Raw genomic sequence first — 144,179 nt, forward strand, 5'->3', positions numbered from 1 at the left:
TCGCACCTCGAAGGGACCTTGCCTATTACGGCCACGCTCGTGGAAAGACCGGGCAAACCGAACAGAGAGTCTGTCAGCAGCTCGTTCCAGCGTGACGCCAGACCGGAAGTCTAGAGATTTAAATATATTCGGTTCTCTGACCTGACTTGCCTGGATATACATAATCAATTTCAATTTACCTGATAGAATTAATGAGTATTCATAGCCTACTTCAGTGCTGTGGATCATGAATAGCTGAACAGATTTCTCCAGTATAATATATTGCTAAAATAATCTTTACCAAAATTAGAACTTTTTGTCAGGTTGAAAATTGCTGATCGGGAACAAAGTCATTGAAGAAACGGATAATTGATACACAGGCCGATGATGGTTTGATAGAAAGGTGAATAGACAGCAAAGATTTAAATTTGCTTCCAGCAGCAAAAGCTCACGGGTCAATGTTTGCACTAGATGTTATATATGATCTAAAGCAGTGGTCACCACTGCTTGGTGGTGGTCTGCGAGAAAATGTTGGTGGTACACAGAAATTTTTGTTTTGCATTTTTATATTGCACTAAATACTGTTTTATCTTTTTTTTAATCGTATTAGTGGACTGTGGGATTTAAAATCATGAATTTAGTGGTCCCTGAGTCTGAAAGGTTAGTGACCCTTGCTCTAAATAATGATCTTGCATGCTAAACCCTTTAGCCTTTCCTCCTGATGATGCTTTCCCATCAGTAAAGATCATTTTGATAGTATGCATCCAAGAAGCTGATCTGCTAGCTCTGTTAATCTTTGCCTCCAGCAGGTTGGACCATACAAGTAGTCCTCACCTTACAACCACAACTGAGCTCAAAATTTCTGTTGCTAAGTGAGATGTTGTTAAGTGCGTTCTGCCCATTTTGCGACCTTCCTTGCCACAATTGTTAAGTGAATAACTGCAGTTGTTCAGTTAGTCACGCAGCTGTTAAGTGAATCTGGCTTCCCTATTGACTTTTGTTTGTCAGAAGGTCACAAAAGGTGATCACAAGACCCTGGAACACTGCAACTGTCATAAATACATGCCAGTTGCCAAGCGTCTGAATTTGGATCACGTGACCATGGGATGCGGCAACGGTTGTACGAGTGAAAAATGGTCACAAGTCCATTTTTCAATGCCGTTGTAACTTGGAACTAAACAAACTGCTGTATGTCAAGGACCCCCTGTACCAATGTGGTTTGTCACTGCATTTTGGAATGTTTCTCCAAGTTCCTAATCTAGTCTACAACTGTAGACCTGATTCTGTTCAACGGGCCTGGCCCAAGTGCTACTATTAGTAGGTTAATGGTCCAAACAGAACTATCCAAGTTCGGCATCTTCAATTTACTCAATAAATCAAATATTTATTGAGCATTCAGAACATTATAAATGTCTTCAGGTTTATTTATTTACAGAAAAATGATACCTTCCAGATTCTTCAGTAAGACAGCACAAAATGTTAGGTAATTTGGAAGACAAAGAAATGGGAAAGGGTTCCACCACAAAACCGCGTTCGACTAAAGGGCGTTCGACGAAACCGCGTAGCTGACGTCATCACAGCGCGACAACAGCGCGGAGAAAAAAAGCACGCTGTAAACGCTAAACCTAAAATTAACCTCTAAACCTAAACCTAACCCCCCTAAACCTAATCCTAAACCTAACCCTAAACCTAACCCTTAACCTAACCCTAAACCTAACCCTTAACCTAACCCTAAACCTAATCCTAACCCTTAACCTAACCCTAACCCTAACCCTTAACCTAACCCTAAAGCTAACCCTAAAGCTAACCCTTACCTTAACTTGAATCGGCTTGCTTTCAAAGCGCTATTTAAAGCGCCCTTCTTTCTCTGCGCTCGCTGTTGTCGCCCTGTTGATGATGTCAGCGACGCGGTTTCGTCGGGCGCGCTTTAGTCGAGCGTGGTTTTGTCATGCCACGATGGGAAAGGGCAGCTGCAAAGCACAACATAGTGGAGAAATTAAATTGTGTATGTGTATAGATATGTACAGAGATTGCAAATAATATAATATAATATAATATAATATAATATAATATAATATAATATAATATAATATAATATAATATAATATAATATAATATAATATAATATAATATAATATAATATAGTAATGTTATAATATAATATAATATAATATAATATAATATAATATAATATAATATAATATAATATAATATAATATAATATAATATAATATAATATAATATAATATAATATAATATAATATGATATATTTATTGGACTGGATGAAAGGAACATTGTTAACATTTCCTAGACTTTGTTCTTAGTAAGGAAATCTAGCTTGCTTATTGAAGTGAGTCAATACTACACCTTGGTGCTTCCTGTTCTTTGCTCATAGCAAAGAAGCATAATACAAAGGCATAAGAACAGCCTGGCAACGCAAACAACTCTCCATTCTTTTGCTTTATAAGGAAAATATTGTACTAGCTAATAAAGTAGTGTTCTCTTTATATATATATTCCCAATTTGGTGAAAACAGGCTGATACAAACTGTTTGTGTCAGCCTGTTTTCCCCAAGCTGGGACTATGCTACTTGTTGCTTAACTACTATTGTAGTTTAGTACACCCACATAAATTACTATCTACCTCATCCAAAGGGCCCAGACTGAAGTGCACTGATCTCAATTACACTGAGCTTGATAGATCAAAGGTCTAAATTTACATAAGGCAAGTTGAACTTAGTCTGAATGTTATCAACGTCAGAAGCATTCGGATAAGAGGGGAAGGAAAGGTTACAGCAATACTGTGATAACAAAGTTATGGATGCTGACCACGAATAGCTCATACTGGCAGGAGCACTACGTTTACAAGACCTACAAAGGCAGGGCAGCTGAAGAGAATAGAAGATAATGACTTGAAAAAAACAGTGGAACCTAGTAGATAGGAGGCACAAACAGAGAAGGAAAAAGTCTAATTACATTCTCTAATGAACTCTAATCAGCTTTGGTTGCCACCATGTTGCCACCAAGATGTTGACACCCCAGAAAGAGTACAGGAAGAAGCAACAAAGATGATTAAGGGATTGGATGCAAAACCATAAAGAAGGGTTGTGGAATTGGATATGTCTAGTTTAATGAAAAGACGTACTTTTCATGATAACAGTGTTCTAATAACTAAGGGGTTGCCACAAAGAAGACGGGGGTGGGTTGATTTCCAACCTATTCTCCAAAGCACCTGAAGGGAAGACAAGAGGCAATGGATGGAAACTAATCAAGGAGAGAACCAACCTAGAACTAAGGAGAAATTTCCTGATAGTGAGAACAATTAATCAGTGGAATGATTTGCCTCCAGAAGTCATGAATGTTCCAATACTGGAAGTTTTTAAGAATAGATTGGACAACAATTTGTCTCAAGTGGTATAGAGTTTCCTGCCTGAGCAGGGGTTGAATTAGAAGACTTCCGAGGCCCCTTCCAATTCTGTTATTCTGTAGTCTGTATTCAATTCTTTGATTTGACATATGAGGATCCATTTACTAGTTGAACTGTGATTTCTCAATTTAGAAGTATGGCTTCTAATATTTGCCTTTATAACCCCAAAAAAGTTGTATTTGTAACCCAAGATGTTAAACTAATTAGTGATTGCAATATTTAAGAACCTCATAGTCCATCATCACGACAATCATAATGATGCAACCATTACATTACAAAAAAAGCTGCTATAAATGACATAGTGAGGAGACAAACGTCTTCTTTCTGCAAATTATTCAGGGCATCAATCTGGTTGCAGGTTCCATCAGGCCATATAAACACACATTTCATATAATTATATATCTGATCTTCCCTATACAAATGCATGAAATAATTTTAAGACATATTTTCTACTTTTCCTTCAGTGTTAAAAATGGCGACCAGCTAGTATAAACATCTGACAACAAATTGTAATTCTGTGCCATGAAAAATGAATTTACCAGCATATTTTACAAACACTTTAAGCTGGAAATAAGTTAAAAAGCAAAGCTAGAAATTGAGTTTGGTCAATATTATACCTAGCTAATACCCTCAATATCATACAATATTATCCTGGAATAAACTAAGCAGGGACAAACATTACCTATTTAGATGTAGAATTTAACACTGTATTTTCATAAATATATTTTCTTTTAGAATTACATTTTTATTGCAGAGGATACATGTAAAAAAAAAAGGCAAAAAGAGTAAGGGAAATTGATACAGAATACCGAATAACAGAACTTGGACGGCCTCTAGTCCGAACCCCTGCCCCAGTGGGAGACCCTATACCTAAAGAAAATCCTCTTGGAGTCCAGGTTAGTGTACATGACCTCTATTTGATTTTATAGAAAAGGACTTCTTAGACTATTAAAAAAACATCTCAACTCATTGGCTGGCTCTATATATTACCATGATTTCCTGATAGCTAAGGCCGCCATTGAGTGATATTTGACAGCTAAGCATGACTATGTCATTTTCTTGACCAAAAAAGTAAGAATGAATGAATGAAGGAATATGCCACTGTTTTCCTGGGATATTATTTTGACTTGCAAACCCAGATTATAGTTCCGGTATTCCACATTCATATGAGATCCTAACAAATAATCCAGCTAGATTTCAAGATCCGTCACAATCAGCTAATAGATCACAATTGCTGCCATTCTTCAATTGGGTCAGCTCTAAATTGTGGTTTTCAAACTGCAGCAACTGGGTTTGCTTAATAAACTCAAGTCCAATCTAAACAAAGTCATTGTCAGCATGGGCAATTTTACAGATTGAATGAATAAATATGAAGCTATGGAAGACTAGTCATTCTTTTGCATCTTTGTTTCCAAATGAAAGAATCTTTTAGTCCTACTATTTCAAAAGTCTCCATGCAGTTATTTCATTTTTCCCCTCAATAGATTTGTTTTAGTTTATTTTATGGAGATAAAATTGTCAGGGGCAAGAAGGAAAGAAAAGGTGGGACACTTTCAAGTTGACGGTGATGCTTGGAATCCATGTTCCTCTCTACCACTCTTCCCAGCTGCCCAAAGTTTCCATTCATGAAGGAACTGCAACTGCAAGTGAAGACTCTAGTATCTGCAAACACTTCTAGTAGGTTGTCTATGAAGATTCTCAGTCATCCAAGTCATGATTGTCCCAAAGGTACTTTTTCAAGAGGCAACTGGACTTTCTGGTTTTCTTTTGAAGACGTTTCGCTTCTCATCCAAGAAGCTTCTTCAGCTCAGAACTGAAGAAACTTCTTGGATGAGAAGCGAAACGTCTTCAAAGTAAAACCAGAAAGTCCAGTTGCCTCTTGAAAAAGCACTTTTGGGACTTCTAGTAGAAGTTTGCAGGCAATGAAAGGGAGCACTGATGTTCCTTGCCGTATGAAGGATCCAGTACAGAGGCACACTGTGATCAAATTCAAGCATTGGATCTTCACAACATCCACCGAAACCATCCCAGGCATGGATCTGAGAGGACTCTTGCTATAATATACCCTAAGAAACAAAACCATTTGAGTTAACAGCCAGAACTCTCGCAACACATCACAGAACAACACAGAACAATTTAAAGGCTCGAGCACACACACAGCAAATGAAGGCTATAAACCCAGCCCTGTTTTTAACATTCCATCCCCCTTTCCATACAATCAGCCAGCCAATGAAAATAAATCTCCCCGATGCTGTTTCAAAGTCTACTTACTGAATGGTTTGAACAATGCCATATTTATTCAATCAGCTCTCATTATGTTCATTAAAAAGAACATGATAATATCAAAAGGTAGAAAGCCTCGGCGGAATGTATGATAGTAAAAGGGGGGATGGTGAGTTTAATCACACCTGACAGCTCTATACCAGCTTTTATGCAAGTGGCCTTTAAGCACTCCACAAAGATTAGTTCATTCGTCTCCTTTGCAATGGGATGATAATGAACTCATTCAGACTCTGCAAACACTGTAGCTTTGCAATCCAGCAAAGACCCCCTTCAATTATTGATATGCTCTTATCAGCAGATTCTACAAATACTTCATTTTCTGCATTGCTCTCCACTGGCATAATTATGAACTTTGATTTTATTTGGCATCCAATATAAGCAATTGCTGCTTTAATTATCCCAAATCCCATCCCAAGTCTGCTTACTCGCAACAACTGAAGGTATGTAATAAAATTAAAAACAGAAGCTGCGATCCATCCGAATTTGACTGCTAAAAACTTTGCTCAAATTTAGCCACAATGCTGATAAAATCATCTTGCCCGTAACCATGAGAATTAAAAACTTTAAAAAGAGGAAAGCACAGAATCTTTTTTGAAATCAGCTTGTGTCAAATACAGAGGTGGGCTGCTGCTGGTTCGGACCAGTTCAACTGCACCGGTAGTTCTGACCACCGGCTGTGCCCGCCCACCCACCCTGGCGCTATCCCATCCTATATCTCTCTCTCTCTCTGGCTTGCTCGCCCCACCCATGCAGCCCAGGTGATTTCCGCACATCACCCGCTCTCAAGGTGGTGTGCAGAAAGCTACGTGCATCAAATTTCGCCATCTGTTTGAAGCCATACAGAGGCATTGAAAGCATGCACGCTCACATTTTCAGCTCTGCACTAAGCAAACTGGTTGTTAAATTATATGAACTATCTGATCAAATGGTTCCATACAATGTGCACTCCAGAATCTTGCTTTAGACAAAATTAATTTTTGAATAAGAATATACGATCGTCCCCAAAGGTGCTTTTTCAAGAGGCAACTGGCCTTTCTGGTTTTTCTTTGAAGACGTTTCGCTTCTCATCCAAGAAGCTTCTTCAGCTGCAAATCAACTCTCCTTGGATGAGAAGCGAAATGTCTTCAAAGAAAAACCAGAAAGGCCAGTTGCCTCTTGGGAAAAAAAAGCATCTTTGGGACAACCATGTCCTGGATGACTGAGAATCTCCGTAGACATTTAGGAATATATAATGAGCAGATAATGTGGAAGAATTATATATTTTCAAAACATCTGATCTAGCCTAATGAATTTAACTACAGTATGTTATTTAGGACTTAGCGGGTCATCTAAATCTTACAAAATAATCCAGGTTTGTAAATAAAATGCAAATTGAGAGTGACTTGCTTAATTGGCATAATTTACTAAACAAGTTAATATTTCAATCTTCCTCAGCCTAGCATCTTTCAAATATGGACATTACTTCTCAAAGTTCACAGCTATTTTGGTGACTCTTCAAAATCCAGAGACGTGAAGTCCATTCATCTGGAGGTAGCAAAATTGCAGAGGATTGGATAACCTGTTTAAAGATGATTAAATTAGGACTACTGGATCTGGACTGCAAAAATATGGACAATCATTCATTAGCAGCACAGATTACAAGAAAACTATAGTATTCTGAGTGTGAATATCCAGGTTTTAAAAACTATATCATGTATTTGGGGCTCTTAATTAAATAAAGTTAGTAAACTGTATGGACAACTCAGAGAAGAGAAGGAAAGAGTGGCATATCCCGTCCTCCTTCTAGAGGCACAAGGTTTGTCTGGTGTTCAGAGTTTAAGCTGGTAACAGACAATGGGTACTAGATTAATTCTTCCTTCCAGCAAAGGTGATAGGAATTTTATGAAGCCACTTTTTAGCCTCTGGAATACAGTCTCCTTTTTCCTGGTCTCCCAGTGTTCGCCTTCTAATAATACCCTTATTAAAGCAGGTTGTTTTGCTACTGATCCCCACCCTTCCCGCAGGACACAATCTGATATTTCTTGAGTGAGTCAAGGAAATCAACTGCAAGAATTCACACACTTCACACTGTAGAGATATAGATATATTTGTGTTGCATATATAAGACAACTTTACATAATGCTCTGACACCACATTTTTTAGCACTCATTCTTTGGAAAGGGTTGCCACTGACGCTCTGCCTAGTTATTCCTCTTAGCACAGTACACGGAAGAGACTTTGTGAGTCCCTCTTCCAGGTTGAGGTACTACTCTTTCCCCAGCCCCACGGTCTATGCTACGTGGGGCGGAACTGATCCCAACCAATTGTGTTGTTGTTCTGCCATACCTCATCAACAAGCATTTCCATGTGCTTTGTTTCTTCTTACATCAGTGCAGACCTTAAAACGGAAGGGTATTTTAAAAACCAGACAACCCCGGTCATCTACGCTTTTTGATCCAGGAAGTTAACCACTTGCAGGTTTTGAAAAGCTTGGACCAAAACCCGAGTCCTTTAAAAACCTTTCTGAAGTTGCTTCAGAACCTCAGCTGGAGATGGAGAATGGGGGGATAGACCCGTTCTAAAATCCCTTTTCACAGGCACCATTAACTCCACTCTATATGAAATCATTTAAGCACCCATGTTGCTCTCCCAAAGACAGACTACAGCTTCCATCATTCTTAACCCCTGGCCATGTTAGCAGTGTCTTATGAAAGCTGGAACTCAACAATTTGGGAAAATATCGGCTCTCCACCCCCGATCAGAATATTCTGATATGGCACATATTAAAAATATTCCAAAGAATAATTTCTTTTCTTAATACTTCCCCCCACTTCCCCCCAATAACCATTAGGAAAAGGCAAGCTCAGACACTACTGTCCCCAGTTCAACTGGGGATGGTTCACTTGGTTTTCTGGGATGTGTCTGAAAGAGCAGATCAGACTAAGAAATATGTTTAGACATTGGACAACATTCAGTACAGAACAGAATCATTCTCTGAGGATGGGAAATCTGTTTTTGGCTGAAGGAGCTACAGGTCTTAAAGGGATAGCTTTTCCAGAGTGAGGACATGTAAACGCGTGTAGGATGCAGTACTGTCTGAACCCGACAAGCTGAAGTGTTAATGGAAAATTAAGGAAAGGTGAAACAACACAGAAGTAACCGTGGAAAGTATGAGAGGAAACAGGTTAGGGGAATCCAAGGGAGGTAAAAGGAGATAGCAGATGCCCAGTAATCCATTGAAAAGAGGTAAATGGAAAGATATATAATGCTTTGCTTCAGATGGCTTGAGGCCCTTTAGAAAGAACGCCATTAGCCTAGCTCAGGGATCCTCAAACATGGCAACGTTAAGGCTTGTGGACTTCAACTCCCAGAATTCTCCAGCCAGCTCTGCTGGTTGGAGAATTCTGGGAGTTGAAGTCCACAAGCCTTAAAGTTGCCAGGTTTGAAGACCTCTGGCCTAGCTGTACCAATACATAGCCGGAATTCATACGAAAGAGGGAGGACAGCTGAGGCAGTAAGGCTCACAACAAGCATTAGTGGGTACATTGGATTTGGCACCGTGGCACGACATAAGCGCGAATGTCAAAATCGCGGCGATAAAATCGCGGCGATAAAGCCGCGACGTCATCACCGCGCGTCATCACCGCCGCGACAACAGCGCGGCAACAGAAGGGCGCTTTAAAACGGCGCCGCAGCAGAAAGCCGACTTCATTTAAGGTAAGCGTTAGGATTAGGTTTAGGGGTTTGTTTTAGGGCTTGTTTTAGGGTTAGGTTTAGGGTTAGGTTTAGCGTTAGGGTTAGGTTTAGGGTTAGGTTTAGGGTACTGAGTGCTTGGGAATGCGCGATTTTGCCCTCTGCGATTATGTCATCGCGGTAGGGTCGCGTTTTTCCTTAGCGCTTAGAACGGCGCGAATTAGTCTTCGCGCTTATGTCTCCGCGCAGAAGGGCTTTGCGGATTTGTGGTGGAACCTTTTGGCACCACTGGCAGTTCCATTAAAAGGGGAGCTTGGCACATTGGCCAGAAAGGCCCAGCTCCTGTTTTGCTTGTAAGGCTAGAAAGGGGAGCTTATTTCCATTTGGTTGCCCCCCCCTCCAAGAAGAAAACAAAAACTTTCAAATCTTAGCAGCAAGATCCAACCACCCAGCACGCCTAGAAGGGCACTCAATTTTGTCTTATACCCTATAAAACATCAAGACAACAGGTAGGAGAAGAGAATGGAAACACTGACGCAGAAGAGGGGGAGAGGTAAGATGACTGTGGTCTATATTGCACTTTTGTCTTATATATACACATGCACTTTTATAAAAAAAATAAGGAAAAAAAATAAGAACCAAAAGGATGGAGGAAGAAGATAGAAAACAGGTCTGTCAAGCAGCTGTATTCCTCGACTCCATCCTGTCATTTCCCAGAATGCTTTGCCAGCAACCATTTGGGAACAGTGAGTCCTGATTTTGCAGAGCATACTCCATGATTGATGAGGTCCCCGCTGGCCGAGGTGCGGATTGAACCGGGGAGCTAAGAGTCAAATCTGTCAGCCAAGCAACGTTTCCATTGCTCCGGTTTATAAATATGTTGCTCCTCCTTGCCTTCGCTTCTTTCCAGCAAATCCTGAGAATGATGGTGGGGAATTCTGCTCTGCCGCATTTTGCACCACTAGGTTTCTGTCCTCGTGTTTGTCCCATGTGACAAGGCGCCTTTTCACAGGCTGAAGTCATAAAGAGTTTTCCCTGCAGAGAGGAGGAGTTCATATCCCCCACCCCCACCCCATGCCTTCCATGGGGTGATGCTTCCTTGATCCCAAGAATGTGCTGCCGGCTGCCCCTGCTACCTCAGCCGTCCATCAGGCTTGATGGTCCCCAGTTCTGATTTGGGGTCTGGGGACAGTGAACTCCAAGAGGTTTGGTTACAAAGCTCCAAGGGCGAGCAGCTAGAAGGACTCGCCATACAGAGTCCAGCTACCGACCAGAAACTGCTGATGCTGCTGTCTGTCCAGTTTTCTAGAGCATGGCCAAAGAGCTGTGCGTGCTGCTGGGAAGCTCGCCCCATTTCGTCTAAATGGGGAAGGTTCAAGATCCCAGCCAAGCCCTGGAAATTCTGCTCCATGTACTCATTCCGTGGAGGGCCAGCATGGAGCCACTTGCCATCATCTGAGACAGAACACAGAAAGAGAGGAGATAAGCAAGACAAAGGGCTCCTATAAATCTGCCCATATTTTAGGTACATATGTATTTATTTACATGTATTTTTATTTATATGCCATCCCCAAATAGCATATACCAATCATACAGGTAGTCCTTGACTTACGACCACAGCTGACTTCAAAATTTCTGTTCCTAAACAAGGCTGTTGTTGGCATCTGTATCTGTATGTTTTATGTATGATTTGTCTTGCTTATGTCGTTGTATTTATGTCGTTGTATTGTTTTTTTTTTCTGTTTTTTAAAGGTAATAATGTTTAATAAAAATTATATCTTTAAAAAAAAAAAAAGGCTGTTGTTAAGTGAATTTTGCCCCAATTTACCTTTCTTGCTACAGTCATTAAATGAATCGCTGCAATAGTTAAGTTAGTAAAACAATTGGTAAGTGAATTTGGCTTCCCCATTGACTCTGCTTGTGAGAAGGTTGCAAAAGCTGATCACCTGATGATGGGACACTGCAACTGTCATAAATATGAACCAGTTGACAAGCATCCAAATTCTTTCATGTGACCATAGGGATGCTGCAATAGTTCTTAAGTATGAAAAATGGTCATTAGCCAATTTTTTTCTCTCAGTACCATTGAAACTTCAAATGGTCACTAAATGAATGGTTGCAAGTCAAGGGCCATCTGTAGTAGGCTAGAAGCAAGGTAATAACCTGGAGTAACTTCTGACTCTTCCGCCAATGGTTCAACCTCAGAACAGTCATGAAGAATTCCATGATAGAACATTGCATACAATTCTACTAGAACCAATTCAAGTGATGATCTTGAATCCCTTCCGTGCCATGCCCTTATTACTGGTGGCCCTTGGACAATATAACTGCCTGCCAGAGGATGGAACTGAAGGGGAGGGGGAAGCCCTCCTCCCCTTTCCTCTTTAACACCATTATTTTATCACAGTCATTGGAGAATGGGAGGCATATTATCAATCAGACTGACTAGAAGAAATTTAAACAAGAGGTTTAACTCCCTTTTACTAACTTTGGCTACAATAAACAAATCTTGTCAGTTGGACTCTGCTTAACTCCTTCCCCCTTTATACTCACGTGAATTAGGGGCATATCTGCCCGAGTCACTTGCACATATCTTCTTGCTTTGAACTTAAACCAGGTGCCCTTCCCCCTGTTACTTTGATATAATAGACCTGGCCTATAATAGATTTGGCTTTTCTCACTCACGATCATCTTCTTTACTTTTTACCCACATCTACTTCACCCATCATTCTGAATTTAAACTTGCACCGCTTTTTTGAGGCTAAGGATATTTCCCCCCCAATCACAGACGAGATAGCCAATCTCTGCAAGGAGCTGGACACCTGCATTGGGAAACCAGGCATGTAAAATAGCATCCTGCTAACGCAAATAACTCAGGAGATGCCTCCTTTCTCCAATTGCCATTACCAAGTGTTTTGTAACAGTTTCAAAACCATATATATAAATTCCAGGAGATTTATAGTAGTAAACTTAAAAATATGGGAATCAACCATTTCAATGAAAAATCTGACAATAAATATGAATGAGTAGAACTTGGTATCCCGTCTATATTGAGACAACCAAAACCATACAAGTCACCCAGCAAAAAAAACCCAATTAAATGATGCAGTATTCATTGCCTGAGAAATATTAGTTGGAAGGAGCAAGTATAGCTCCAGAAGTAGGGTATCCAAATCCTGGGAGCCAATATGGAGAAGTCTGCAGGAACAGGACTATAATTAGGTATGTCTAGTTTAAGAGAAAAAAGGACTAGGGGAGACATGATAGCAGTGTTCCAATATGTCAGGGGTTGCCACAAAGAAGAGGGAATCAAACTATTCTCCAAGGCACCTGAGTGTAGAACAAGAAGCAATGGGTGGAAACTAATTAAGGAGAGAAGCAACTTAGAACTGAGGAGAAATTTCCTGACAGTTAGAACAATTAATCAGTGGAACAGCTTGCCTCCAGAGATTGTGAATGCCCCAACACTGCAAGTCTTTAAGAAGATGTTGGATAGCCATTTGTCTGAAACAGTATAGGGTTTCCTGCCTAGGCAGGGGGTTGGACTAGAAGACCTCCAAGGTCCCTTCCAACTCTGCTATTGTATTGTATTACATGTGAATCGGGCACATTCTACTTACAGGAAACAGTTCCTGAAATATTTTGGAATCAAACTATGTAGGGTTTTAAAGTTTAATTTTTTAATTATAGTTTCTCAGTCTTTTTGAAAGGCAGGAGATTGGCAACACAGAAAATTTGTATTTTGTACTGATCTAGAATTAAATGTTCCTCTAAATCAAGCCCCATATATTTTCAAAGCTATGATGTGTACCCTACACATCAGGAGAAAGATCATGGCTGCTGTGGTTCAAAAGCAATTTTTGTGGAATAGTGTTTGTGCTATTAAACTTCTGAGGTTGCTGTACATAGAGTTGCAAATATCCATGGTTAGGACTTGCACTGTTGCTATTTTGACAAAGGTCATATTTACATAATGTCCTCTTCCTCCTGAAAAAGGGATTTAATGTAAAACTCTGACAACACAGGACAAAAGAGCAATGGAAATTACAGTTACGTTTCAAGGAATCATAAAAGACTAAGTCACAAATGTAATATGTGTATAAATCAGGGGCCCTTAAAACACATCATACATGCATGCATGTACATACACCGGATACAGCTTCATCTACTACCAATAAACTGCTGATGTGCTGAATTCGTACCAATAATGGATACTGGATATGGGCTAATAAATTCTGCATTAATCCAGAGAGAGTCAGGTGCTCTTAGTCAGGAAGCAGATGGAATCAGGAAACTGTTTTCAGCCTGTCTTGGATGTTGAAAAATCAGATAGCTAATCTGGATTCAACTTTTCATTTTATTTATTAAATTTACTAGCTGGATACCCATTCTTCAGGATGAAAATATGTGATTGAGCTATGTAGGAGAAATTTGGTTCACATTCTGTTGGCTCAGTGTGGTCGGTGATTGAAACACATAAGGGAATATTGCTCCTGCCACCTTGAGTCTGGAAGCAGTTCCATAGGTGGAAGGTGTAGACATTTGGGTGAGATACCAACGTTTAGTACTGTAAGGAGCCCCAGGCCACTTCTGAGTGAAGGAGTGGAACGTCTGCCAGTTTGAATTGAGTAACGGAATGTGAGGCAACTGGCAGTTGGAACAGAGTTCTTTTCAGGTGGGGAGGGGAAGTAGAATTCCTTGGCACCAGAGCTGTTAATCTATATATATAAATACTGTATCAGAAATATTAATAATCTGATGATCATTTAGAAAAATCCTCTGGATGGGTTACATGTGGAAATTCAGCTGCAGCCAGCAATGCTTCTGCTCAACTTGGGCGCTCATTTGTGACCACCTCTAATGACATCAGAGAAGGCCAGAGTGATATACACCTTAATTGTATCCAGATTTGATTATTGTAACCCATTCTACTTGGGTTTCCTTCTAAATAAGCTTTATTAACTGCAATTAGTCCAGAATCCAGCCATTTGCTTACTAAACTAGTCTTAAATTGATCATTGTTGTAGAATTCTAATACACATCAAAGTGTTGGTGATGGCCCATTAGAACGGCAGGCCTAAAACTGGATTACCTTTAGAAATTCCTTGTCCCATAATAGTTTATCCATACAGGGTCCTTTGATGGAGGAGTCCTTCTCTGTATCTCATAATGGAAGTATGATTAGTGGAACAAGAAGGATCTTCTGACTGACCTCAGTTTAACTATGGAACTGTGTCTCACAGAATTGGTACCTTCTTGGGTTGTTCTCTGTTCAAGGGCTTCTTATTTTGGAAGATGCTTGTTCCCCAGGCAGAGTACTTATTCCTTGATAAATTTAACTGTTGTGCCTGCCTTTTTTGTAACTTCTGTTTTCCCACCTTTGGTTTTTCTTTTCAACACACTCAATTATGCATAAGCCTTAACCTTTCCTTTTTTGAAATTAAATTTGTTTGCTGCCAATCTCACCACAAGGCGACTCTTGTTCGGAGTGAGCCACACGCACAAGTAAAGTGGGATCTCTCTCTAATACACACATACACACGCACATAGACAATCACACACATACAGAGTGGATGGAGATCTCTTTTGTTAGCTGAAATGTTCTGAGTTTGCAACACCTTATTTGTTTCCAGACACTCTCACTTTAGGCCACATACCTTTCCGGAGAGGCTGCTTGTGATTGAAGGTCTGGGGGGCCACTAGGAATTGGCTCTCTCCCAGGGGTTCCCAGAAATGGAAAAGGCGGATAGTCCAGGCACCTGGGCGGAGGGGCCGGTTGAGAGGTGGCTTGTACTGTGTGTACTCTGCGTCTGCATCTACTGTGATATCATAGGACGTGGCAATGATATAGCTGGGGTCAATCCAAACTATGGTGGCTGTGAGGTTGGGTCCCCGTGCCCATTTCTGCATAGCCACTGGTTCATCGAAAGGCCCGATCAGGCCACCAAAATTCCGGAAGATCCTCTCTTTGGGGTCCCAGTCAGTACCTACCTATAAGAGTGGACAGAAAAGAGGCATTTGCAATGGGGAAGAGGACTCACCCACAGCATGGGAATCATGCTCTTCAATAGGCAAGAAGCACTTAGAACATTTATAACGTTTCATTGAGTAGGCACTTGGAAAAAATACAAGTAGTCCTCAAATTACAACCACAATTGAGCCCAACATTTCTGTTGCTAAGCGACACCCTTGTTAAGTGAGTTTTGCCCCTTTTTACGACTTTTCTTGCCACAGTTGTTAAGTGAATCACTGCAGTTAATCAAGCAATAGGTACATTTGTCTTCCTCATTGACTTTACTTGTTAGAAGTTTCCAAAAGGTGATTACATGATCCCGGGACACTGCAACCGTCATAACTATGAGTCAGTTGCCAAGTGTCTGAATTTTGAATATATGACCGTGGAAATGCTGCAGCAGTCGTTTAAGTATGAAAAATGCTCATAAGGCACTTTTTTTTAGTGCTGCTGTAACTGTGAATGGCAACTAAACACACTGTTGTAAGTTGAGGACTACTTGTATTCCTACACAAAGGTGGACTACATTGCCATATGCATTTTTATTCCACATTCTGTTAGAAAAAATTCCTTTCTTCTGTAAGGAAGAAAAAGATTTAGAATCTTTAGAAGACTTTCTTCATTCAGCGATCCACAAGAGGACTCACATTTCTCTGGAAATACTCCACATAGGGAGCACTAATAAGGAAATTCAGTCTGGGTTGACACCATCTTTTTTAAGATGATCCATCTGGATGGAAAGATTCACACATCATAAAGATAAAAGTGTCCCCTTTCTACTTGTGTTTGACTTTAGGGGACAATGCTTAACTCTCTATCTTAGCCGAGGGAGCCAACATTGTCTGAAGACATTTCTGTGGTCATTTGGCCAGCATGACTATACGCTGAGTCACATGGAATAGTGTTACCTACCTACTGAAGTATTTATCTACTCATGTGCATTGGAACTGCTAGTTGGGCAGTGTTCTGACCCAGGCTTCCTTAAAAAGCAAGAAGCAGAGTTTTGATCCCGGCAAAACCCCTTTTATTTACATGACTGCGCATTCCTTTCATTCACAGTCAGCAAGGTTTAGCAAACAGTCTTTCAGAGGAATGCTTATCAACACGAACTTTATCTAGTTTGGAGAGCTGCCAAATAGCTAGTTTCCAAATGCAGGGCAACACAAAACTTGGCACAGAGTCTCTTATAATCACAAACAGAACTTTCCACTCTTGAAACGACCAAAGGAAGAAATTGTTTCCTGCAAAAGCCCACTCCCCGTTCACTCCTTTGTTTCGTATGGGAGGGGCCAATCACCTCCAAGTGGCTTTACTCCTAAGTCAATCCTGCTTTCTTAGTTGTTCTTGTCTGCTTTGTGCATGCACACACTGGGAACAGGCTCCAGCTGTTCCTCTGCCTCACTGTTGTTTAGCTCCCTCTCTGCTTCTGATGCAGAGCCCTCGTCTGAGCTTTCCTCAGCCCTCAGGACTGGCCCATGTTCCTCCCCAACCTCCTCACTATCCGACTCTGCTGCCAGCTCTATTGGCCACTGGTGGGCCACAACAGGCAGGAGCTGGGGCCAGAAATAGGAACTTACCTAATCGTGCAGCACTTGGGACTTAAACCCAGGCTGTCAACTTTCCAGCAGACAAGCTCAGTGTCTTTAACCGCTATGCTGTGCCCCCTCACCCATCATACCACCCTATTAATTATATTACACACCTCACAGCCACATAGAACAGAATCATGAAAAAGTGATGTTTTGCAGTTGCAGAGAAGGCTATTTCAGTTGTATTCAATTCCTATTTCTACACTCTTGCCTTTGGGCTTTTCTTCACAGATCACATTCTCAACCACATAATTCTTTTCTTGCCCAAGTATTCCTGAATGACCTTATTTTGAATGGAGGAGGTCATCTTTTCTTTTGCCTCATACTTTTCATAAGTTTCATACAGCTCAGGGAGTAAAGACTAATCTCTGTCTCCACTCGCTGGTATACTGGATATCAGTCAGGAATAGACAGAATTGTTGGAAGAAGCTGCGAAATACTGAAGAAAGCACTTCTCATATAACAGAAATGCAGATCAAGTGAAATTGTTATATATTGTTGAGACAGTGCTGGCTCAGCAATAGCAACTTCATGCGCAGTCACCGACTACCATGATTTCCTTAAGGAGTTGAATTAATTATTGCATCTTCTAGATGTCAGCTGCATATTGATAATATGTGTGTGTGTGGAGAAAGGAGGATACATTGATTGAAGCAGAGAGAACATTTTGATTAATTAAAGCCAGGAGAGAACCACAGAATAGCTAAAAGAGGAATCCCACCTCAAGATTCTGCAAACGGTTGGCCGATTTGCCACTAGCCGCTAATTTGAGAGTCCCACGGGGCATCATCCATATTTCTAGAGACTCCACCTGTTGAGTTGCAGAATTCTGAACTTCTTGAGTCACCAAGTAGCCCTGGAAATGGTCATCATAAAAATACAAATGGACGCTGGATGGGAAACCCTGTGGCTCAAACCTAGAAAAACAGGATAACAATTTCAATAATATTAATCATAGTAGTAGTAATAGCAATAGTAATAACAGCCCTGACTAGCACTTCCAAATTGTCAGAACATTTCATATACATAATTAGGAACAGCTTTTAAATGTTCATTCTTGTTATCCTTCATACTGCAGATGGGAAAACTGAGACAGGCAGAGAAATTGCTTCCTTTGGCCCACCTAAACAGTAGAGATCCAACCCACCAACTTCCAGATTCGAAACTCACAACAATATCTTATATGTTCTGAATCCCAATGGAGTTCAATGAGTTTATTCTCACTGAGGTTTTAGTCCTTTAGCCAGTCTAAAAGATGAGTTCTCAAACCAACATGGTAGTTCTTAACATCAAAGACACATTCAGACACATCTACATCTATGAGCCATCTATAGACTATTTCAAGATCAAGGAGACCTATCAGAATAACACTGTTTTATTAATTTGATCTTGTCTTTTTCCATTAGCTGAAGGTGGTATCCATCATGGTTACTTCCTCTTCCAAGGTTATCCTCACAACAATTCATCTCCTAAGTAAGATGCATAGTGAATAACTCAACCAAAGTCGGTGAGTTTCCACAGCTAAAGGAATATTTGAATTTGAGTTGTCCGGATCTTTGTTCAAAATTATAACTACTATTTACTTTAAGCATCCAATGCCACTGAAAAAAGTGAAGTTATTTTATGTCAGTAAGTCCACCATCCCATCTTAAATATCCCAAATGGCAGCAATCTCTACATGCAGAAGCAGAACTTGGATTGCCAGTTTGTAAAACCTTACATCCCATGAGGATTGGTCTTTCTCCAAGGGTAAAGCACCCCATCCCTGTAGCAAGAAGGGTGATCTGAAGGATCAGGAAGTAAATTCTCAAGCAGGATAGGACATGCCTTTTCCCCTCAGGCTAAATGACCAATGGCCCAGAAATCCAGATCAAGCTCTCCCACCTCAAAGCAACCCAGGCTCTATCACACGCTCGCGGTACCTGCATGGCCTGTCTTTTTTCTGGGTTGGCGCAGAGGTCAGTTTCTGTAGCCCCAGCCTGGAGAAGGATGTGTACACAGTCAGGGTGACGTCGCTGAACCCACTCAGCCCATCCACATGGTCATAGACACTCTCCCAATAGGCCTTGAGGGCTGGCGTGTTAGGTGGGTAGTTACCATAGAGATGAGTGTCCAAGATTTCCAGGACTTCCTGGTTGATGGTGGACTCAAACTTCCTGGCAAAAAATGTAGGTCTGGAGAGTTGCTGAAAAGAAAAAGACATTTGGAAAATGGGACGGAGAGAGAAGCAGAGGGAAGAGTTTCATAACATGATTCAATGCTAGATCTGTAGCACTAAACTTACCAGAAAGCAGTGCGCGCTTGGAATCTAAAACTTTCCAATATAATAATTGTTCTACAATATGTCTTGCAAAATCCTGGAAATTAACTATAGCTCCTGAACCCACATACTTGCATATGAAAATGAATTAGTACCACTTTGAAAATTAACTTATTTTTGCCAACAGATCTTTGATAATAATAAACATGGTTATTAGTTATGAACTATTGGTATATAAAACTTCAGGATAAGACAAAAGTATACATGGATGAAATATGTATCATGATAATTATTTTGGACTTTGTCTTTAGTCTTAACTTAGAAATGTAGAAAATTGTCATTTTTGAGTCTGCCCTTTGACTTTGTTTTCTTTTTAATTAATTAATTATTATTTTATTATTATTATTTTTAATTTTTGTCAGATGATGGACATGTGTGTATCTCATGCATGTTTAAACTCACTTATTGATGATTGGCCCACTTGGTTCCAAGCTTCCACTGCTCTATCTGTGAAGTAATACGTTCTAAAATTACTTTTGAACTTCCCTCCTGCCAGTTTGAGGTAATGCCCTCATGTCTTTGATTTTTGTTTAATATTAAAAATGCCGTCTAATACTTATTGCGTTTTATTTGCTTTTCCAAGAGGAGAATGGGAGAAAGACCACCAGCAGAGGACTTAAGGAATGAAAATCTTTTGATTTCATCCCAGTGCAAAAGAGTTCACTGCCTAACGCTAACTATGTAAAAATGAAATAAAAGGCTAAGAGGCAACATCTTATTCCATGTTACAGTTGGGGCGGGACTGAGGAGCTACTGCTGTTCATCAAAGAGGAGGTGGGTAACTCAACCTGGCTAACCTTGACTGAAGTTCAAAATGAAGTAGAGTTGAAGCTGGCTGGTATTTTGATGATGGGAGAGTATTAAGGTATTCCGGGGTGTGAGCTAAATTGGAAAGTCAGAAAAATACACCTGAAGAAAGCAACGGCAAATGATTTCAATACTCCTACTATGAAAACTGTGTAGATCAGTGGTGGGTTCTGGACCCCGTCGCAACCAATATGCTGCGCATGAGGCTGGGCATCCTAGTCAGGTGCGTGCAGGCACTGCATGCTGTACACGTGTGCGCAAATGGCCGGTCGCACTATAAACAGCTATGGAACGCTGGTGGGCAGGTGGGCCAAACAAGCCACTGTGCCGGTACAGTGGCCGCTCCTCCCGGCTACTACCAGTACAGTTGTACTGGGCCTTACTGCCCGGAACCCACCACTGGTATGGATGAATTGATAAAAGTCTGCAGGAGTTGAGTTTGACTTCAGAGCATATTTTTGTTATTGTTACGCTATTTTGCCTGCACTGAGCTACTAAGGTTTGTGCAAATGAAACAAAGAAGGACAAATAACTTCCTGAGAGCAGAAATAAAGTTACATTACACCAAAAATGGAAATGTCTGAGGTACCTGCAGTCTCAAGAAGTCCTGTGGTTTGAAGTCATTTGGGGAACATCCGCACCAATCAACTATGTGCTTATATTGGCACTTGCAGCCCAGCTTGCGGTTCCAGTTTGTCACCCGGAGGTTGTTGTCTACCAAGGTGTCACAGGCATGGCTGTTCTCCAAGACAGTGTGGAAAAAGGACTGTAGGAGGAGAAGCATCATGAGAAACACAGCTCCACCCAGGCAGAAATTACCATGGTCCACATGCCAACAAGACAGTCATTCTAAACTTGGAACTTTATTTAAAGGGCAGGTCCAAGAGGACTTCACATTCTGAAAAATGCTTCCTCACTCTGGAAAAGTCACATGCTGCAGAAGGAACCTCAAATGGAGGGGATTGAATTATTATTATTATCTCTTTTATTCATTAAACATGAAACTCAGTCAACTGAACATTCAAAAATGTATCACAAATACCACTGACTGGTGCTAATGGTTGATATGGGTTGCTGCCAGCTGCCATCCTAGGTATCTACCAAGTATCTTCTTAAAATATATGATGATACGAGCAGTGCATTTTTCTGCAGTTCTGCTGGTGTTATTGTGGGAAGCAATAATTCTTGATGTGTTTTGTAAAATTCTTGGACATGGTACCAAGTGTCCCGAGGACAATAGGTATCACTGTTACATGTTTCATCCATAGCCGTGTAGTTTTGATGGCCAGGTTGCGATATTTCGTAATTTTTTCCAGTTCTTTTTCTTTGTCTTTGGTGTCTCCTAGTACAGCGATATCAATAAACTGTACTCTTTGGCCCTCGACAATCGTGATATCTGGCATGTTGTGTTCCAAATTATCATCATCATCATTATTATTAGGTTAATCTTTGGTGAGATTCACAGCCTCTGGAGCTGCTTGGTAACTCAACAGCTTGAGTACTAACCAAGGACCTAGGAACTATTAAGGTAACGTCGGAGGATATAAGCTGTTCCAAGTAGGGTGTTGTTGTTGTTGTTGTTGTTATTATTATACTTTATTCATTAAACATGAAACTCAGTCAACAAAACATTCAAAAATGTATCACAAATACCATTGACTGGTGTTAATGATTGATACAGGTTGCTGCCAGCATCCTAGGTATCAACCAAGTACCTTCTTAAAATATAAGATGTTCTGAGTAGCAGTTTTTTGCAGTTCTGCTGATGTTATTGCAGGAAGGTGCAATTTGTTGATGTATCTTATAAAATTCTTCGACATGGTACCAAGTGCCCCAATGACAATGGGTATCACTGTTATATGTTTCATCCATAACCGTGTAGTTTTGATGGCCAGGTCATGGTAGTTTGTGATTTTTTTCTACTTCTTTTTCTTCAACTCTGGCATCTCCTGGTACAGCTATATCAATAAACTGTAGGATGATGAGGATGAGGATGACGACGACGACAACAACAGTCGACCATTTGATCAGTGGGTGCAGCAAAATTTCACAAATTAACTACCTACAATGCCATGACCAAGTTGCTAAGATCATTCACTGGAATTGTGCCAGAAGTTTGGATTCAAGAACAGCAAAAAAAACACTGGGAACATCAGGTTGAGAAGGTTCTAGAGAATGAAAAACTCAAGATCTTGTGGGATTTCAGAATTCAGACTGACAGGCACTTGGCCTACAACACATCTGACATAACAATAGTTGAAAAGAAAAAAGTTTGGTTCATTATCATTGCAATACCTGGTGATGCGCGAATTGAAGATAAGCAGCAAGAAAAAAATCACAAAGTACTGGGCCTTGCAAATTGAAGTTGAGCGACTGTGGAAAAAGAAATTGTCTGTTGTTCTGATTGTAATTGGAGCCCTTGGAGCAATACCCAAAGGGCTACCTCGCTATTTGGAAATTCTACATTTATCAGACTTGAACATTTTGACTCTACAAAAAAATCACCCTTCTTGGGACAGCTTATATCCTCTGACGTTACCTTAACAGTTCCTAGGTCCTTGATTAGGACTCAAGCTGTTGAGCTACCAACCAGCTCCAGAGTCTGTGAATCTCACTAAAGATTTAACTAATAATAATAATAGAAACAAATGAACCAGCCAGTCATCTGACACTTAGCCTGATTTCTCCATCAGTTAGCAGATATTTGCATTGACTTTTTACTGTAATTATTTTGCAAGTGGTTGAGAGCTGTGGCCAAAATAACAGGACAATGATATTATCAGCAATTTCCTCAAAGAAGGATCTACCTGGATCTCATGCCTCACCTTCTGCAGTTATAAAGTCCGGTGAGGAATCCATGGATGGTTTCTTCACTCATTAGAAAAGTAAAGTGAGAAGCATATAAAAAAAACCCAACTTATTTCTCAACTTTACACATAAAAGTCAACATCTTAAAAAACAAAACAAAAACAAATCTGCTTTTTGTCCTCCAAACACCTCCTAGGAATTTTTATTACTTCATGGTATCGACATGGTATCGACATGGGAGCAGTCACAATATGGACATCTCCCCCCTCCCCCCCAGCATTCAGTACTGGCACCTGTGCAAGGCAGGTGCAAAGAAATATCAAACTGCTGTAGTTAGAAAGATCCTCGTTCAGCAGTATTTGTTCTATCTTAGCACATCTGGATCAGAAGCAGATCTGTTTAATCCATCATCAATGCCAAATTACATCTGTCAGAGTCCAAAATTACTTGGGAGTGTGCAATATTTGGTTCTGCTTTTCATAATGGCTGTTGTTTCTTCTAGCTAAGCAATAAATTCTTTTTTAGAAAGGGAAGGAATGCTATTAGAATTAGAATAACAGAGTTGGAAGGGACTTCGAAGGTTTTCTAATCCAACCTCCTGCTTAAGCAGGAAACCCTACACCACTTCAGACAAATGGATATCCAACATCTTCTTAAAACATCCAGTGTTGGAGCATTCACAACTTCTGGAGGCAAGTTGTTCCATTGATTAATTGTTCTAACTGTCAGAAAATTTCTCCTTAGTTCTAAGTTGCTTCTCTCCTTGATTAGTTTCCACCCATTGCTTCTTGTCCTATCCTCAGGTGCTTTGGAGAATAACTTGACTCCCTCTCCTTTGTGGCAGCTCCTGAGATATTAAAACACTGCTATGTCTCCCCTAGTCCTTCTTTTCATCAAACTAGACATACCCAGTTCCTGCCACCGTTCTTCATATGTTTTAGTCTCTAGTCCCCTAATCATCTTTTTTTCTTTTCTCTGCACTCTTTCTAGAGTCTCCACATCTTTTTTACATCATGATGACCAAAACTGGATGCAGGATTCCAAGTGTGGCCTTTCCAAGACATTAGAAAGTGCTATTAACACTTCACGTGATCTTGATTCTATTCCTATTAGAAACCTGATTTATTTCCTTACTTTCATAAATTTGGATAATATCAGTTACACGGCAGCCTAGTACTCATCCTATTATTGGTTCTTTAGGAACAAAGTTTCCATCCTATACAAAAATACTACCCATTCACTACAGTCACTCTGAAGCCTCTACAACTGATGGACCTACCTCTGCTGGGAGAAGTGTGTATGTGTAGAACTGTTGCAGCTGGGAGACCAATTGATCACTGGTGTACACCACGTATTCCACAAAACTGCGCGTTAGGGCAAACCAGTCTGAGCCCCCATCTACCACGATACCCTCCGGGATCTGCCGTTCACCCAGTCGCCACATATGTGTGTCGCATTCATGGAAAAGTCTGTCTAGGCCCTGCTTCTTGATGAACCTAAGCGGAGATGAATGCCTCAGATTCACTAGGAAGCAACGGGGAATTTTAGGGATTAAGTTTCAAACAAGGAGAGTTCTAGAACACAACACTTTGAAAACGTTGGATTCTATAGCCTGAAAGTTCCAGGCAATTGGCATAATCATAGTGGTTCACAGCCTTTCGATCTTTCAGCTTAAATTTTGGAAATTGGATTGTTTGTAAGATTTCAGATTGGTCTGAATAACCTTTGAAGGCTTCAAAAGCTGCCAACACTACAAGTTGTAAGAGTTTCTTTTGACAGCATTTAAAGAACAAATGAAGCCAGTTGTGGAAGATGCTGAAATATCTTTAAAAAATAAATAAATACTGGGAGTAGAAATTACATGGTGAACATATGATTTTTGGCCCAACAACAACAGACTCCTATAAATCAGAGCCTTTAATAAAAAAAATAGCTCCAAAGCTTTCCACATTTTTGAATGTTTTTCTTTTTTACAATTATGAAGTTTGGAGTTCTTTTTGAAGACACAGTTGGATAAAAAAACAAAAAGACAGCAAAGAAAAATGCTATTATTTGTAAATGGAATTCAGATATATGTTTCAATTATATTCGGTTTCAGATGAATAAAACAACAGAATCTATTCAACTTCCACAAACTTGCCCTAAGACAGGAATGTGATATGACTGCACCAATGGCATTTTATTAGCCTTTCATTTGTTTAGCTACTCATTTCTTCTCTCTTTTTATACGTAGCACTTAATAGCAAAAAATCTCTAGCTGACAAAGATATGCTAAAAAAAGAACATTTAAAAATTATAGTCATAAAATCTAAATAGAAGATAAAAAATAGCTGCATGGGGTAAAATGAAAACAAGGTTAACAGCAGTGGAAAAGGTTTCTATGCATTTCAAATGTTCATAAATATTCAAAGAACAATAGACAACTAAAAGATAGTATAATGAATATTAGAAAGTCTATCTGGGTCTGAAAAGATAAAACAGAAGTTGCCAGGTGATCTAGGCAGGGTATTTAAAACTTGGCACCACAGCAAGGAATATCCTCTGACCAATAGCAGTTTATCTGAGATTGTGGGCTTTTTGGTCATTTTTAATGTGTTTCCCAATGCCAAAGCTTTCCAAATTACCTAGCATTATCTCGTCCATGAGACTTCAAAAAATTCTTGTCCCGATATTTTGATAGGAATGTCACCAGCTCCTCATTGGTCCTGCAGGGGGCAGCACATCAAAAGGAAGAATTAGAAAAAGCAGAAAACTGACAGACTAGTAAGCTTTCTGGAAAAGGCAACCTGATGTACCTCCAAATGTTTTGGATTACAGAACCCACCATCCTTTGCCAATACTTTGGCTGGATGGGACATGTGACAGTCCAACACACCTTCAAACTTTAGTCATGATCAGCAGAGAGGAAGAATGAACTTCCAACCTTTACACATTTTTGAAGCTCTGAAAAAGACCGGATATAAAACTCTACCCATATTACTGGAAATTATATTTTGTCGGGATTCTCATTGTACAAAGAATAGCAATAGCAGTAGCAGTTAGACTTATATACCGCTTCATAGGGCTTTCAGCCCTCTCTAAGCAGTTTACAGAGTCAGCATATTGCCCCCAACAACAATCCAGGTCCTCATTTTACCCACCTCGGAAGGATGGAAGGCTGAGTCAACCCTGAGCCGGTGAGATTTGAACAGCCAAACTGCAGAACTGCAGTCAGCTGAAGTAGCCTGCAGTGCTGCATTTAACCACTGCGCCACCTCGGCTCTCAAAGAATCTTGTTTATACATTTGCACACAGATTAGAAATCATTAAATTAAGGAAATCATTATTAATATTTTCAACAATAGAAGAGGAAATGCAGCTCCAAGCAGTTTATCAGGGACATGAACTGGTTCCTGGATAGACAAATGCTATAACAAATTTATTTAAAGGGGAAATGTTTTTGAGGTTATAGAACAATTCTTCGGAAAAGGAGAATTTGCACCTATCAAATGCATAGTAAACAAGCCTAAACTTTAAGGCAATTCTTTCCAATTTGGGTGTCCTCCAAATGTGTGAAACCTTCCTAGTATGATGGCACAGCTTCTATCCCCAATTTCTTTTACAAAGGTTTCTGCACGACTGTCATACTCTGAGAAGAATCAGATTAAGGCTGATCTTGAGGACAAGAAAGCAAAAGAAAAAGATGGATGGGAGACAAGAAAGAAACGAGGAAGAGCAGGCAGAGAATAGATGCAAACAGAGCAAAATTAATATGTTCTCATCTATGCCGATTTCCAATTAACCACAGCCAGTATGTTTCCCAACTTTCCTTTTAATACTGTTTCCCCCAAAATAAGCCCTCTCTGGATAATAAACCCAATCAGGCTTTTAAGTGAATCCGCTAAAATAAGCCCTCCCCAGAAAATAAGCCCTCCCCAAAAATATTGCAACACAGAAGCCCTGAGGTGACCATGCTCACCGCCTCTTGCACCTCAAAAATAATAAGAAAATAAGGCCAAGTGCTTATTTTGGGGGCCAAAAGAAAATAAGACCCTGCCTTATTTTGGGGGAAACACAGTAGTCATTTTCCTTGTCTCCTGTATCTTCCAAACAACAGTTATCTAGTTATTGAGTGGCTTTGGCAAAAAAACCAGGACCAAATCACTCATGTCTACGGAGATTCTCAATTCCCAAATCATGATAATCCAAAGGTCCTTTTCCAAAAGACAACTGGACTTTGATTTTTTTTCTTAGAAAATGTTTCACTTCTCATCCAAGAAGGTTCTTGAGTTCTAACTCCAGTCACTCAACACCAAAACTTCTGAGATGCTATGGCCTCTTGGTACTCTGAAGTTCCCTCTGATTTTCCTACCTGCATTTCTGCATTAAACTGGGATGGGTGGGGAGAAGGAGAACCCCCTGATCCCTTCCATTCAAACCATCCCAGGTTGTCTCATATGATTTCAATGTTCACAGGTCAGCAGCAGAACCCTCTGCTGCCTGCTAGACTTTTTCCTTCTCCTCAAGACTGACCTGGTGGGGTAGTCGGTGGCGCTCAAATTGATGAAATAGTCCCAGGCCCAATCTGTCACCTCCAGCAGGTCCTTCATGCTGCACAGGTACATCTTCAGCAAGCTGGCCCCACCCCAGATTGTGACCATGCGCCAAGGGGTAACCAAGATGTTAGGGTAATGCTGGGCCAGATTCATCACTTCACGGTGCAGGTATGTAGAACGCTGCAGGGGAGAGGAAATTGAATGCCAGAGCTTAGGATACCATGAAGATCACCCCACTCCTTTTGACTCCTTCTTTCCTAGGAAGAGTCAGGTGACAGTAGTGGTAGTGCAAATGTGTAAGGAAGCTCCAGCAAGTTCTGGGGTGTGGCACAGAGACTTACCTCCCTGGTATTGTAATTTATTTTATTGTTTTAACCATTGCACTTATTTTTCCCCAGATAGGTATAAAGTCTGGAGTTTTTGATTTTTATATTTTTCTTATTCCGATAGTTGCTTGTAATCCTGTTTATGTAAGTTGCCTAGAGTTACCTGAGTGATTGAAGTCATGAATGGATGGATGGGTAGAAATAAATTCAGAAATGTTGGCTTTGGCAGAAATTTCACATGTCAGATTTCATTTGCAAGATGCAGAATAAGAGAGTTGGAAGGGACCTTAGAGGTCTTCTAGTCCAACCCCCTGTTCAAGCAGGAAACCCTGTCCCATTTCAGACAAATGGTTGGCCAGTCTCTTCCTGAAAGCCTCCAGTGATGGAGCACCCACAACTTCTGGAGGCAAGTTGTTCCACTGATTAATTGTTCTCACCGTCAGGAAATTTCTCCTTAGTTCTAGGTTGGTTCTTGCCTTGATTAGTTTCCACTCATTGCTTCTTGTCCTGCCCTCAGGTGCTTTGGAGAATAGGTTAACTCTCAGATGTTTGTCTTTCACATTAAAAATAAAGTTAGCAATACATTGACAATCTCTCTATATCTATCTCTTACCTCCCTATCTCTCTATTCATCCATCCATCCATATATATATATCCCACATCTACTGGAACAAGATAGAATTTCTGATAATTTTCACAAGACTTTATATTTATCCTTTGTTTCAAAGGTGCTGGTCTGCTAACTATGCAAATAGCTACTTCCTGCACTGCCCTCATCACTGCTTTACCCTTTCAAGCTTTGCAGTCCTGCCACTGTAATTAACCTAATTAATTAGGTTAATTAACCTAATTAACTTGAACAGCATGGTAAATAGTGGTACTCTAAACCATCTGAAGCGCAAGACTCCCACTGATTATGCATTAAATCTTAGGATTTGTCTTGCTTTCCCCAAAGGTTTTCTCTGAGTCCAAATCAAACAATGATTAAGGTAAAGGTAAAGGTTCCCCTCGCACATATGTGCTAGTCATTTCTCACTCTAGGGGGTGGGGCTCATCTCATTCAAAGCCGAAGAGCCAGCGCTGTCCAAAGACGTCTCCCTGGTCATGTGGCCGGCATGACTAAATGCCGAAGGTGCACGGAATGCTGTTACCTTGCCACCAAACTGGTCCCTATTTTTTCTTCTTGCATTTTTTCATACTTTTGAACTGCTAAGTTAGCAGAAGCTGGGACAAGTAATGGGAGCTCACTGCGTTACGCGGTGCTAGGGATTTGAACTACCAAACTGCTGACCTTTCTGATCGACAAGCTCAGCATCTTAGCCATTGAGCCATCGCGTCCCTTCAAACAGTCATTACCAGGAAGCAAATCAGGAAAGTGTATTTATCCAAAACTCTGGGTTTTGTTATTTTAATGCATGCCTTGCTGTAAACGTGTATATTTAAATTAGTGTTTTATATCAACATGCACCACAAGATGTCTTGGAAGTTTTGCCAAAATGGTTAACCAGCATTTGAACTGTTGTACTATTACTGAGAGTAGTAGTAAGAGAGCTAGTCGAGGCTTCCATGATTTTCCTTTTGAAAAGAGAAACCCATGCATACAACTGTCTAGATCAGTATTTTTAACCTCATTAAAGATGTGTGGACTTCAACTCCCAGAATTCCCCAGCCAGCATGATGATTGCTGAGGTTGAGAAACATTGACCTAGATGACAGGTAGAGCACCTACATCCACCTTTTAGCTTTCTCTATGAAGGAGGCTACATGATGTCCTGCAGACCAAACAGATGCACTTCTCTGTGTGCTGCTTGTATGAGGAGCCCTCAATTCCATTCTCCCCCTCAAGAGGCCTAGCAATGTTGACTGAGCTTACTAGCCAGTTAAGTGTTTGTGGATTTTCATAAGGACCACAAATTCTTCCACTTCCCTAAGTTCTCTGACATTTGCAGATAATTAAAGAGGGGAAAATCATTTCCTCTTGACTATATTTATTAATATTAAAAAGAAGGAGCTCCACATTTCTACTTGAGGTCCAATCTTATGTGTTCTGAGCTAGGCTGATGAAAAACTCTATGGAATTAATGTATATATATATACAAGAAAACATGTTAGGGTTAAAAATACATCCTTTGGGATGCCTTGAAATAAACATGCCCAGCATCCCAGAGATAAATTATTTTGTTCATATGAGCATATTTCCATTGACTTTTGCAACAGAGTTCTGGGGATTTCAAGACAACATAGGGAACCAAGTGAAGATGAAGGCAAAATGTAACACTGATAATAAAAGTTGGTTTCATCTGTGTACAGAAGGACTACCAGTACATATCATTGAGGAATTGTACTAACTCTCTCAGTGACCCAAAATGAAGACTGTAGCTTCTGGCTTTAATCAAATCGCCTCGAGCAATTTCAACCAAACTTGATACACAGATAACTTACTCTCTGGAGAAAAATACTGTGGGGGTAAGACAGCCCTAAAACCCCTTGGGGTGTGTGTTCTGTTAAGATGCAGCCTTTTGTGCCTTTAAATGGCTTCTACTGTACTGCGGTAAAATGGCTTCTACTTTACAGTGCAATGCCATGGTAACGACTTCGTGTACTCCACAAGGTGGCTCCCTCTGGTAAGGGGGAAAATCCAACATTAGAAATTACATTTGGTCGGTACATTTCCCCCCCTATAAATAAATATCCGGCTAGTTCATTATAAAAGAAAGTTTTCCTTTTGGAAACAATAGCAGCAATAGCAATAGCAATAGCAGTAGACTTATATACCGCTTCATAGGCCTTTCAGGCCTCTCTAAGCGGTTTACAGAGAGTCAGCATATTGCCCCCAACAATCTGGGTCCTCATTTTACCCACCTCGGAAGGATGGAAGGCTGAGTCAACCCTGAGCCGGTGAGATTTGAACCGCTGACCTGCTGATCTAGCAGTAGCCTGCAGTGCTGCATTTAACCACTGCGCCACCTTGGCTCTTGGTCCAATTGGTTTTCTTTTTTAAAAGGGGTCTGTGAGGAAGACATTAAGAGACAAAAGTGGACCTCAGCTGCCCCTGGATATTCTCAGTGCCAACCCACCCTGCTTGTGGCTGATAGATTGGGATTTTGTGTCCATCATTCCAGAAGAGAGTAGAACCACGAGGTCTGCTTTATCTAACCATTCACTTATTCATAATAAAATCTTGACTGTTCATGTCAGAAAGATGTGGGTAAGCAAATATCCCCCCTTCTTTTGCACTGTCTAAAGCGCATATACATAGGAAATGAGATCTCTATAGCCAGTACAGCAGAGGATAGAAGTTGACAGATCAATGCTTTGGGTAGCATCGTATCAAGAGATTTGCGACCATGGCTCATATCATGCCACCAGTCCCCTTTTAAAATGCTACATGCCTTACCTTATCCACATGTATGTAAAAGAAATGCTGCTGGTGATACACAGCCTTAATGAGGCGCTTCAACTGGCGGATGGCTCTCCCGTGAACCACAAGCATGTATGCAATTCGAACTGGCTTGTCCACAGAGGCTTGGACCATTTTGCTCTCATCCCATTGGATCACAGGACTAACCTTCCCTGCAGTGATTTAAAAAAAAAAGATCACATCTAGGATCAGTATAGTCTGAATGGGAAAAAAAGAGGGGAGCCACTGAACAAGTTCCTTAGGCTAAGTAACCTTTAGAATTCAAGCCACACTTCTCCTGATCCACACACGCGGTAAGGAACAACACAATACAAATGGGCAACTTCCTATTTTAGCTGCTGGAAAGCTTGTGCTGTGCTAAAAAGCCCAAGAGAGGTGAGCAAAGGCTATATTCTCAATGCACCATTACTCCTCTCTATCTAACTGGTAGGAGGAGGAAATCCCCATCACCGCAGGTGGCCAAGCAGCGTCTTTCTGAGAATGATACGCTCTTGCTCAGAAACTCCAGAAAACATTTCTTCTAATAGAACATGGGAAAACAAAAGGCGAAAGGAGAAGCATAGCAAGGCCAGAAGAAAGGAGCTAAATGGAAATAATGCTTATGAGACCCTAATTAAATGTTTCAACTGGGGCAAAACTCCAGGGAAGCAAAGAATAATCCTTCCGTTCGGGAACTCCATTTGTCTCGAAGCTGGTATTGCTAAATATTTTTGCCAAGAATCTGTGATTGGATCTTTGATTTACTGTAAAGTGTATGCTTGTTGCAGTCTTTGCCTACGATAACTACTGTCCTGTCTCCGAGGATTACTCTGTCTGTGCAAGGCAGTTATTATACCCTGGGCTCTTTGAGTAGCAGAGCCCTTTACACTTTGGATCTCTCCCAATTTTATATCTGTTGTGACAGCTTTTTATGGGCAATTCCCATCTTTATTTTTAGCAGCTGTCTATTTTTATCTCTTTGGCCACAGAATGTTTAACTGCATAAAGTTAAAAAGAGAGGTTTATATTTCCCTTTGCTCTTCATAAAGTTTTTTTTTAATTATTCTTTGTACTTTCGATCCAACTGTCATAGGAGAAGAGTGATTTCCTCAGGCAAGTACCTTCTTTACCAGAAGGTGGCCACAGAATGCATTTAACTTATTCCATTCCTTGTCTTCCATCTTTTTACATTTGTGTTTGCCAGTCATGCACCTAGGCCAGTGATAGTGAACTTATAAATTGTGTGTCAAATCTAGCACGAAAAGATGTTTTGGATGACACACCAGTGTTCAACCAATCCCTGAAAGTAACTTCTCTTGAAAGCATGCCCTATTCTTGTGCAATTTTCAGAAGCTGTGCCAGAATGTGGTGTGCCCTCGTGCAATCTTTGGACCCTTTGGAAGGTATGGGAAAGGGATGTGTTCTTGCATAACTCTGGAGCCTCCAAAAATCATGTGAGAATGGGGGGTGTTCTGGTGTAGTTTTGAGGCTGCACAGCATTCTCCAAAGCCACTTCAACAACTAAGACCTTGTGCGATCTGGAACAGCCTTGAGTAGGCTGGAAAGCTCTGTCAACAGAAAGAGAACATAGTAAGCCATTCCTGGGGCATGCTGGATTGCAGGGACAATTGCACTTTAGGGAACAGCGTGAGGCAACATTTTTGAGTGGAAGCAATGGTGCTAGGGCTGAAGTTGAGATCTTGACTTCAACTTCTACTTCTCCCCTTAGGATGCCACTATAGAGCATCGAATGCCAAAACAACCAGGCAGAAAGAACACTTTGCTGAACACTTAATTCCCACAGCACTGTCTCATTTCTTACCTGCTCAGCATCTCCTATAGGTTTCTTATGATTTATCAATTGCTGTTTGTAACTTATGGTTGATAGTAACTATGTTTATGACTCATGACCTATTACTTGCTGTTCATAAGTACACGGTGAGCTTATGCACCAGAGACAAATTCCTTGTGTGCTCTATTACAATTGGTCAATAAAGAATTGTATTGCATTGTATTGTATTATTGTATTGTATTGTGTTATTGTATTGTTGCATTGTATTGTTGCATTGTTTTGTTGTATTGTTTTGTTGCATTGTTTTGTTATGTTGTATTGTATTGTATTGTATTGTTGTATTGTATTGTATTGTATTTTATTGTACTGTACTCTATTATACTGTAGTGTATTGTAGTGTAATCAGGGGTGGGATTCAGTCGGTTTGCTCAGTTTCGGGTTAACCGGTTGCTAACTTTGCATCTGGTTCGTCAAACTGGTTGTTGCAAGGACCTGCAGGCCCCTCCCTTCTCAGGAATTTCCACATGTCCTATTCGTCATGCCAGGTAAGCACAGCCCCCCCCCCCCCCGAGGCTCTGGGAGGGCGAAAAATGGGCCCAATGGGGAGGCCATTTTCATCCTCCTGGAGGCTTGAGAAAAGCCTCTGAACCCTGGGGAGGGCGAAAATGCCACCCCCCCAATCTTTAAGGGGCCAAATAGGCCACGCCCCCTGGCAACCAGGCAGAGAACTGGTTGCTAATTTTTTTCAATCCCACCCCTGAGTGTAGTGTGGTGTAAAGTAGAGTATTCTTATTCTGTTCAAAGTAGGGCAGAGATTTCTGGGTTTAAGAACTCCCATCTCTCACCCTTCAGATTCATCTCTGCTGCTACACATCTTGAGGATTACTGATATCTGAACTGTTCGTAGTAGAGCTGGAAAATCTTCAACCTAATTTCAAATTCCTCTGCAAGTAATTCCTTAGGGTCTGTCTGTCCCTTTTTCCAGAAGCATGATAGATGAGGTGGCAGAAAAAGCAGCAAGTGTGTGTTTGTGTTTATGTGAAAGCATGTAATCCTGTCATAAGCCATCGCATCACTGCTTTTCCTCACATACCGCCAGAGGGAGTCCTCGACTTATGACCACAAATGAGCCCAATATTTCTGTTGTTAAGCAAGGTGAGTGAAGTGAGTTTTCCCCATTTTATGACCTTTTTTTAATCACAGTTCTTAAGTGTGTCACTACAGTTGTTACTGACACAGTTGTTGAGTGAATCTGGATTTCCCATTGACTTTGCTTGTCAGAAGGTTGCAAAAGGTGATCACATGACCATGGGACACTACAACCATCATAAATACGAACCAGTTACCAAGTGTCCGAATTTTGATCGTGTGACCATGGGAATGCTGCAATGGTTCTACGTGTAAAAAACTGTCACTTTTTTCAGTGCTGTTTTAACTTTGAATAGTCACTAAATGAATGGCTATAAATTGAGGGCTGCCTCAGAAAGAGAAGCTTTCCTGATTAAAAATCTTGTGACATCCAGACTACCCCTTATTCCTTTTCTCTCCACTTGGCTAGTTGGCAACCTCTCAGATGCTGAAGAAATATCAGTGAACCTCATTACAAGTAAGATTCATTTAGTCAACAGAACAGACTTAATTGGACTGTCTGTGCCTCCTTTAATCAAGGTGTCTGTCACAGGTTATTATGTTGGTGGCCACAGCTCTGTGGCACAGCAGATGTTCTGAACGCAAGAGATCTGCCTCCAAGGGAAGGACTGGGCAGGAGGAGGTGAATGTGAAGCAAGGCTGGGACAGGACGGTGGGTTGGCAGAGAAATGACTTCAGGTGTCGGCAAATGGGCCTAAGCCAAGAGGCAACTGCACTCCTAAACTGTGCACATGCAAAGGAGGATCATCCCTGATTCAAGGATCTCACTCTCTCAACAGTATCCCTCAGTTCATGGGGGACAATTTCCCAAGGTTCTTCCATTCTCACCTGAGAGCTGGCACTGCCGGGGTACTGACCGTGGCATCAGGTTTCCAGCTTGGTGCAGGCACACCACATTGGCAATCTCCTGCTGGCACTGCTTACTGCTAGCTCTGGCTAATGCAGACAGTGCATCTTTGCCTGTGATTTCACACTTGGGAGTGAAGTTGTTCTCGGTAGGCTGTGGGGCCCCTTCCACACTGCCGGTGTCTCCGTGCTGGAACATGGCCAGTTGGGCATCCCTTCTAAGCTGCGTCCGGTTCCTTCGACTGGAAGTATCCAAGTAGACTGGCAGCTTGAGGCTTGGTTCATGCTTCACTGTGACGGCCCTCACCACTTTGGCAACCAGCATGCCAGGATTATCCAGGTGATTCTTCCACCTTTCGTGCTTCCTGTTTAAGCTGCCTCGCCGGCCTGCAGAGCTATCTGAATCCTTCGACCCATCATTGTTTTCAAGAAGCTGGGGCTTCCTTTGCTGAATCTGCTCCAGTTCCAGAGAGAGAGAGAGAGAGAGAGAGACAGACAGACAGACAAACACAAAATAGACAGGATGGAGAAAGAATTAGCTTGAAGAACTGCTCACTTAGCTACTCTGCTGTGTGTTTTCAAGCAACATTTTATTTTTCTAGATAAATATTCCTTTTGAAAGTTTCACAAACCTCATGTATAATGCATCCTGCTTAGTAAAGACAATGTAACAGGAAAAATAATAGCAATGGACACCAATATGAATTTGTTAATCGCGCCTGTAGAACAACCCAGGATTTTTTTAAAAATAGCATTTGCATCTATTTTCAGTGACAGCAGAGTGAGACTGGAGAAGCCCACTTTAAAATCTCCCCCTTCAGGCATTAATAAATGCAGTACATACTTAGCTATTCATGACATGAACAGACAGCTCACAACTGGCATTCCAGGTCTGGAATTGCTCTCTAAGGTAGGTGACTGTTATCCCCATTTTACATAGGGTAAAATGAGGCAGAAAGACCATGTGGCCCAGGGCTATGCAGATAAAGGAAGATATGGACAAAAGTGGGTTGTAGCAAAAATGATATAAAATGCAAGGCATTTTGATGTAAACCAATCACAATTTTATTTGGATTTAGAATGAATGAATGAGGGATCAATGGGCTACAAGCAGATGCTTTGCGCATTCCCTCCAAAACAAGTTCCATTCAGTTGAATAAAGCAATAGCACTTATGCCACACATTCGGATTCTAGAACATATGATTTATAAATGTATTCTATCTTCCTGAACTACATAGCCCTGAGAAGATAACTATCAGCCCAAAACCTGAATAAAAACCATCAAGCTTAAGTGCTTATCTGCTGAACCATATCCATTTCGATAATTTCAGAATGAAAGGGCTCATCTACATACAAAAAATATTGAGAGAGGAGTGAAACATGTGCCTGTAAAAATGGTTGTCCTCAAGGATGACTCAAGTAGCATTGCTGCCTGCCTAGAAAGTAATGGGGAACATTTAGTTCTTCTGTATGCAACCTTCCTCCACCCCCCCGCCCATTTAAATTCCCCACTTGCACAGCAGGAGTGGAAATTGTCTCTGCCCACAAGAGCACATTCTCTGCTAGTCATCTTCCATCTCCACTGCCATCTTTCCACTTACCAATTCACCTTAAAAGGCTTCTGCCATAAGAGCTCCAAAATCTTTGCATCTCTTTCCAATAAGGAAAAGGTGAAATTATTGGCAAAGTGATAAACATCTTGGCTGGAACCCAACCCTTTCCCCTTGCAAATAGCTTCTCTCCACCCACCTTCATTGTCTAGCTTTCCTTTTTTCCTCCTCCCAGCCAGGTCCCGAGAAGCCATTTGATTTGGGTGCTGATGGGAATCTTGACCTCTTAGTAGACATGGTAATCTTCCATAAGATTCCCATGAGTGAAACAAAACAAACCCAGAAACAGGCTGCACTGATGAAATATCAGCCCAACAGGCAGCCACAGTATAACTATTCAGTGTCCTCCAATTAAATAGAAGGTGGCAGTCCTTTAGTGGTCCAATTTGGAACTTCTGATGGCTACTCCTCATGTACTCCAGAAGGTTAACGTGTGAGTATTTTTTCCACTTTCCATAGATAGCAATATGTTTCTCTTGGATCACCTTGATCCAGCTTCAGCCTGCTTCAGCAGTTGGGTGGCACCAAGATGGAGGCTGAGCTGTGAGGAAACCTTCTCAGTGATCAATAAGCGGGGCACTAAAGCAAAAGGACGTTGGTCTTACCTGAACGTCTATTTTCTGAGGGGAGGAGGGAATGGTCACACGTGGGTTTTATCACAGCCTGATTGGTCCAAGACTGAGAGGAAATCTATAAATACTGGTGCCTGTCCACTGTTAGCCCAGATTCTCGAACATGAACGGTACAACTGAAAGACAAGAAAACAACAACACAACAAACCCCGGGAACCCCCCGGGCCCTCCCCTTGGCCCCAAACGACAGAAATCAGGGCGGGTTGTGACCATTCCCTCCTCCCCTCAGAAAATAGACGTTCAGGTAAGACCAACGTCCTTTTTCCAGAGTGAGAGGAGGGAATGGTCACACGTGGGACATACCCAAGCTAGAGTCCCAGGGAGGGAAAACAGAACACTAGGGCCCAAGGGGAGCCTCAGCCGCCACCCCCTATAGAACCCTACGACCGAAGGATGCGTCCGCAGACGCGAAAGCATCCAGACGATAGTGCCGGATGAAAGAGGTTGGAGAAGCCCAGGTAGCCGCACGGCAGGTGTCTTCAAACGGGGCCCTTGTGGCCCATGCTGCCGTGGTTGCTGCGCTCCTGGTGGAGTGAGCCGTGATGCCTGACGGAACTGGTCGCCCTGAGGCCACGTAGGCCTCTGAGATGGCCTGACGCAGCCAACGGCCGATGGTAGCCGAAGAGAACCCTCGAACCCAGCGCCCCAGGTTGGAAGGAGACGAACAAGGCCTCCGACTTGCGGAAATCCCTGGTCCGTCGGAGGTAGATCCGCAGGGCGCGGTGGACATCCAGCCGATGCCAAAGACGCTCCCTATCATTGGACGGACCCGGGCAGAAGTCGGGCAGGACGATCTCCTGGGCCCTGTGAAAGGGGGTATTTACTTTCGGGACGAATGCTGGGTCAAGGCGAAGGACTACCCTGTCCTGGTGAAAATGACAAAGGTCGTCCTTGGAAGACAGGGCGCCCAGCTCAGATATACGCCGGGCAGAAGTGATAGCCACCAGGAAAACCACCTTCAGTGACAAGAAGAGCAAGTGCACAGAACGGAGGGGCTCAAACGGAGCGCCCATTAAAGCCTTGAGGACTAGGGGAAGATCCCACGTGGGGAATCTATGAACGGGGGGAGGCCTAAGATTCGCCGCCCCTTTGAGGAAGAGCTTGACCAGGGGAGACTGGGAAAGGGAGGAAGACCCCGCCCCCCCCAAGACCGAGGACAGAGCAGCCACTTGGCGACATAAGGTGCTCTGCGACAGCCCGTCCTCCAGACCTTTCTGAAGGAAATCCAAGACGTTGGGAATGGTGGCCCTATCGGGAGGAATAACCCTGGGAGAGCACCAGCGGACGAAGGCCGCCCAGGTGGAGTTATAAATACGGGTCGTCGAGGGGCGACGGGCCGCCTCGATGGTGCGGATGACCCCGGAAGACAGATGAGCCCCCTTCAGAAGCCGCCATTCAAGAGCCACGCAGTCAGCTGGAGCCACTGAGGCTCCGGGTGAACCAGGGCCCCCTGTCGTAGGACCACTTCCCCCTGCGGAATCCTCCACGGGGGAGCCACCGACAGCTGCACCAGGTCCGCGAACCAGGGTCTCCTGGGCCAAAACAGGGCCACCAGAATGACCAGGGCTCCTTCTGCCACCACCTTCCTGACGGTCCCTGGGATGAGTGGAATGGGGGGAAAGGCATAGAGAAGGCCCGGGGGCCACTGGCTCCTGAGGGCATCTGTGCCCTCTGCCGAACTGGACTGGAAACGGGTGAAGAATCTCGGAAGCTGGGAATTCTCGGGCGATGCAAACAGGTCCACCTGAGGGGCCCTAAACCGTCGACAGATCTTCCGGAACAGCGACGGGTGGAGCTGCCACTCGCCATTGTCCAGAGTCGCTCGACTGAGCCAGTCCGCCTGGACGTTGGAGAGCCCCGAGATGTGCTCCGCCGCCAGAGACTGCAGATGTTTCTCCGCCCATGACCCCAACCGCAGAGCCTCCAGCCAGAGAGCTCTCGAGTGGGTCCCTCCCTGACGATTGATGTGTGCCTTGGTGGCCACATTGTCTGTCAGGAGGAGAACGTGGCGCCCTTCCACCGAGGAGCGGAAGTGACGCAGGGCCAGTCGCGCAGCCTTCAGCTCCAGCCAAGTGATGTTGTGGCGGAGGTCCGTGGCCGTCCATCTGCCCTGCGCCATCCGAGAGCCCACCAGGGCCCTCCACCCGAACAGACTTGCATCCGTGGTGACGGTCACCCTGTCCGGCTCCCAGAAACAACACCCCCGCTGGATGGCCGGGGAAAGCCACCACGCCAGGGAGGCACGGACTCCTGCCGGGATGCGGAGAGCCCAAAGGGAGTTGCTCATTCGTCCCCTCTGAAAGGGGATGAGTTCCCACTGAAAGGGCCGGAGATGAAGCCTGGGCCACAGAACAATCCCTATGCAGGAGACCATCTTGCCTAACAACTGTGAAAGAGACCGCCTGAGACAGGGATCCCGCCTGAAGTAAGACATCGTCTAAATAACATTGGAGCCGAACCGGCACCAATCGCAGATGAGCTGCCAGAGCAGCCAGGACCTTTGTAAAGGTCCTCGGGGCCGAGGCCAGGCCAAAGGGGAGAGCCCTGAACTGGTAATGGCGGGACCCGTGAGAGAACCTCAAGAACTGGCGATGAGCGGGCAGGATGGGAATGTGAAGATAGGCCTCCGTGAGGTCCATGGAGGCCAGGAAATCGCCTTTCCTGATACCCTGGAGGATAGATTTGAGAGATGACATTTTGAATCGCCTGTAGACCAGGAACCTGTTCAGGCGCTTGAGGTCTAGAATTGCTCTCCAGCCCCCCGTACTCTTCGGGACCATGAAGAGATTTGAGTAGTGGCCCAGGCCCCGTTCCCCTTCGGGAACCGCCTCCACCGCCTGGATTTCGAGGAGGTGGGCGATCGCCTGACCCATCAGGTAGCGGCACTCCCGACTCCGGGACGGAGGGAACGACCGGAAGAGGTTTGGAGGGGTGGAGAGAAATTCTAACCTGAGCCCGTAACGAACCGTGGCTCTGACCCAGGCGTCCGACGTGATGTCGTCCCACCGGTCCGCATAAAGTGCGAGGCGGCCGCCGATGGGATGAGGTCCGCGAACCAAGGCCCCTAGGTCCTAATGGCCCACCCCCACGATCAGGGTCCCCATGCCACCCCCCTCCGGGGAGACCTGGAACCAGGGGGACGGGAGGCCCCATACCGAGACCGCAGGTCACCTCCTTTCGAGGGCACTTGCGCCCTCCACAGATCAGGATAGGAAATGGGTGAAACCCCAGGGAGGAATAGAACACGCGGCGAGCAAGGGAGTGTCGAACTGTCGACAGATCTGCCAAAAAAGGAAGAACCGACGACTGAGGGAGTAGGCCCGCTCCCCTGGTCAGGGCCGCCCGACGCTGCCGAGCCGCCCGGAGACAGGAGAGCCTGGGGAGATTCTCGACTCTGGGGCCCCACCGCCCAGACGTCCAGTCCCGAGCATTCCGGTCGAGGGCTGGAGAAGACCCCCCCCCCTGACAGATGAGGGCCTGAGCGGTCCCCGTGCCAACGGGAGGTCACGCGATGCCCAGCTACGGGACCCAAGGGAAGCGCAGAGCCCAGCGGGACAGCACTAGTGCCATTCCAGTGACGAAGGGTAAGCCCCGAAAGCGACCACCTGCCGAGAGCGAACCGGGAGCCCCCTAACCAGGACGAGGCTCCCCAGGAGAGTCCAAGGGTCCGGCGGGCGGGACTATCCCTGCTCAAGAAACATCTCGCCCGATCTGATAGAGGGAGGTTGAAACCGAACAACATCCCTAAGGCCCTACGCCAGCGGGCATAGGCCGAGGTGGAGCTCCTGGACAGACTCACCCCCTCCCCTGACATGGAGCCTATGACCGACACCAGGCAAGCGGAAAGGGAAGAGGTGGACGCCGGAGAAGCCAGCCGAGGAACAGGACGGGGCTCCGGGCTCCTAGAACAGGCGCTAAATAACCGAAGACCTGAACAGGCTAGCCCGCCAAGGAATCAGAGCCCCCAGGATGGGGCGCGGACAAGTCGCCCGGGCCGCCAGGCCTTAGTGAAATCCGGAGAACGGAGACCAGACCAAGGGAAAAGCCCCAGGGGGGAACCTCAGGGACCCGCGATGGCCGGCCAGAGCCGAGGAACGAAGATAAGCCCCCCGAAGAGCCACCAGGCCAGGGGCCTCCTGTCTGAAACCCCGAAGGACCGAAAGGGGGGAGAACGCTCTCCCCGCCTGTGCACTAGAGCGGTGCAGAAGCGAGAGGGCCCGCTAAGCCTTCCGGCCACCCGTCCGAACCGCAGACAGATGCGAGAGGCGCTCCAGGCCCTGGTCATCCGGAGGAGTCATCTGCACTCCCTGAAGGCCGAAGAGAAGGGCAATGGCCTGAACCACCGGGTAGCAGCCCCCCCCCTGGCTCCCGGACGGAGGGATCCCCCAAAGAGCCGGCGGGGTGGAGAGAACCAACGCGGGAGCGAGGCAAGCAGAGGCCCGTGCCCAAGCGTCCAATGCCGGCCGCTCTGAGAACACGCCTAGCGGCTGATGGCCTCCAATGGGACGACCCGAGGTCAAGCCCCCCCCCCCGAGCGTAAGGGGTGCTGCCCCCCCCCTTGTGGCTGGACCGTCTGGACCAGAGGAGGGAGCCGTAGGCGCTCCTGAGGGATGAGCTGGAGAACTGCCTACAAATGGAAGAGAAAAACGCAAGATTACTGACAGAATCGGAAATCCATGCTGGCACATGACAAAGAAGATTTAGATCCGGCTCAGCTGTCACAAGTGGGCGAACTGTCCCGTGTCTCCATCCTCGGACCGGGAAGAGCCCCCCCCCAAGGGGTCAGGCCTCTCGAAGGCATGGTCATCCAGAGACAGCGGGCCGAGCCGGTCCTCAGTCAGTGACGCCGGCAACGAAGCCCGGACGACGTGACCGAAGTGGTCAGCATCCTGGACGCAAACTTGAGCGAGCCCCAGTCGCCCCAGGGAGGAAGGGCGGGCTGCCCCGAGTCAGAAGAGACCCAGGCGGCGAGGCTCCCTGGGACGTGAAAGCGCTCCCGGCGCTGCCCCAGTCACTGACCGAGGCCTGACGAAACTACCGGGAGTTGAGTCCGCAGAGGGCGACCCCCGCAGCGGCAACGGGAGGACATCTTAGAAGCTCAGCGCGCCCGATGAAACCAGGGCAGCCACTAGAGGTGACGGACTGCAACTGGATCGCCCAGGCAAGGGCCCAGTTACTCTAGAGCCAATGGCCCAGGCCCCCAGACAGGTCGGAGGAATGCGTCCACTGTGGTCAGCGCCTCCGTGCCAAGGGAGGAGTCGAGATCTCTTTCCAGACCATGGCCGTGGCAGAACGTAGTCCTGCCAGGATCAGTGGGTGGAGGCATCAAGGTCCCCCCCACCAGCTGGCCATGCACCGAGCCTGCCCCAGGCACAGCAAACAGTCTGAGCCAAGACGCCCAGAGATGGGCCCATCCAGGGCCACAGCTGCGATTAAAACGCCTGAGCCGGTCTACTCTACATAACAAAGATCGGATTAGCCTGCAACAGAAACTCACCACCTGGCATCTTGGAACTCAATCTCCAAAAGGGAATGCTACAGATCTAAGCAGGCCAGGAAGAACCCCTGGCCTCAATAGAATGTTTTTTTTTTTTAATTATCATTATTATTATTAACTTATTTATTTATTTATTCAATAACTTTTAGTCCACTTTATTTTCCTAGCAAATTTCCAATTTCATCATTGACCGCGGATCAAGTAGGGGGGAACATAGCCCAACGATGGGCGCGGCCCAGACCTCCATGTCTAGAAGGGGCGGAGAACCATCTAATCCTCCGTACCACCATAGGCAAAACCAGGCCCCGGGAGAGCCTACCTGCACACGGGTTAAGACCCTCGACTCACCACCACCCCCTGGACCCCCTGAGTGGGGGAGGGAGAGAGGAACCCCACTCTACTTGGAAGGAAGGGGAAACCTGCCTGGGACCCCCAGGGCAGGAAAACCAACCCCTAGGAGTGATTTGGGGGGAAAAAGGCCTGAGGCGGGACCAACCCCAGACCCTGGGATAAGGTCAAAGGCTCATACATGTAGGCCTGATGCAAGTCCCCAGAAATGTGCACGGCCCTCTGTTGGGCCCCACAGGACAACAGTTCCCAAATGGCTAACCTCTGAAGGAGGAAGGCAGAGCCAACCCAGAGTAGGCCCGGGTAGAAGCCCCGGGCACCAGTAGCAAAAGGAAGACTAATATTGCAAGCCCTTAAGTTCTCATCTGCTAGTCATCCCTTACTGGCATTGAATTAAGCACAGTTGTGAAGTGCGTTTGTACATATATGTATGTATATATATATCTATATATATATTTGTATTTGAGCTGATAAACAAATAAGGGAGACTCGTATAGTCTATTACAATCCATTTAGCTCTCATCAGCTAGTCTTATAATAAAGGGAGACCAGTATAGGTCTATTTCAAGCTATTTAGACCTTATGTTAATTGCAATGTGAAACCTCCGAGCCACAATACTGTTCCTGCACAATGCAGCCCCTGACCTCCTCCCACGAGAAGGACTTCAGGGCAGAGGAAGACATGGGGGGGGGAACACCCTCCCCCTCCCCCTGCAAGGGCTTTCTCACCTGCCGCCAGGTCTGCCACCTGGCCCTGGGGAAACTCCAAGCCCCCCCTCCATTTCCCCACTTACGCGTCCAGCCGGAAGGAATGGAGGATTCCAAGCCACTGTAGGCCCCACCGGGACCTGGGCCTGCTTTCTCCGCTGCCTGCCATGCCAAGGAAGAGACCGCACCAGCCAATGGACCTGGGTCGAGGCCCGGTCCTCGCACACGTGGCGACAGAGCCAACATGGCCGCCGGAACTTTCATTTTCGATCTGCGGCTCCGATGGCCTGCTGAAAGGCCGTGCTGAGGCAGGCAAGGACGGGGGAGGCCACGCGGCTCTCAGGCACGCTCCCCCTCCCCCAGGAATGCTCGTAGCAGTCCGAGCCGATTCTCTTGCCTCTCCTGGCTATTTAAAGGAGAAGGCAGCCTCTCCAGCAGCTGAAAGGAGATCTGGCACCCCCGCACCCGGGGACGGGCTGAGACTCTGGGCCTGCGGGGGGGAGGCAGCATGCCCCACTGGGCCCTCCCCCACCGCCCGGGGCAGTAAACTGTCCCTTGGGGCCGCAGCTGCTGAATTTAGTAATTTAGAAATCTTTTAAATGCCCAATTAAACCAAATAAGACCAAATTGAATAAAGTAATCCTACCAGTAATTCTCAACAGTTCTTGGACCAGAAAAGACTGAGAGGAAACTGGGATAGGAATGGAAGGCACCAGTATTTAAGCGTTTTCTCTCAGTCTTGGACCAATCAGGCTTTGACAACAACCCACGTGTGACCATTCCCTCCCCCTCTTCTGGAAAATACAATATGTACTAGTCATTACTAGTACTAGTCTAGGGGGCAGTGCTCATCTCCATTTCAAAGCTGAAGAGCCAGTGTTGTCCGAAGACGTCTCTGTGGTCATGTGGCCATCATGACTAAACAGTGAAGGGGCACAGATTGCTGTTACCTTCCCACCAAAGGTGGTTCCTATTTTTCTACTTGCATTTTTACATACTTTCGAACTGCTAGGTTAGCATAAGCTGGGACAAGTAACGGGATTTCACTCCGTTACGCAGCAGTAGGGATTCGAACCACTGAACTGCTGACCTTTCTGATCGACAAGCTCAGCGTCTTAGCCACAGCATCCCTTGATTTGTAGCACAGATCTGCCTTTTCCAAGCAGGTGCAATTGGCTTTCTTGTTATTGTGGTGGTCCTTTACATTTACTCTGATTTGTGATGACTATATGGAAAGTTTATGCCATTTTCTTGGCAACGTTTTGGAAGTGGTTTCCCAGCACTGTATCTTCTTCCCAGGTTGAGAGATAGCGAGTGGTTCAAAGTCACTGTTTAATGCAGGATTAGAAGGTTCCCCTGCTCCTTAACTAGTGTATTTATCCATCACACCAACTGTCTGTCTCTCTCTCTCTCAAAGCAATTTATTTTGCTGATTTGATAAGATTTATATTCTCTATATAAGTGGAAGGTACCAGATTACGGAAGGCTGTCTTCTCTGACCTATGTAATAGTATGTGGGAATGATTTTGGGGGGAAAGGAGGAAAAACTACAGTCTAGACAATAGAATCCAAAGAAGGAGAGATGCTGACAATGTTACAGAAGGGAATTTTCCCCTAGTTTTCAGGAGAGTAAAAGTGAAAGAAAAAGGAATATTTTCATTTCATTCCGTGGAAGATTCTGTTAATGCAAACTTACAAGAAAAATAGAGCTAGTAATCAGTCAGTCTTCTTGTATGGACCACCTGGAAGGGCTAACAGTCTGTCAATCCATTGCTTCTTTTGGTTAGATATTCAATTCTCATATAATTTTAAATTGCTCCAGTGTAATCTTCTAGCTGATCTTGTACCCGTGTCCTTTTTTCTGCTTATAACAAAAGCTCAAAGGGTAGCCCCAAGAAGACTAAATTAGTTTTTAGGATGTACGTTCCTTCAAATCAACCTTGAACCCTGATGGCTTCCTGGACAAATCCATGCAGTGTTCATGGCAGAATTTTAGAAGTGGATTACGACTGCCTCTCTCCTAAGACTGAGAAAGAACAACTGGCCGAATGTCACCCAGTTGTCTTTGTGCTGAAGGAAGATCTAGAACAATGGTCTCCCAGTATCTAACCCAGTGACTTTAACTACTACACCAAAGAGCTTCTGAAAGTAGCTCTAGGGCTCCACAAAGCGTTTAGCAAGGCACCTTAGTTGTAATCTTATCTCAAATGTCTTCTGTGCAACCCTCTGAATAATTTTCACAGTCTTAACCAGTACTTCTGAAACAGATAGGTCTCTCAAGATTTAATACCATTATTGGATACTGAGTCCCGATGGTGCAGTAGTTATAATGCAAAATTTCAGGCAAATTCTGTCCACAGCCTGGAGTTCAATCCTGATGGGGACTCGAGATTGACTCAGCTATCCATCCTCTCAGGTTGGTAAAATGAGAGCCTGGATTGAAGGGGGCAATATGCTGACATTGTAAACTACCCAGAGTGTGCTGTAAAACACTATGATGTGATATATATGTATATACACATACATGCATGCATACACACACACACACACACACACACACACACACACACACAAATGCTATTGCTATAATGTCCATCTCAAAAATCCTCCTACCATCACTACGCTTATTCCTAACAGTTTGGGAGAAAGGACGTTGGTCTTACCTGAACGTCTATTTTCTGATGGGAGGAGGGAATGGTCACACGTGGGTTTTATCACAACCTGATTGGTCCAAGGCTGAGAGGAAATCTATAAATACCGGTGCCTGTCCATTGCTAGCCCAGATTCTCGAACATGAACGGTACAACTGAAAAACAAGAAACAACACAACAAACCCCGGGAAACACCCCCCGGGCCCTCCCCTTGGCCCCAACAGACAGAACTCAGGGCGGGTTGTGACCATTCCCTCCTCCCATCAGAAAATAGACGTTCAGGTAAGACCAACGTCCTTTTTCCAGAATGGGAGGAGGGAATGGTCACACGTGGGACATACCCAAGCTAAAGTCCCAGGGAGGGAGAACAGGAACTCTAGGAACCAAGGGGAGCCTCAGCTGCCACCCCCTGTAGGACCCTACGACCGAAAGATGCGTCCGCCGACGCGAAAGCATCTAGACGATAATGCCGGATGAACGAGGTTGGAGTGGCCCAGGTAGCCGCCCGGCAGATGTCTTCAAACGGGGCCCTCGTGGCCCACGCTGCCGAGGTTGCCGCGCTCCTTGTAGAGTGCGCCGTGACGCCTGATGGAACCGGCCGCCCTGAGGCCACGTAGGCCTCCGAGATGGCCTGACGCAGCCAACGGCCGATGGTAGCCGAGGACACCCTCGAACCCAGAGCTCCAGGTAGGAAGGAGACGAACAAGGCCTCCGACTTGCGGAAATCCTTGGTCCGCCGGAGGTAGATCCGCAAGGCACGGCGGACATCCAGACGATGCCAAAGACGCTCCCTGTCAGTGGACGGACTCGGGCAGAAGTCAGGCAGGACGATCTCCTGAGCCCTGTGAAAGGGGGTATTTACTTTGGGGACGAATGCCGGGTCAAGGCGAAGGACCACTCTGTCCTGGTGAAAATGACAGAGGTCGTCCTTACAAGACAGGGCGCCCAGCTCGGATATACGCCGGGCGGAAGTGATGGCCACCAGGAAGATCACCTTCAGTGATAAGAAGCGCAAGTGCACCGAGCGGAGAGGTTCAAACGGAGCTCCCGTTAAGGCCTTGAGGACAAGCGGAAGATCCCACGTGGGGAATCTATGAACGGGGGGAGGCCTGAGATTTGCCGCCCCCTTGAGGAACAGCTTGACCAGAGGAGACTGGGAAAGAGAAGAAGATCCCGCCCCCCCCAAGACCGAGGACAGAGCCGCCACTTGGCGACGCAAGGTGTTTTGCGAGAGCCCGTCCTCCAGGCCCTTCTGAAGGAAATCCAAGACATTGGGGATGGTGGCTCTGTCGGGAGAGATGCCCTTGGGGGAGCACCAGCGGACGAACGCTGCCCAGGTGGAGTTATAAATGCGGGTCGTTGAAGGACGACGGGCCGCCTCGATGGTGCGAATGACCCCGGAAGACAGATGAGCCCCCCTTAGAAGCTGCCGTTCAAGAGCCAAACGGTCAGCTGAAGCCACTGAGGCTCTGGGTGAGTCAGGGCCCCCTGCCGTAAGACCACCTCCCCCTGCGGAATCCTCCACGGGGAAGTCACCGACAGCTGAACCAGGTCCGCAAACCAGGGTCTCCTGGGCCAAAACGGGGCCACCAGAATGACCGGGGCCCTTTCCGTTACCACCTTCCTGACGGTCCCCGGGATGAGTGGAATGGGGGGAAAGGCATAGAGAAGGCCCGGGGGCCACCGGCTCCTGAGGGCATCCGTGCCCTCCGCCGAGCTGGATTGGAAACGGGTGAAGAAACGCGGGAGTTGTGTGTTCTCGGGAGACGCAAACAGGTCCACCCGGGGGGACCCGAACCGACGACAGATCTCCCGGAACAGCGACGGGTGGAGTTGCCACTCGCCGTTGTCCAGAGTTGCTCGACTGAGCCAGTCCGCCTGGACGTTGGAGAGTCCCGAGACGTGCTCCGCCACCAGGGACTGTAAGTGTTTCTCCGCCCACGACCCCAATCGCAGAGCCTCCAGCCAAAGGGCTCTCGAGTGGGTCCCGCCCTGACGATTGACGTGCGCCTTGGTGGCCACATTGTCCGTCAGGAGGAGAACGTGGCTCCCTTCCACCGAGGAGCGAAAGTGACTCAGAGCCAGACGCGCGGCCTTCAGTTCCAGCCAATTGATGTTGTGACGGAGGTCCGAGGCCGTCCATCTGCCCTGAGCCATCCGAGAGCCCACCAGGGCCCCCCACCCGAACAGACTCGCGTCCGTGGTGACGGTCACCCTGTTCGGCTCCCAGAACAGACACCCCCGCTGGATGGCCGGGGAGAGCCACCACACCAGGGATGCACGGACCCCCGTCGAGATGCGGAGAGTCCGAAGGGAATTGCTCATTTGTCCCCTCTGATAGGGGATAAGCTCCCATTGAAGGGGCCGAAGATGGAGTCTGGCCCACGGGACAATCCCTATGCAAGAGACCATCTTGCCCAATAACTGCGACAGAGAGAGGATGGAAACGGAGCGCTTTGTGCGAACGCTCTCTGCCAGCCGACGAAGGCTGACCTGCCTCTCCTGAGACAGACGCACCTCCCCCAACTTGGAATCTATGACTGTCCCCAGATGCAGAATGCGAGTGGAGGGAGTGAGATGGCTCTTTTCGAAGTTTACCGAGAACCCCAGGGCCTGGAGGCTTCGAATGGTAATCTGAAGATCTGAAACGGCCTGAGACAGGGAGCCCGCCTGAAGCAAGACATCGTCTAAATAACATTGGAGGCGGACCGGGACCGATCTCAGATGGGCCGCCAGAGCCGCCAGGACCTTTGTGAAGGTCCTCGGGGCCGAGGCCAGGCCGAAGGGAAGAGCCCTGTACTGGTAATGGTGGGGCCCGTGGGAGAACCTCAAGAACCGGCGATGAGCGGGCAGGATGGGGATATGAAGATAGGCCTCCGTGAGATCCACGGAGGCCAGGAAATCGCCTTTCCTGATGCCCTGAAGGATGGACTTGAGCGATGACATTTTGAACCGCCTGTAGACCAGAAACCTGTTCAGGCGCTTGAGGTCTAGAATTGCTCTCCAACCCCCCGTGCTCTTCGGGACCACGAAGAGATTTGAGTAATGGCCCCGGCCCCGTTCCCCTGCGGGAACCGCCTCCACCGCATGGATTTCGAGGAGGTGGGCGATCGCCTGACTCATCAGGCGGCGGCGCTCTCGACTCCGGGATGGAGGGAACGACCGAAAGAGATTTGGAGGAGTGGAGAGAAATTCTAACCTGAGCCCGTAACGAACCGTGGCTCGAACCCAGGCGTCCGACGTGATGTCGTCCCACCGGTCCGCATAAAGAGCGAGGCGGCCGCCGATGGGATGACTCGGGTTCGAGTCACTTCCCCCTGCGGAAGGGACGGCCGCCTCCCCCCCGAAAGGGCCGCCGAGCCTGGCCCTGGAAACGGCTCCTGTCCTGGAAGGGCTGCCCCAAGAAATGCCTGTCAGAAGAGAAAGAAGAGAAGCGCTGGTTATAGCCGAAGTTAGGGGCCCTATACCGTTGCCTACGGAAGGGACGTGACTTGTTCTCGGCCTTCTTAGCCGTGGAGGGTAGGACCTTCTTCTTGTCCTTATCCTCCACGAGGATGCGAGTAAGGGCCTCCCCGAAGGGATCGGGCCCCTTGAAGGGGGCAGCCGCCAAATCCCATTTGGCTTTGTTGTCCATTTGCCAATGGCGCAACCACAGGAGCCTACGGGAGGTGACCGAGGTGGCCAGGGCGCTAGAAGCAAACTTGACCGTGTCCAAGGTTGCATCAGCTGAGAACTGACACGCCGCCAGAATCTTGACCAGATCCTGATGGATCCGGTCCTCCTGTATGGGAATGCGTGCCTGCAGCTTCTTGAGCCACATGACCGTGGCACGATTAAAGTAGGAAGCCGAGGCCGCCGCCTTAATGGCCCACGCTGTGGCGTTGAAGTTCTTCCGCAAAGTAAGCTCTGCGCGCTTATCCTCCGGCTTCATCTTATCTGCCGCATCGCCCGACACCACCGGGGAGGAGGACACCAATGCGGCCACAGGGGTGTCAACCGTCGGGAGCTGAATGGCCTGAGCAAAGGTTTGCTCCATGTTATAATGCCGACGGTTGGTACTGCCTGGAGAAGAGAAATTAGAAGGTTTAGCCCACTGGTCGGTCAGAACCTCTAGGAACAAGGGAGGGGCAGGGATCTCTTCCTTGTTGGTGGCCGTGGCAGAGAACATGACCATGTCGGGATCCCTTGGGGGGGGCACAGAGGGATCCCCAGTTCCGACCTTGGTGGTGTGTCTCGCCTTATCCAAGAGAACTTTAAACAAGGCGGGCATAAATAGGACCTTGGAAGAAGGCTCCTCCGAAACAGTGGTATTGTCATCATCTGAGAATCCCATCTCCTGGGGTAACTCCCCCCCACCCAGGAAGGAAGCCTCACTGATCATGGAAGGGGAGGAAGCCCGACACTGAGCCCTGTTCAGCCCCCCATGCCTAGAGTAAAGGGAGCCTTTGTCCCGCTGGGCAATGCCCTGAGTGATGGCTGCCGAAATAAGCCTCTTAATCCCTTCAGGGAGATTATCCAGATCCTCCACATCCCCATAAGTAGAAGCAGGGCCCTGAGGAGCCAACCTTTGGGGGGAACAGGGGCCTCTGGACGTACCCTCCAGAGGATCATCTATGGGGGATGGAGAACGCCCCCCCTGGAGAAGGCCTGCGACCTACCAGGGGAGCTGCATGAAGAAGCCGGGCTAAAACCTCTAAGTAGAGACCTTTCTGAAATGGGCCTAACAGGGGACCTGGATCTGTCCCTAGATAAAGGCTTGGAGGACTGGGCCTGCCTTTCTGCCCTGGCAAAGGTCCTTTCCAGCGCCCTATGGCGAGCTGCCTCATCCCTAGAGACAGAACTGGAGGGGCGCCTTGAAGAAAGGGATCTCTGAGGGGGAGCCCTCCCCCCCACCTCCTGATCCAGGGCCTCCTCACTCCCAGTAGGGCCTGCCCCTTGTCCCTGGGGAATCTCCGCTCCCTCGTCCATGCCCCACTCACGTGTCCGATGAAAGGAGCAGGAATCGGCCTCCAAAGTCCCACCTGAGACCAGGGCCTGAAGCCTGTGGGGAGACCTAGGCTCAAGGCCTCTCACTAGGCCGCACTAGGCCCGTCGATAAGGGCCAGGCCTCATGCACGTGGCAGCCTCCAAAATGGCCGCCGGAACTCCGTGCGTGGGAGAAAAGGGCTGGAAATAATCACCAGCAGCCCAGCCAGGCTTTTCTAGCCGGCTTCACTTTAAAATGAGCAGGGAGAACAGCTCTCCCCCCCTGCTCTGTCTCCCCGGCAACACAAACAAAGGAAGCCTGCAGCGAGGGGCCCCCTCCGGAGCGATCTGCTCGCTGGAGCCTCGAGGCTTAAGTTTCTCTTTCACTTTCCTGCTGCAAAAACACAGCCTCTTCAAGTAGTTTGAACGAAGCAGTTTGAATGGAACCGCACCCCCGCACCCGGGGACGGGCAAAGGTTCCTGGCCTGCGGGGGGGGAGACTAGTGCCCCACTGGGCCCTCCCCCAGCCGCCCGAGGCAGAGATCTGTCCCTTGGGGCCGCAGCAGATCAATTTAGAATTTAAATTTAAAGTGCCCAATTAGCCAAATAGGAATCAGACTGAATAGAACTCACCCAAAAGGAGAAAACAAACAGAACCTATCCAACTACTCTACAGCTTGGACCAGGCTGAGAGAATCTGGGCTAGCAATGGACAGGCACCGGTATTTATAGATTTCCTCTCAGCCTTGGACCAATCAGGTTGTGATAAAACCCACGTGTGACCATTCCCTCCTCCCATTCTGGAAAATTGTTTTTACTGTCGGCTTTATTGATAATTGACAAATTGGAATCTACAAAAAAAACCAAAAAAAAAAACACCCAGCAAATCTATTCAAAGTCTTCTATTTTCTCTTCTCCCCTTTTCTGCTTCTCATTCCCATCCTGTTGCAGCTACATAGCCATCCTTAGAATGGTTGGGTTTATAAATAATATAATAAACCTTAAACCTTAAACCTTTATTTTCCCTCCTTTCCTATCCTGCCAATATTTTTCCCTACTTTTGCAATCATCAAAGGTTCCCTGGAGCACGGTGATATATTCCTCTTATTTCTCAGTGGCCCCGTTCTGGCTACAATCTTGTTGGTGCTCATCAGCTGACTTTGCTATTAGAAAGAAAGATGATTAGATTTGAATTCATTTCAAATAACAACTGACTGCAAAGCTTTTCGTACAGTCCCTCCCACACAGTGTTTTTTTTAAGTGTGGGGAAGATGGTTATTTAGGCGTACAAGGCGTACAACTCTGATAGCTTGTACAAAGGGAAAAAAGAAGTCTGCTAGCTCCCCAAAAGCAACATTCCTCCGGGAGTCCTCCGGGATTGGGCGGCCTAGAAATTTAACAAATAAATAAACATTCCGCCATTTCTATTCCCATTTTTCACTATTTGTTTTTAATTTGGGTTGCATGCAGTTCTCCTTATGCAGCAATTGGAAGAAGGAGGGGTGGGGGGGAAGGATCAGGCTGTTCACACTGAACATTCTTCAACCACAAGAGTACATGCCTAACATTGAAAATGACTGAATCTGAGGCAGTTGGAAGGCTGATCTATAATCAAATGCACTACTCCATTAAGGAAACAGAGGCAGTTATGAAATTGTACTGGGGGGGGGGGGAGGCTTTCCAATCCCCATGTCAACCTTCTCTGCACTATTTTAGTATGCTAAGCAATTAGTGTTTGTACACTAAGCTACCATAGTGTAAAGGGTGAATTGAGGAAGACTGGGAATAAGACAAATGTCAGGCTTGGAAGCCATCTTTGTACTGGGCCTCAAGTCTGCCGTATATTCGGAGAGATTGTATGGAGCATGGGAGATATGTAGCCAAAATAACCTTCTTTCTCAGAGAGTCAAGGTCATCTTGTCCCTGCACCTAGGCGGGAGGAATCTTCCTTCATGGCAGTGATTGATTGGCCCATGTGATGGACATGTGGGAGCTGGGGCAGGGTCTTGGACTTTCAACTGGGTGGGGAAAACTTGGAAGCTTTCAGATTCGGGTATTCCCAGATGTGCCAGCATGGCTTCTCTAATAAATTCGAACCTGGAGGAACTTCTGGACTCGGACTCTTATTTGATTGAGGATGCTATCTGGAACCTTGATAACAAGTTTTCTTTGTTTGATAGTAATGATTTCTATCATCTGAACAGATTGAACAAATACCATTATTCCCGTTTCAGTCAGACATTAAGAAGCAGTTCTGCATCTTTCCTCAATTTAGTGTCTCTCTAGAAAAGTATGGGGGCACCTCCCAAAATGGCCCAACTATTAATGTCCAAGAGACTCCTGATCTCAACATGCATAGAAGACACCACAGAGAGGAGGAAAGCTACTCTACCGTTTCCCTGGTTTTGCTCAGTTTGATTCACAAGACCAGACTTGTAATGTAATGAAGGGACAAAGTTACCTAACTGGTTTAAACAGAGTTTTGAGAAATGAGAGTACCCTGGAATAAGATTCAATATAAAGTGAATGTGTCAAAAAACAAAACAAAACTGCTTAGTTGCCACATTCTTGTACAAACATTGGCACCCACGCTTATACAGGATTTGAAAAATAATCTCCTTTATTATACACCTTTATAATTAAAAGTCATCATTATCTTGCCTGATGTCCCCTCAAGGGAAAGTGCTTTACTTAAGAAAGACTGTTGAAGAAAGTATATCTACTCCCTCTACTATTGTGGTCTTCTAACCTCTCCCACTCTGCTTTTTTTTGAGCCAATTACTTAAATACCGGCATTGTAAAATTATGCTGGAGCTTGTTATTACTCAGTGTATAGGTAAGTATTAAAAACTAAGGAAGAAGGCATTACCAAACAAATACAACTGCTCAAGAAGTCAAGAGAATTCACATGCTAACTTTTTCTATTTTGAGTCACCACAGATGGTTGGATATACGCTAGCTCTAAATATTTAAAATTAAAAACTTAAAAATCAACATCCATATACTCACCCTGATATAATAGTCAGAAGTGACCAGAGCTGTGGTAGTGCAGTGGCTAGAGTGCAGTACTGCAGGCTATCTCTGCTGATTGTCAGCAGTTTGGCAGTTCAAGTCCCACCGGTTCAAAGTTGACTCTATCCTTCCGAGGTGGGTAAAATGAAGACCCAGATTGTTGGGGACAATATACTGACTCTGTAAACTGCTTAGAGAAGGCTGTAAAAGCACTATGAAGCGTTATATAAGTCTAAGTGCTATTGTTATTTCTGGTCTACCACCATACACAAACTAATGGAAAAGTAGGCCAGTTCACATATAAACAATTTTGAAGCTGCCCCTTCTAAGTGGACAGCTGAAAGGAGAATGCATATTTTGAAAAAAATGTCATCGTTTTGTAAAATATCATTTTAAGTACATGCTTGTCCATCTGCAAGAAAATGCTTTATTGTCTCTTGTCCCAGAACACATCACTGATATGACAAACTCATTCTATGCATACTTCCGCCTCCTGGGATATAACTTATCAGTATTATCTTCTCATTAAGCATGAAAAACTAATTTTTCTCAACTTGAATGTGGAATTCTGAATGTGGAGTTCTTCAGACAAAGCAAGGAAAGACTTTATTTGAAGTCTATTAATCTGGAAAATTGGCCAAGGCTTCACTACCCCCACTGACATTGACTCAAGCCAATCATCTACATATTTTGCTTAATAGGTTCTCTAATGATGATATTCTTACTTACTAAGTGATAGTAAAAGAAGCGTATATATTTAGGTGATCTTTTCTATTACAGGTGGTCCTTGACTTACAACCACAATTGACCCAAAATTTCTGTTAGGTGAGACATTTGTTAAATGAGTTTTGCCCCATTTTACGATTTTTCTTGCCTCAGTTGTTAAGTGAATCACTGCAGTTGATAAGTTGGTAGCACTGTTGTTAAACAAATCTGGCTTTCCCACAGACTTTACTTGTCAAAAAGTCGCAAAAAGCAATCACATGATCTTGGGACACAGCAATAGTTATAAGCATGAACTAGTTGCCACGTGTCTGAATTTTGATCATGTGACCATGGGGATGCTGCAATAGTTATAACTGTGAAAAATGGTCCTGTCACTTTATTCAGTGCTGTTGGAAATTTGAATGGCCACTAAATGAACTGATATAAGTCGAGGATTATCTGTACAGTGCAAGGAAACAATCACACAATAACTTGAATCCTGCTAATTTGGACTTACATTGAAATCTTCACATATATAATGGTATACCATGTTTTCCCAAAAATAAGACAGGGTCTTATTTTCTTTTGATCCCCGAAATAAGCGCTTGACCTTATTTTCGGGGAGGTCTTATTATTTTTAAGGTGCAGGAGGTGGCGAGCGTGGTCACCTCATGGCTGCTGCTGTGTTGCAATATTTTCGGGGAGGGCCTATTTTGGGGGGAGGGATTATTTTAGCGCATGCACTTAAAAGTCCAATTAGGCTTATTATCTGTGGAGGTCTTATTTTCAGGGAAACAGGGTATGTAAAATCTTCCCTACTACAGAAGTCCTGCTGCACTCATGGACAGCCAGCTGCTCTTCATAGATGCACACTGCCACAGTGTGGGAAACTACCTTTAAAGCCCTTTGTGGCCTGGGTTCAGGTTACTTGAGGAACCAATTTATCCCACTGAGATTGGCCCACCCGGGCGGTCACAGAAGGCGTGCTACAGGCTCTGTCAGCCAGGGAATTCTGGCTGATGGAGTCCAAGAGAAGAGCCTTCTCTGCCATTGCTCCCGTCCTTTGGAACTTATCTCCAGGAGGTAGGTCAGCTTTGATCCTGCTGACCACCTTCCACAGGAGCTTGAAGATCTGGCTCTGCCTGGGGCTCCAATGGGGGAGCCTCATACTTGAAGTGGTTGATAGATTAATAACAGATCCCCTCTCCCCACTCCCATGCTCAGCCTATTCCCTCCCTCCCGTCTTTTAGCTTAAATTATAGCTGATAATTTGCATTTTATAATATTTTATTTTTATTCTATTCATATTGTTGTATTGTTTTATTTTTTAATATTGTAAACTGCCCAGAGTCACCTTGTGGTTGAGATGAGTGGCAGATTAAATACAATTAATTAAATTAAATTGTAGATAGGTAGAGGATACCTTGTTTTCCCCAAAATAAGACCTATTCTAAAAATAAGACCTAGCATGTTTTACATGTGTGCCAAATATAAGCTCTACCCCCCCCCCCCAAATAAGCTCTACTTAAGAGCCTGGTCAGCTGCCCTCCCATTCTGTCTGGTTGCTTGCTGTGCTGTGGTCACAAGGTGAAGGGTGGTGGATCTGCTGCATGCGCCCTACAATGGCTTACCCCAGGGCCCCTGTAGCTAGGCCACCCATGCGCCGACACCTACCTCAAGGTGGAAGCACCAGCAACCATGTGCAGCAGGAGTCCACATGGCCACCAGTCCATTTCTTCTGCTTGCTGCAAGGCAGGTGTGGGGACATGGATGGCCTGGCTGCGGGGGCCTGAGGTAAGTCACGGGGGAGGGGAAGCTCCACCCTCTTTCCTCACACCGCACAGCCTCCTGCCCTGTGGAGAGCAAGAAGAAGTGGACCTCCCATACATGGGGGGGGGGGGGGAAATAAGGTAGTCCCTGAAAATAAGCCCTAGTGTTTAGTTTGGGGCCCAAAAGGAAATAAAACTCAGTCTTATTTTCGGGGAAACATGGGTAGATAGATGATAGATAGATAGATAGATAGATAGATAGATAGATGGATGGATGGATGGATGGATGGATGGATGGATGGATGGATGGATGGATGCTCAGTTGCTCATGGGTTGATTTCTACAACTGTTGAACAAATGGATTCCAGAAAAGAATATCCTAACCAAGATAAAGTGTGGAAGGATGAAAATAAATGCCAAATGAATGAGACACACATGCTGCAAAGTGGCACTTCTGATCTATGGAAAACATTGCACTCAAAGCCAAACTAGCCCGTAGTGTTTGCACCTTTCTGATTTTCACACCTGCCATATTTTTAACATCTCAGTGATCAAACCAATCACCCTTGTCCTACAGAGGATTTAAAAAAAAATAAACCAGCAGTTCTGTTTCCCAAACAAGCTTAACACAAACAAAGATCAAAAACTTCCTCAGGTTTCTACTTCAAACGTGCGTCCCAGAGAGATGCTAGAACAGGCAGAGATAACAGTTCATTAGTCACCAGCCGGAGCCATCTGTTCAGGGATTTGCAAGCCTGTTTTCTCCACTCGGGAGGTGAAAGCCAAAGAAGGAGACAGGCAAACAACGGAAGTCTTGCTCCCCTTTCAAATCCACACATCCTGACAGGCATCCTGGCTAGGAAAGAGACTCTTCCATCCTTTTGGAAAGTAAGGAACACAGCTTCCCTTTCAACATGGGGCAAGCAAGGACCCTATACCACAGAATGAATTCACCTTTGTTTCTTTCTGCTGTTTTATTGAAATGTTTGAATTCTTGGTTAGGATCTGTGCTAAAAGCTTTTTCTGCCTTCTTGTGATTAAAGCCCATTGATGGCATCTTCTTTTCAAAGAAAAGGGCTCTCCAACAACAGCCTTCAATGCAAGGCAACAACAGGCAAAACAAGGAAAGGCCAGTTGTAAAGACACCTGTTTCCTGTGCTTCCTTGTTCCTCTTGCACATGTGCCCTGCTAAGCATTAAAGCTGGCCCTTCTAAATAGTGCCTTCAAATACAGCTGTATGTGGATCGTTTTCCCAAGAAGCTCTTCGTTTGAACCATGACTGGCAAAAGCACATCTGTCCAGGTTTTACACCTGCTACCGGCTGCCAGTTAAGGAATTCTGCGGCTTCTAATTGCTACACAGAGTAATGCCAAAGCAATCTCTTCTATCTCTTCTGCTTGAATCATAAAGGAAAGGAAATACAGTGTTGCAGACTTCGAGGCTGACGCTGCCTGGGTCCAGAATCCAGATTAAATGCCCACCCCCCACCTAAACTTCCTCCTTGCTTTTTTTGCTTCTTCTCCACCCACTACACCAAAGGGGCAGCCACACATTCTTTAAAAGCTAAAGGAACAGAGCATCTCACACAACCTCAAGGCATCCAAGAGCCTCCAATCTTGGCAGGCAGCGAGAAAAATGCTATTACCTCTACCCAGGTGGTTCTCATGGTTCTGCCTTACCATCTGTCACAGCTCAAATTCCTATACCTGAAGAACAGGTGGACTGTGGATTTACTTGGCCATTTGTTAAAAGACAGATTTCTTGGTAAAACATAAGGTGGTACTTACATGCTTATATACATATCCTCCAGAATAGGAACTAGTCACCATCACATTAGTAGACATCTAACATGAGTCAGGAAAATTAAGAGATGGGCAGCACCTGGCCTGGACATCATCCACACCGACTAGCTAAAGCTGGGGTATCAAACTGGCAGCCCACAGGCCAGATGCGTCACATGCAGGCCACACCCACCCCAGCTCTGCAAATGGGGAAAAACGTCGTGAAACATCACATGATGGCAACATGACACTTCGAGTTTGACACCCGTGGGCTAAAGAAACTAGCAGCAGTCATGAATACTTAGCAGCCCAGACAAACCAGTTGCATGCAGCAGGCTTCGACCAGACTAAAAGAAGCAAGGACAGTGCTGCTCATGAAAGACGCCCACAAGGGAACATCACCTTCTAACTACCAGCCAATAACCTGTTTCCCCACAACATGGAAAATCCTGCTTGGGCATCATAGCTGCCGTATGAGCTCAGAAGGACATTGGGGAAACACCAGAGGTTCAAAACATCAGTTGCTCACAGATACAGCAGTTGCCCAAGATTCAAGGTCCAGTCAGATCAATCTGAGCAAAACATGGATAGACTAAAGGAAAGCCTATGGCTCAATGCCATAAACGTGGATCTGTGAATACCTGGCACCATACAAAGTGAGCAGGGCACTAAGGACCTTCCTCAATAACTCAATGGGACTGTGGAAAACAACACCAGATGTCAACTCCAAACAGCTTGCATAAATAGCCATCAAATGCAGCATATACCAAGGCAATGCACTGTTCCCGCTGCTGTTCTGCATAGGGCCCCCTCACTCACATAAAAAGAACACAAGAATACAAGTTCAAGAGTAGAACCACTACATTATTACAATCACCACTATTCAGACTACAGATGTGATTGGATGATAATAAAGAAGTTAGTAGCTAGATAATAAAGTGGAACTACCAGCAGGCTACATAGCAGACATGGAAACCATGAGGAGGCAGCAAGGAAGATAACAACATCCAAAATATTACAGGCCCTGGAGAGCCATCTCAGTGGGAAGAAGATCCATGCCGTGAACACATATGCCCTGTCGATCATCAGACAGACTACCTGTATAGTGAGCTGGCCAAAGGGGGCCTGCTGATGTGAAGATCTGGGAGCTCCTCACAATGTACAGAGGTTTTCATCCCAAGTCCAACGCCCAGAGACTATACACCAGCAGGGAAAAGAGCAAGTGGGGGTCTAGTAAGTATCAAAGCCATTGTCCTGAATGAAATCCAGAGCATCCAGGTGCAGATCAGTAAAATGGCACCAAAAGATGAGTTGCCAAGAGAATGCCTGAGGCAGCTGCAGCAGACATGGGAAGAAGATCAAGCAGAAGATCAAGCAGAGGCAGAGGAAGTGCCATGGCAAAGCAAAACACTGCATGGGAGGTGCCATTGACAGGTAGCTACAGTGGCAGACATTGGGAAATTCTACCAGTGGCTGGAAAGCGCCAGACTAAAAGACAGCACTGAGGCATTGATCATAGCAGCACAAGAAAAGGCACTAAGGGTCAGATCTACTACATCAGATAGGACCTGAGGTGCAGATTGTGTAGTGAGGCCCCTGAGACCATCCAACACATAGTGGCGGGGTGAAAGTTTCAGGCAGAAACAGCATATGCTGAGCGGTACAATCCAACTGATCTGGAATTACATACAGGCACATATGAACAATATATGGGCATGTTTAGAGGGAAGATGTCACAGAAGGTCATGGAGAATAACAGAACTAAGATCCTGACCATTAACCAGACATTACAATTGTAGTCAAGTGCCGGAAACAGTGATGGTGATAGAGGTAGCAGTTCCAAGTGACTACTACATCAGGAAGGAGTATGAGAAATTAGAGAAGTACCAGCATCTCAAAGTGACCCAGTGATGGTAGGAGTAGTAGAGGCTGTGACTCCTAAACTGGGGGACTAGCTCCAACAGATTCCAGGAATAATGTTGTTGTCGTTATCTATTCAGAAGAGTACTAGGAACAGCTAAGGTAATGTGCACAACCCTCAAACTCTTAGGCCTCTGGTAGAGGAACTGAGATTGAGGAAGATGCCTATCATCCAAAGGGGTCAAAAGAGATTGTTTAAATTAATTTAGAAATTTTCAACACAGTAAAATAAACATAGAACAATTAAAACAAAGAACATAAGAAATAGAGAAATAAGGAAAAAAAAACATGCAATTATGCTTTTTGCCCTCATGTCTATCAAGCAAATGTTATGTTAAACTTTTCCGCAATCTCTTTGTCCTTTTAAATCTCCAAATCATTAATTCGATTTTCCTTCTTTCAACCAAAAGTCCACATAAGGTTTCTAGGTGTTTCCAAAAGCCAAACTGGTCAGCGTCACTACTTCTTCGTTCTGGTAAGTTTATAATCTAGTCTGCCACTGTAGGCAGACTGAATGTCCTGTACTTCATTGCTTTTCCAGCTCTTAGCATACAATAACCCAAGGCAATACTTTTTAAAATACAGAACTGACTTGACTTTGGGTGGGGGATGGGACTAAGAGGGTTTAGCATCTGAGACGAGAATGATGGAATTTAAAATATAACCAAGAAAATATAGCTTATACCTTATTCCTAAGAAAATCAATGTTTTATTATTTCATTCTTTTCCTCATGATCAAAAAGGCACCCCTCCTCCTTTTATCTCTTGTTTGCACAACTAGGCACTTGAGGGATGCAATGTATAGTGTCTGAGGCTTTAAACTCCACATCATAAGCATTACAGACTGACCCAGTAAGCAATAATTTTTGTAGCAATTACTTTTGCTCTGTTATGTTCTACCCAGCTCATTCATTGTCCCAATCCCCTTGCTGCAAACATGCCTTTTCATACTCCTGCCTATGTCCCTAGTCTCATGTTGACCTATTTGCATACATACAGAAGAAGCTGAAAATTAAGTTCTATCACGCAGTAGCCAACATTGGGAGGATATATTCCATGGCCTTTTGACCCATGTCACATTTTATTTTCAATGAACTCTTAACTGGGATCTAAGAACAGTCAAACATCATCGAATAAGGGTATAAAATGATTTCTTCTCTTGTATTCACAATTTTTAGGAGATTGGGCTTTAAGAATACTTTGAAAAACCAATTCCAGCACCAACAGATTCATTCAGATATTATTTTAGGTTTTCTTTCTAGGTTCTACATAAAATGTACTTGAGTTTGCTAGAAGAGAAACTGAAGCACGTACAAAAGAAGGTTTTGTGCACAAAAGAAGCACAGGTCAATCCAGTCCTGAAGCAGGGATCCCGAGATCAGCTACATTCATATATCAACTGGAACCTAAAGTTTCAAAAAAAAAATGCAGGAAGTCTGGCTTCTAGAATTTGTATTTCTTTCCACAGAGATGTCACACTACCTAACAATCAAAGGACTGTTAATCCCTTCTCTGGTTATTCCTTTCTGTGCCTGAAACGAAGTTTCAACTACTGTATATACTCGAGTATAAGCCTAGTTTTTCAGCCCACTTTTTTGGGCTGAAAAAAGCCGCCTCGGCTTATACTCGAGTCAGTGAAAAATTTGCCCGAAATGGAGGAGAAAAAGGGGCGGGGCCATGCCGCTGGGTGACACTCGTGAATGGCCCAGTGCCCCTGTGAGTTTCCCCTCCCTCTGTGTCAGTTTGCCGCGCAGCGCGCACCGCACCATCCCCCCTCCTCACGTTCTAATGTAATGCAGGGCTGTCTTACGATTCCCCTTCCTCCCCCTCCTGCCGCTCTGCAACGATGTCCCACCTCCTCCTTGTTATGGCAAGCAGCCACATAGCGATGTCCCACCTCCTCTGGTACAGTGATCCAATGATAGGAATCACTGTGCCGTGTGTCATAGGAGGCGGGACATCGCTCCCGCGGCTGCACAGGACATCATCATCACAGCGGGACATCAGCATCATGAGGTGAGTGAAGTATTTCATTGAATACACCGCTAGTTTACTGTTTTTCTTTGAAATAAATATTCAAAAACATTATTGGTATCTATTTTTATTTTTGAAATTTACCGGTAGCTGCTGCATTTCCCACCCTAGGCTTATACTCGAGTCAATAACATTTCCAGTTTTTTGTGGTAAAATTAGGTGCCTCGGCTTATATTCGGGTCGGCCTATACTCGAGTATATACGGTAAGTCAATCCTCACCCTAGCCATCACATGCCTGTCTGAAGCTTCAATTCCGCCCCCCTCCCCCAAATACAAAATGCTGCGAAAAATAAATAAAGCGTGCAAATTGTGACTGTTCCAAACTCTGGCTACCCCAAAACCTAAAAGATCCTTCGCTTTTGATTTCTGAAGCATTAGCAAACATTATCCTCAGCCATAAAGGCTGTAAGGGAAAAGGGACTTCTCTGAGTCACAGATTATGTTCTGAAACAGCATTTAAGCTGCTTTTGTTGAGTTATGGAGTGGATGAGAAGTTATCCAAATTCTAAGTCGAAATGTAAGGGTCTAAAAAAAAATCCTTTTCCGGGGGAAAACAGTTTTTACTCCAATTGTATAGAACGAAGAGCAGCACTCTTCACCATTTCATGATTATCCCTGCACATTATATCATGCACTCACAAATCTAAGAAAAAAAATGATGCTTAATAAATTTAGCACTTTGGAAAGTTCCTTCCTGCTGCCTTCTGTGCTTTAGTCTGAAGATACTCCTGTCAGTCTGGTTTTAGGCCCGGATACACCATGGAAACTGCTTTGGTCGTCCTGACCGATGATCTCTGGTGGGCTAGGGATAGAGGACATTCCTCTATCCTGGTGCTTCTTGACCTCTCAGCAGCTTTCGATACCATCAACCATGGTATCCTTCTGCGACGCCTGGGGGAGGTGGGAGTGAGAGGCACCGTATTACGGTGGTTCTCCTCTTACCTCTCTGACAGGTTGCAGTCGGTGTTGGTCGGGGGGCAGAGGTCGACCCCTAGGCCCCTCGAGTGTGGTGTGCTGCAGGGTTCGGTCCTGTCCCCCCTCCTATTTAACATCTACATGAAGCCGCTGGGTGAGATCATGCGACAGCACGGGGTTAAGTATCATCAGTATGCTGATGATATTCAATTATATCTTTCTGCCCCTTGCTAGCTCAGTGAAGCGGTGGACATGATATGCCGATGTCTGGAGGCTGTTAGGGTCTGGATGGGGGCGAACAAACTTGTGCTCAATCCCGATAAGACTGTGTGGCTTTGGATGTTGCCCCCGAAGGACTGTTTGGACAGTCCATCCTTAACCCTGGGGGGAGAAAATTTACGCCTCTCAGAGAGGGCTCGCAATTTGGGAGTCCTCCTGGATTCGCAGCTGAAATTGGAACATCATCTGTCGGCTGTGACCAGGGAGGCTTTTGCCCAAGTTCGCCTAGTGCACCAATTGCACTATTTGGATCAGGATGCGCTTTTAACAGTCACTCATGCCCTTGTCACCTCGAGGCTGGATTATTGTAACGCGCTCTACATGGGGCTACCCTTGAAAAGCATTCGGAGACTGCAGTTAGTTCAGAATGCAGCCGCGCGGGTGATAGTGGGTGCACCGAGGTACACCCACGTTACACCTATCCTCCGTGAGCTGCACTGGCTGCCTATTGGTCTCCGGACTCAATTCAAGGTGTTGGTTATCACCTTTAAAGCCTTACATGGTTTAGGGTCAGGATACCTTTGAGACCACCTGCTAACGCATACCTCCCAGTGACCAGTAAGATCCCATAGATTGGGCCCCCTTCAGGTGTCGTCGGCCATACAATGTTGGCTGGCGGGCCCACAGAGGAGAGCCTTCTTGGTGGCTGCTCCGACTCTTTGGAACCAGCTCCCCCCAGAAATCCGGACCATACCCACTCTGATGGCCTTCAGGAAAGCTGTAAAAACTTGGCTGTTCCGGCAGGCCTGGGGCTGTTGACCTCACTATTGAGGTCCGGGCCCGACTAGAATGAATTTGATGGATGATTGTTCTTTTAAATTGTATTGTTTTGGGGTTTTTTATATTTTGTTTGTAAGCCGCCCGGAGTCCTTTGGGATTGGGCGGCATATAAAAGTTTTAAATAAATAAATACCAGGGCTAAAATATTCCAGGTCTGCCTCAAATATATAAACCAAAGTAACTAACAGAGAGTCCTTGACTTACGGCCACAGTTGAACCCAAATTTCTGTTGCTAAGTGAGACATTTGTTAAGTGAGTTTTGCTCCATTTTACGACCTTTCTTCCCACAGTTAAAAGAGAACCACAGTAGTTGCTTGCTAAAAGGTTGCAAAAGGGGATCACTATAAACTTGAGACACTACAACCATCGTAAATATGAGTCAGTTGCCAAGCATCTGACTTTTGATCACATGACCAAGGGGAGGCCCCAACACTCGTGTGAAAAGCAGTCTTTTTTTCAGTGCCGTTGTAATTTTGAACAGTCGCTAAGTGAACTGTTGTAAATCAAGGATTACCAGTAATAGCATTCAATTGCTTTTATACAACCAATGTATTGGTGTTGGGGTATTTTGTTAAGATTGCTCCCCCCCCACTCCTGTTTTGAATGCTCTCTGTTCAACATTTCAAGCTGTAAAGTCAATGCAATTTTCTAATTTTCTTTTAGGAGACATTCGTGTATATATAAATAAAATTAGCATAAAGTATTCATAGAGGTCTTTCTTATCTCTCTGATTTGAATTCTCAGTGGATGTTTTAAATAAAACAAATGGTGCAACCAAGAGATACTTCAAGCATCTGAGGACCCCACAGCTGGAATGCAACCATGTTTACTTTGAAGTGCCACGTGAATTTAAAGGAGCTTTATTTCCTGGATATATGCTTTAGAATGAAGCCTGTTTACATTTCTATTTCATTTTGCTGTTTAAAAGAACATCCGCTATGTATACACAGATATGCTGTATTGGTGACTTAGAAGTTATGTTTTTTGTAGATAATTCACCTCCTAGTAGTTCCTTTATATGAACAATGTCTTTTTTTTAATGCTGCAAACTTGTACAATCTAGGACAGGGGTGTCAAACTCATGGCATCATGGCGCCGTCACATGATGCATCGCAGCTTCCTCCCCCTTCATTAAACTGGGCGTGGCCAGAGCATTATGCATCCGCCGTGAGTTTGACAGCTTTAATCTAGGAGAAAGACACTTCTTATCATCCCATCCCACTATGATGAAATTTGGATTCTTACATATTTGTTAAATGCAACATTCTGGAGCAGGGATGAGAAAGGTGAGCGCCTCTTCCCCTGGCTCCTGAACTCCGTGCCTCCTTCCATCACGACTGCTACCCACCCCTGCTGCTTTGTTGAATGCTGGCCATACTTCTCCATAGTGAGGGGAGGAGTATCCAGGATGGGTTGACCTTATCCTCTTGTTGATTGGACTGAGTCAAATAAGCTCTTGGGATAAGCCCCTGGTCCACCAGGCACTGCTCAGTTATCGACTCAGTCCCTCAAGTGGATGGTTTGCCCTCCTGGATCTCTGATAAATTTGAAGAGATTTAAAGAAAGTGAAAAAATTCATTTGTCTCCCCACCGCAGGAGCCGCATGCGAGCTGGAAGCTCCCTGAGCTGCGAAAGGATTGCCAAAATCCCCCCCCCCCCAGGTGGCACGCTGCCCAGGCCTCTGAGTGAGACAAGCACCACTCAGAAAAGAAATCTGCCAGACAAGCAGGAGACAAAGGGCACAAGCCCTGCCGCGAAGGCACCAGCGGCACCGGAGCGCTCTGCTGCTCCCCACAGGGTCAAGCAGTGAGCTGCAGCTTCCCCAAGAACCCCACTATGAGAAGAGGTGTATCAGGTAAGTACCAACGCCCTTTTCCTCCTACAGGAAGCCCTCAACTTACAACAATTTCTTTAATGCAAAGTTACAACGGCATTGAAAAAAGTGACTTATGACTATTTTTCACTCTCAGGACCGCTGCAGCATCTCCATGGTCACATGATCAACACGTGGCAACTGTCTCATATTTATGCCGGTTATGGTGTCCTGGGGTCATGCGATCCTCCTTTACGCCCTTCTGATAAGCAAAGTCAATGGGGAAGCCAGGTTCACCTAACAACCCTATCATTAATTTAAAAACGGCAGTGATTCACTTAATAACTATGGCATGAAAGGTCCTAACACTGGGCAAAATTCACTTGACAAGTATCTCGCTTAGCAACAGAAATTATACTGTATATATAATTTCTGTATATTGAAATGGGAAAACATGAAAGCAGGAGCGTAAGAGCTCTAAAATAGAAATAAAGAAAACTTCTGAAAACTTGGTTCCACCCATGATATTGTTGAGGTCCCACCCAAGGTATAGCCTTGGGGCCTTCCACTATTTTAAAGGATTGTTTTAAAAAGTTCATCTTCTTGTTTTTCTCTTCCAGAACTCTCATTTCTGTTCCTGAATAACACAGCCCACAATTTACCTCCTAAAGTATGTCATGCAAACACTATACTTAGCGAAAGCCTTTGTCTTCCAACAGAACTTGAAGAAATCGGGAAGAGCAATAAGAGTTTTCAGAAAACAGAAAACCCCAAACTGTTGCTTTAAAAAGCGTGGTTTAAAACAACCCACTTTGCAACTAATTGCCTCTTTAAGGAAGTCACATAAGAGCTGCAGGCAACCATTGGTGCTTTCTTATATCATGAAGAGATAAAAGGTGTGTTGGGAAAGGCTGGTTTCTTTTTTTATATTTCACTATCGAAATGCACAAAGATACCCGCTCCAGAATCTTCATCATACAATCAGAGGGTTTTCTCCTGAAATAAAGGAGGCACGAATTGGAGTTCAGTTTCAACTGGCAACTGGCATTTGGAGCATGACTAGCAGAGCCTTTGAATTCTTCACTGTTAATTCAAGCTGAGCTCTTCTGTCAAACAGTAAACTCCATTAAATTCAAGAGCAGAGGCACTTAGGACTGTAGTATCAGTTCCCCAACTACTATCCAATAGCCCCCAAATCAATAGGTTACCTTGCTTGGAATGGACTAAAATTACATCTTAGGGTGTAATTGGCTTAATGGATATTTTTCAGAGAAGCAGTAACTCAACGCTGGGAATTTATTTTTTGACAGACATCCCTTAAGGAACCATCCAATCCAAACTCGGTAAAATCATAGCAAATAAAAGATAAGCCTCTAATTTATTCACATAACCCCCCTCTCCTACTGCAAAGAAACGTACAATTATTTTGCATAAATTATTTTATATGCACTGTGAATCACAGTTCTATATTGACTTGATTAAATCTGTACTGACTTCTCTTTTTTTAGCCTGTTTTAATCTGCATGATAATGTAGCTACTGCATTTTTTTTTAAAAAGAAAGACTGGGCTGGTCAATGAAGTGATCAGAGATTAAATGGAAATTTTAGAATGGAAGGATGGCTTCCATGTCTTCACTTGAATGAGAAGGCACCCATTCAGATAACAAAAATAGCAATAGCACTTAGACTTATATACTGCTTCATAGAGCTTTACAGCCCTCTCTAAGCAGTTTACCCAGTCAGCATATTGTTCCCAACCACCTGGGTCCTCATTTGTATGAAATAAACTATTCCACAATCTAAAATGTTTATTTACTTTTTATTTATTTGTTTCTCTCCTTTATAAGTAATTCAAGGCAGCGAATACACACACAACACTTCCTCCTTCTCTTATTTTCCCACAACAACCCTGTGAGGTAGGTAGGTAGGCCTAAAGTCACCCAGGGAGCTTTCAGATCTAAGGTGGAACTGGAACTCACAGTCTCCAGATATCTAGGCCAGCACTTTAAGTCCATACAACTTTTAGTTATCAAGTTTGAGAAACGCTGGTTTAGAATAATCTGAAGTGCTCTACAAGATGAATCACAACAGTAAGTAATTTTGTTGTTCATATTAGGTCCACAGAAAGGAAAACAAAACCCCCAAACCCCAGGAAGCTCCTGAGCATCTAAGAAGGAGAGGTAGCAGACGTGAAAGAGGTTCCATAAAAAGATTCCCACAGAGGGATTTGTTCAAACATTTTAACAGTTCCATAGGGCAAAGGTGTTCCTTATTTGGTAGAACGCTGAAAGTGCCCTCTAGCACAGCAGATGGCAAGACATCAATTTGGACTTCTAAAAAAGCTCTCTAATATTTGGGCAGCGTCAAGATTTTAAAATAACAAGCAGACTAGATGAATTGAATTGAGAAAGCTAGCATATTACGGAGATAAGTCTCGTGGCACGACATAACCGCGGTAGATTAAAGCGCGCCAACAACACCGCGGCGCTAAAACCGTGATGTCAAAAGCCCGCCCACAACAGCGCGCTGACAACAGCGCACCGACAGAAGCGCAATTTAACTTAAGGTAAGGTTTAGGGTTAGGTTTAGGGTAGGTTTAGCGTTAGGTTTAGGGTTATTTTTAGGGTTATGTTACAGCGCGCTTCTGTAGGCGCGCTGTTGTCACGCGGTTTCGACGGTGCGGTTTTGTTACCGCGCTTTAGTCACACGCGCTTTAGTCCACCGCGGTTTTGTGGTGGAACCGATAAGTCTTACCCACACTTGCTGGCTTTGATGGCACCTTAGCCCAAAGGTTGCCAGGTTAAATGCCACTTTTTATCATGTTCTTCTTCAATAACAGTCTTAGAGAAGCTTTACCGTATGATTATTTAGTCCGAAGTAAATTTATTAAACCCAGAGGGTAAAGCATATATTCCCCAAGACTGCCTTTTTAGGCCCCGACCAATATGACTGATTTACCTTTTCCAAAATCTACTTAATCCTGTTCTCTAATTGGAAGATCCTTGTCCAGCTTTTGCTCTCCAGATATGCTAGATTTCAACTCCCATAATCCCCAGCGATTGCCCTGTTGACATGCAATTTGTAGTAAAACCACATGGAGAGTGCTAGGGAGAGCAAAGCTGCCAATGCAGCAAAGGGCAAGAGTTTTGTTGGTTGCTACCTGACTGCCTCCATAGACCTGGTGGCTGTCACAATGGCAGAAATTAATGTCAAGAAGTTTGATTTTCTATGCCTTCTCCGGTTGTATTTAATTAAGAAACAATACTTGTTCCTTCTTCTTATAGTTATAATTTAACTACCAAGTGATACTTTGGGTAAACATTGTGCTTCTGAAGGTCACAGAAGCTGAAGACAAGTATAGGTAGTCCTCAACCTACAACCATTCCTTTAGCAACTGTTCCAAGTTACAAAGGCAGTGGAAAGTTACTTACAACTGGTCTTCACACTTATAACCATTGCAGCATCCCCACTGCTATGTGGACAAAATTTGGGAGCTTGTCAACTGGTATGTATTTAAAACTGTTGCAGCATCCCGGGGGTCACAATTTGCAACCTTCTCAACAAGCAAAGTCAATGGGTGAAAAAGTAATAAAATCAAGTGTGACTTGCTTATCAACAGAAACTCTAGTTTCAGTTATGGTCTTAAGTCAAGGACTACCTCCAGCAGGAAAGCACTCAACTCTGATAAGAAGGTTTGGAAACTTTTCCCTTGGCTTTTAGAGGAAGCATTCTTAAGATACCCATAACCTCTGACTTTCCAAACAGAAAAGCAAAACATGAATCTCTTTGTAATTAGTGTGCTACATGTTATGTCAGAGGCATGTTAACAATTTTTGTGGTAGGCATAAGAAGGATCAAGTCCATCTCAAACAACCAGGCTATTTTATATGCCTGCAAAATAACCAGTACAGGTATCTCAAAATATAACTTGGATATTCCATAACCAATACGGTTTTGAAAAAGCTATACTATGTTAAGCCCAACTAAATTAAGAAAATCAGGGGAAAAGGGCGAATACCAAAGAACACAAATTAGGAACGAATAATGGAGAACTTCACAGCACCAAATAATTCAAATTCTTCAGGTGCTCGAATGTCTTTACTAGGATTAAACTCCAATCATAACTATTTTAATTATACAGGCACCCATATGCCCACACATACAGAAACACAACTGTTCAGATTAAGGCATGTTGAAAATTGTGGAATGATTAGCGTGGCCAAATTTCCAAATTCTCCCATGTTTCTATGTTATTCCATGTTTATGCTTCTCAATTCATGTCCAAGGATATTTTTGTTTCCCCATAAACATTTATTAAATCAATGAAACAAACTCCAAAATGGCATACATTATTACTATTTTTGTTTTACTTTCTCTGTAAACTTGAGGTGGCTATGTTGACCTTTGCTTTGAATTTTTCAATGTACGTTCAGGACTCTGAACATGAGTACATATATCCTGACTGAAGCTGAAAGAAAAATGCCAAACCAACTTTTTAGTCTTAAAACTTGATGAAGAACAATAAACATGGTAATGTGGATAGAACAAGGCACAATCTTTTATCCAGGGCCTATCAGGAATTTACATCCGTTTCATTTTCCTCCTGGCTTGAGATATTTCCCTGCAGCACCTATATTTCTATATGGTGAATATGGCTAAGTTGTTAGTGTGTGTCCTGAAGCTCTGGATACTCCCCCCTCCTCCCACACGCAGGCCCTGCTCTCTCTCAGTAGCTTGATTACTGTCTAGAGATCTAGCAGCAGCTCACCTCCTGGGGTGAGTTTATTTTTGCCATGCCCAGTGGAAATAACCAAGCCAAAAGAGGTTCTTTGTATCCTACAGGGTGACAAAAATAAAGTCCACATACAGACATAGCTCACACTATAGTAGCCTCACAGAGCAACACAAGAGCAATTTTGAAATGCAACCCAGTCTTGAAATTAGAGGAGGATGTCAATTTTCCAGATGTTCCTCCCCCCCCTTATTGTATTTAATGCTCATTTAACACCACTTAGCATCCCTTTTATTCCCTCCTGATGCAACACCGTCTCACATTCGACCTTTCCTTCAGCAAACACAAGGACCTCTCTTCAGCGCTCTAGTTCCAAAACAAACCCGGGAGCTTCCTATACGGCCACTCTTACTAAAGGGAAGCCGGGCTTCAAAATCCCACGTTCCTAATGGCCGAAGGATGCCTGGAGAAATCTGCCATCCGCTCGGCATTACGTGCCTCTTAGTCTAGAATCTAGATCGCCACACCAAGTTTTCTCGGAGGGAGCACAAAAGAAGCGCGGTCTTCCCCATCCGCAAGACCAAGGCAACGTCTCCGTTGTGTTCAATTCCAAGGCTCCAATTGCAGTGAACTTCACAACAAGACTCGGAGGTTTTTGGGAAGCGGCTCCCGGTCCGCCTTCAGAGAAACAGCGACAGTTCGCTATAGACGATCCTTCATCTTTTTTTCCCTTCTCCCCAAAGGTCAATTCCAAGATTCAGCCCTGCTTTTAACCATAACTCGATCGTCTAAGCGGTCCCTTGCTTTTCGGTCACTCTCCCAATTTCCCCAAGGGCCAAAGTACTCCGCTCCCGTCCATCACCTCTAGACCGTTCAGTTCTTCACGCACTAGCGACGCTTGACCCGAAGGCATCCAAACCCGCACGCCTCCAAGAGCGGACGGACGCCTTTCCATTCCGGAGAGCACCATTACCCCACACATGCAAGGCTGGCTGACCCGAGGCACCGCCACTTTCCCAGCCCCAGAGACTGGAAAGTCCACCCGGCTGCTCTTGGCACCGATCCCGCCACGACCCCTCCAGCGTCCCCACTTTCCCGGGGGGGGGGCGTCAGTCTCTTCCTCTCTCCCCCACCCCCACTCTCCCCCGTCCTCCGTCGGGGATAGCAGCTCTCCCGCGCGATGCAATGCGATCCTTTTGCAGATTTCCCCCTTTTGCCTTACCTCTCCCTGGTCGTCCTCCTCCAGGCTGCTGAAACTCCACACCACCAGGCCCTGGATGAGCAGAATGGCCAGCGCCGTGGCGATCGCCAGCTTGTACCGGCGAACCAGCTTCTGCACTCGGACGCTCGCCACCATCTTCATTCCAAGGCGGCGGGCAAGTGGGGAGGGAGGGCGTGGGAGGGAGGGAGGGAGAGAGAGCGAAGGAAAAGAGCCCGCTGGAAGAGGGCGGCAGAGGGGAGAACCCTGCAAAGAGCGCGGGGGCGAGCACGCACGGCGCGGACGCTGGCGGGGGCGCGCACGAGGCGGGGCCGACGACCGCCACCCCGCTGGCTTGCGAGCAAGTTGGCGAGGCGTCTTCGGGCGGCTTTGAGAAACCCCAGGAGCGGAGAGATAGAAGGAGGGAGGGGAGACGAGAGGGGGTCCTTATAGAGCCCGGAGAAGAAAAGAACTCGCTGCTTGAACGTCTGAGGAACTCCCCCCTCCCCTTTTATCCTTGCCAATAGGGCTGGTCAAAGCTTTTACAATACAATGCATGGTTTGCATAAGGGGGAAGAGAGCGCTCGCCCTTCTCCTTTAAACTGCAAAGATTTCTCTGCCCCCACCCCACCCCCTCGCTTGGCGCTTCGTGCCGGCGGTAGGTCGCTCCGCCGTAGCCCTTCTCTCTTATACGTGAGATGGGATACAAAAGGAATCAGCGACGGGGACAAAATCGGAGACAGGGTGAAAAATTAGGAAACGGGGATTTGTCGTAGTTACTAGTAGCGAGTAACTTTTGTTCCGGTCGAATCGGGACACAGAGAGATCCACTGGGTGATCTCGGGATCCACTGGGAACTCTCTTTCACGGCTTAATCTACTACACGAATGGTTTGCAACATGCCGTTCGGATATCTTTTGAAGAAAAAGAAGAATGGAAACAGATAATATTAAAGGAAGGGGGTCACTTTTTAAACAGCTTGTAAAAAGTGAGCTTTTTTCAAAAGTTGTAAAGTTGTATTGTATCTTTTGAATGGTGTGTAAATATGATTTTTTTCTACGTGGCTATTGATGACCGATTTGTCTAAATGTCAAACTTCCAGGAAATGGAACAGGGAGCAAACTGCACACTCACTTGTATTAAAGATGAACCAAAGTTATTGAGGGAAATTGTTGTCTGAGTAGATATTGAAACCTTGATTTTTTTTCAGCGCATGTTCAGTGTGTTCTTTTATACATCCAACAAAAATAAATTGTTAGAAGGAGGATTAACCCACATTGCAAAACTCTGGAACACAAAGAACCACCTTGCAACAATGATAGAAAACATTACATATCCGCAAATCACGCCATACAGACATTTCCACAAACAAATCCATAAGTGAATAATATCAGAACCCTTGTACCGATTTTACTCATGTAGTGTGTATGTGAGCAGTATTGTCCAAACAAGAGAAAATATATTGGTCCAAACAGCTTTACAACTTTTGAAAAAAGCTCACTTTTTCAGGTAGCCCTTGATTTATTTTTCTTTAAAAAAAAAAACAAACACAAATATGTCATCATTTGTCAATCATTAAGACATTGAAGTACAATTTTTTTTTTTTGTGTGTATCCCTCCCTCCCTCCACCCCCCCACCCCCCCTCCTCCTTCCCCCCCCCCCGACTTCCCAGAACCCGTACACGGTATGGATTTTTAACTAACACAGTCTAAAATCTATTGAGAAAAAAGAAATAAAGAAATTAATGACATTCTAGATTGACCTTAGCTTCTTCTTACTGAACTGACTTTTAACAGTTTAAATCATTTCTGATCTTAAGCATAGGCTAACTGGAATTTCTTAGTCCCGTATTTATTTTGTATATACTCAATCCATTTTTTCCAGTCTCGTTTATATCTCTCATTTGAATGATCTTTGAGATATGCCGATATTTTAGCCATTTCAGCTAAGTTTGTTACTTTCAATGTCCATTCTTGGATTGTAGGCAAGTCTTCCTTCTTCCAATATTGCGCCACCAACAGTCTTGCTGCAGTTATCAGGTGCAGAGTCAAATTGGTCTCTACCACTGTAAAATCAGTACATATACCTAGTAAAAATAACTGAGGACTAAACTTTATCCTTCTTTTAAAAACATTTTGCATGACCCACCATATTTTTATCCAAAATGCCTTAACCTTTTGGCAGGTCCACCATATATGATAATATGTAGCATCGAGAGAACCACACCTCCAACATTTAGGCTGTACATTCGGATACATAGAAGCCAACTTTTTAGGATCTAAATGCCATCTATAGAACATCTTGTAAAAATTTTCTCTCAGATTTTGAGCTTGTGTAAATTTCACATTTCTTACCCAGATTCTTTCCCATGTATCCAACATTATTGGTTCCTCAATATTTTGAGCCCATTTTATCATACAATCTTTAACTAATTCTGTTTCCGAATCCATCTGTATTAATACATTATATATCCTCTTTATATGCATTAAGCTTTGATCTCTTATTTGTTTAAACAGATTATCCTCAACTTGAATAAAACCAATTTTTTGATCTATTTTCCACCTAGCCTGTAATTGCCCATACTGGAACCATGTTTGAACTACCTTCTCCTCTTTTAATACCTCTAAACATTTTAATTGTAATACCCCCCTTTCCGAGGTAAGAAGCTGTCTGTAAGTAATTCTGTCCTGTTTTTGTACTGTATTCATATTTTCAATTGCGTGTCTAGGAATTGCCCACATGGGTATCTTGTCATTTAATTTATATTGATATTTCTTCCAGACCCGCAATAAAGCATTTCTTAAAATATGACTTTTAAAGGTCTTATCCAATTTTTTGTTGAATAACAGGTAAGCATGCCAACCAAATACCAGATCGTGTCCCTCAATGTTCAATATTCTATCATTAGTTAAATGAATCCAATCACTAATTACAGATAATGCCACTGCATCATAATATAGTTTTAAATTAGGTAGTTTCAATCCTCCTCTCTCACGTACATCTTGCATTATTTTCATCTTTACCCTCGGCTTCTTTCCTGCCCACACAAATTTGTTGATACCCTTCTGCCATTCTAAAAGGTTCGCATCTTTTTTAAGTATAGGTAACATTTGGAAGAGAAATAAAAATTTTGGTAAAATGTTCATTTTCACTGCCGCTATCCTACCCAGCAAAGATAAGTGCAATTTCTCCCATTTTTTCATCTCTGTCTGTATGCTATACCAAAGTGGTTCATAATTATGCTTATATAATTTCCCATTTGAAGTTAAAATGTTAACTCCAAGATATTTGACTTTTTTAACTACCTCACATCCTAGCATCACTCCTAATTCTTCCTTTTGTTTAATATTCATATTTATAGCTAATATTTTCGTTTTTCCTAAGTTTATTTTAAAGCCCGACACTTGACCATATTGATTAATCATATTCATTAAAACCATACTGGATTCCTGCGGTTGTTCCAATATTATAACCAAATCATCCGCAAAAGCGCGGACTCTATATTCTTGCTGCCTAATCTTGATCCCTTTTAAACCATCCAAGCCCCGTATTTTATTCAACAATACTTCCAAAGTTATAATAAACAATAATGGGGACAAAGGACAGCCCTGTCTTGTACCTTTTCCAATTTGAAAAGAGTCTGTCAGACTTCCATTGACTATGATTTGTGCTGTTTGCTGTTGGTATATTGCTTTAATTGACTGTAAAAAATTATCTCCTATCTGCATTTTTTGCAGTATCTTCAACAGAAATTGCCAATTAACTCGATCAAAGGCCTTCTCAGCATCCAAAAATATAAACGCAGCAGGGATCTGGTTGTTCTTTCCCAAATATTCTAATGCATTAATAATTAATCTAACATTACTTTTCATCTGTCTCCCTTGTATAAAACCTGTTTGGTCCGTATGTATCAATTGTTGAATGACCAACATTAACCTATTTGCTAATATTTTAGTAAAAATTTTATAATCTACATTCAGTAATGAAATGGGTCTATAATTTTTGGGTTGAGTAGTATCTTGATCTTCTTTGGGTATCAAAGATATAAACGCTGTCTTCCAAGATGGAGGGACTTTACCTTCCGTTTGAATCATATTAAATAATTCTCTAAGAGGTTCTACCATTTCTAACTGTAAGTTTTTGTAGTAAACCGCTGTCAAGCCATCTGTACCTGGTGCTTTCCCTGGCTTTAATTGCTTAATTACCTGCAGGATTTCCCCCGAGGTTATTGGTTGATTCAATTTTTGCCTGTGTTCTTCTCTAACTGAAGGTATTTTCTCCTTGTCTAAATATTTGTCTATGTCTAAACCATTAATTTTATCCCCTTTATACAGTTCTGTAAAAAATTCCCAGAAAGCCTTTTGAATCTCTTCCTGTTGGAACACCTCCTTCCCTCTGTAAATCAGTTTAGATATATTTCGAGTTTTCCTTTTTTTCCTAATCTGATAAGCTAACCATCTGCCAGGTTTGTTTGCATTACAAAAAGTATTGTGTTTTGCATATAATAAATTAGTAGCTACCTGGTCAGAGATCAACATGTCGAATTGAGATTTTAATATGTTAATAGCTTCCTTAACCTTTGTATCGTCTGGTTTCCTTGTTAACTCCAGCTCTTTTCTCTTAATTTCCTCTTCCAGTTCTGTTCGTTTTAACCCTTGCTTATTTCTATGTGTTTTATTTATATTCATCAAAACTCCTCTCATATACGCTTTGCTTGCATCCCATACAAATTCCATAGATGTACCCTTATTCATATTCAAAACAAAATATTCAGATAGTAATTTTTTACAATCATTAATATAGTTTTCATATCTAAATAAATTTTCATTCAGTTTCCAAAACCTTCTTGCCTGCACTACCCTTCCCAACTCCATCCAAACTGGGTTATGGTCCGAAAGGACTCTAGCTGCAATCTTTGTTTTCTTGACCCTAGAAAGCAAATCATTAGTGGTTAGAATAAAATCAATCCTTGAAAGGGATTGATGCCTGTCCGAGAAGAAAGTGAAGTCATATTCCTCTGCATTTCTTTCTCGCCAGATATCTCTCAATTCGAAATCATCCATAATGTCAAAGAAAGATTTGGGTAACTTTGCTCGCATCTTGGTATTTAGGCGGGAAATCTTCTTATCTCTCTTAGTGTCTATCACTCCATTCCAGTCACCCAATAGTATACAGGAACTATAGTCCCACTGTACTAATTTAGCATGAAGATTTCTATAGAATCTATCTTGCTGTTGATTGGGAGCATAAATTCCCAAAAGTAATGTCTTTTTCCCTTCTAAGATTAAGTCTAAAGCAATATATCTTCCGAAGGGATCTGCTTCTATTAATTCAGCTTTCATATCTTTTCTTAAGTATACAACTATACCATTCTTCTTTTCCATAGCAGAAGCTGCAAAATGTTGACCAAGTTTTGAGTTGATCAAATATTTTTGATCAGTTGACTTGATATGAGTTTCTTGCAAACAAATTACATCGTTCTTAAACTGTTTAAGATAATGAAATATTTTCTTCCTCTTCTGTGGAGAGTTCAGTCCGTTGACATTCCATGTTAAAATCTTAGTTGTCATCTTTGGTTGGTTGAAGCATTTTTAGAGCTTCCTGCACGGCCTGTTTAACCTTAGGTCTAGCTCCTCCCACTGCTTCCAGATTTGTTGTTGTAGTTCCTTGATCGATGGCCGATGATTGTTGATGCTGTTGCTTCTTAGCTTGTTTCTCCATACGTCTAGTAGTCATGCGGCTAGGTCTTGGTTCCATAGCACCTTGCACTTCTAGAGAAGAGAGATGCTCCATCTTGTCTGGTGGTTGTATAGTTTGCTGTCTATCCTGTCCTTCTTGTGGTCTTTCTCTAGGTCCAGATGGTGCAGGGTGTCCGGCCTTCAATATATTATAATAAAAATCTCGGGCTTTCCATACAGAGTTGAGGCGGTACCTTTGCTTATCAAATGTAAATATGATGCCGAATGGTGCATCCCATCTATACTGTATCTGACGATTTCTGAGTTCTTCGACCAAAAAAGCGTAGTCTCTTCTGGCTCTTAACATTTGAGGTGGTATCTCTTTCAAAACAGCCAGGTCTTCACCGCCAATTTGAAGCTTAGTGTTATAAGACGCTTGCAGTACCATATTTCTGAACTCTCTTGTAGTAAAATATATAACGATGTCTCGAGGAAGCTGCTTCTGCTTTGCCAGCCAGGAGTTAACGCGGTAAGCTTTGTCAATTTGCCAGCCTTGGTTGGTCCCTGGTCTTCCCATCAGGCGGTCAAAAGCTTCCGATAGGATCTGTTTCAGGTTCTCCTGTTTCTCCTCACGCAGCCCCCTTACTCTTAATGCGAACTCCATTTGTCGGTACTGTATCATAATAATTTCTTTTTCAGCATTTTCCACTTTTTGTTCCACCACCTCTGTTTTCAATGTCAAGTTAGCATTGGCATCATTAAGAACCTCTAGAGTATCTTCCACTCCAGAAATATGTTCTGTTAATACAGTTACAAGACTCAGCATGTCATCTCTAATTTTATCAACCTTAGCCTCAAATTTCTCATACAACTCCTGTTTAAGTCCTTTTATTTCACTTTTAATTTCACTTTTAATTTCTTCTTTCATTTCTTTTATTTCCTCTTTTCCCTCCTCTCTATTATCTCTAAATTTATCTTCCATTTTAATTGTCTGTGCATTAAGAGCCTCGCTTAGATTACTCAGAAAAAATTCTTTCGTTAACACATCCCCAGCAGGGGGCGTAGGAAGCGGAGGCTGCAGCTTTGTGCCAGGCACTGAGGATGTGCCCCTGGAAGTGGAGGGTGACGACTTCAAGTTAATATTTGGTTTTGAGGCCATTTCAAAATTTGTCTGCCTGCAGTTAATAAAACTCTATTGCCTAAATATGCAGCTTTAAGTAAAGAGGCTTTTATTTTGAAGTTTAAGGCTTGGCAAAAGTTTCAGTGAGTAAACATTGTAACAAGACCGTTCAACAGATTCGTCACCATTTAACTTCCAAATAAGCAAAGTTAATGAAGGAGTAAAATTCTTCTATTGTGAAACCAAAACATATGATAAGCTATCTCTTTTGTTTTGAATTCTTTTGAAGTCTTGTGAGAATTAGCAAAAAGTGTTCGTTATTACCGGAGAAACCAGCCTGCTCGGCGCCATTTTAAAAGCCTCTGAGTAAATAATTTTTCGGAGGAGAAAAAGAGAAGAAGCTAAAATGTTGATAAGCAATTATTGTCCTCGCAGTAAACGGATTCAGCTCGTGATAAGATTAAATCAAACAAAACTTAGAGCAGAGTGGGAGAGACCTACTTTGTCCTGCACAAGGCAGTTTGAAGTTCCCAGCACGGACAGCCGTTCTGCCTTGGGCTAGCCCCCCTTTCCTTGCAAGCACAAAAGCTGCAAAAATCGAAGAGCATTTGCCAGCAAAACAGTTTCTTCTTTCCCTCTTGCCTGAAGGATAAGAAAACCTGATAAGACGTCAGATGGAAGATCCTCTAAACAGGTACGTAGCCAGGAATTCGGAGGCAGCTGATTTTTTGCTGCCTTCACCAGTAGGCTCCTCCCAGGAAGTCCGAAAAAAAAGAAGAAAGGCCCCCAACTCTGTTAGCCTTCTGAGAAGTTTGTAATACTTACTTCTGCCATCAGGCCTAAGGATCCCATAGAAGTATGAAGTCTGTTACATGGCTGCATTGTGAGTTTAGAATGCACTCTCTCCCTTGTCTTTTTGTTATCGTAGTTTTTAACTGTTTAAACTGTTTATGGGCTTCATTATCTTATTTGGCTTTGCTTTTAATTGTGTGAGATCCAATAAAATCATTGGAGGGAAAAGAATCAGATGGAGAAGTAGAAAAAAATCATATTTACACACCATTCAAAAGATACAATACAAAAGACAAGGAACTAAAAGAGCAGAACACATTTCCAGCAGCCAACACCCAGATAAGCAGGGATTAACACCAGGCAAACAACAAAGCAGAAAAGTATATCCTAACCAAGAAACGACCAAGGAGAAAACCATACCCCCTCGAAAAGTGATAGGGCAAGCTACTGTATATAAACAGGGAGCAAAACCCACACTCCGCTTGCACTGATGTTACTACCTAATTAGGTAGTGAAACATCTGCAAGCCTATAGCCATGCTCAGAAAACACCTAGAACCCAACAGTTAAACCCTGAGCTATAGATATTATTAAAATACCTTAGAAAAGATGCCACTAAATTTCTTTTGATATTTTTTTTTGCAACCACAGATTTGCCATCACTCTCCTACAAAGTTAATGTATCTTAGTTTAATTGTGAAAACAAAACTGGAAGGAAGAAAATGGTGACAGGGCAAACAGCATATCAATTGAGGAGGCAGGATTCAAATTAGGAGTGTCAGGTCCCCACAGGTTTTTGTGTGGTCTATGAAGGGCCTTATTCCAAATATGACAGGGACCATTGTTAGGAATATAATCTAATGGTTGGGTTGGCAATATATAAATCATGTAACATTGCTATACCTGTTTCCTTTAAATCATACTGTAAAATGTGATTGGTTGCTGTTTTCCTCAATCGGCCATAAGAGGGAGCCAGAATGACTCTTGGCTCTCTGTTTGTTAGATGCTGGGCTGATCTGATCTGAGTGTTTTGGAAGCTGGCTGTTAGAAAGTGCTGTGAGCTATTGTAAATTTTGCAACTGCTAGCAAACTTTGAGTACCAGACTGTTTGTATGATTATGGATTATTTGGATTATCCCTTAACTGAAAGACATTGATGACTGACTGTCTTATCCATGTATGACTTGGACTGTTTGATGGACTCTGATATCTCTATTTCCATGAAAGTAAAAGCCTACTTAAACTGCAGTGTCTCTGTATGCTGGTTTGTGTGTTCTCCAACAACACTCTCACAACGCTTCTCTGAACGTACTCGCTCTCCCAACAGGGAGATTACCTAACACTATGCCCTTTAGGGAAAGACTTTCAGGAGTTTTTAGGGTGAAATTGGTGCATTTTTATTTATTATTTATTGTTATATCATAGAAAATAAAATACCAAACAGCAAAACAAACAAACAAAACAAAAGCATACATTCAAGCCTAACAACAACAAAAGAAAAAATATTGTACAAATAAAGAGGAAAAAATAATACCGTTTGTATTGTATTGTATTGTATTGTATTGCATTTAATGAATTTATAGGTTGCCCAATCCTGGAGGACTCCGGGTGGCTTACAGAAAGAAGTAAATTATAAAAAATAAAGAATTAAAAAAAAGAGGAAACAGATTAAAATCTCATCATGCACCCAATCTGGTTGGGGCTAGACCTCAGTCATGAGGTCAACAGCCCCAGGCCTGCCGGAATAGCCAGGTTTTGATAGCCTTTCGGAAGGCCATGAGAGTGGGTTGGGTCTGGATCTCTGGGGGTAGTTCATTCCATAGGGTCAGAGCGGCTACAGAGAAGGCCCTCCTCCAGGGAGCCGCCAGCCGACATTGCCTGGCTGACAGCACCTGAAGGAGGCCCACCCTGTGCGATCTTATCGGCTGTTGGGAGGTATGCGGCAGTAGGCGGTCTCGCAGGTATCCAGGTCCTAAGCCATGTAGGGCTTTAAAGGTAATGACCAGCACCTTGAATCGCATTCGAAGATCAATAGGAAGCCAGCGCAGCTCGCGGAGGATAGATGTAACATGGGTGTATCTTGGACCCAGTATTGCTCGCGCGGCTGCGTTCTGGACTAATTGTAGTCTCTGAACACTTTTCAGGGGCAGCCCCATGTAGAGCGCATTACAGTAGTCAAGTCTTGAGGTGACGAGGGCATGAGTGACCGTTTGAAGCGCCTCCCGATCCAAATAGGGCCGCAACTGATGCACCAGGCGAACCTGGGAAAAGGCCCCCCTGTTCACAGCCGACAGGTGATGTTCTAATGTCAGCTGCGGATCCAGGAGGACCCCCAAGTTGCGGGCCCTCTCTGAGGGGTGTAAATTTTCACCCCCCAGGATTAAGGATGGACTATCTGGGCTGTCCTTCAGGGGCAACATCCACAGCCACTCGGTCTTATCAGGATTGAGTGCAAGTTTGTTCACTCCCATGCAGACCCTGATAGCTTCCAGGCACCGGCACATCACGTCCACCGCTACACTGAGCTGGCACGGGGCGGAGAGATACAATTGTGTATCATCCGCATATTGATGGTATTTAATCCTGTGCTGACGAATGATCTCACCCAGTGGCTTCATGTAGATATTAAATAGGAGGGAGGACTGAGCCCTGCGGCACACCATATTTAAGGTGCCTGGGGGTCGACCTTTGCCCTCCAACCAACACCGACTGCGACCTGTCGGAGAGGTAAGAGAAGAACCACCATAAAACGGTGCCTCCCACTCCCACCTCTTCCAGCCGTCGCAGAAGGATACCATGGTCAATGGTATCGAAGGCCGCTGAGAAGTCAAGGAGCACCAGGATAGAGGAATGTCCTCCATCCCTGGCCCGCCAGAGATCATCGGTCAGTGCAACCAAAGCGGTTTCGGTGCTGTATCCAGGCCTGAAACTAGACTGAAAGGAGTCTAGATAATCTGCTTCATCCAAGGTCCGTCGGAGTTGAAGGGCCACCACCTTCTCGACAATCTTCCCCAAAAAAGGGAGGTAGGAGACTGGACAATAGTTCTTAAGAATAGCTGGGTCCAGAGAAGGCTTCTTGAGGAGGGGTCTCACCACCGCTTCCTTCAAAGGTTTAACATGTAGGATCCACCCTGGTGAAACTGGTGCATTTTTATTTATATATTTCCATTTCTATAGCTGCTCATCTCAATCCAATTGACTCTAGTCATTGGCAAGAGTTAAGACACTCCTCTTGCCCTGTAAAAAATCCCCCAAACTCCAAAATTACTATGGGGCCATAACAGGAAACCTGGCAGGGCACATTTTTGCACTTTGTTTCTAGTAGAATCATACATAACTTATTGATTTTTATTTAATTATTACCTGTGAACCTTCTCCATCTGATTCTTTTCCCTCCAATGATTTTATTGGATCTCACACAATTAAAAGCAAAGCCAAATAAGATAATGAAGCCCATAAACAGTTTAAACAGTTAAAAACTACGATAACAAAAAGACAAGGGAGAGAGTGCATTCTAAACTCACAATGCAGCCATGTAACAGACTTCATACTTCTATGGGATCCTTAGGCCTGATGGCAGAAGTAAGTATTACAAACTTCTCAGAAGGCTAACAGAGTTGGGGGCCAATCTCACTTTGTGGGGGATGATATTGCAGAGGGCAAGTGCCACTGCAGAAAAGGCTCCTCTCCTGGATCCAGCCAAATGATTGATGGAACCCACAATATACCCCTCGTGCCAGTCCTACTGGGATCTGGCCTCTGTTGTTTTTGTTCTTAGTCACTGACCGTCTCTTCATTTTCCTCCAAGATACCAGGTCACATTATAACCAGAGGTGGGTTGCTCCCGGTTCAGCCCGGATCAGGCGGACCGGTAGTAGTGGTGGTGGGAGGCTCCACCCACCCACCTGGATACTTGTGTGCATACGCAGAAGCATTGCATGCACACGGGAGCACGCCCAAGCCAGTAGTAAAAACATTGGCAACCCACCACTGATCATAATAGATTTTATGTATGTTGGGGCTACCTTTGGACTATGTCTGAATAAGAGGGAAACTACTACTGATAGTCCTCCACTTATGACTATAATTGAGGCCAGAATTACAGTTGTAAGTCATGCCAGTTATTAAATAGGTCATCACATGACCAACCTGATTTTAGAACTTCTTTGTGGTGGTCATTAAGCAAATCTGCAGTTGTTAACCAAATCTACCATCCGCAATGAACATTTTTCCTCAAAAACAGAAGTAGACATTGGTTTCCGGCAAAAAGCATCATAAATTTCAGTTGCATGACTGCGGGACACTGCAAACAGATGTAACTGCAGACTGGTTGCCAAGCACTCAAAATGCTATCACATGACTGTGAGTGGAGGTTGTAAGTACTTTGTTTTGAGTCCACCATAGCTTCGGACAGTCACTAAGTGTCCAGTTGTAAATGAAGAATTACATGTATTTTAGTGCCCATATACTAAGGATGACTTGAGATTGTCTTAACCCCTTGGCTGGAGTCAAGATGAAGGCACATTAGGTGGCCATGGTAGAAAAGAAATGTTACCAGGGAATGCTTGTGTCATGGTTAGGTGTAAAGGAGGAATGTCTTCCTTTGCCTTGTTTGAAGATTTTTTATTTGGGAGATAATAAAACATGTTTGCAGCATTATGCTGTGTAATGATCTAGGTTGTAATCCTCTTTTTTCCCCCTAAACTCAGATGATTAATTCCTAATTGTATAGATATTGATGTGGCTTCCTCTACTATGTATTAAGTTTATCATGCAGAGGTTGCTAGAACTTCATGATATATTAATAATCATAATAATAATTAATAATAGCAAGTATATACCACTTCATAGTGCTTTGCAGCCCTCCCTAAGAGGTTTACTGAGTCAGCATATTGTTAATCTGGGTCCTCATTTTACCCACCTCGGAAAGATGGAAGCCTGAGTCAACCTTCAACCTGGTGAGATTCGAACTGCTGAACTGTTGGCAATTGGCAGTCAGCAAAAGCAGCCTGCTGCACTCTAATCACTGCACCACCATTCATATTGCAACAGAAGCATGATTTATCCCAACCATCCTTAACCAGTTACATGTGTACCCATTGTGCTATTTACTTTTGGGGTATGCAATGTGGTAGACAGAACAGAAAAGGAGTAAGAAAAAGTTAAAGTAATTACCAGAAATAAGGAAAAGAAGACAGCTTACACTGGTTTGCATGAACACCATGCCTTTCTATGTCTTCCAAATCTTGCAAACCATATTTGTTCCACCAATTCATACATTACCACCACCACTCTGACTCACCTCTCTCTCTCTGTAAGCCCTTCAGATAAGCTAGGTCAAAAAACAGACAGTGCGGGGATTTCAGCAATGGTATTTGATTGTTGTAGGATACAATCATATAACCTTGAAAGCCTGTCAAAGTGTCTCTCTGTCCCATCTTCTAAACAAAGTCAATATGAGGTTATTTTGATTTTATCTTTCTCACATTTTCTTCTATCTCTGTGCTACAGTATCTCTTGTCCAAGTTCCTCCTTAAAGCCTTATTCTTCCCTTCCCACCTAAATGGTGCCTCAAACTTTCCCCAAGATCAGGGCTCGGCAACCTTAAACACTCAAAGAGCCACAAAGGTCCTAACTGGAAGCCCCCCATTTAATTCTGGAGCTGACCAGAAATCTGGTTCCTCATAGAGTCTTCTCCTAGCATGGTGTCCTTTTTCTTCTACCTGTCCTAACCGAAAGCCCTATCAATTGTGGAGCTGACCGGCGACAGGGAACTGCAGCAGAGGGATGAAAGAGCCATATGCGGCTCCAGTGCTGCAGGTTGCTAACCCTGTCTAAGATGAATAGTTAATTTAGCAACACGGAGGAGGAAAAAGAAATCTAACACAAATTCTTGGATTGATTGGTTATCTATTTCTTCAAATATAAGAAGATGCTAGTTATGTTCCTCTAATTTAGTTTTATTAGACTTCCTGCTTTGGGAGAATAATAAATTATTTCTGGGACTTCCAGAAAGAACAATGATAGTCCTTTGATATTCTCTTTTGCATTTCTCACTCTCTTTTCAAAAGGGCCAGCAAGTTATAGGATAGGAAATAAATAGTATATGAAAATCCAAAAAGTTCTGATCACAAGATTCCAAGAGCTTGTATTTGGCTACCAAATGAGATCCTAGGGCTTTTGCACTACAAGCTTGTTGTGACAGACGTGACTTTTCTTAGAATGGCTTTGCTGTACCCTTGAACAAGGATAACTGTGTGTGGAAATCTTCTTTGAGCTTTAAATTTTCCTCTGACAAAGTTAAACCGGATTCCTTCTTAAGTTTCCTACTATTGTGATAGCACTGCTGAAGGAAACAGGTTTGTCTGTAAGGGATTCCAGTGGCAGTAACTCTCAGAAATAGCTGCTGAATAAAATACCGGTCAAAGATGCCTGTAAATATTAGTGATATGTATCACATGCTGTTGGATACTGATAGTGGCCACTTCAGATGCCAGATAGAGCCTCACCATTATTTAATTTCTCCTCTAAACTGACCAACCCACTATACTCCTCGCACAAAATTGTATACACAAATGAGTATTTGTCAGAGAGAAAAATAAATTAAAACTTTCCTATCAAATTTCAGAGAAATGCAGCCTTTCTTTAATTGAACAATATTCAATCACATCAGCCTTGTCTTACAGATTAAAGGCATCTGTTACAGACGCAAGCTCCACCTGTCACAATAATAGACTCTATACATTTGAATAGGTTTTGTAAAATTGCAGACCAAAAGGATGTACTTGGTGGACTGGGTAAAAAAACACCTTATCTTGAACTGTATCTTGTTAAATAAATGCCATAAATGTGCCAATTGTAAGTCTTCATACAAATAACACATTATGAATTGAGAAGTCAATAATTAATTAATTACACATTATAAATTAATGAACTGTGGATTATGAATTAACAAGGTGATTTAATGTCAGTCACAGTTCAGTAAGGTTTTCAGAGGGAATGAGCTGAAGCCTTTAAGAACTCTCTGAGGAAATGAGTGCTCACTTTTGACCAACAATGTTGAAATGTTCTGTTGAGTTCAATGTTTTGTTGGTAATTCAGGTTGTAATCTAGGATTTGCTATTAATTAGATTCAGATCCTTTACACTCTTTTTTTTAAAAACCAAAATTTCAAGTCACAGAGGAAGAATTTAGGAATAAAACACTAGCTGAAAATACTGTACAGATGGAGGCGATGATGATACTAAGATCTGAATCAGGAAATCTGTAATTCAGTGTTGTCATTTGTCATAAATTATCTGAATGCACTGACTTTTTTCCAGATAAATAATATATAATCATAGACTAAGTTACATGCTTTGTATAATTTGGACCTATTTACAACATTATTGCAAGATTATAGAATTGCTTCAGACTGGCAGCATAATACAAGTGATAATCATCAAGAAGATTGAAGGCCATGATCCAGTTGCACAGAATAGCAGGGAAAACATAGATTGAACTCTTTCTCTATTGTTCTGGATCTGGCCCCCAGGCCTTGAGTTTGACATCCCTGCTCCAGATGTTTTAAATGATAATTCCCATATTATGATTCAGGCTTAAAATACATATATCATCATCTTGCTCATTGTAAATTGGTTGGCTGGGTTTAAGCATCAAGAAACTTTCCTCAAATTCCTGCCCTTGAAATGTGTGAAAGAATAGGAAATCCACGTGAAAATAGAAGGCTGGAGTCAACCATATCAAGAAGCATCCTGGTTGAAGAAGATTGGCCTAGATTGTACACCAACTCTAGAAGGCAACTGTTCCTTTAAATCATTCATCCCTTATTAAAACAGGCTCCAGCCCATTGTTCCAGCTCTTTGTCAACTGCTGACACTAGCATCAGATGCCTGTGGACAATGGGTGGCAAGACTATTATTAGGTGCTATGTACCAGGAGCATCAGTAGTCAGGCTGACTGGAGACAAATACTCGCCTTAGCTCAGGACATCTAGAGGATTGAAAGGTGGCTTGAAGGAAGGAGAACTACTTCCGTTATGTACGTTCATTCTCATAGAAGGATACTTCCACTTCTCTTAAAAACAATTTCCTGTGTCCAACTATACATCATGGTTTTCTTTGATGGCAAGTAGCTATGAGTATAGTGTTTGCTTCCAGCAAATTTAAATACAGTGCGTGCTTAGTATACATCAGGGACGTGCAGTCACTAGAGGCAGGGGAGGCGTGGCCTCACCAGTCATGAGGAAAAGGAAAGAATTTTAAAGAATTTTTTAAAAATAATTAAAGCCAAGTTAGTTGCTACCAGATTCTAAGTCACAGTGACGGAACAGTGCTTAGTGTTAACTATAGGAGGAGGCCAGAGAACTAGGGGCATAAGGACTTTTTCGCCTTTTAAGAGTTAACCCAGGGTTAAAAAGCGAAGAATTCCTTATGCAAATGAGGCACGTGTTCTCTCGCCTCCTGTAGAGGGCACTTTAGAGGCTTTTTAGAGTTCTCTGGGAGCAACTAGCTCAGTCTGACTCAGAGCTCTGGCCTTTCATGAGGGCAGAGTTGAAATCCTCTCTGAAACAGCTGGAAAAGGTGCGTGTGTGGGGAGGGGGGAGGAATTCAAAAAGTTTGATTGCATGCAGAACCCACGTTGCCTTTTCAAACACACACACACACACACACAGCTGGATAAAAGTATATAAGCCCAGCTTCACTGAAAAGGCACCATGATTCACCTGCAATCAAAGGCTCCGATCGGAAGGCAGCAGGGGAAGGGGGGGTATGGCAGAGGAGCTGCTTTCAAGCCTTTGGAAAATATATCCAATCCAACTTCTCTGTTTGTGTTTGTTTGAGAGTGAGTGAGTGAGAGGGAGATCCAAGTTCTCTGTGTGCGTGTATCTGTTTGAGAGAGGGGGGAGGGAGGGAGAGAGGGAGGAAGGAGGGGGAGGGAGAAGAAAAAGAATGGGAAAACTTATTTTGCAAGGGGGGAAAATGCTGTCACTTTAAATTGGAACTGAGCATGCCTGGCTGTGGAATTCTGGGAGCTGAAGTCCACAAGTCTAAAAAGCTGCCTCACCAGCCATAAAACTCACCGCACGTCACTGGTATACATTAAATTGCCTTCCTCTAACTCTTGTATTGTCAGTAGGTTTTCTGTGCAATTTTCAGTTTGGAATCTATTCTTTTGGAATGCTGCTGTCAAGCTAACAAGAGAGGCACACATAACTCATAACTGCTATAGAGGATACAGTCCTGTACTATATTGAATTTTAACATCTACTTCCGACATTATTATCAGATTTAAGTGAACATCTCACCGCAGCAAGAAATAGTGGCAGATATCTTAAAGATGACAAATGATAAGACGACGTGAGCCTCTCATCTATTTTTTGACAAACAAGAAAGAGATTTTGATGGCTTCCTCTTCTTCAGTGTTAGGACGTCCTTGTTCTCTATGCTCTTCTTTAAAATTAATCAGATATAAAGTGGGTTTAGGGAGCATTCTACTCCATTTTTCATATCTGGACATCATTTCCAAGTATGGCTGGGGCATAAGGAAATTTGACAAGGGTAATGTAATAGAAACTGTCCCCAAAATATGGCTTTGCCATATCTGGGTACTAATATGAATATTTGCGTATGTGTGATCTACATACACACACATACCCCAAGTTCACTTAAAGCAGGGATGTGCAGATGAAATATAAGCCTCTTATATAATCTTCCATAGCTTAGATAGAGGCCCTTTCTCAAAGGGCCATCCTGGCTGTGATGCTGTTCTCGCTTAGAGCATAGAAAAAAGTTATTTTCTTGTCCATAGCAAGGTACAAGAGGAAGGGAGGGAGGAAGAAAGTGTAGGAAATTAAAACTCATCCCTCTCCTAGAAAATGAAATATTTTAGGAAATATTAAAAAGGCAGAATATTTCTCCTAAAAAGAGAAGTAGAAACTCAGAGAGGCAGAAACTCCACCCCCATCTTTGTCAATGGGCCATTAAGGCCAGAGCCAGAGAAACATATTTTAGGCAGGAAACAGATTCACTCTTGATAGCTCCCCCACACCTTTGTCAATGGATCATTAAGCCTTGAACCAGACTATTCTACATAACCAAGATCTACCGCATCTCATTACCCTTCATTGCACCATCCACCAAGTTTCAACCAAACTTAGCACACAACCTACAGTGTTAGCTAAGACCTCCCGCCCCTGGGAGTCTGACAACCAATCAGAATACATTTCTTACACAGGATCAGGAAACAGAGAGGTGGGGCCCCAGAGAGGGCATAAAAGCCAGGGACTCTCAGCATCTCTGCCCTTTGTTGCTCAGGAACTCAAGCCATGTGATTCTGTTCAGGAAGTTAAGCCATGTGATCCTGTCCACCATTAAACCATCTTTCCAAGGAGTCTCCAGGAAGGAAGGAAGTTTTTTTGCTGAGGTTATCTGCTGTTGGACTCATAACTGGAGCCATGAATTGTCCAGTCACAGGTCTTAGTGAAGACTAGACCACACTTAGAAAATTATCAAGCGTATCCAATTACAAACTTCTCTAGGTTTTCAGGCTTGTAAACACCAGATTTCTACAATGTTACAATCAAGGTTACAGAAGAAAACAAAAACAATCCCCCTCCCCAAAAAAACACCTCTATCCTTGTTCCATTTGTACGTATGTTTATCTGAAATTGAAAAGAGGCCGTTATGAATCAGATAAATCTATGGAAATGTAATAAAAATAAGGTTGTGATTTTACATATCATAATATTACAAGACAGAGCTTTTGAAGAAGGCAATACATCTGATGGGAAAGGACCTCTCAACAGACATTATGGTGATCTGTGAAGCTGAGCTATAGGTATTGCAAGAGGTCAGAATATTTTGTTAAAAGTATGTGCGTCACTCTTGAAACATTTTGTTCCATCTTTTTAAAATGAATATTGACAGTTTCTCTGTTCTAGGGAGCATTTCAAAACTCTTGCTTCTCTCATCCCTTGGCCCACCAATCAAGTGAACAATATTATTGTTGGACTCAGGATCCCCTTTATAGTCAATAAGTCATCCCAAGACTTCTCTTTTTTAACTCCTTTTGTACATTGATGCTACAAAAACATATTGAAATATGATGTATAATACAACTAATGATGGGATGCGGTGGCTCAATGGCTAAGACGCTGAGCTTGTCAATCAGAAAGGTTAGCAGTTCGGCGGTTTGAATTCCTCGTGCCACATAATGGAGTGAGCTCCCGTTATTTGTCCCAGCTTCTGCCAACCTAGCAGTTTGAAAGTACGTAAAAATGCAAGTAGAAAAATAGGAACCACCTTTGGTGGGAAAATAATAGTGTTCTGTGCACCTTTGGCGTTTAGTCATGCTGGCCACATGACTACGGAGATGTCTTCGGACAGTGCTGGCTTTTCAGCTTTGAAACGGAGAAGAGCACCGCCCCCTAGAGTCGGGAATGACTAGCACATATGTGCGAGGGGAACCTTTACCTAATACAACTAAATCCAGTACTGGTAGTTTTTAAAGACGAGGCGCTGAGGTAAAACAAGTCAGTGTTATTAACGAACAGGCAACAACAACTCAGAACACGGATGAGAAGGAGCCCATCTGACAGCTATTTATATTTGACAGCTGTCAGGCAGGTAGCCAATCGGCGGCTGGCATTTCTCCTGCTGGTCAACTGGCGCGCCAGAGACAATCAGGAGCCTGAGGCTCTGGCTGCGCCTGCCGGCTACCTTGAAAAGACACAACAATAGTCCTCGATGTTCAGCCAATTGTTTAGTGACCGTTCAAAATTACAATGGCATTGAAATAAGTGACTGTGTTTCATACTTATGATTGTTGCAGCATCCTCATGGTTATGTGATCAAAATTCAGACACTTGGCAACTGCTATGTATTTATGTACTTCCAGTGTCTCAAGATCATGTGATCAACTTTTTCGACCTTCTGACAAGGAAAATGACGATGGGGAAGCCAGATTCACTTAGCAATTGTGTTACTAACTTAACTGGGTTGCTAACTGCAGTGATTCACTTGACAGCTGTGGCAAAAAAGATCATAAAAGGGGGCAAAATTTACTTAAACATTTGCCTTGCTTAGCAATGAAATTTTGGGCTCGCCTGTGGTCATAAGTTGAAGACTCCTGTATGAAATTGCTCATCTAAGAAAAAAATATAGGAATTCTTGTTAATAATACAAAGAATCTGAAAGGTAGTCTGCTTGGATTCCAAAAATTGCTTCCAGACCGGTCCTAGTAATGATCGTAGAGATAAAAAATGTAATTGCTCAATTGAGTTTGAGAAAACTTCCAGGAAATGACTTAATACTCCTTGAGAAAACTATGGAATAATGTATGGTTGTATTGTTAATCAGTATAGTCATGGAAGATTGTAATCCCCATCTTTAAAAAAATATTCTGCTAAATATAAGTTTCTTAATACCACGATTAAGTCTACTAGTAAACATTTTGTCAACCCTGAAGCTGACCTATCCGAAGCCATTTTGAAGCTTCAGTGTTGCCACACTGGAGCTGAGGGTTAGAGAGGGGAGGATAGAGATAGCTGGGATTTTGTAGCCAAAACAAAATACTTTCTCCTGGGAACCAAGGACATTCTCACACCTGGTTGGGGAGAAGAGAAGTGATGTTACCAGGCAACTGGATGGCAACCTGATTGGACGATGTGACTGTTTGGGGAAGGGGGAAAACTTTTACTTTTAATTAGGTGAAAACCGCAGGAACCTCCAGAGTCAGTTTTCACCAGAAATGTGCGAATATGATATATCCAATAAAACTATTCTTTGGGGAATCTACTGGCCTTGGAGTTTTCTTTGCTAGGGATTATTACTTGGAACCCAGACACATTACCCTAGTCGTCTATTCTGGAAACTGAATGACTGGACCTGGCAGGACAATCTCCTATCAGAGGAATATCATCTTATGTAGGCAGCCCTTTATGTATTTTAAGGCACATTGGATTCTATATATTGCAATAAGGTTTGAGCTTAACTGACACCTGCTATTCGTGAACTTTACATGCAAATACCTTATTGAAGGTATAGGAACACCTCTCAGGGACACTTAACAACTGGTGTTAGCACTTGAAAGAGAGTGAACCAGGGCTGCATTCTGGCTCAGTTATTATTTAACTGTTTCATTTCATTTATTTATCAAATTTAGGCACCACCCATCTCACTATCTAAGTGACTCTGGGTGGTTTATAGATAAAAAGTAATAAAATCACATATACTGTATTTTTCAGAGTGTAAGACGCACCTTTTTCCCTCAAAAAAGAGGCTGAAAATCTGGGTGCATCTTATACACTGAATACAGCATTTTTTTGCTTCCCGAAACCCTACCCGCTTTGCAAAAATGGCTGTGCATAGCTTTTAGAAGGCTTTCAGAGGGCTCCTGGGAGCTGGGGAAGGCAGAAATGAGTGAAATATGGGCAATTTTTTGCTCACTTTTGCCCCCCCCCCCCCAGCCTCTAGGAATACTCTATAAGCCTCCTAAAGGCTAAGCATGCAATTTTTTTTACACAAAATGGGCCTGTTTTCGCTTGTTTTGGGGGGGCACCCCCCAGGAGCACTCTGCAAGCCCCCTAAAGACTATTCATGCCTTTTTTGGGGGGAAAATGGGTCCTCTTCAAAACCTTGGTGCATCTTAAACCCCGAAAAATCTGGTAGTTAAAACAGAATTAAAACCAAATGACAAAAACAAGGAGAAAAGATTTTTTTAAAATACAGGAGTGGTGTTATTTTATGGTTTTCTATATATACATAATGTTATTAATTATTTAAATAATTTAGATTAGTTGACATCTTGCTGTATGCAGATGAAGCAGTTATTTTTCCAGAATCTCTATTGGACTTAGAAGAGCCCTGATAACCCTGGCACTATTCTACCATGAGAAGTTGGGTATTAATTATACGTACGTAAAAAAAATATTATGAACTTTGCTAGCTCATATAGATAGATAACAGGCTTCAAGTATTGCAAGCTGAGGATATTTCATTCTTCTGGTGGCAGGAAGGCACAAGTAAAGCAGCCGTAAAGTGAGATTTGGACATTAAGTGTGAAACCTATGGGTCAGACTAGACAGCCGCTTAGAACTCCTTTACTTCTATATTAAAAGTCACATAGACAAGAGTTGGAACTTGCAATAGAATAGGGACAGTTAGAAGTTACTTAAAGGAAGTGTCCCCATTCACTAACCACAGGATGTTCTCGCCAACGTCCCTACTTGTGTTAAAAGTCCAAACCACATAGTTCAATTAAACTTTGTTAATAACACGTAAGCCATACCTGAAACAAAAGGAGAAGTAAGAAAGAAATGTGTTAAGAATTTCCGTGTTGCAATGCTTTTGAGAATGTATAAGAATGCGTGCTTCGATAATTAAGGTTGTTCAGAACTTGCAGTACTAAGCCATGGGCTAGCTTTCTGAACCTGGCTGCCAAATAAACTTTTCCTGTATCCTGAGATGTCTAACGCCTGTCATTTTCTGCAACACAAGCAACTACTCTCACCACAAATACCATCCTTCCGTTTCAAAGATCAAAAGGTAGCAATTATCTCCCACAAGCTCTTGGGCTATTTCAAGTCAACATATTGGCGTGGATGCTCTAAGGGAAGTTAGGATCCTTCTCTAATATCAAATCCCTATGTTCAGGCTGCATTTTTAAGGTCAATGCACTAGGCCCTGAGCAGTGGTGGGTTTCAAAAATTTTTAGAACCTCTTCTGTAGGTGTGACCTGCTTTGTGGGAGTAGCTTGCTGGCCATGTGACTGGGTGGGAGTGGCTTGCCAGCCATGTGACTGGGTGTGCGTGGCCAACTTGCAAAATGTGGTGAAACTCACTTAACAATGCTCTTGCTTAGCAACCAAAATGTTGGCTCAGAAACTGGCATTTGAAGCATGCAAGTCTTAAAGCTGTCAAGTTACAAGATCCTTGCACCCCTAACCCTTTAGAAAAAAAACCCCAGGGGTGTTCAAACCTGACAGTTTTAAGACTTGTGGACTTCAACTCCCAGAATTCCTCCTCTCGCTCTTCATCTTGATGATGTGTGGACGGGCGGGGGGAGGGAGCTGGAACCGGTTCTAAACAGCTGTAGATTTGTGGAACATCTTCTATAGAAGAGGTTAGAACTGGCAGGAACCCACCCCTGGCCCTGAGACATGTCTGTCATTCTTCTTGTATCTTGAGGTGAAACTAAAGGCTAGGGTATGAGCAGCTATGATTAAATGCTAGCTAAAAGTGTCTCATTTTCTTGTTGTTAGAGGTGGTTCACAATTGTTGTGGAGGAAGAGACCAATGATGGAGGTTGGAATGGGACAACTTGCCACAGCCAACTCACTGTGGCCACCTCACCGCGGTCACCTCACCATGGACAACTAATTGCAGGAATATTTATCAATTCAATTTAATTATTTAAAATAAATGAAAATGTTTTAATTTTTGTCATTCAGATTTCATTCTGCCCCTCCTTTTGCATACTTTCTTTAATTATTCTATTCTACCATTTCTTTGATATCAGTGTAGCTGATATCCTCATATCCTTGTCCTGCAATGAGTTGGCCATGGAAAGTTGGCTGTGGTGAGGTGGCCACAGTGAATTGTCATAGACTTTACTGAGTTACCTTTCCAGCTAGCCTCTGCTCTTTGGGATGTGAATAAGCTTCTGCTATGTTGAAGAACTGGGCGTGGCTAGTCTAGTGAAGAGAAGGACCAATGGAGACATGACAGCAGCTTTCCAATATTTGAGGTGCTGCCACAGAGAGAAGGGGGGACAACCTATTTTCCAAAGCACTCAAAGGCCAGACAAGGAACAATGGATGGAAACTGATCAAGGAGAGATTCAACCTAGAAATAAGGAGGAATTTCCTGACAGTAAGAACAATCAACCAATGGAACAGCTTGCCTTCAGAAATTGTTGGTGCTTCATCACTGGAAGCTTTCAAAAAGAGACTGGACTTCCATCTGTCAGAAATTGTGTAGGGTCTCCTGCTTGGGCAGGGGGTTGGACTAGATGACCTACAAAGGTAACTTCCAACTCTCTTATTCTGTAAACTTTCTGTAAACTTCTGAATTCTGAACTGCAGGTAGGGTACCTAAAGTGGTCGCTGAAAATTGTAAGTACGTAGTAGTTCAAGTGGCATATTTTCAGCAATTGAATGTTTCAAAGGCACGAAGGCTGTAATATTGATGCATTTGAATGCTTTCCTCTTCTGTGGTTGCAGAGGACAAGTAATGAGATGATCCCATATAGGCAACAGCCATGCCCCTGAGGACAGGCCAGCTTGAGACTGCTAAGCATGTCCTTCAATGTCTTCTTCATAGAGACATGTAATAGTTTGATCTCTCTGATATTGACAAGACTGCCAGAGCATGCTGATGCGGCTGATGGATTATAATCCCTCTATATAACATCGTGCAAAGTGATGTAGTTTATACGGTTCACCAGAAGCTGATTAAGTGTAAGAGAAGTTTGTAAATTCTGAAATAACATTGAATAGATATTTACATTTTACAAATTAGTACTAAATAAATACCAATTTTTAATTAGCTTTAGATGTAGAGTTATTATAACAATTTTTAATATTATCCCAGCTTGTATTTTATTGCTTGCATTAGCATCAGTATAAAACTTATAACTGTAATGTTTACAGTGTTATGGTAGTAATATTAAATTTCAGTTGCTGAAATGGTTGCTCTTGTTCTGTTTGTGTAATTTTATGACATTTTTTTTGCTGGTCTGTGACTGAAATAAAGATTGTTGTATTACTTTTAGTGCCGTCATAAAATACATACACACACACGGAGACAGAAGTACATAGACATAAGGTTGCTTATTTCACTTTTTGACTTGACCAATTTCTAAAGTAACCTTCACATGTTAAAGCAGTAAGACTTTAGATATACCATTAATGAAATCTCATTTCTTTTGAAAATGTATAGCTGCAATTCTAGAAAAAATCCACCATGATTATTATTAAGAACAAATTTAAAAAAATTAAAAATGATGGATATTAGAAACAACATAAATCAGAAGGTTACAAGAAGACAACAGGAAAATGAATCAACAAAGATGCAAGCGCTAGCCAGTCCAAATAACTCACACAGAGAATTCTCCAGGTGCAGCTATTATGCCAACCCAGCCTTGGCATGGCACCACTATATCCCTATGACGTCCTCCTTTTGGGGGGGGGCAATTTCACCTATTTTTATTTCATCTGAGGGGACTGAGGAATTACAGTACAGGCTATCTGTTAGCCCTGAGAAATTACAAAAGATTCAAGGATGATCACTGAACAATAAACTAAATCCTGTGAAATAAGATTGAAAAGGGGGGAGGGGGTTAGAAGAAGAGAAGGGATTTGATTTATGGAACTTTGTGAGATATTTTAATCAATAGGACATGGTGTCCATCTGTAGCCTCCCAGCATCAATTTTCGAAACCTACTCTTGAGAAAGATTGCAACTACCAGAGTCCAGATGGATCGGCGATCCATCCATATTATCCCATGGTTGATAGCATCAAATACTGCAGATTTTCTCTGTCAGACTGACCGACATCTCCTTTCACCAAGCCAGACAGAAATAAATTCAATAAATATATAACCCAGAAATACTTAGATTTCAATTGCCATCACTTTGGGCATATGTACAATGAAAACATAGTAATAGTACTGGTTTGTGACATCATTCACCCACTCCCAATTTAGGAAGAAGAAAAAAATAGTCCTTAAAAACACTAGACATCTGGTGCGCCTTATTTTATCCAACAATCACTGAAGTGTTACCTTGATTAAAGTGAAGATTTGCAATACAAAGGATGGGTGGGTCAAAGATGACACCAGAGATAGCCTATGGCGCCAAACCACCTCCAAAGTTATTATGGAGTCCCATGATAGAGAGGCCAGAAGATGAGGGTAAGTTAGTATTCAAACCGATGGCATCTTTTACTGTAATATGAATTGTTACCTAGGCTTATCCATTGAATATGTGTAGAATATAGTTACACATGCATATGTATTCCCCCTCCCCTTCTGTTCAATTGTGATGGGTACTTGAGAGACCGCCTGCTGCCAATTACCTCCAATAGACCGATTAGATCCCACAGATTAGGCCTCCTCCGAATTCCATCTACTGGCCAATGCCGATTGGCTACCACCCGGAGGAGGGCCTTCTCCATGGCTGCGCCGGCCCTTTGGAACAAGCTCCCCGTGGAGATTCGGACCCTCACCACCCTTCAGGCCTTCCGCAAAGCCCTTAAAACCTGGCTATTCCAACAGGCCTGGGGCTGACGAGTTCCCGTCCCTGCTCGAACTGTGTGGTTGTTGATTGTTTTTTTAAAATTCTTTTGTAGTTGTTTGTTGTCGTTCTCCCCCTTGTTTGTATTCCTTCCCTTTGATTTGTTAGCCGCCCTGAGTCCCTTTGGGAATAGAGTGGCATATAAGTGCAATCAAATCAAATCAAATCAAATTCTTGGAGACTGCCTGAAGAAGTCTCTGCAGGTTTTTTGGCAAGGTTTTTAAGAAGTGATTTGCCCTTACCTTCTTCCTGGAGCTGAGAGAAAGTGACTGGCCTCAAAGTTAACCAGCTAGCTTCATGCCTGATAAAAAGGGATAGTGGAAATACATTACAGCAGGAGTCCCCAACCCCTGGTCCATGGACTGGCACCGGTCCGCAGCATGCCAGAAACAGGGCTGCGCAAACAAGTGAAGCCCCATCCATGGGATGGAGGCAGCACACAAAACCACGCCCCCTCCAGTGCCTGGATAAACCTCTCTCCACGGAATCAGTCCTGGTGCTCAAAAGGTTGGAGGCTGCTGTGTTATAGTACTGAATGTAAAGAAGTAGAGTTACATGAAAATACTTTTATTTAGGGCAGTGATGGCTAACCTTTTTGTCTCCGTGTGCTGAAAGCGTGCGTGCACACCCATAATGCAATGCATGCACCACCCCTGTGTGCCCCGCCCCTGTGCATGCATGCACCACCCCATGTGTGCCCCGCCCCCGCATATGCACACGTAACCTCCTACGCTCCCCCCATCCCCCCACGCATGGATGTGTGACCCCGTGCATGTGCATACTATGCTACCCATGCATGCATATGCCATGCCCCCAGGCATGCACACATGACCCCCCATGCTCCCCTGCCCCCACACTTGCGCGTGCATCTCCTGCATGCACCACACCCCCTGCGCGTGTCAGAGATCCCAAAAGCAGCTGGTCAATGGGAGGCACACATGCATGCTCTGTGGAGCTGAGCTGGGGTGTTGGCTCGCATGCCCGTAGTGTAGGCTCTGCATACCACCTGTGGCATGTATGCCATAGGTTCGCCACCATGGATTTTCCCTTCCATTTCTTTTTTTAACAATAAAAAACAAACGCCAACTTCCAATTCCTTTGTTCTTTGAGCCTCAATGGGAAGTAGGGTTTTCTCTTCATCCATCTCTTATTCTGTTTTAGCCTTGAGCTAAACTATTATGGTCATCATCTAAAGGTACTGACAGTCCTGTCAGCCAAGCAGTTTAGTGCTATTGAACAATTCTGATAGCTCTCTAGCGCAGCACTCACTTTGATGAAACAAGGGAAGAGTGGCAGCCAGCGAGGCTGAGCAGGTTCTAGAAGGAAGAATTATAATGCCCACATGAATCTGATGTGGCAATAAACATTACTCCAATCCCAATCATTACTGGCCACCCGAGATTGCCTTTGGCCTAACAGGTAAGTGCAAAGCATAATAGATTTTGCTCACCTTCTAGCAATCACTGGATGCTATCAGCTAAAAGGGGAAAATACCATTTTGGAACCCAGTATTATTATTATTATTTATTATTATTTATTTGTCTTGTATGCCGCCCACTCCCGGAGGACTCTGGGCGGCTCACAAAAGACAAGGGAAAGGGGGGAATGAGACAAAGACAACATATTAAAAACAAAACCAACATTCACAATTTCCGTGGAGGTAGATGCTTCTCAGCTCCCCTCAGCCTGCTGGAACAGCCAGGACTTGGTGGCTTTGCGGAAGGCCGGGAGGGTAGTAAGGGTCCGGATCTCGACAGGGAGCTCGTTCCAGAGGGCTGGAGCTGCAACAGAGAAGGCCCTCCCCCGGGGAGTCGCCAGCCGACATTGGCTGGCAGATGGAATCCGGAGGAGACCCAACCTGTGCGATCTAATTGGTCTGAGAGAGGTAATCGGCAGGAGACGGTCTCTCAGGTACCCAGGTCCGATGCCATGTAGGGCTTTATAGGTAGCGACCAGCACCTTGAAGCGGATTCGGAGACTAATAGGTAGTCAGTGCAGCTCGCGGAGGATAGGTGTAACGTGGGTGTACCTTGGTGCACCCACAATAGCTCGCGCGGCTGCATTCTGGACTAATTGGAGTCTTCGAACACTCTTCAAGGGCAGCCCCATGTAGAGCGCATTACAATAATCCAGTCTTGAGGTCACAAGGGCGTGAGTGACTGTCTGAAGGGCCTCCCGATCCAGGTAGGGTCGCAATTGATGCACCAGGCGGACCTGGGCAAAGGTCCCCCTGGTCACAGCCGACAGATGGTGTTCTAGAGTCAGCTGTGGGTCCAGGAGGACTCCCAAATTGCGAACCCTCTCTGAGGGGCGTATAATTTCGCCCCCCAGCCTGAGAGATGGAACAGTTGGACAATCTTTGGGAGGGAACATCAGAAGCCACTCGGTCTTGTCTGGATTGAGTGCCAACTTGTTTGCTCCCATCCAGACTCTAACAGCCTCCAGGCACTGGCACATCACTTCTACTGCTTCGCTGAGTTGGCACGGGGCAGACAGATACAGCTGCGTATCGTCTGCATATTGGTGATACTTAATCCCGTGCCGGCGTATGTTCTCACCCAGGGCTTCATGTAGATGTTAAATTGGAGGGGGGACAGGACCGAACCCTGCGGCACCCCATACTTGAGGGGCCTTGGGGTCGATCTCTGCCCTCCGACCAACACCGTAAAGATGAACTTCTAATCTCTCTCTCATTGGCTATGGGTAAAGGGAAAGTTTTGGCAGCTTGATAGAAATAGGATGTTGCTAAACCCTGGTCAGTGTCTCTTTGCACTTCTACCATCAGGCAGAAGACATCAAAGTATAGCCAGCCGAACAAACAGGTTTAAAGGTAGTTTCTATCCTTGGGCTGTGAGACTTTTAAATATAACCACAATCACTCCATGCACACGTTAGTTTTTTTCTTTTTCTTTCTTTTTTCGTTTCTGTTATAATTTTGCACCAGTGAGGTTAAAACCAATTTCGTTGTATTTAAGTACAATGACAATAAAGATTATACTTATACTTATATGCTCCTACCATAACTGAGTGTTAAGGTATCTTCCCTATCTCTAATTTTAAGTTATGGTGGCTACTAATTAGATTTAACACTCTTGACTCCTAATGGCTCAAAGATAAATTCAAAGAAATGTACAGCCAAGAAAGATTTTTAATCACACGCTCATCGCTTTGGGGACCCAGCGCTTTGTAGTGCAACGATCGAAATATTGAATCAGGACTAGAGATACCTCACCATTCAGATTTTCAACTATCATATTTATTCATTGATTATCTCTCAGCCCAGCCTGCATCGAGTTGTTATCAGGGTGAAATTAAGTAGCAGGGAGGGTGGATCACATCTGCCTCCTTTAGCTGTTAGAGAAATGTTGAAATACTGTAAAGAAACAATATTACAAAATAGAAAATAGAAATCAGAGGGTAGGAGAAACAGATCCCCTGTTTTGCCTATATTGCTTAGGACAGTTATTTAAAACAGGACATTATATACCCCGTGGGTTGTGCCTCTTTTTTCCATGTGCTTTCTTTCATGTTAGCTTTTCTTATTTTAATGAGCTTTTTTTAAAAAAAATGCACAGATGCATTGGGTAGAAAACAAAAAATAGTTCCAATTAATGGAAATGTATTTGGTAGCTAAACCAAGGCAGTATAATTACCACCGTTCAGATTGGGAGTGGAGACCCAGTTCAAGTGGAACAGCTTGCCACCAGAAGTTGTGAATGCCCTAACACTGGAAGTCTTTAAGAAGATGTTGGATAGCCATCTGTCTGAAACGGTGTAGGGTTTCCTGCCTAGGCAGGGGGTTGGACTAGAAGACCTCCAAGGTCCCTTCCAACTCTGCTATTTTATTGTATTGTAAGTCCTGCTTGCAACAGATAATCCTGGGTGACTTTTAGGCTAGTCCCTACCTCTTGCTGAGTTGTTGTTGTTGTGAGAAAGAAATGGGAGAAGAGTTCTCTACAGGATGTCCTTGACTTACAACCACAATTGAGCCCCACATTCCTGTTGCTAAGTGAAACATTTGCTAATGTGAGTTTTGCCCCATTTTATGACCTTTCTTGTCACAGTGATTAAGCGAATCACTGCAGTTGTTAGGTTGCTGACGTAGTTCTTTAAATGGATCTGGTTTCCCCATTGACTTTGCTTCTTAGATGGTCACAGAAAGGGATCACATGTCCTTGGGACACAACCATGGTCGTAAGGATGAACCAGTTACCAAGCATCTGAATTTGGATCACATGATCATGGGGATGCTGTAACAATCATAACTGTGAAAAATAGTCATGTCACTTTTTTTCAGGGCCGTTGTAACTTTGAACAATCACTATAGGAACAGTTGTAAGTCGAGGACTACCTGTATATGCAATATGTAAAAAAATGAATAAATAGACGTGGTTTTGGTGGTTTCTCCATCCAATGTGCTTCATTCTTTACAGCGGCCAGAAAGGCTCAAATCAAAACACCAAAGGACTCTTTCCACCAGGTACGTGACTTTTGCTAGTTAGAATAGACTAGACTAGAACAGACTAGAATACACTAGACTGGAATGGAATGGAATAGAATAGAATTCTTTATTGGCCAAGTGTGATTGGACACACAAGGAATTTGACTTTGATGCATATATTCTCAGTAAACATAAAAAGACAAGATACATTCATCAAGAATCATAAGATACAACATTTAATGATAGTCAAGGTTACTAATAAGCTATCAAATGATACTAGGAAACAAATCAAAACAATATAAATTGAAAGATACAAGCAAGATAGTTATAGTCATAAGTAGGAAGAGATAGACACTAGTTAAGAAGAGAAGAATAATAGTAATATAGTAAGTAAAGTATTTGACAGTGTTGTGGGAATTAGTTGTCAAGCAGAGTGATGGCATTTGGGGGAAAACTGTCCTTGTGTCTAGTTGTTCTGGTGTGCAGTGCTCTATAGCATTATTTTGAGGGTAGAAGTTGAAACAATTTATGTCCAGAATGTGAAGGGTCTGTAGATATTTTCACAGCCCTCTTTTTGACTCATACAGTATACAGGTCCTTGATGGAAGGCAGATTGTTGTGAAGGCAGTTGTGAAGTCTCCTAATATATACCACGATTATATACATGTACTTTCCACACAAGACTTCACACCTTATAGCAAAGATAGTTTGTACAGGTTTATATATAGTTTGATGTTTTCTTTTTGCCTCACTAGATTTTCAGTGTAAAATTAGAAGTAGATCCTGGGAAGGAAACAAAGAGGAGCACATAAAACATGCTGTGAAAGAAGTTGGATGGTTGTACATTAATCCTACAACTGGAAGCAGGAGAAAACTTCAGGAGTGGATCACTGCTCACTCTGCAGGACTCCCGAGTTCTGCATGAATGATAGTTTAATAGGTGTGATGGAATGTACTGAGGAGGTGGGTGGGTCCCAAGGAAGGAGGGAGATGAATTCCAGAGGTGTAAAAGCCCAGATATTATGTGTGAGAGAAAGAGGGGGAAGACAACACCTGCTTAATAGGAGTCCTGGTTACACAGTGGTTAGAATGCAGTTTTGCACCCTAACTCCGCCCACAGCCAGGAGTTTGATCCTTGACTGGTTCAAGGTTGACTCAGCCTTCCAACCTTCCAAGGTCAGTAAAATGAGGACCCAGTGTTTTTTTTTTGAAGGGGCAATATGCTGAGATTATAAACTGCCCAGAGACTGCTATAAACCACTGTGGGACAGTATATTCGTCTAAATGTTATTACAATTGCTATTAATAGTTCACAGAACATTTATAGGTGCAGATAGTAGAAGCCTCAGTCTATTAAGATTTGTCTATGGGTGCGAAATAATAAAAAAGTCAGTTTGAAATAATTTTGCTAATTGCAGTCATGGACTCAAAAGTAGTTCAGGGGTTCCAGGTATAATACCCACAAACATCACCCAAACATGAGAATTCGCTTTGTTACCAAACAAATGTTTTTAAGACTTTCAAAAACCCATTCTTCATTTTCTTTGCCAAGCTTTCTTGATTAGGGCAGCCTAATTTAAGAAGAAAAATTCATGTTGCATTTTAATGGAGCTTTTTAATTGTTTTAAATTAATTGGCTTTAATTGCTTTAATTTTTGTTACTGTGCATTTTAAAATGGACATTTGTAAGTTGCTTAGAGCGAGGATTATATTAATTGTGTAATAAAATAAGTTTGAAGAAATTGCTCCTATTAAATGATTGGGAGCTAGCAATCCTTCGAGACCTTCTGCAAATCATCCAGGGATTTGGTGATAAATTCCAATCTACCTTCTACCAATAGCTGTCCTAAAATTATCTAGATGAGCTTGGCCATTCATAACCAAGAGCAACATCTGCTTAACTTTATCCTGCATTTCCCCACCAATCACACTTGGCATTGCCCTTCTGAGAAATGTACCGTTGCAATTCATGAAACAACAAGCCCAAGCAACTCATAAATTATTTCCAGAACTCCATCAGTAGGGAGGGGCATTGTACTTACTGACTTAAATGAAAATAAAGAAACTAAATTATTAAGACTGGATGAGAATTTTGGTATAAGGATTCTGAAACAAATAACCAGTTTTTAAAACAAAGGTTTTTGAGGAGAGTTCATCTTCTAATGATTCCATGAAATTTTCTTGCCAGTAATATGGATGCACTTCACCATTCCAGTCTAGCTTGCAGCCCTAGATGTTACTGCTAATTTCATATTCAAAATGTATTCATTTCCTTTGTTCATGTCCAGGTCCATACTTATACCTGCTATCTTGTACATGTTTGACAAACTAATAAATAAGAAAGAAAGAAAGAAAGAAAGAAAGAAAGAAAGAAAGAAAGAAAGAAAGAAAGAAAGAAAGAAAGAAAGAACCACCCAGTTCCAGCCTGGCTCAGTTTTCTGAAATCAGCCACGGTTGTCTAGTGTTTGACTGAGATTTCCCAAGAGCATGAAGCAAACTCCTTGTCCCGACAAAAACCCCTTTTATTAATTTACTGTGAATTCTGCTCATTCACATCCAGCAAAGACTTTCAAGGGAGGATTTACAGTCACAGACATTATCTGGCTTGGAGAACTGCCAGGCCGATATCTGCAAAACTTGGCAAGGAGTCACGAACTAATTAAGCGAACTAATTGTCTCTTGCAAAATCCCCTCCCCTTCCAGTCCTCTTTTATTTCCTCTGAGAGGGGTCATTCATCATCCACCTGTTGCCTTATTCCAAGTCGCCCCCTGTTCTTTATCTGTTCCCTTTGTCTGGCAACTCTGCGCATGCGCCCGCTGGGAATAGACTCCGGCTGTTCATCTGCCTCACTGATGTCTGACTCTGAAGGCAGCTGATAACTGGCATATGGCTCTGGCCCTCTCTCTGCCTCTGACACAGAGGCCTCATCAGAGCCTTCCCCAAACTCCAGGACTGGCCCATGTTTCTCCTCAACCTCCTCACTGTCTGAATCTGCTGCCAGTTCCGCTGGTCGCTGGCAAGTCACAACACGAGGAGTACTGGGACAACAACACCCTTTAGTGGATAACAGATATGTTTTTGAAAACATGAATTCTATGTTTCAAGTCCAATGCAATTTTTATTATTTTATCTCCTTCCAGGTTTCTCCTGAAACATATCCATGTAGTCCTTTCAAATTTAGAACCAAAGTCTACTCGTTTGATCCTGCTCTCATCCTACCTACCCTTGTAGAGCAACCTGATCTGTCCAGCATGAAGAAGCAGTGCCCATACCGAAAGAAATTGGAAAAGGCAAAAATCAAGTCTGTAAGGAAAAAGTAAGGGATGGGATACTGAGTTTCTGTTACTAGTTGGCAGGCAAGACAAGTTATTTATATAGATAGAATTAACATTTGCCACCCAGAATGCTAAAAAAAAAGGCTGATTGTGTTTGACTGATATTACCCTTTAGTACGCTACCACTTGCTTAGGGTCATGGTATCCTTTACCCAAACAAAGAGATGGTACAGCAAAATAGATTTACTTTATTGTCATTGTACGTATATACACAGTATACCCATAAAAAGAAATTCACATGATACCCAGAGACCAGGCCCAACACACATGACAATCCCCAAATACCCTTCACCCTCCAAGAGTTCCCCATCCCTAAACCACCCAAGCATCCACACAATAGACCAAGTAATGCTGTTCAACAGCTCACTGATGGTGGCCCTTTAATTCATTGTTGAGTGCAATTGTAGCTCTGGGATAAAAACTATTCAGAAGACGTGTGGTCTGAGTTTTAATTGTTCTGTATCTTCTACCAGAAGGCAACAGTCCCAAAAGATTGTAAGCAGGATGGGAGGAGTTTCTGAGAATGTTGTATGACTTCCTCAAACAGCGAGATGTGAAGATGTCATCCAGGACTGGTAGCTGGAGCCTGATGATATTCTGGGCAGTTTTAATGATTCTCTGTAGAGCGTTTTTGTCTGCTTCAGAGCTGCTCCCATACCATGTAGGAATATTGTATGTCAGGACACTCTCAATGGTATTGCAATAATAGAACAGAAGTAGATGCTGGGGTAGATTTATCTTTCTGAGCATTCTCAGGAAGTACAGCTTCTTCTGTGCCTTCCTTGCAAGTATGTTAGCATTCATAGTCCATGAGATATAAATGCCAGAGATATAAATTTTCAACAATTATGCTTTGGTCTTTTGAAGTGTGTCTAACTTTCAGGAAATGTCTTGTTTTGAATGAATGAAACAATTACTCTCTGAAGAGGAAATTAAAGTTATCCTTTAAACTTACTGGCTGGACATAGAGGTAGTTCTCGATTTACAAGAGTTCATTTACTGACTGTTGAAAGTTACAGTGGCATTGAAAAAGTGACTCAGGACTGTTTTTTACACTTACAACCATTGTAGCATTCCCCATGGTCGTGAGAGCAACATTCAGATGCTTGGTAACTGACATATTTATGACAATAGCAGTGTCCCAGGCAATGTTCCCTCTAATTTTTTTTCAGTGTGTGCGGAAAAGTATAGTATTTGAGCAGCACATTTTCATGCCTGAGCACCTGAATTTTTTTCACAGATATATCACAGAGCAATTGATTTATAGGATCCGAATTGGAATGGAGAAAAATGGTTTTGTGCGTGTGTGTGTGTGTGTGTGTGTGTTTGAGTGAGCGAGGGATCCAGTAAGGGAACTGCGCCTATTTAGGAAAGAAGGTAAATTATTGCAAACATGATCAATCGAAGATAAGTATGGGGACAGGTTGGGCAGTAGAGAGAAAGTGATAAAAGAGTGGGAGAGAGGAAGAAAAAAAGAGGGAAGAGAGACAGAAAGAGACAGAGAAGGACAGAGAAAGTGACAGAAGAGTGGGAAAGAAGGAGAGAGAAAGAGAGACAAAGAGAAAGAGGGTGAAAGAGACAGAAAGAGACAAAGAGGAGAGAGAAGGGAGAAGGAGAGAGAAAGTGACAGAAGAATGGAAAAGAGGGAGAGAGAAGAGAGACAAAGAGAAAGAGGATGAGAGAGACAGAGAGAGAAGAGAGGAAGAGGAAAGAGTAAGAGAGAACATCTCATTTCAACCCTGAGGTGCAAATATTCTCTTTGGTAATTTTATTTGTCCATTTACTATCCAATACTCTCATTTCTCCTTAAGTTCATCAAGAATTCCCTTCTTTTTATTGAATTTATCACAATACCATGAGAACAACTTTTTCAGCATAGCTTTACAGCTATTTAAAATATATAGTAATTTAGGTCAGGTTTTCAGAACATTAGTCTATTTATAAGTCACTAAGTGCAAAGAAACAGATTCAGAAAGTTGGCTTTCCTTTTTGTAATTGCCTATTGCCTGCTTAATTTTCTACCTACATTTTTGATAACTGATATTCACTGTTGACCCAAGAAGCCCATCGCAGAAAGAAACCCTCCCTATGAACTTTGTTGGGTTTCCATGGAATGAAGTTTGATCTTTTTCTCAACCATACAGTAGCATATTCTTTCTAAGGAGGATATAATCAAGATAGTCCATAATTGCCTATCAATCTAACAGTATGGCGATTGACAATCTCTTTATATTTCAACTCTAACTCTTTCAGTCTTAAAGGTTTGGTGAGGAGAAATCCAAAAATTCTTTTAAAGAGGAAAAAAAATGCTTGCACAATTGCACCCATTGAGACATGTATATATACACAACACACAGAGAACTAAGTGCTAAGTCTGCCCACCAACTAACTAACTAACTAACTAACTAACTAATTAACTAACTAACTAACTAACTAACTAACTCCCTCCCTCTCTCCCTCCCTCCCTCTCTCTCTTAAAGAGAGGGAGAGAGAGAGAGAGAGAAAGAGAGAGAGAGAGAGAGAGAGAGAATCCCTCCTTCCTTCAGCCCAACACTCTTGCTGGCATCCCGGACAGATGAGAGGGACTGCAGAGGGTCTCCTCGAGTCTAGGGCAGCGAGTCATTCGATGGGAAAGCTGCCTCTTGGAAGGAATGACCCGGATTGGCTCTCGCTTCATCTCTCCTGCTTTGTTTCTGCTGCCTCTTTACTTCTCCGTTCAGTCTTTGGGTGGCAGATCGAAAGCGGAAGCCAATCCGGGTCATTCCTTCCAAGAGGCACGTTTCCCATCGAATGACTCGCTGCCCTAGACTCGAGGAGACCCTCTGCAGTCCTTCTTGTCTGGCCGGGATGCCAGCGAGAGTGTTGGGCTGAAGGAAGGAGGGATACACACGCTCACGCTCTCCCTCCCTCCCTCCCCTCCTCCTCCTCCCTCCCTTCCTCTCTCTCTCTCAAATGGCAAATCCGAGCAGCCGCTGCTGGGAGCCGGTCCCATGCCTTCTCCCAACCCCCACACCCTTCCTCTCAGCTACTTCCTGCCTTGTGATTGCTGTCTCCAGGCTGGCTCTCCCCTCCTATTATCGTGGAAGGCGTCTCACAAAAAACACTGGGCGGCAGTTGGAAACTGCTGCACGGTGTTTTGATGCCACGTGCGTGGCTGCTCACCCGTGCACCTTAGAGGGAACAGTGGTCCCAGGGCCATGTGATCTCCTTTTGCAAATTTCTGATAAGTGAGGTCTATGGGGAAGCCAGATTCAGTTAGCAACCATGTTACTAACTTAACACCTGCAGTGATTCATGGTAAGAAAACTCATAAAATATGGCAAAATTCACTTAACAAATGTTTCACTTAGCAACGGACATTCTGGGCTCAGTTGTGGTCCTACGTTGAGGTCTACCTATAGTGGGCGCATTGCAGTCCCATTAGTTCTGAAAGGTGTCTGGTTAGGAAAAACAGCTTCAGATAATAATATATCCCTTTTTTCCAGAATGCTCAGCTAAAGGGCACATTTTTATTTTTAGTAAAGGTAAAGGTTCCCCTCGCACATATTTGCTAGTCATTCCCAACTCTAGGCTCATCTCTGTTTCAAAGCCAAAGAGCCAGCGCTGTCTGAAGACGTCTCTGTGGTCATGTGGCCGGCATCACTAAACGCCAAAGCCGCACAGAATGCTGTTAACTTCCCACCAAAGGTGGTCCCTGTTTTTCTACTTGCATTTTTAATGTGCTTTCGAACTGCTAGGTTGGCAGAAAAACTGGGACAAGTAATGGGAGCTCACTCTGTTATGCGGCGCTAGGGATTCAAACCGCTGAACTGCCGATCATTCTGATCAACAAGTTAGCCACTGACCCACCGCGTCCCTTTTTAAAAAATTCTATTTTTACTTGGAAGCATACAAAAATATATACTTTCACCCCAAATTTTGATTCAGAAGTCACATGTTTCTAGAGAATCCAGTAAGTGGTGCTACAGGATGTATTACAGAGACCATTAAAAAAACAAAACCTAGAGAACTCGGATTGTTGTCCCATTCTGGGAGTTAATAGCCTATCTTTTCAGGGTATGCAGATTGATCTGCCTGCATAAGATCCACCTCACTGATTTCATCCATGTTTGCATTCAATGGACCTCTCGGTCTTGAATGACAATGGGCTACTCACATGCAGATCAGATCATATATGCTGCTGATGGAGCACTTTCATTACCGCTTTTATTGTTTTTCAGGACACGAGAGGTCAGGATAATCTGAGGACACTACAGTTAGGATTAATTTATTCAATGTCCCTTCAATTGACAATGGGACACTTTCTCCCCAGGCAGAGTATAATTTTTTTTGGGAATGATGTGGCTCTCTTTGGGTGGTGGAAATACAACCAAATGGTTTAAAATGGAATCATATGTCTGGGATTATGGAGAAAACACAAATGGCATCAGGCATGATAATCCTCTTACCTTCACTACCGGTTCGGGACCGGGAGCACGCGGGCGGGGTGCTCCTGCGCAGAGCATCTGTGATGATATCTAGGTGGGTGGGCAGAGTCTCCTGCAGCCACAGCTGCTAGCGGTTTGCCCGAACCAGGGCGAACTGGAAGAATACCACCTCTGAATGGCATGGAGAGAAACATATTTGTGCCAGGTTCTACGTTCATTTAGGTGGTGGTCTTAACTTCGTTGGCTGTGGAATATTACTCCATTCTTAGTCCTGATTAAAATAATAATACTCCCATTAACTGCAGTGGAAAGGAGAAAATGATGGGGAACGGATGCCAGACACAAGAACACTGATGACTGTTGGGTCCACATTGTACTAGCTGAGGGTTGGATTTGAGGTAACTTGGTGCCTAACCAGAACGTGTTATCCTGGGTACATACGTTTCATGAAATAGGTTACCTCTTGGTGGAGAATACAAATCTCCCAGCTATTAACTACTCAGGAAACAACATTATTGCTTTCCATTCCTGGTTCTGATGTATTAGAAAAGACCTGATCTTGCCTGCAAAATCCAGACAAACCACTAGATGGCAATACAGAGATATTGAAAACTCCAATTCTTTGCTGCCATATGTGGCCATATAGCAGAGAGGTGGGACAGAGAATTATTGTGCAACATATCCCAAATGTCTTGGGACTGCAATGTCAGTAGTTCTTGGCCATTTCACATAGCTTGTAATCCCAGGAATTGCCACTTCCTCTCTAAATCACTGATTCCCAACTTGTGATCTAGAGATCTCTGGTGGCCTATGTGAGTACTGCAGGTGGTCTCTGCTAAACATTCCAAAATGATTTTAAGGAATGATACAGATGTCTTCAATGTATGACCACAATTGAGCCTGGAATTGTGGCTGTGGTATGTTGTGGTCATTAGGTGGATCAATTTGATTTTATGATTGTTTTTGCTATGGTCATTAAGTGAGTCCCTGCAGTCTTTTAGTGAACAACATGGTTATTAAGGCATATTCAGCATATCCAATGGGCATTTTTTTGACGTATAAGAAAAGTGTGGTCACATGACTTTGGGACATTGCAACCTGTTGGAAATGAAAGCCAGTAGCCAAGCACCCAAAATGCCGTCACTTGACTCTGTGTGTCCACAGGTGCAGTATGGATGAGTTTTGAAGTCTGTCATAACTTCAACTTGTCATTAAATGATCAGTTATTAAGAAAGACTACATAGCCAATATCTCCTAGAACCGTGATGGCGGATCTATGGCATACATGCCACATGGAGCCATATTTGCTGGCATGCCAGCAGTCAGCTCTGGCACGCATGTGTGTGCTAGCCAGCTGATTTTCACCCTCTCCAGGCTTCAGGAAAGCCTCCAGAGCCTGGGGAGTGGTAGTGCACACATGCATGGGGGGGGGGGTGTTCACATTCAGATGCGCAGATGGGCAGGGAGGATTGAACTTGTGCGCCTGCACAATTTTGGAACGCCATAAGAAAAAGGTTCACCATCACTGTCCTAGAATATTAAGACATTGACTTTCTGACCTGAAATCTCAAAATATTTCCAGAAGAAAAGTGACATTCATAACATTTGGCAGTCTAGCACAATTGTAGACCTATATAAAAAAAGACAATTATATTTAATTCATTTAACTTTTAAAACACAATTTTAAAGATGCCTGATGCTTGTGCAGAGATCTTTGTAGAATGTAATGGATGATCCTCCCTAAAAGAAAACAAAGGAAAATACGAAGTCAAGTGCTCCATGGCTTAATGATATATGCTAAAGTTCCATTTGTTAGGATACATTTTCCCCTTAAAAATACCTTTACAAGACACAGAAATTATTTTTTTTAAAGAAAATATTTAATGATGTCTTCTTTTTTCATCTAGGTCTCAGTTTTTACTCTCCAAGTTTATCAAGTCAGCAGTTCTTAAAAAAAAGGAGATCTACATTTGGGATGAAACGTTTAAACCAGAAAGGATCAAGGTTAGGAAAAAAAATCTGATAGCAAAGCATTTTTCAAGAATATTAGGTTTCCTTACTGTAGGCCATATTTTCCAAGCTGACACATTCCACATTTGTCAAGCCAAAAGACAAATGATCTCCAGCTAATATGGCCATATCAGTTAACTTCAATCCATGACAAGTGAAGAACATCAGGTTGGGAAAAGTCTTGGTGTAAAACCTATGTAGTGTAGTAATTTAAAATGTCGGATTAGGAGTGGGGAGACCCAGTTCCAATCCTCTCTTAGTAGCTGGGTGAGGTTGGCCTAACTACAGTCTCTCAATCCTAGACTGGAACTTTGAAAAACATCCCAAAATAAGATAATGGTGGATCACTTCTAAAAATATGGCCAAGGAAGTTCATGGAGTTGTTATATAGTCAACAGGAGCGCAGACTGACTCAAAACATTAAAAAAACAAAGAAACAGGTGACCTCCAGTCTAAATGACCATGAGAACTTTCTTGAAATGGTTGCATGGTTAGGCATTGCTCTGGTTAAGAAGTCCTTGGAGCAACCTCCTCTTTAAAGCTACTAGATGTTGGTTGCAAAAATAGAAATGACCCTGAGATGGCAAGAAAAGAGAATAATTTCAAAAAACATATGGGTTATTATTGTGATCAGAAATAGAAGATCCACAATAGGAGGGACAATTTTTCGTTTCTGGTAGTCATGTGTTAAAGTGATATGCTTGTGGCATGAAATCTTTGAAGAGACACCATATTATTACTAATCAAATGAATCGAATGCTCCTCAGTGCTGTGTTTACTGCACTTATTTGCAGGACTAAATCATAAGCTTAAAAATAAAGAACATATTATTTAATCGTAGCAGCCAAAAATAATAATTATGCAACATTGGAAAACTTTAGATAACATAACAATTGGGTCAGTGGTGGGTTGCCAATTTTGTCACAATCAGTTTGGGCATGCTCACGTGCGTGCAACACTTCTGCACAGAAGCACCTGGGCGGGTGGGCGGCTTCTACCGCCACCACTACCTGTTTGGCCAATCCGGACTGAACTGGCAGCAACCCACCTCTGAATTGTGTTAACAAGGCTTTTTCAATTTGCTAGATCAGGAAAAATCATAGGCAAAGTTAAATTTATATGACATCAGAGGCAGGAGCCACAATTTTATGAAATTTGGATGGATTTTATGGTTTATCTCAATAGCAAGAGAGTATAATCTGGCATACCTTATACATAGTATATGGCAAATTCACATATGTGCAGTACCAGTGGTGGGTTTCAAATTTTTTTACAACCTCTTCTGTAGGTGTGGCCTGCTTTGTGAGAGTGACTTGCCGGCCATGTAACCGGGTGGGAGCAGCTTGTCAGCCATGTGACCGGGTGGGCGTGGCCAACTTGTAAAATGTGGTGAAACTCACTTAACAATGCTCTTGCTTAGCAACCAAAATGTTGGCTCAGAAACTCTGGCATTTGAAGCACGTAAGTCTTAAAGCTATCAAGTTACAAGACCTTTGCACCCCTAACTCTTTAGGGGAAAAAAAACCCCAAGGGTGTTCAAACTTGACAGCTTTAAGACTTGTGGACTTCAACTCCCAGAATTCCTCCTCTCGCTCTTCATCTTGATGTGATGTGCGGGTGGGCGGGGGGAGGGAGCTGGAACCGGTTCTAAATGGCACTGTAGATTTGTGGAATCTCTTCTATAGAAGAGGTTAAAACTGGCAGGAACCCACCCCTGGTGCAGTACCTACGTACTCTTTATTCTCATTGTAGTAGATTATTTTTTGTGCTTTCTATATTTTTTCTTTCCCCCTCCCTCTATATTTTGGATTTGTAGTTGCCTATAAAATGTAAACCAACATTTGCTACCATCTCATGATGATCTGGTTGTTTACAGCCAAGATCTGGTAGCTATTGCAGATTTATCATATTGTTGCCATATGCAAACTGAGATAGAAAAGGAATGCTTGTGAGTTCTTCTGCAAAGGAGAATTTGAAGATTTTTAACTTAGAAAAAGAACAATATGGAGGTTTTCTCTCTCTCATAACATAGCCAGGATGAGAGATTTTCCCCATTGTCTCTTTTCCTTTTTAAAGTATTTGCATTTGATTGATTGATGGGTGGATGTGTTGATTGATTGATTGATTGATTGCAGGTTCTCATAAAGTCCTTGGAATCTCCTGTGGAACTTGAACAACTGTATGCAGCTCAGGTAAAAAAAAAAAGCATTAGATACAATCTTTATTAAGAGGGAAAGTTTATGGATGCCTGGAAGTCATACTGCAGTGAAGTCCCTTGGCTGGAAGTGAACTATTTTCCATAAAGAAATAATATGGTTTTAAGATTTAAATCCAAAAATCCCTCAGATATATATGACACAGATATAATCACACACTCCCGCTGGCTATAACACGTTAGTTAACGTGGAAGTTATTTATTGGAAACTATTTATTAGAAACTAACTATGCAAGAATCCAGAAGGGCACTAAAAGGTAATAAAAGAATGCAGAATGCTCTTAATCTTTGTTGGCATCTTGTGGTATATAGAGTTTTACAGCCAAGTTCTGGCAGACTGACCGTCCCTCCTGCCCTCCCTCTTTCTTTTTGACTGTAGGAATCTGACTTTGTTCCAAAGCTATTAATAAGGAGCATAAAGTTGATGTAGGTTAGGAACTGGCCATTTTTATTTATTTTTTATTTGTCTTCACATGGAGGCTATGTAGTGCTCTTGAACAATGGCCCTCCATCTTGTAGCAGCCCAACACCTTATGGGATCTTGCTTGAGAATGCTGAAATATAATAACTTCTTAGGTAAGGTGTTACTATTTTTGTTCTTGATTTCCCTCAATCCTGTGATATTTGGTAACCTTGCAGGATTTCAGCTATGTTTTCCTAATCATTAAAAAAAAATTGATCTGGGAGCAGAATGTAAGGGGGTGCTGCTTTTAGACTTCCTATCATTTGTGGGTGTGCTCTATGTAATACAGGTAGTCCTCGACATATAACAGTTCATTTAGGGAGCATTTAAAGCAAAGGTGTCAAACCTGATCCTATTGTGGACCCTATCAGGATTTTGTCTGCGCTTGGGGGCATGGGGGGCGTGGCCTGGTTGTCATGGCCAACTGGGTGAGCATGGCTGGGGTGGGTCAGGGCCAGGGCAACATGAGCTGGTTCCTCGCCATCACCGGGATGGCCCCACGGGGCAACTCTGGGCCTATCGCGGGCTGGATCCAAATCCGGATCATATGATGCATCTAGTTTAGAGTTACAATGGCCCTGAAGAAAGTGACTTATGACTATTTTTCACACTTACGAAAACTGCAGCATCTCCATAGTCACGTGATCAAAATTAAATTGCTTGGCAACGGATTCATATTTATGACAGTTGCAGTGTCCTGGGGTCCTGTGAACAGCTTTTGTGACCTTCTGATTCCACTGTTCCCGCCACGCAGTCAGAACACATGCATGGGAAGGAGGCATCTTTAAAGGTCAAAAAATAGCCTAAATTAGAAACAATCCCTGAAGAATTTCCCCTCTCCCAATGGGAAAAGGACAAATCTGGCCTTTGCAGAATGCTGTGATCAAAGATAGGAGTCAAATCCCAGGTTCTGGGAAATGGGGAAAAGAGTCAATGGTTGTTGCTTTGGCAATACTTTTCTTAGCTTCAGATTTTAAACAGGATGTCTGATTTGTACAGCACTGTAAATGAATGACAGGCAGAGTTCTGCGTGGTTATTATCTGGTTTTCATTGCTGGCAGGAGAAACTTGTGGAAGCATTCAGTGCAGCCGTTTCTTCAACAGCAAAAAGGCATCCAGAACTGACCTCAGAATGGGCTTTTCCTGCTCCTAGGCGAGAGGGCCACTGGGAAAGAAAGAGTCCATGCCTGAAACAGAGAAACAGGGTTAAGACAATTTGTGTGGCCAGGTTTGGCTAAGAATGAAATAAAACAAAGGAAGGATGAGGAGACTATCACGTCAAGGATCTTAATATCAGGCGCAAAGAATCAGGACCACTCACAAGGCTGCAGCATAGAAAATGTATTCAAACCCATACATAGGAATCTGGTCAGCTAAAGTTGGATACTGAATTGGCACCAGATAAGGGTCAACGGAATTATAGGAGCAGCTGGACTTGAAATGCATGTTGGAATGCAATGATTCTAAACTGATGATGCCCTTAACGTAAAGAGCCGAGGTGGCGCAGTGGTTAAATGCAGCACTGCAGTCTACTTCAGCTGACTGCAGTTCTGCAGTTTGGCTGTTCAAAACTCACCGGCTCAGGGTTGACTCAGCCTTCCATCCTTCCGAGGTGGGTAAAATGAGGACCCGGATTGTTGTTGGGGGCAATATGCTGACTCTGTAAACCGCTTAGAGAGGGCTGAAAGCCCTATGAAGCGGTATATAAGTCTAACTGCTATTGCTATTGCTATTAACTCTGCTCCCAGCTCTGTCTGCTCTTCTCCTACATTTAAATATTGTTTTCCAGAATAAAGAAAGAACATGATAGATTTTTTTTCCTTTACAAATTTCAAACAGCTGGTTTTATTGTAGAAATATTGCTGGAAGGGAACAGTTTAACTTACAATTTATGTTTCTTTCTGACATCTAATTCAGAGATGAAGTATTGAAACTGGACATCAAAACAATTGTATTATCCCGAACAAACAGGCTCTGTTAAATATTTATTTTATATACCATTTTACTTATTTATAGCAAGGGCGTTTGATGGTTTCAGGCTTATAATGCTATTTGCTATATAGTACGTGACCTGTGCAATCAAATTATAATAATTTGTAGCCTATGTTTGTTTTGCACGAGCTGCTATAGATTTCCACCCACTCAAATCTTGATTAATCACTCATTATTTTTATGCTTGCTTCTTTTAATTTGGGATATTTGTAAGTTATGTAAGTGAGTGTATTAAAGAGAGAAAAAAGAAAAGGGGAAAAAAAGGCTGACCTCACATTCTGTTCCCCTGGAGGCTCTTTTTTGCTCAGTAGGAACTTGCTTTGATGAGTGCTCTGCTCAGTTCATATTAGGGATAAAATTGAGTGCTGAAGGTCTGTTGTCAGAAGAGACAGAAAAATACAGACTAATCAAGGTCAGTTAAGTGCAGGTCTTTTCATAGCCTTTTTGGAGATGAGTCTTTAAGCTTGTGGCATGTTTAAAAGCCTCCCCACTCCAAATAAAAAAAAACCTACACCCTTCCTTGAAATTTTTTCGCTTAGCCTGAGTGAAATTCTGTAGGAACTGGAAGCAGCTGTCATGGACTTGTCTTTTTAAGGAGCCTGGAAGCATCTTTGGGACCATTTCTGTGGTCCCACAATTTTCTGCATTCAAGAGCTTAGTCAGTTTTGGGTGAGTTGTGAGTTGCAGGTGTCCCAACAATGGAGGATTTTAAGAAGAGATTGGACCACCATTTGTCTGGAATGGTGTAGAGCGGTGATGGCGAACCTATGGTATGCGTGCCAGAGGTAGCACACAGCGCCCTCTCTATGGGCATGTGAGCTGTCGCCCCTGATAAGCTCCACCATGCTCATGGGTATGGGGCATGCAAGGGGCTGTGAGGGGGCAGGGGCGTGCGGGGGGTCATATGCAGATGCACAGGGTGCAGGCAGGGGCGGGGCGCATGTGGGGCCACACACAGATTGCATTTTGAGGGCCCACACCAATGGTGGGATTCAAATAATTTAACAACCGGTTCTCTGTCCTAATGACCAGCTGGGTAGGCGAGGCTTAGTGGTCATGTGACTGTGTAGGCGTGGCCAACTCTACATTACTCAGGTCGATGGGCACTTTGCCTTAACTGTTACAATATAATAAGGGTTAACTGGCGAGGCAGTTTCTGTAAGCAGGGAAATAAAGATTAAGCTAGAAGCAACCCAGAATGTTTCCTTCCTGCCTTCCTTACAGGATTAGTCCTGTAAAGCGGAAAAAATCCAAAAGAAGATTTCTTCTAACAACCAGTTCTCTGAACCTCTTAGAAAGTTAAGAACCAGTTCTCCCGAATAGGTGCATACTGGCTGAATCCCACCACTGGTCCGCGCGCACATGCTTTGGGCACTTGGTCTGGAAAAGGTTAGCCATCACTGGTATAGAGCTTCCTGCTTGAGCAGGGGGTTGAACTAGAAGACCTCCAAGGTTCATTCCAACCTTGTTATTCTATTATTCTGTCAACAGCAAAACTATTGAATTGAATTGAATTGAATTCCGGTCAGTGAGGAAAACTCTGTTTTCCTCACTGACCGGAAGTTTTCCTCACCTCCTAGCTCCTGGATTCAGGCCTATCTCTGCAGCCCCCAAATAACTTTCATTTAAAACATTTTAAGGAGAGGGGACTTTTGTTTCAAGGCAATAGATGGAAAACCACCACCACAACACAACAGCCAAGCTGCTGAGGTAAAGGGGGAAGAGGATCCATCCAGTGATGGGAGTCAGCTGGTTTGCACCAGTTCAGGCAAACCTAAGGTGACCAGACGTCCCACTTTCGGCGGGACAGTCACGATTTTTAATAATTTGACCCGTGTCCTGGGGCATTTTTAAAAAGTCCCGATTTTTGTAGAAAGGGTGCCCCGCCCCTTTTTTGGCTCCACCACGTGGCTTCCTCTTGCAAACATTTTCACTCATTTTTCCAGGTCTATCTTGTCTATAGACTAGTGGCTGTGCGCCGGGAGGGCGGCCTGCGGGGCTGGAGGCTGTGCGGTGGTTGCGCGCTGCCGAGCACTAGCAGGAGTCACAGGGCGGGCTGACTGAGCGGCCTTGCACGCAGCTCGCCTCGCCGCCCGATGGAGGCTGCCCGGCTGCTTTCCCTCCACCCTCCCCTTTTTCCTCCCCTTCCTCCTCCTCCTCCTTGCTGAGATATGGATGCCCGACGTGCTTTACTTTTTTCCGCGTTCGGCCCTTTTGCGCAGAGCCGCAAGATTATGAGCAATGCGGGGTTGCTATGCTAAGGGTGCCCAGTCCCAACTGGCAACTGCTGCTGTTGCTGCCGCAGGGACCCAGCGGCACCCGATCCCTGCAGCAGTGTCTGGCTCTGCTCCTGGCTGCAGGCCCCTGCCGCATCCAGCACATCTTTAACAGCAAGCGGGTTGCCCGTCCGGCTCGTTGCTGCTGCCCCTCCATGGCCGGGTCATTCCAAACGTGCACGACCCAGAGCTCCCCGCGCCTAGCTGCATGGCACACACGCGCGGGCATTCAAGGAATCCGGTGTGTTTTTTTAAAAAAAAAATCCCGATCAACCCGATCGCTCCGGCTCTTCCCGCCTGGATGCCCGCCGCCCAGGAGTTGCCTGAAGCCTTGCAGCCCACCCAGGGCGAGTCGGCCGCGGTGCAGCCGGTGGTGGCAGGAAGGCTTCAGTCAGCTCCTGGGCGGTGGGCGTCCGGGCAGGAAGAGCTGGCGAGAGGGTGGCAGTGGCATCTTCGGTGGTGGAGCAGAGTCGCAGCAGCGCCAGCAGCTGGGCAGCCTTCATCGGGCAGATGGAGATTAGAAGCGGGGCGGCTGCTGGGCCTTTGGCTGCTCCTAGCTCCCGTGCCACTTGTTGGCTGCCCTTCGCTGCCCTTGCATTGGAGACTGCCGGGATGCTGGCATTTGCAGAGGATCTGGAACCTTTAAAAAAATTGAGCGATCAGGTTGATCGGGATTTTTTTTTTTAAAAAACGCCAGATTCCTTGAATGCCCGCACGTGTGCGCAACGCAGCTAGGCAGGGGGAGCTCCGCTTGGGATGACCTGGCTATGGAGGGGCAGCGGCAGCAAGCCAGGCAGGCAACACACTTGCTGATGAAGACGCGCTGGACGCAGCAGGGGCCCGCAGCCGGGAGCAGAGCCAGACACTGCTGCAGGGATCGGGTGCTGCTGGGTCCCTGCAGCAGCAGCAGCAGCAGCAGCAGCAGCAGCAGCAGTTCCCAGTTGGGACCGGGCGCCCTTAGCGTAGCAACCCCGCATTGCTTGTAATCTTGAAGCTCCATGCGAAAGGGCCAAACGCAGAGGAAAGGAAGGTGCGTCGGGCATCCAGATCGCAGCGAGGAGGAGGAGGAGGAAGGGGAGGAAAAAGGTGAGGGTGGAGGGAAGCAGGCAGAAGCAGCCGCAGCAGCAACAACCATGCTTCCCGGGGTGGGCGTGTTCGGCACCAGCCTGACCGCCCGGGTCATCATCCCGCTTCTAAAGGATGAGGGCTTCACGGTCAAGGCGCTCTGGGGCCGCACTCAGGAAGAGGTGGAAGAACTGGCCAAGGAGATGAGCGTCCCCTTCTACACCAGCCGGATAGACGAGGTCCTGCTGCACCAGGATGTGGATTTGGTCTGCATCAACCTGTCTCCTCCCCTCACCAGGCAAATCGCGGTGAAAACTCTGGGTAAGTCTCCGCGGAGAGCTTGGCGGGCAGCTGGCTGGACTTCCAAGAGGTGTGGGGGAGAAGGAGGCCGTGGAAGAAGCGGCAGCGCCTTGAAATGGAAAAAGGCCTGAATTCCCCCCCCCCCCAATGGTGTCCCACTTTACAGCTTCCTGCGCATGTGCAGGACCTGGATGGCTGCCTGGCTTCTCGCTCGATAGAAGCCGGCGAGACGAAAGAAGATCTTAGAAGAGCCTCCGGAGTCCGTGACAATTTTGACATAAGGTCCTGGAAGGGCTGAATTTCGCGGATTGAGTGGGGACTGGCATTTGAACATCAGCCGTCTCCGGTCGCTTTCCTAGCTGTGGATTCGCCAAGGCCTGGAACTGGAACTGGAACTGCTGCGTGGCGCAGAGGAGAGATGGCGGCGCCGCTCTGTTGAACGCTGCGTTTTAAATCTTGGACGCTTGCCTTTGATTCTATCTGAGTGGCTGCCTTTCCAACTGGAGTTGAACTCTGTTTTTTGATTTCATCTATGTGGTGAGCAGTGAGCTGGGGGGATTGGGAGATCTGTTCGTTTGACACCATCTGGAACGGAGTTCTGTGGGATCGGCGGATTCGGTGGCTGGCTGCGTGTACCACCGCCGTGGCCATACCCCCTCCCCACCCCCCATTGCCTTGCTCGCCCTTTACTGCCTCTCCTCTCACCCCTCTCCTCTCGCCCCTGCGCCCCTGTTGGGTTCCGGTGACCCTGAGTGATCGTGCTGCTCGGAGCGGAGAAGATGGCGGCACCGTGCTGACATCGTCCATTGCTGAGTCTGTGAGAGGCCTGGACGCCTCCCCCTCCTTTTTTTTTCCATCGCAGCCTTTTGGATACCACTCCTGTCCCTCTCCACTATTACCGGCGAGCCTTACCATCTCCCTACCCAGCACTGACTCTCCTTCGCCTCGGCTGGGACCATCTGCTCTGGTCATTCTATCTGCCCTCCCTCTGACTGTTTGCTGCCTGCCATAGCTCCAGTTACTTAGATTTAGTTAGATATATAGGTATAGGTTTAGGTTTATAGATATAGATAGTATAGTTTAGGCATAGATTAGATATAGATTTAGGTATAAGTACTGGAGATTGTACCATCTGTGTGTGCTCTCGGCCTTGGGGCAGGGCTAGTGGAGACCGGGGTTGGGGTCGTGGCTAGGGTTGGGGGTAGAGTTAGTGTGGGGGTTAGGGCTAGGCTACGCTTGGGTTAGGTTTAGGATTAGGCTGGTGTAGGGTTAGTATGGGTGAGCTTAGTTTGGGTTGGTGTTAGTTTTTGGTTTAGGTTTAGAATTAGGATTAGCTTTAGGTTAGAATTAGGTTTAGTAGTAGGATAATTAAGGTTGGAATAGGGCTAGGAGTGGTAGATGATGGCAGCCGTAGGGGTCAGGACTTGGCTCTGTAGGAATTGGCGCCCTTTACCCCGTCTTCTGGAGCAGCTCAGCCCAGTCCCAGATGTTGGCCCCACAGACTCTCCCCCCCCCCGGATTCTGGACCCTGCTCAATCTTAAGGGAAGGAGAAGAACTACTCCCCGACATGGGGGCCATAAATTTCTTGTTGGATCCGGAGGGCTTAGGACTGGAAAGCTACTGTTTACCAATACCGGACCCTTATCCCGTGCCCTCTCTGCTTACAGCCACTTTATATGTTACTGACTTTGGACCTGTGGCCTGGGAAGCTTTTCTAGGACTCAGAGGAGGGGAGAAGAGCGGAGCAGCTCGCCCTCCATCTGCACACCATTGTCTTACATCGCACTAGCGCAGTGCTCCGCGAATTTTTTAGGAATGTAGTGTGAATGGTATGCTTGGTTGATGTTTGCACCCACTTTTTTTAAATTCATACTGTTGTATTTTCTGTGTTTAACTTATTTCGTGGGGACTGCATGGGTGAGTGGCTGCGTGTGTATGAGAGGATTGAGAGTATTGCCTGGTGTCTCCTCCACTGAGTGCCACTGCAGAAGTGGTAGGGGCCCAGACTTACTTCCCGTCCCAGAATGAGTGTCAAGGATTGCCTGCTGGATGGTGCGGGAGCTGTGAGAGGGGTTATGGGGTCTACAGTAGCAGGGGAGGGCCGAAGCATTACGGTCACTATGGGGAGGGGCAGGTATGACGGGAACTTCAGGGCTGGCCATTACTGGGGAAGGAGGGTTCGCTACATCACAGAGATCCCTCCTTCCGGCCCTGTTAGTTCCACTCCAGGGCCAGGTGGCGAGAATTGTCAGGGCCCTGGTCTCAGGCTGTTGTTGCTAAATGCCAGGTCGATGGGCGATAGCCAGAAGCAGCCGAAGCGGGGTGAGGGAGAGTGAGATTTTGGCGAGGCGGCCGCGGGAAGGACCGAGAGAGGAGGAGAGGACGGGGCTGCTTGGGAACGGAGAGGACCAGGGCGCGGAGGGAAAGAGCAGCGCGCGCCCAGCCGCTGCCGTTGCCTCCACTTCGGAAGGTTCCTCCGGCAGATTGTCTTCCCCGCGCCGCCCTCGCTCTGGGAAAGGAGCAGCGCTCCAGCGAGCCCCAAGAGATTCCCCGTTCTCTCTCTCTCTCACTCTCCCGGCCCTTCCAAGCCGAGGTGGCGCGGGCGGGAAGAGGAGTCCAAGGGGGAGGGAGGGAGGAAGGGGAGGCGGCGGCGGAGGCTGGGCGATGGCGGGATGGCGCCTTCCTTCACGCCCTGCGGAGTTTCTCGCAACACAGGATGGGCGCGACCTGGCAGACACAGGGAAAACTCCGCAGGGCACGAAGGAAGCAGCGTGGCAGCGGCAGAGCTGGGAAAGTGCTGCCCCCGGAGCCCAAGGGTGAGCAGGCTGGCGCGGGCTGGTGAGCGGGCATCTTTCTCACACACAGGGAAGGGGAGGAGGGCGGTGGCGGCTGTTTCACTAACCCCACGCAGGTTACTAAAGGCCCTCAGCAACGAAAGCAGCAGCCGACGACGACGACCTCGCGCGACGGTGCTTGGGGGCACTGCGGAAGCCCTGCCAAAGCACCCCTTTCCCAGCTCGGAGCGGGATGAGCCGCTCGATCGCTCCGCCGCTCTTGCGTGGAGGTCTGAGGAGGCAGAGGGGTGGGAGGAGTGCGAAGGAACCAGTGCGGCAGTGCTTGGCAAGCGGGCGCCTTTCTCGCACACAGGGAAGGGGAGCAGGGCGACGGCAGCTGTTTTACTAACCCCGCGCAGGTTACTAATTCCCAGTTTACTCACCAGTGAAGCAGCAAAACAAAGCAAACGGCTGCGAAGGTGAAATGAAATGGAGACTCCTGCGACTCATGCAGCGTGCTAAGCGGACTCCAGCCAATCAGTGAACTGGCTGGGATGGAAAACTTTAAGCACGCCGCGTTTTCCATCCCAGCCAGCTCACTGATTGGCTGGAGTCCAGGCCAATCAGTGAGCGGCAGGCTGGGCTGGCTTAGATTTTTAGAAATAGATGGGGGAACTAACGAGCGAGCTAACAGCAGCTGATGGGCGGGGAGCCAGCGAGCCCCAAAATAAAGCGGGGTTTTTTGAGAACCGGGCGGGACGCGGGAAAAATGATGAAAAGTCGTGCCTGTCCCGCCAGATGCGGGACGTATGGTCACCCTACAGATAAATGCAGAGGCCGCGCAGAGAATCTGGGAGGACAAAAATCAGGCCTTCTGGAAGTTTGAAAACGGGCCTGTTTTTGGCTTCTGGAAGGTCTCTGGAGCCCAGGGGAGGCCATTTTCACCATCCTAGAGGATCAGGGAAAGGTTCTGGAGCCTGGGAAGGGCAAAAACGCCCCCCCTTGCCATGGTGCAGGAGGCCAAGTAGGCCATGCCTACCATGTCCATGCCCAACTGGTAACTGGACAAAGAACCGGTTGCTAACATTTTAGAATCCCACCCACTGGATCCAGCTCTCTTCAGTGTTACTTACCCTGTTCTCTGCCTGGATTGCTATGTACCCAGGAAGAGTTGCAAACAGATGGCAGCAATTAAAAACTGCTTGGTTTGTTATATCCTCTAAATTAGGTCCTCTGCTTTTGCTTCTGAAGCAACAAGATAGAACTACTGTGGAAAATGCTTAATAGAAAACATTGATGGCATGCTATTCTTCCAATTTCACTGGGATGTAGTGGTTTCTGTACAGAACCAAAAGAATGGTACATCTGTAGCCAGCTAGATTCTTCCTATAGCTGTCACTCAGATTTCTTTTCAAATGAACAGAGAAATGCGTTCTTTTTAATTATTATTATTTTTATTTACAAACATACAAAATACAGAACTTAGACATACACAACATTCACATAGCACATTGGAACTTCCTGTTCCTTCTAATAGCAGTTTCAAATCAGTACAATTCTCCTTATGTTATTTCCCCTTCTAATATATTTCATTTGCGTTTCACCATTTTTAACCCTTTTATTTTACTCATCTGATATATTGGGTGATTACCTCTAATAAGTTTAAACTCTCTTGAGTACACACACACACACACACACACACACAAACGTCAATTCTCCTTAACTTCTATTTTTGAGTTTTATTGTCTTCTTTCATTGATCCTTGTTTCTTTCCTCCATCCACTTACACCATTTCCCCCATATCTGATAATATTCTGTTTCTTCTTTTCCCTGGATTTCTTTCGTTAATTTTTTCATTTCTGTAGCCACCTTCCTACAGCCATCACTCAGATTTCTTTTCAAATGAACAGAGAAATGCATTCTATAGGCATTGTAATGTAATTGGGGATGCTCTTACACTTTTGTGTAAAATGGGCGGGGGGGGGAGGTAGTTTTATTACTCCAGGCATAGCAGCTGATTTGGAAAAAAACTCACTGATTGCATTCCCCCCCCCCTCATTTAGTCAGTTGGAGAGGCCCCTCTGATTGGCTCATTGGATGTCCATGTTTCAAGGCTGTAGTATTTAACTTCTAACTTTTATGGCTGGTCTTCCTAGGCTCTTGGACAACTTGGGACTGCTGAAGAATCTGTTATATCTGCACTTTATAATATTGTAAGTATGTGGATTCCTCATACTTATGGAGTTACCTAAGCTTGCATTCCCTCCTTTCTTTGGACTGTTTACTTGTATGGTTGATGGCTAGGAACGATGGGAGCTGTAGTCTGGTATTGTTGATCCACAATTCTCTAGCATTTGTGATGAGCAGCACTTTTCAAGCTCTGAGGCCATGTTGCAAAGCTCTCATAAAAGGCTATCATAGTGGAAGGAATGTGGCTTGTCCATTCACAGAATGATGTCTGTTGCCAGCCACAAAATACCCTTTTACAAAAAGGCAAATTTATCAGGATGCCCCAGTGTGCTCTCCACTATCAAATCCAGCTATCAGGTTGCTCCCAAGCACTTTAACTTTGTAGTTGTTATGATTAGTCAGATCCAAGTAAAGTACAATAGTGAGTTATATTTTTATTTTCTAAAAATGCTTCCATTACACTTAAGTGGTCCTTGAAGCAGGGTAGGGAATAAAGGATGATGATTGGGGCCTGCAAAGCTCCCATTTCTTCTCTTTTTGAAATGAGAAAAAAATCTTTTTAAAAGGGCTTTTCAACCATGGCAACTTTAAGACCTATGGACGTCAACCGGTAGTAACTTGGTGGCCTTGGTCACTGGAACTGGCAGGGACCCATGCTTGCCACGCCCCCGAACCGGTTCTCCTCCTCTGGCGGCGCCATCTTGATTTTTGGTTCTGTGCATGCGCAGAAATATTTTCTCTGAAGAAATTTTATTTTTTTCCTTTTCTAACCTTTTATGCATGCGCAGAACTTTTTAGCTGCAAATGCGTACATGCACGAAGCAAAAAAAAATTGCATGCCAAACCGGCAGCAATACCAGCAGCAACTCACTCCTGCTAACCAGCATATTAAAGTTGACAAGTCTTAAAGTTGCCAAGATTGGAAACCCTGCTTTAAAATGTTTTGAAAAAGCTGGAAGCCTGCTAGGCATAAAGGAAGTCCAAGGAACTGTTAGTATGTGTCCATTAGTGGAGCAGGACAGACAGAGTACCTTGCCTTGCTATTGACCCTGGTTGCTGTGGAGAAGGATGAAGGAGAGGAGGGACAGTGGCAGCTCCACATTTTTGAAAATATCTAGTTAGGTCCTCAACTGTCTGACATAAACACCAATAATGGCAAGGCCTTCACAGTAAATTGGCATGTATGTAACAGTGTGACCATTACAGGATCAAATATAGCATTTCTCATTATTATGGGCTGTATCAAGATACAGATTTCTCCTTTTAGATTTTGTCCTGAGGGGGTGGTAATTTAATACCTAACCCGCAGACCCCTTCCACTGCAGGAATAGATCATTACAACAGGATGCCACCAGCAACATGCCCTCATCTATCTGATTGAGGAATTCTTAGTGTTCCTGCCAAGGACTTCTCCCTTTGACTCAGTCCTCCAAAACTCCAAAAGAAAGTGCCTTAGGTTTTTCCTAGCCAAAATTAACAATATGTAATTTAACAAACAGTGTGTATGGAGCAGTGGGGGTTACAACCGGTATGCCCTGGTACGGGCGTACCAGTGCCCACCCGACTGACTGTGCTCCTTACTGGTATTTGAGGTTTTTGGGGCTTCTGTACATGGAGCGTACGGCGCCTGTGCAATGCTCTGCCGAGCAGCTGGAATGTTGTGGAGGCATCGCAGAGCGTCACAGGCAGTAAGTATACATGTGCACGATGTGCGCATTCATGTGGTGGACGCCCGGCCCCTTTGCACCGTACTTGTTGCAACGAGATCTGGAATCAACCACTGGTCTGGAGATGGCTCCAAGGAAGGGGCAAGTACAAAACCTTGGAACTTGTATTGTGGCAACACAATATTTCATCATTTTGACATTACTGTGTTTGAAAATAGATACTTATGTTTGTGCTGCCCTTTAAACCAGGGGTTAAATCCATCAGATTCTGACAGGTTCTGGAGAACCGATAGCGGAAATTTTGAGTAGTTTGGAGCAGTGTTTTTCAACCTTTTTTGTGCAAAGGCACACTTTTTTCATGAAAAAAATCACGAGGCGCACCACCATTAGAAAATGTTAAAAAAATTTAACTCTGTGCCTATATTGACTATATATAAAGTGTTTTTCCCACGGCACACCTTACACTATGTCACGGCACACTAGTGTGCCGCGGCACAGTGGTTGAAAAACACTGGTTTGGAGAACCGGCAAATGCCACCACTCGCTGGCCTCAGAGTGGGGTGCAAATGGAGATTTTGCAGTATCCTTCTCCTGCCACGCCCACCAAGCCACACCACATTCACCAAGCCATGCCCACAGAACCGGTAGTAAAAACATTTGAATTTCACCACTGCTTTAAACTGTGTGTCATGCATGTGGGAAAGATTTTAATGAAAAATTCATTTAGGAAACCTTATAATAAGGCCTCTCTTTAAATATAGAAAGAAGAAATAAAGGCAATAACATACACAATTTCAAATAAAACCTTGGCTTTGCTGAACTAGTTTCTTACAATTAACTGCTTGAATAAGGTTCTGGATTTCAGAACCTATTCAGGGTTCATTGCAAAAAATAAAAACAGAGAAAGATCATTGCAAGGATGTCATCTAATAAGCTCTCATTTCTTCTTCTGACCTTGATTGTCAATGTTACAGAACTAGAAGGATAATTGAAGGCCAGCCCTTTCCAGGAGTTTGACGGTTACTTCCCCAATTCCAGCAAATGTCCTGAGGCTTGCTGGTAAATCAGAAAACCCTCTAGGCTGAATTCACTTTTCTACTGACCTTTGCTTGGAAGATAAAAACCAAAGCTAATTTTAACTACTTTTACATTGGATAAAAAGGATCATGTGAGTGAGGCCTTTTGCATTAACAGAAACATGAACACATGGTCAGGTTATTCTTTTCTTCCTGTGCAGGCGCTCTATTTGAAAATTTAGGGGTTAGCTATACACCTGACCTATTCCACTAAGGAATAACTGATTGATTGGAAGGCACAAAATAAGGAGATGTATTTATGAAGGAAGAAAAAATCAGTTTCTATGCAAAAGGGGTGACAGGAGAGTCTCAAAGTTGCACGCTGGGACAAAGTTTGAGAACAATACAAAAATGGAACATTGACATCTCTTCAAATAAGATTCCAGATTAGAAGAAATATTTCCATGGGTTTCTGAAGTTTTAATAAATGAGCCCTGAAGATTATTGTTTAATAGCCGATAACCCGGCGTTGCCCGGGTATTTATTTATAGGGGGAAAATGTCTGGACCAAATAATTTCTAATGTTGGATTTTCCTCCTTACCAGAAAGAGCCCCCTTGTGGAGTACTGTGAAGCCGTTACCATGACAACTCCACTGCATTGTATAGTAGAAGCCAGTACAGCAGTATGGCACAACAGGCTGTATCTTAACAGAACACACACAACGTAGGGTGTTAGGGATGTCTTACCCCCACAGTATTTTTCTTCAGAGAGTAAGTCATCTGTGTACCAAGTTTGGTTGAAATTGCTCAAGGCATTCTAGAGTTAGGCTGGAACACACCCATACAGTCATATATATATATATATATATATCAAAAAATTTTGGAACATCTTCTGTAGGTGTGGCCTGCTTTCTGGGTCCACTGGTGGAACCTCTTCTAACCAGTTTGGTAGATTTGACAAACCGGTTCTACCGAATAGGTGCGAACTGGTAGGAACCCACCTCTGTACTACATACATACATACATACATACATACATACATACATACATACATACATACATACATACAGTTAACACAGTTTAAAAAAAACATCTGAAGTAACTAAAAATGAAATTATCAATAAAACTAGACCATAGGTTTGGCTCAGTTCCACATTCTGTGACTCACAATCTGCCATAAATCATTAAATGTATTTGTTTCCAAAACCTCACTTTGAGGCTCACAGTAAGAAAGCAAACCCCACTCCTTCCAAACTTTCTTGCCTTTGTATTTTAATTTCGTCTTTTTAAAAAACTCCATCCCTCTCCACACATATAATGTGAAGACCCAGGAAATAAAGTACAAGACAAATGAATTGCAGAACCCAGCTTAATTTTCCATAATGCCTCAGGGTCTCAGCCCAGAGGCATTATTGGAAATTTTTTGTCACATACTAAGGATCACACCACGAGTCACACAGCTAGTGGTGAAGAAGACACTCACCTGCTATTCAGAAGGTTAAGAGTTCAATCCTAGGTAGTAGCAGATGTTTTTCTCCTACGGCGCAAAGAAAAAAAGATCTGCTGCAAACTCCATGTAGTGTCTGGAAGGGCATCCGGCCAGTAAATGCTCAGTTATAAAGGATCTCACCAGTTGCCATATTTGGTATAGGTAGTCCTAGTTTATTGACTGCTTTGTATAGAAACTGTTTGCACTAATGATGGTGATGGAAAAGTAACTTCGCAACTAGTCCTTGCGTTTACCATCTCTCTAGGTCTGTAAAGCAAAGGAAAGCTGAAGTAAGATCATCAAACACACAACTGCAGTTTTACTTAGCAACTGCTTCACTTAAAAAATTAATTACTGGTCCCAACTATGGTCACTAAACAAGGACTACCACTATAGGTGTTTTGCTCTTAGATTACAACTGCAAGAGCCCAGGAAAGCCTGGTTTTATAACGAAAATATAAAATGTCTTGAGGTATTGATCATTATTTGCCCCTTGTGCACCTATTCTGTTCTTATCCTCCACAATAATCATGCTGGCCTGCAATGAGTGAATTTGAATCCTTCCCAGTCCTTTGTTTCTAAGGTGTTTATGGAGGATTTCTTTTTAATCTTTTTATCAATATTTATGTTCTCAGGTTCAAGAATGTGACAATACCCCTTTGCAGTATGAAGCAGCTCGATCTCTGGTTTTGCTTGGTGAGTGACTTTTCTTCTCAAATCATGGTGATTGGTTGGGGCTGCTGATTTTAGATTGTTCAACCGGACGATTTCTCTGCTGGTCCTTGTAATCCTGGAACTTTGCCATAGTGTTTCTTTAAAACCGGATCTCATTATAAACAGTGCTCATTGCAGTTAGCTGTTTTGTATCATGCATTAAACCAGGTGAATTACTTGAGCATTGAAAATACAGTTAGTGGTGGCTGGTAGTGGAGCGGTGATGTACCCAAACATTGAAGCAAATTTAAATCAGCCCTCTGGAAAGTGGTGGCTGCTCCTGCTTTTGGATTGAGGAAGAATTTTTTATTGATTGTGTGATCACTCGGATGGTAAGAAATGGGAAAACAGGGATCTAAATTGAGAGACAGCCCAGGCATAATTTTTATTGGATCTCTTTCATTGCAGAAGTATCCTCTGGACTGACATTTTCCCCGCAAAATTGATTGCTGCCTAGCAGGCATCCTTGAATGAAAAGAGAGCAATACCTGCTGTCTTTCTCAGGTGGTTTAATGCCACTTCCCAGAGCACAGCGGTCTAATAGAGGGGAAAATAGACAAAATATGGACAAACGTTTTTTAAAAGTCAACAAAATAGATGTGGTTAGGTGAAAGGTAAGTGAAATAAGAAGTCACTCTGCTGTTTCGGGCAAAAGATAAAAATGTTAATAAAAGAGCAATACCCCACTCCAAAGGACAGTGACAGGTGTCACTACAACAGACGTGTCCTCCGTGTAGATTGAAACTTAGAAATCTTAAAACCTTCTTTGCAAAATGTTGGTCTATGAGTAGAAAAATCGGATGGCTAGTCAAAGAAGAATGTTTGAGTTTGAAAGAAAGACAAGGACGGCAATGCTGGAAGGAAGAACAAATCTAAGTGCTCAGAATATTTTGAAAGGGTTGTATGGAGAACTTAATACTCACATAGGAATGTGCCCCAGGCCAATGTTCTGTACGTGTGTTCATAGAAAGGGTGCGGATTTAGCTGTCATGACATTCTGTGGCAGAGAATGCGAAGCTTATATGATGCTTGTTAATTTTATCAGATGCAGACCACTGCAAATGTTGTGCAGCCTGGAATTTAGCATACGAGCCTGGAGCACACATTTTTAAAATCAAGGGCTAAAATTGGTTTCTGTTTCCAAGAAAGGAACTAAAGAGCAGTTTTAGAATTGTGAATTTGTTAGCTTTCTGGGTTTTAATTCTATTGTTAGAATCAAACATTGTGGAGAAACAAAGATGTAGGTTGAGGCATAAATTTCCATATGGTCCCTGAGTTGAGATTTAAGGCAGGCAACAGCTGTGCACAGCTGGCAGTGAACCTAAGTGCAAACAGTGGGCCATGCATGTAAAGGAACTGTACCAGAGGTGATATTCAGCGGGTTCTGAACAGTTTTGGAGAACCAGTAGCAGAAATTTTAAGTAGTTCGGAGAACTGGTAAAGACCACCTCTGACTGGCCCCGACCCCATCTATTCTCTGCCTCTCGAGTCTCAGCTGATTGGGAGGGAATGGGGATTTTGCAGTAACCTTCCCTTGGAGTGGGGAGGGAATGAGGATTTTGCATTATCCTTCCCCTGGAGTGGGGAGGGAATGGGGATTTTACAGTATCCTTCCCCTGCCACTCCCACAAAACCACACCCACCAAGCCATGCCATGCCCACCAAGCCATGCCCACAGAACCGGTAGTAAAAAAAATTGAATCCCACCACTGAATTGTACATATAATTAGGCTCCATTTCATTGTGCAGTAATGTACACTTCAAGGACAGAAGTCACCAGAACCTTGAGGTCCTGCTACATTATGTAACTTGAGTCCTATTGATAGCAGTTGCTGGTTTTCTGATCTATTACAGCTTTTCTAGTATATAACAGTTCATTCGTTATAATAATGAACTAGTTTATCAAAAAGCTATATCCTGGAGGCTGAGGCTGCTAGCCTTTGTCGGTAAAAGTGTAATTGTAATGGATGTGTCTGGCCTCTGGCTCTTTGCTCTCTGACCACAGTTCTCCTAGCCTCACAGTGAAAACTCTTGTTGAAATGATGAGAAAAGGCTGTAGCTCAGAACTCCTGTGTTCCCCCCCCCAAAAAAAAACAACCCCAAAACAACTGAGGACAATGCTAGACGTCATCCATTACATCAGTGTTTCTCAACCTTGGCAACTTGAAGATGTCTGGACTTCAACTCCCAGAATTCCCCAGCCAGCAAACACTGCATTACATACACAAGCTTCTGGAGGAGATGTAGAATATCCACCCTGCCCCCATTATTTGCTCCTAGACTATACATCAGTGTATTTTTTTCTGTGATTGCTGATGAATTTCCAATGAAGGTGTTTTTGTTTGTGTACTTTTTGTTTTGCTTTCCTTGGTCTGGTTCCTTCTTCATTCTCTGGAGTAGGTTGCCTAGAGACTTGTGTAATGAAAGTGCTAATTCGACACCTGAAAGTGGCAAGCTTGAATCGGAGAGAAGACACACTGACTGCTTTGAAAGTTGTTCTCCAAGCATGGTCAAAAATGCCCTACTTTGAGGTAATATATCAGAATGTATAATACCACTGATAGACTAATGCTGACCCAAGCTCTGGGCAACCCTTTCCTTTCTGGAATGCTACTTAGAATAATACCTAAACTAATTCAGCTCCTCTCTCTCCACAGTATGATTGCATTGGGGCTCGATCCAGTTTAATTCGAAATCTGACACGCTTGGTGAATTTGCAGGAACCTTTGGACAGCGTTACCTTCAATGCAGCTCTTTGCTTGGGGTACTTGGACGCGTCCAATCCAATTGCCCAAGAGGCAATGTTCATGTTTTTGACCCATGTAGAGAAGAAGAAGAAGTTTCAGGTGGGGAAGCCACGTATGAATGCAGAGATTGAAGTTGCATTTCTATCTTCTCAAAAGGTTTCTAGGTTACCTCAGAAACATTTGCCCAGGAAAAGGAAAGGAGAATTAGGTTTGATCTGCATTTTAATCAGAAAAGAAAGCTCTCTTGGGATTAATGATACTTCTATTTAGAAATAGACTTTTAAAAATTATCTTCATCGCTCAGGGAGAGTTTTGGTTTCCTTTTCCACTTGACATCCCCTTTTCTAATAAAAACCTTGGTGAGTAAGAGAAAAATGCTACAAATACACAAAAGCTATAGAAAGAATATCTGACGTGTATCTGTTCTGCGGCTCCACCCAATAGTGAATAGTTTAATTCAGAATTAAACAAGACATTAGGAAATGAATTATTGGATCTCCAAGGAAGAAAAAAAGCTGCAGAAGGAATGGAAAATTGGATTGAGGTCTGTAGCTAAGGAGAACAGACTTTGAATTACTGTATTCTATGCTGCAAACTCGCATTATAAACCTGCTTTTTAAAAAAAAAGTCAGTAAAAGCATAGGTTTGAGGTGACAATTTTTCAGATGCAGACTGATAGGTACTTATGAAATAAAAATATATTGCCATTGGCCTTTCCCCACCTGTACCTAACTGTGGTACAAACATATTTGAGCAGCCTTGTTTTTCTGCTCTTTCCTCATGAGGTTGCCTTTATGTATTGCCAAACTCATAATTGATGCAATTTAAAGTAATCCCTGGCTGTTTCAGTGTTAAGTATTATTGTCCTCCTCAAGCAGGCAACAGGTCCTGGCAGATCTTCCATGAGTTTTAAGGGATGGTATCAGCTGATACCTATTGGCTACTATAGAATGGAGTAAATACACCATTTCCTTGAAGTACACTATACACTGAGGCCATTCTTCTTTGAACTTTGGGAGAATCTGGATCTTTAAAACTGGACTCTTGACATATAGCAGCCAGGTCACATGGACATTCTATGATTTGAAGCCCTGGTTCATCCCAAATAGCTGATTAGTGTTGGTGAGGAATGACTGTTCAGTGGAGAGAGAGTGTGTGTGTGTGTGTGTGTGTGTGTGTGTGTGTGACAGAGAGAGAGAGAGAAAGAGAGAGGGAGAGAGGGGGGGAGGGAGAGGGAGGGAGAGAACATGTGTGCGCATGAGAGAGCGAGAGAGAGCACTCTACCACTTGATAATATACTATTCCTCTTATTCCTTTTCTGATAATATCAGCTGTTGTTTGGGCTGCTTTTAAAAAAGGGATTTAGCACAGTGGTGGGATTCAAATTTTTTTACTACCAGTTCTGTAGGAGTGGCATGGCTTGGTGGGCATGGCAGGGGAAGGATACTGCAAAATCCCCATTTCCTCCCAATCAGCTGGGACTCGGGAGGCAGAGAATAGATGGGGTGAGGCCAGCCAGAGGTGGTCTTTACCAGTCTCCGAACTACTCAAAATTTCTACTACCAGTTCTCCAGAACTGGTCAGAGAACCTCTAGTTTAGTACTCTTTGAGAAGAGTGCTAAACTCATGTTAACTCACTTTGAAGCATTCTAAATCCAAGTCCTAAAACTGCTTGACTATGAATTCTTGGCTCAAGGTCTGGTGAGTAGCCCTTTAACTTGACCATATGGAAAGATTGTATGCAAAGACTCAAACAATTAAAAATAAAACCAAAAGAAATTTTGGAATCTTCTTTCCTTGAGGTTTTTGAGGTGTTGTTGGACAAGTACCCTGTTTTCCCCCAAATAAGACCTCCCCAGATAATAAGCCCAATTGGGCTTTTGAATGCATGCACTAAAATAAGCCCTCCACGAAAATATTGCAACACAGCAGCAGCCATGAGGTGACCATGCTTGCCGCCTCCTGCACCTCAAAATAAGACCTCCTCAAAAATAAGGCCAAGCACTTATTTCGGGGGTCAAAAGAAAATAAGACCTGGTCTTATTTTCAGGGAAACACAGTAGCTAGCAATAAACAATCACATTTAGAGTTCAAAGCTTAACTTAGATAGCCTGAGGCTTTCCATGTTTTTCTGTAATGTCTTGAATCTAGACAGGCCTTTGTGAGTTCAGTTTACATTGTTTTTCTCTTTTTCCTTCTGAACCTGGGTTATTCTATCCACATCTCCTTTCTGTAGGCTTTGATTATGTTGGTAAAGCACATGGGCATAATGAATGCTATTGTTATCCGGAAAGTCTTAGACCATCTGGAGTGCTCCCCTGTGTACAAGGTAAGAGATTTGAGCCAGTATTTAATTTTTGGTTAACTTGTTTAATTTAATTTCCTACTGATGTTCTGGTCTATAGATCTTTCTCCTACTGCTCACTTTCTTGAGTTGGCTGTTTAAGATTGTTGATTAACTGTCTGGCTTTGGTAGATATACTTTAATAATGCATTTGCCTCTTTTGATTTTTCATTCATTGATTCATTCATACTGTAATCCGTCTTTTGTCCACATAACAATTCAGGTGACGTTTAAGCGTCAAAATAACTATTCTCAAAACCAGTATTCTATAGTTAAGAATTAAAAGCTTGGTGTCAGGATTCCAAAAAACACCCCCAACGAAATAAAACAAGGCTAGAAGTTCCTCAAAGTTCCACTTTATTAGAGATGTCAAATTGGCACATCTGGGAAAACCCGAAACTGAAAGCGTCCAGGTTTTCCTCCACCCAGTCAAAAGTTCACAACCCTGTCCCACACCTACAAGTTCATCACATGGTCCAATCTTTGCATTCAACTGGGTACAATCTCCAGGCAATCCCACCCAGGTGCAGGCAAGTGTCCTTGACTTTCAGAGTAAAGAATGTTGTTGTGGCTAAGTTAAGGTGACCAGATTTTCAGATTGGTAAAGAGAGACACCATTGACCGGATGGGGGGGGGGGGCTTGATTAAAAGTTTTATATTTTGTCAAAAGGTCACCCCAGGACACTGAAACCAGCATAAATACAAATCTGTTGCCAAACAAAATTGTGATCACGTGACCATGAGGATGCTGCAATGGTCGCTAAGTGTGAAAAATGGTCGCAACCATTGACTTATAAATAGACTAATGTTCTGAAAACATGACCTAAATTACTATATATTTTAAATAGCTGTAAAGCTATGCTGAAAAAGTTGTTCTCAAGGTATTGTGATAAATTCAATAAAAAGAAGGGAATTCTTCATGAACTTAAGGAGAAATGAAAGTATTGGATAGTAAATGGGCAAATAAAATTACCAATCAAAGAGAATATTTGCACCTCAGGGTTGAAATGAGATGTTCTCTCCTACTCTTTCCTCTTCCTCTCTTCTCTCTCTGTCTCTCTCATCCTCTTTCTCTTTGTCTCTCTTCTCTTTCTCTCTCCTTCTTTTCCATTCTTCTGTCAGTTTCTCTCTCCTTCTCCCTTCTCTCTCCTTTGTCTCTTTCTCTCTCTCTCTCTCACCCTCTTTCTCTTTGTCTCTCTTCTCTTTCTCCTCCTTTTCCATTCTTCTATCACTTTCTCTCTCCTTCTCCCTTCTCTCTCCTCTTTGTCTCTCTCTCTCTTACCCTCTTTCTCTTTTTCTTTCTTTCTCTCTCCTTCTTTCCCACTCTTCTGTCACTTTCTCTCTCCTTCTCTGTCTCTTTCTGTCTCTCTCCCCTCTTTTTTCTTCCTCTCTCCCACTCTTTTATCACTTTCTCTCTACCACCCAACCTGTCCCCATACTTATCTTCGACTGATCATGTTTGCAATAATTTACCTTTTCTAAATAGGCACAGTTCCCTTACCAGATCTCTTGCTCAAACACACACACACACACACACACACACACACACACACATTTTTCTCCAAACTTTGGTCACAGCATGGTTCTGACTTCGGCTGGTGGGAACAGCTTTCTCCTTTCCCCGTCCAGTTTGGCAGCGAGTCTAGCGGAGAGCTGTCCCCATCCCTGGTGACCAGGGCGGAGCGAGGGTAGCGAGAAGGCAGGCCCGGCTCTTCTTGGCTTCTGCCTCTCCTTGCAGCATACAAGAAACAACTTGTGGTCACAGGTAAAAAGAGGAGATCGCGACGGAGAAAGAGCATCCTCCATTAGCGCTGCGCTCCCTCCCTTCCCTATTTCTGCACCCGGACTAGTTTCCCCTCCCGCCTCGGAGGCGCCCCGCTCACCATCTGCCGGTGGGCGTCTCCGGCGATCCCCCACTGATGGCGAAAAAAAGGCCCAACACCACGCGGAGGGCGGAGAAGAGCAGCGCCGTCCTTTGCGCCCTGCGGAGTTTCTCGCACATAGGATGGGCGCGATCTGGCAGACACAGGGAAAACTCCACAGGGCGCGAAGGAACCAGTGTGGCAGCGGCAGAGCTGGGAAGGTGCTGCCCCCGGAGCCCAAGGGTGAGCGGGCTGGCGCGGGATGGCGAGCGGGCGTCTTTCTCGCACACAGGACAGGCGCAACCTGGGAGACAAAGGTGCCCGCTCACCAGTCCGCCCGCCCACCCTTGGGCTCCAGGGGCAGCACCTCCCCAGCGCCTTCCTTCGCGCCCTGCAGAGTTTCTCGCACACAGGACGGACGCGACCTGGCAGACACAGGGAAAACTCCGCAGGGTGCTAAGGAAGCGGCAGCGGCGGAGCTGGGAAGGTGCTGCCCCCGGAGCCCAAGGGCAAGCAGGCTGGCACGGGCTGGCGAGCGGGCGCCTTTCTCGCACACAGGACGGGCGCATCCGCAGGGCGCGAAGGTGCCTTTCTCGCACACAGGATAGGCACAATCTGGGAGACAAAGGCGCCCGCTCGCCAGTCCGCCCGCCCACCCTTGGGCTCCAGGGGCAGCACCTCCCCAGCACCTTCCTTCACGCCCTGCGGAGTTTCTCGCACACAGGACGGGCGCGACCTGGCAGACACAGGGAAAACTCTGCAGGGTGCGAAGGAAGCAGCGTGGCAGCGGCAGAGCTGGGAAGGTGCTGCCCCCGGAGCCCAAGGGTGAGCGGGCTGGCACGGGCTGGCGAGCGGGCGCCTTTCTCGCACACAGGACGGGCGCAACCTGGGAGACAAAGGCGCCCGCTCGTCAGTCCGCCCGCCCACCCTTGGGCTCCAGGGGCAGCACCTCCCCAGCACCTTCCTTCGCGCCCTGCGGAGTTTCTCGCACACAGGACACGTGCGACCTGTGAGACACAGGGAAAACTCCGCAGGGCGCGAAGGAAGCGGCGGAGCTGGGAAGGTGCTGTCCCCGGAGCCCAAGGGTGAGCGGGCTGTCATGGGCTGGCTAGTGGGCGCCTTTCTCACACACAGGGAAGGGGAGGAGGGCGGCAGCAGCTGTTTCACTAATCCCGCGCAGTTTACTAAAGGCCCTGAGCAGCGGCAGCAGCAGCCACCGACGACGACGACCTCGCGTGACGGTCCTTGGGGGCGCTGCGGAAGCCCTGCCAAAGCGCCCCTTTCCCAGCTCGGAGCAGGATGAGCAGTGAGCGGAGCCTTGTTTAAAACGATGGCCATGGCCGCTCATTCGCTCCGCCGCTCTTGCGTGGAGGTCTGAGGAGGCAGAGGGGTGGGAGGGGCGCGAAGGAACCAGTGCGGCGGCACTTGGCACGCGGGCACCTTTCTCGCACACAGGGAAGGGGAGGAGGGCGGCGGCAGCTGTTTCACTAACCCCGCGCAGGTTACTAATTCCCGGTTTACTCACCAATGAAGCAGCAAAACAAAGCAAACGGCCGCAAAGGCGAAATGAAATGGAGACTCCTGTGATTCATGCGGCATGCTAAGCGGACTCCAGCCAATCAGTGAGCACGCCGCGTTTTCCATCCCAGCCAGCTCACTGATTGGCTGGAGTCCAGGCCAATCAGTGAGCGGCAGGCTGGGCTGGCTTAGATTTTTAGAAATATATGGGGGAACTAACGAGCGAGCTAGCGGCAGCTGATCGGCGGGGGAGCCAGCAAGCCCCAAAATAAAGCAGGGGGTTTTGAGAACCGGGCGGGATGCGGGAAAAATGATGAAAAGTCGTGCCTGTCCTGCCAGATGCGGGACGTCTGGTCACCCTAGGCTAAGTTTCAACCGCTCCAGCAACCCCCACTCCCAATTCCCCAGGGTAAAATATGTGGCAGTCAGGAAGCATAAAAGAAAAAAAATGGCTTCCAAAACTGACACAGTGGATATTGCAGAATTGAACAGGATGGGACAGAAGAGGCCTCAAAAACTGCATGGAGTCTGACTGTATCACTACTGGGAATTTATGCTCAGTTCAAGTTTTGTTTTAGACATTAGCTAGAGTAATAGAAATAAAAATCTTATACTATTTTATTCAGCATAAGGTTTCAAATATATAATCCATAGACATAATATTGGATAATACAGTGTTCTACCCACTGATTTTTCAGTAAGATTTCATTGTATGAGGTGCAATGACAATAAAGTAAACTTAAAGAGACTAACATAGCTTCCCCTTTGAATGCTGCTAAACAGGGCAGTCTTGACTCAGACAAGATTTAGGTCCAGGTCTTTTTATACTCATTTTGCACTTCCCTCCCCCAAGTATGTTGGAGAATGAAATCTCTTTCAATATATTTGGATGCTTACCAGATTGAAGAGCACTGCTATAAGCTTACTAGAAAAGAGAGAGCTTAAAACATCTTCCCTAGAATATTGTAGCATTATTGAAATAAATGTGTGAATCAATGGCTTCTACCTAATATATCAATCTAATGTCGTATTTTGAAATCGATCATCTCCCTCACAGAGTAACTCTAGGTGGTGTACAAATAAAATAATTAAAAAGAACTGTGGTCTAAGAAAAGTGGAAAAAGAATACATTTTATAGTCTTTCTGCAGACTTACTTCTGCAGTCTGGATTTAGTGAGTGACATTTCTAGGAAAACTATGCCCGGGAGTAAATCTAAATGCAAATTATGATGTTATAAAGATAGGGATAGAGATAGAGATAGAGATAGAGATAGAGATAGAGATAGAGATAGAGATAGATGGATGGATGGATGGATGGATGGATGGATGGATGGATGGATGGATGGATAGATAGATAGATAGATAGATAGATAGATAGATAGATAGATAGATAGATAGATAGATAGATGTACAGACAGACAGACACACAGACAGACACACACCTTCTAGATGTCTCTCATGTATATATTCTTTCATATATTTGGTGCATGAACGGTGGATAATAGGAAACAGCCATTCTGCTTAATGTAAAATAGTTTAATAAGGACCAAGCTGAAGAAAGCTTGTACTGAAATCCAAAGCTAGATTGGAGCTGAGTAGTGCACATTTCTTCTCTTTCTATCCAGCATCGTGCTGATGCCACAGACTTGTTAACTACCATAGGCCTTGAAATAATCCAACAGGAGGGACTAGAGGAAGATGTTTTCAATGTGCTGCTCAAGAAGATATATAATGAGCCTTTTCTGGTAAGAGTGAAGACATTTGTACCTACCTACCTACCTACCTACCTACCTACCTACTTGATTGATATATTGGTTTTCCTCTAATAGCTCAAAGTGATGTACATAGTATTGTCTCCTTCAGTTTTTCACACAGTAACCAGCATGGGTTGGGAGAGCTGAGAGAGGATTGATTGATTGATTGATCATATGTGTACTGTCACCCATTTTGCAAGAAGCAACTCTGAGTATCCAGCTCAAATGAACCCTGAGAGTTCCCATGCCTGAAAGCAGACATGGACATGGGCCTCTCTAGTCCTAGTCTAACTTTATAACCACTATTCAGGGCTGTCAAACAGGTGGCCCACAGGCTGGATGCGTTGTGCACAGGCCATGCCCACCCCAGCTTCATGAAGGGAAAAAACATCGTGAAACATCACGTGATGGCAATATGACACCATGAGTGTGACAACCGTTCACTATATCAGTCAATTGTGATGGTTCATTATTGAGTCTCATTATTTTTTCCTTAGGACTCAATTGAGATCAGAGATCCTCTCCTTCTGTCCCTTGACATTTTTCTTTCTACTATGTTTAGTCTGTACAGTGGACACCCTTTACCAGTCAAGGGAAAGGCAAGGCTGTCTGAGGTTCCACTGGGTGATTGCTGCTGATCATCTAACCTTATAGATGCTAAGCCAGACACGGAAATGGTAATGGTTTCTGAAAAGGTTCAGGTCCAGGGCCCCCAATCAACTTGCTGTACTGTTTGATAACAGTATGCCTGTGTCATGGTGATAACCACTCACAGAAATAGCTCAGCATATTAGGGGTGGCATGATAGCAGTATTCCAGTATTTGAGGGACTGCCGCAAAAAAGATGGGGTCAAATTATTCTCCAAAGCACCAGAGGTCAGGACAAGAAACTATGGTTGGAAACTAATCAAGGAGAAAAGCAACCTGGAATTAAGGAGAAACTTCCTAACAGTGAGGACAATTAACCAATAGAACGGCTTGCCTCCAGAAGTCGTGTGCGCTCCATCCCTGGAGGTTTTTAATAAGAGACTGGACAGTCACTTGTCTGAGATGGTATAGGGTCTCCTGCTTGAGCAGGGGACTGGTCCTCCAAGGTCCCTTCCAGCTCTATTCTATTCTATTACATTTATTCTTTGAGTTGGTCAAGACTGATCTATGCTCAGAGTCAGATGGAGATCAAAATCAGGGGGAAGATGGTGAGCAAGATTAAGCATGGAAGTTAAAAGCCAATGTTGCTGCTGCTGCTGAGGATGGTAAGGAAGAAGAGGAGGAGAGAGGAGAGGATAATGATGTACAGCTGGTATGGAGAAAAGCATAACAGTTTTACAGGAAGAAAGAAGGTGGCAAGTCATAAATATGGCATAGCAAACATTCCCAGATTGTTAATGTCCACAGGCCAGGGAGCTTCCATGGAAGAGCTTATGCATATTTTTTATTCATATTTTATGTTGAATCTATTAAGAGCAGAAAGGCAAATGTGTCTGGGAGGAAGATTGGCACTGGTAGAAACTGTCGCTCTCTTTCATGTTCTGCTGCGGATCAAATCTTAGGCACACCCTCTTGCTATCCAGCTGCTGCTTTCATTTCTGTTCTAACAGGTCTTCACAGATAAGGTTCACGTTGTACCTTAATTATGAGGTCTTTATGTGATTTGAAAAGAAATAGGCACTTTTTTTTATCCTGCACCTTTCACGGATGTAATTAAAATAGCAGACATTGGAAATTTACCATAACTTGAGCTCTCATGTTTCCCAACTTCAAAAGCTGTTTATTGTATTGTATTCAATTCCGGGAATTGAAAACCCTGGTGAATATAGAGATGGAAAGCTGTCCTAGAATGGGAATAGATATTTGTCTTCTGTCCATGGTTATACTGCAATGCTGCTGTGCTACCTAAGGATGGACAGTTTATATATTTCAGGTGGTATGCTCTAAGCCAGGGCTGTCAAATTTGCAGCCCATGGGCCAGATGCCTCACGCACTTGCCACCCCCACAACCGGTTTAGTGAAGGGGGAGAAGTTGTGATACATCATGTGATGCTGCCGTGATGCCGTGAGTTTGACACCCCTGCTCTAAGGCATGACTGTTGTTGTTTTAAGTTGCAAAGTCGTGTCTGACCCATCGTGGTCCCCATGGACAATGTTCCTCCAGGTCTTCCTGTTCTCTACCATCCTCTGGAGTCCATTTATAGTCACGCTTAAGACATTGATAATACTGAGTTTTTTAATTGATTATGTGCCATCAAGTAATTTTTGACTCTTAGCAACCACATAGGTAGATTTTCTCTATGATGATCTATCCCTAACCTGTTTTTTTCAAGTCCTTCAATGGTGCACCCATCACCACTCTAACTGAGCCAATCCATCTTGCTGTCAGTTGTCCTATTCTTCTGTTTCTATCCACCTTTCCCAGCAAGCTGGGTCTTCATATACAGAAGCATAAGAAGCTTATCATAAATGGACCCCTACATGGGGAAGCATTATGAAAGGAGCTTGCCAGCTAATTGGGAAGTTGTTGTTGTTGTTGTTGTTGTTGTTATTATTATTATACAATTGTATCACAGCGGCCAGTTGTTTCGCCGGATTTGGCATTGGTTACTAGTCGGGCCCCACCCAGGGGCCTAGGACGTTGTAACGTATTTTCGCAATATGCGTGCAGTTCCAAGCAGTGTGGCTTTTTACATTTGACTGATGGTGATTTTGTCAACTTTTAACTGTTTTAAATGTAATTCCAGTGCTTTTGGAATAGCACCCAGTGTGCCAATTACCACTGGAATTACCACTGCTGGTTTGTGCCATAGTCGTTGAATTTCGATTTTTAAGTCCTGGTATCTTGTGATCTTTTCATGTTCCTTCTCGGCGACCCTGCTATCACCTGGTATTGCGATGTCTATGATTGTGACCTTATTTTTCTCAACCAGTGTGATGTCTGGTGTATTATGCGCCAGTATTTTGTCGGTTTGTATATGGAAATCCCACAAGATCTTGACCATCTGATTTTCGGTGACTTTTTCAGGCTGATGTTCCCACCAGTTTGTTGCTGTTTTAATATTATAATTTTTGCACAAATTCCAATGGATCATTTGTGCTACTGAATTGTGCCGCAATTTATAATCAGTCTGCGCGATTTTTTTACAGCAGCTGAGTATGTGATCAACACTTTCATCAGCTTCTTTGCAAAGTCTGCATTTGGCATCATCAGAGGATTTTTCGATTTTGGCCTTAATGGCATTTGTGCGGATAGCTTGTTCTTGCGCAGCCAGGATTAGTGACTCTGTTTCTTTTTTTAATGAACCTGTTGTTAACCATAACCAAGTTTGTTCACTGTCCACTTTATCTTTTATTTTTTCCAGAAATTGGCCATGCAGTGCTTTGTTCTGCCAACTCTCCATTCT

At 44.0% G+C, this 144,179-nt stretch overlaps 2 protein-coding genes across 2 annotated transcripts in view; one reads left to right on the forward strand and one right to left on the reverse strand.

Annotated features, from left to right (window-relative positions):
• Positions 1 to 9,604: 9,604 nt before the first annotated feature.
• On the reverse strand, positions 9,605 to 72,580 carry XYLT2 (xylosyltransferase 2). The gene is made up of 11 exons (XM_032211232.1): positions 72,322 to 72,580; positions 34,929 to 35,400; positions 31,157 to 31,332; positions 27,411 to 27,613; positions 25,523 to 25,603; positions 24,178 to 24,394; positions 20,680 to 20,856; positions 18,886 to 19,148; positions 17,685 to 17,880; positions 15,019 to 15,352; positions 9,605 to 10,816 (listed from the first exon to the last, which is right to left on the reverse strand). The coding sequence occupies exons 1-11, from the start codon at positions 72,460 to 72,462 to the stop codon at positions 10,494 to 10,496; spliced, it is 2,583 nt and encodes an 860-aa protein (XP_032067123.1). The 5' UTR covers positions 72,463 to 72,580; the 3' UTR covers positions 9,605 to 10,493.
• Positions 72,581 to 97,703: 25,123 nt separating this feature from the next.
• The window catches only part of HEATR9 (HEAT repeat containing 9), a 58,897-nt gene continuing 12,421 nt past the window's right edge, over positions 97,704 to 144,179 (forward strand). Inside the window, exons 1-11 of the mRNA XM_032239007.1 lie at positions 97,704 to 97,800; positions 102,616 to 102,662; positions 105,765 to 105,940; positions 112,294 to 112,390; positions 114,532 to 114,588; positions 125,639 to 125,695; positions 130,481 to 130,541; positions 132,960 to 133,090; positions 133,217 to 133,405; positions 135,543 to 135,635; positions 140,656 to 140,775. Coding sequence (XP_032094898.1) covers positions 97,704 to 97,800; positions 102,616 to 102,662; positions 105,765 to 105,940; positions 112,294 to 112,390; positions 114,532 to 114,588; positions 125,639 to 125,695; positions 130,481 to 130,541; positions 132,960 to 133,090; positions 133,217 to 133,405; positions 135,543 to 135,635; positions 140,656 to 140,775 — 1,125 coding nt within the window. The remainder of the gene's footprint in view (positions 97,801 to 102,615; positions 102,663 to 105,764; positions 105,941 to 112,293; positions 112,391 to 114,531; positions 114,589 to 125,638; positions 125,696 to 130,480; positions 130,542 to 132,959; positions 133,091 to 133,216; positions 133,406 to 135,542; positions 135,636 to 140,655; positions 140,776 to 144,179) is intronic.

Source organism: Thamnophis elegans, chromosome 2 (genome assembly GCF_009769535.1).
Source record: "Thamnophis elegans isolate rThaEle1 chromosome 2, rThaEle1.pri, whole genome shotgun sequence".
Lineage (NCBI taxonomy): Eukaryota > Metazoa > Chordata > Lepidosauria > Squamata > Colubridae > Thamnophis > Thamnophis elegans.

Excerpts from the sequence above, each read along its gene's own strand:
- XYLT2 (XM_032211232.1), bottom strand. The coding sequence starts at position 72,462 with ATGAAGATGGTGGCGAGCGTCCGAGTGCAGAAGCTGGTTCGCCGGTAC. Across the intron at positions 35,401-72,321 it reads AGGAGGACGACCAGGGAGAG|ATTCAGCAAAGGAAGCCCCA; the intron begins GTAAGGCAAAAG and ends GAACTGGAGCAG. Across the intron at positions 27,614-31,156 it reads TTTACATACATGTGGATAAG|CGTTCTACATACCTGCACCG; the intron begins GTAAGGCATGTA and ends TCTCCCCTGCAG.